Source organism: Cajanus cajan, chromosome 7 (assembly GCF_000230855.2).
Source record: "Cajanus cajan strain Asha chromosome 7, NIPB_CcT2T_4, whole genome shotgun sequence".
Classification (NCBI taxonomy): domain Eukaryota; kingdom Viridiplantae; phylum Streptophyta; class Magnoliopsida; order Fabales; family Fabaceae; genus Cajanus; species Cajanus cajan.
Genome location: NC_138523.1, coordinates 42,882,378 through 42,998,280, shown reverse-complemented (window position 1 = coordinate 42,998,280; position 115,903 = coordinate 42,882,378). Strand labels below are relative to the sequence as shown.

The 115,903-nt window shown below is 29.5% G+C and overlaps 6 protein-coding genes and 1 long non-coding RNA gene across 7 annotated transcripts; 3 read left to right on the top strand and 4 right to left on the bottom strand.

Annotated features, from left to right (window-relative positions):
• Positions 1 to 16,883: 16,883 nt before the first annotated feature.
• On the top strand, positions 16,884 to 20,179 carry LOC114915038 (uncharacterized). The gene is made up of 5 exons (XM_029269023.2): positions 16,884 to 17,098; positions 17,362 to 17,526; positions 17,962 to 18,135; positions 19,334 to 19,440; positions 19,906 to 20,179. The coding sequence occupies exons 1-5, from the start codon at positions 16,931 to 16,933 to the stop codon at positions 20,105 to 20,107; spliced, it is 816 nt and encodes a 271-aa protein (XP_029124856.1). The 5' UTR covers positions 16,884 to 16,930; the 3' UTR covers positions 20,108 to 20,179.
• A 1,235-nt stretch (positions 20,180 to 21,414) lies between these two features.
• Positions 21,415 to 32,024, bottom strand: LON1 (lon protease 1). Its single transcript, XM_020384856.3, has 20 exons — positions 31,547 to 32,024; positions 31,269 to 31,334; positions 30,897 to 31,088; positions 30,722 to 30,787; positions 30,508 to 30,549; positions 30,289 to 30,411; positions 28,240 to 28,338; positions 27,955 to 28,020; positions 27,787 to 27,873; positions 26,779 to 26,818; positions 26,073 to 26,244; positions 25,653 to 25,777; positions 24,561 to 24,691; positions 24,355 to 24,459; positions 24,029 to 24,142; positions 23,660 to 23,827; positions 23,427 to 23,528; positions 22,986 to 23,216; positions 22,213 to 22,728; positions 21,415 to 21,904 (listed from the first exon to the last, which is right to left on the bottom strand). Exons 1-20 carry the CDS (start codon positions 31,820 to 31,822, stop codon positions 21,716 to 21,718), a joined length of 2,910 nt encoding a protein of 969 aa, XP_020240445.1. The 5' UTR covers positions 31,823 to 32,024; the 3' UTR covers positions 21,415 to 21,715.
• Positions 32,025 to 37,861: 5,837 nt separating this feature from the next.
• On the top strand, positions 37,862 to 44,639 carry LOC109819227 (uncharacterized). The gene is made up of 4 exons (XR_002241506.3): positions 37,862 to 38,020; positions 40,332 to 40,486; positions 41,704 to 41,797; positions 44,248 to 44,639. It is a non-coding gene; the product is annotated as an uncharacterized LOC109819227 (long non-coding RNA).
• A 12,356-nt stretch (positions 44,640 to 56,995) lies between these two features.
• Positions 56,996 to 59,155, top strand: LOC109819212 (uncharacterized). Its single transcript, XM_020384855.3, has 2 exons — positions 56,996 to 57,278; positions 58,005 to 59,155. The coding sequence occupies exons 1-2, from the start codon at positions 57,209 to 57,211 to the stop codon at positions 58,733 to 58,735; spliced, it is 801 nt and encodes a 266-aa protein (XP_020240444.1). The 5' UTR covers positions 56,996 to 57,208; the 3' UTR covers positions 58,736 to 59,155.
• A 5,299-nt stretch (positions 59,156 to 64,454) lies between these two features.
• LOC109819219 (homeobox protein knotted-1-like 10) lies at positions 64,455 to 70,442 on the bottom strand. Its single transcript, XM_020384865.3, has 5 exons — positions 69,820 to 70,442; positions 69,386 to 69,496; positions 69,094 to 69,241; positions 65,823 to 66,073; positions 64,455 to 64,873 (listed from the first exon to the last, which is right to left on the bottom strand). The coding sequence occupies exons 1-5, from the start codon at positions 70,048 to 70,050 to the stop codon at positions 64,709 to 64,711; spliced, it is 906 nt and encodes a 301-aa protein (XP_020240454.1). The 5' UTR covers positions 70,051 to 70,442; the 3' UTR covers positions 64,455 to 64,708.
• A 7,566-nt stretch (positions 70,443 to 78,008) lies between these two features.
• Positions 78,009 to 80,266, bottom strand: LOC109819223 (uncharacterized). The gene is made up of 5 exons (XM_083060951.1): positions 79,811 to 80,266; positions 79,111 to 79,550; positions 78,681 to 79,011; positions 78,315 to 78,348; positions 78,009 to 78,148 (listed from the first exon to the last, which is right to left on the bottom strand). Exons 1-5 carry the CDS (start codon positions 80,264 to 80,266, stop codon positions 78,009 to 78,011), a joined length of 1,401 nt encoding a protein of 466 aa, XP_082917077.1.
• Positions 80,267 to 97,614: 17,348 nt separating this feature from the next.
• On the bottom strand, positions 97,615 to 102,657 carry LOC109819208 (homeobox protein knotted-1-like 1). The gene is made up of 5 exons (XM_020384850.3): positions 102,041 to 102,657; positions 101,666 to 101,776; positions 101,382 to 101,529; positions 98,833 to 99,083; positions 97,615 to 98,006 (listed from the first exon to the last, which is right to left on the bottom strand). Exons 1-5 carry the CDS (start codon positions 102,257 to 102,259, stop codon positions 97,845 to 97,847), a joined length of 891 nt encoding a protein of 296 aa, XP_020240439.1. The 5' UTR covers positions 102,260 to 102,657; the 3' UTR covers positions 97,615 to 97,844.
• Positions 102,658 to 115,903: the final 13,246 nt, after the last annotated feature.

Below are 115,903 nucleotides of genomic sequence, written 5' to 3'. Positions count from 1 at the left end.
ACGTACATCTAATGTTCTTGAAGTTGAAAATGAAGTTGAAAACGAAGAGTGATTTTTATTTTTATCATTTCATAACATTATAGTTTTGTTTATGTTTACTTTAAATTATAGTTGAAAGACAAAATTATTATATGAATCATTTAATTAAATTTGTCTATTATAAAAAAAATTTAAACTTGTCAATTTGAATTTTTTTTTTCATTTTTGGTGAAATAGGATAAGATTTTCCACCCACTTTTAGTAAGTGGATTTATTTTTAATAAACAGGTCAAAATGAGTCATGCTGATTGGTTTTGCCCCTCCTAAATATGAGGATAAGCATCTGTTTTGTCACTTCTAAATATGAGACCATTTATCTTGTGCATTTGTGAATGTATCACAACTAAGATATGCTTTGATACTGATTAACACTTGCATTAATCATTTTAATTTGATTTTTAAAATTTTATTTTGGACATTTTTGTTCATTTAGTACAAGAAAACCAAATACAAAGTCTTATCGAAGTTTTGTATTCGTCGCGCAAACTCATATCTTTATTTTAAATATATAGTCTTAAAAATTAATAATTAAGATAAGATTTATAAAGATAAAACAATTATTAATTTATAATCTAAATAAAAAAATTATTTCAATGCACTTTAAATTTGGGAAGGAAGAAAATTAAAGTTAAATGTTGGAGATTCTACATCAATAAGTGAGATGCTCATGATAAACTATGTAAATAGAGAACAACATTCACCTTATAAGTTAATTTTATAAGATTGAGTTAAGTCCAAATTCATTTTCTTAAAATGATATCAAAGTATATGCTAATGAGTATTGATTATTGTTGGACTTATATAAGAAAAAAGATAAATGAAATAATTTTTATCAAAAACTTGAAAAATCATGTAAATAGAAAAAAATATATAATAGAGTATAATGTTTCTGTATAATTTCAAATTAGTGGTTTTCAAGTCTAGATCAAATTTACTAATTTAGATAAAATCTATTTAACTTGTTAGATTGATTTATGTCATTTAAAGTACATTGATCTCCAATGATTCACCAGGTTATCAGATAGTTATTGAGTCATTAATGAATGTTTAATCCTTGATGTGAGAAGGTGTATTGGATTATTTCACACTAACTAATGAGAAGATCATAATAAGAGTTGTTAAAATGAATTTTAGTCCATGGGCCAACCCGACCCAACTTGAAAATAGGTCAGATCAAGATAGAAAAATAAAAAAGAAAAAACTCCTAATTGATCCAAAAATTCAACTCGACCTACTTTTGACCTGATCCACCCGTGGTAGGTCAAGTTGTCCACTTAACCCTCTTACATCTCTCATCAACCAAACTCACTAATGGCTTAGTTAATCATTTTGTTATATATGTATTATTTTAATAAGGTGTCAATTTTTTTTTTGTAAAAAAAGATAAAGTTGATGGTAAATAACATGAAATTGTTATAAATTTATCTATTTGAACCTCCAATGAAATTTGATACTAATGGATAACTATTATGATGATAATATTTTTTTTTGTCTTTATTATTTAAAGGTGTATAATTTCTTAATGAAGTTTAATATTATATGCATGATACTTAATTTGACAATTTTTATTTTAAATTAGATGTTATGTTATATTATATTTTTTAAAAAAAATTAGGTTGATTAGTAGGCCAGCCCATTTAGTCCACTAACCTATAATAGGTTAGATCAAGTTAAAAAAATTAAAACATTAAAATTGATAGATTAGGTTGAGTCAACTCATTTAAAAAATAGATTGCTATGAGTTAGGTCCAACTAATTGAGTCAGTTCATTTTAACAATTTTAATAATAATATATATAAACAAAAAACAATTATCACTTTATAATTTATATTAATAAATGAAATGATGATAATAATATATAAAAATAAGAAATAATCTTACCTAATAAATTAAATTTACGAAATTAAATTAGGCCTAAATACACTTTTTTTAATATTAAACAATGAAATCAAATAGAATACATCATTCTTACTTTTACATAATGTTGCATTTATTTTTACAACAAAACAATGAACCCTATCCATACGAAGAAGCCAAGCTTTGTCTTCTCCCGCTCACTGTCTCTCCTTACTCTAATATTAGTTCATCCTACAAAAGTGAGGATCATCATCATCATCAATTGTCCAAGTCCTAAACATAACAAATACAAATGTTAGTTTATACTAAATGAAACACATTATCTATTATTATTAAAATGATAAATGTGTGTGATTAATAACTCAATTAATGCTTACACTCGCCTAAAATAAGTGAATGACTCATTAATATACTTCACAATAAATTAGGAATATGGAAGAAAATTAATAATTAATACATCTAAATAGGTCTATATTTGTAATTAGCATAAAAATGTTCGTATTTACTTAGTATATAAAGGACAATGAAATGAAAAAACTATTAGGTAATTATATATAAATGAAGAAAGACTAAATTGAAAATATATAGACTTTTGGTATCATGAAAATGTGACTTTTAACACCATAGTTAATGAAAACTTTAGATTGTTCATAAATTAATTATCCCAAAACTTGAAGGAAAAAAAAACTAGAAATATATATAACAATCATATTTATTAGAAGTTGGCAATAGATCAAAACTAAACTTAAAAAAGCATCAATGTCTTATTGTGAGTGGTGGAAATTCCTTTTATTTGGCTATCTTATTAAAAACCGAGAACTACATCTTTATGTAAAGGGGTAGGGGTATACGCATTGTTCTCCCATCACATAATAAATTTTGCTCTATCTAAAAATAAAATTATCCCAAAAGTTTAAATCAGTGAACATATCCGAATACACCTTTACTTATTTAAGGATTATTGGATCATTGGTGGTCCTCTATTGATAGTTGTCAAATGTAATGATATAATATTTTTAAAATATATATTTAATTACTATTATTAATGAAAGATCATATCAAATACAGGATCACCTTATACAAACATTTATTCTCTAATGAATTCATTTTTTTTTAATCTTTATTAATTTTAGTGGCCACTTAAGTTAGAGTCGGGCAGACTTTCGATGTTATGTTTGGCCAAACTCTGTTCCGTGAAAAGTAGTGACGATGATAATTACGAATAGGTTCCTTACACTTTTTCTTCATAAAAATAGTTAAGAACCAAGAGATCAATGTGTTTTAATTCATTCATATCTATGCTTTCTTCCTCTGTCATAGACAGGGAAATTATTAAATCTTAAATAAACTTGAGAATATATATCACATGCCCAAAATATTCTTCTTTTCTAGAAGAGTAATCACAAACTTTTGTGCTAATTATTTTATAATCTATGTGATGGAGGAGTTGAAATAAATTAGAAAATATGACAACGAACTTGCAACCTTTTCTTTGTTATCTCTATCTACTCCCACGGTAGCATGAGATCGCAATATGTGAAGGCTTCCAGATAGGACAATGACAATTTGAGAAGGTGACATTAGATTTTCTAGCTACATGAAAAAAGTCACATGCGTTTTTCTTCAAAATATAAAGAAACGTATGAAAGGTGGGATCCACGTATGAAAATGTCTTATTAATGAACCATAGCTAGATCAAGGTTTCCTAAATTACTATTGCTTCTCAACCAGATCATATGTAGAATAGAATCTCACACCTAACACGTGGATGGCTTTTTCTGGTTTTGTGAGCAGAAATTCACCAACACAATCTCACACGTAGATTCTTACTAATATTATAATGCGTGCGTGCCCTTAACTGTGCATACATTACATATGATTGTCCTTTTATTGCTTTGCACTAATAATTCAGGTTCATGCATTGAAACCCTATGACCTCTCAATAATCTTATGGTGGGTCTCCACTCCCCACTAGTCCACTATTCAATGAGGGTAGTTTCATTTCGTCCTCAACATTAGTCACTTTTCCTAGTTTCAAATGTAATTCAAACATTACAACAAAGCCGTCATAGTCCCCAATCATTACTTGCAAGTGAAAATCATTTCAGCTCTGCTACATCACTATAATCCAAAACCGCAATTTATTGACATATCGACTGCAGACACATGTGGCTTGAAAACGTTAGGGTTAGTCATCAAAGTTTTATTCTAGCTAGAGTAAGAAACAAAATGCATGTCTTATGTCTATATATTACTTCTGGTTAAAACTATTGGGCATGTTCTTAGCTTAATTATAAATATCAACTCAGTAAATTCAAATAACTATAGTTTAATATTTATATTTTCCAACCATAATGGATCATGTGATGAAGTATAGTGTCACTTTCAGGTTCAAATGACGGCTTTAATAACTGTCAATTAAGAAAATGGAATGAGTACGTCACGTCTTTGTTTTGGGATATTATTCTTATCCAGTTGAATTGCCTATGTAACACAAGAATAAATTAAAGAAAGTATATAATAGGAAAATATAGATACGCGTGAGCATGGACAAAGATTTCCTACCTCTTGTTACGTCACAAAATCTCGAAGCATCATTCAATAGCCGTCGTCAAACTGGGAGTCATGTGCAGCAATAGTAGCAGTGTAGCATGTGCTTTTTCTGAATCAAGTCGGAAAGTTATATATGTAGGGCATTTTTTAATGAAGTCATGTAATCATTAACCAGTTCTATATGATTTGATAAGACTAAACTCTTGTTATTTACCACTTTAAGTCTTCATTTAATAATACTTTATATGTTGAATTCGTTTGACTTTTCTAGAATTATCTTGCCTCAATGGGGTATTAACATGTTGGCTTGTAAGAACAAGTAATGGATCGATTACATTGGATAACTCACTGGCCTTTTACCTATTCCTATTACTTATCTTCCTCCTTATATAAAAAAAATCGTAGAAAAAAATTAAACAAGCTTTGATATAATTAGTAAATATTTCCTACGATATAAAATATTTTTCAATTTAAGTAATTGAATTTAGAAAATAAAATATTTAAAATTACAATATAAATATGTATAATTAATTTAAATTAAAAAAACAAGTAACTTAAATTTAAGAAGTAAAAAAAGAAAAAAAGTTATTTTCAAATTTGAAAAAAAAAATGATTTAAGAGTATTAGTAGCTAAGATTTGAGATGAAAAAGAAAATATAAGCATAAATGTTAAATAATGATAAGATTAGACATTCAAAAAGAAAATATAATAAAAGGTGTTTTATGTTCAAGAACAATCATTCAAATTTGATATAAATAGTAGGTGTATAAAAAAAAAAAACTAAAAGCAAAAGTTATTTTTAAAATATAAAAACTAAGATTGAAGTAAATTATAGAATAAAATGCATTTAAATCCGAAATACTTAATATAAATACATACGGTGAGAAGTTTTTACTTAAAAATTATCTTAAATTAATCTAATCTTAAAAAAAATTCTATCAAAATTTAAAGGTATAGTTTAACACTTCAATATGCTTATTGGATTTTTAAGCATTTATGTAATTATTATATAAATTTTAATCCTAATCATGGTTATATAATTTAAATTTATCAATTTCACCCTCTCGTTAAAGTACTCATCTTATTTGATATGTTGTGTATATGTGTATGACATATATCTAATTTAAAAATTATTTTTTATTAAGAAGTAAGAAAAATAAATGTTGATCAGTGTGTCTTATTATGAATTATTGATTAAATCTCTAAGTTGTGTGACTTTTTAGAAAATTGTTTAACTTAAAAAAAATATATTATTGATCATTAATTTTATGTGTAACTATATTTTTTTATAGATAAATAGAATATATTAAATTTTGGATTACGAGCTACCTTCCATTATATCATCCTTGTGTGTTCAAGAAATACTACAAGATGGAATTATAGCTAGAAATGAATTAGAACACCACTCATACTATGGAAGTATTTTTTGCCCTAGCTCTGATTCATAACTTGCTTCTCACCTTTATCATTTTCACAACCATATGTGTTCAGTTGTAAAGATTAAAGCACACTTCGTTTTTGTGCATTTGTTTTGACTATATTACACGCATCCATACAAATTTCAAATCTCAAACTGGTTTGTCTTATTGGTCATATCCCTAAATGTGACCAGAAAATATCTTTACTCGCATGGTATGCATTATGCACCTAACCACGCCTTTGCCAAATACCGTATATATGAAAACTTACGCCGGGAAAATAAATGATTTGTTGATTTTTTTTTTTTTTGTGACATTTGCAAGATGATCCTTTGGGACTATGGAGATTGGTTCAGATGGAATTCTATCGATCATTACCTTCCAAGTAATTAAGTAAAGAGTAAATTATACTCCCATCGAATAGATATAAATATTGCATTTTTTTATGTTAAAAATTATAATTCTCTTTTCACAAATTATAATATATGACACTTTATCTATTTCTTAAATTTTCTATTAAAATTTCATTAACTTTTGTTATATAAAAAAAGTTATGATTAAAACACTCTTTACACTAATATTCTTTTTTAAAAAAAGTAAAATTATACCACTCTTTTTTAACAAATTTAAATATATTACATTTTAATTATTTATCTCTTGATTTATATATTTAGTTATTATTATAAAATTATAATATTTTTTTTCTAAAATTAACTATATATCTTAAAAATTATTTTTCATTATTATCTTTACAAAATATTTTTAAAGTTGTCTGTCAAAATAAGAACAATATATTTATATAATTAAAATTAAATCAAATAAAAGTTTTAAGATATTAAATCGATGTAGTTAATGAAATATTTTTATAAATATTTAAATAAAATAATATTTTTATTATATAGTATTAATTATATACATTAAAGGTGATATATAAATATTAAGGTATTATTTAATTAATGTTACTTATACAACAGTTTAATAATATCTAAATAAACCAATGTTTTGTGATAAAATTTTGTTTATTATATTTAATTAATATAATGCAAAAATATGTATATTAAACATATAATTTTTTAAAATTAATATATTTATATTAAAAATTTATTAAATAAAATATAATTATTACAAAAATTTAATACTTATATATATAAATTAATTTATATTATATATGTAACGCCTAATCATATTAATATTAATCTCAGTAATATCCATATATATATAATATTTGTAGCCAGAAAACACATATATAATAATAATATTATACATCATACCATACTATAAATATTTTTCACTACACGCGTAGTTGCTTTTCTTACATACAGATTATTTCGTGCCTATCTACATATCATATTTTTCTTTTTCTACTTCTATAATAATTACATGGGTGGTTGGAACAAATTTACGATGGGGTTCACATGGTTAGCGGGCGGTAAAAAGAAAGTGACTATTATGGGGCCGTCGATCACGGTAGAGACTTCTTGGTTTGGAGAGAAAGTAAATATCGACACTGCTACTCCATTAAATGTGACTGCGTTTGCTACCGCATCAACACTCCACGTAGTCCCAGAAAATACTGCAGAAATGACCGAAGGAAAAGGAGCGGGGATCGCTGGAACATCCATCTCTATTTATTTAATTATTATGTTACATAAGAAACATAAGGAATGAGAACATTTTTCAAAGAAATATTTATAATCATAAAGCATGCGTAACAATAGTTAATATTAAACAATATATATATAAAATTTGAATTACACTTGCAGTGACTAGTCAGGATAAATGAGCATTATAATATCAACCAGTGCAAGAATTTTTAATCATAACTTCTTACTCATTTAAATCCCCAAGGTCAAACCTCCAACTACAAATAATTCAAATTTTATCTTCTATGACCATAGAATAATTTTTATCTTTAAAACAAGTCAAAGACATTTTAACAAAATTATATTATAATCAATCATAACAACAATCACGCTAAATAAATTTGAGAATTTATCATTATTTAGGCTTTAATTAAATAACATATACTTAAATAAAATATATTAAGAGCACCAATTAATTAAATGACAATGATAATTATTATAAAATAATTAAACAATATAAAATATGAACATATTAATAATTATTATAGATAAAACAATTATAGATTAAGCAAATAAATGAGGTTAGGGGCACCTCACTAGATAAAAATAAATAAACATAGGAGTATATAAAATTAAAGAGATAATGTAGTCCTTAAGCTCAACTAGTTAAACCATTGAACCATTTTATTTTATATGTCTATAACATCATGCAAATTTATAATAAGTTATTTTTCGTAGATAATATTTATAATATAATTAGATAGTACACATACACACACACACACACACACACACACACACACACACACACACATATATATATATATATATATATATATATATATATATATATATATGTATACATAAGATTTTATAAAATAAAACACTATTATTTTAATTATACTAACTAAAATTTAAGAATTTGATTTAAAATAATAAAATTATAAATATTAAGTGATTCTATTTTATTAATTAAATTGTAATAATTATATAATTAGGAATAAATATTTTAAAATTTTGTTTCACTAAAAATGTTATAATAAAATTTGTATATATATATATAGTGAAAATATTATACTTATTCTCTTTTATATATATATATCTATATATATATATATATATATATATATATATATATATAGAGCATATCAAGTGAGAGGAATTTATTATGAGAGGGTGAGAGGGTTAAAATATAGCCCTTAGATTAATTTTCTCTTACTTGATTAAATCCCAAATTTTCTCTCACTTGATTAATCTAAGGGTTATATTTTAAGTCTCTCACCCTCTCATAATAAATTCCTCTCACTTGATATGCTCCCTATATATATATATATATATATTATCATAACTAAAATTTCAATACACTTGAGAATATTGTTATCTAAAAACGTTAGGATATTACAATTCTCCCCTACTTACAGAAATTTCGTCCTCGAAATTTTTATTGCTTAAAAATAAATAAGGATAGTTTTCCCTGATTTTTTCTTCCAATTCCCACGTAGCATCTCCAGTAACATCATTCTAGATGACCTTTACCAGTGAAATCTGTTTGCCTCTCAATTGCTTGATCCTCCTGTCTATGATCTGTACAGACATTGTTTCAAATGTAAGGTTATCCTTTAACTGTACTGTATCAGGCATTATTACATGAGATAGATCAGAAATATATTTTCTTAATTGAGACACATGAAAAACATTGTGAAGATTAGAAAGAAAAGGAGGTAGAGAAATTTGGTAAGCAACAGAACCTATTTTTCTGAGGATTTGATAAGGACCAATAAATCGAGGTGTGAGTTTCTTTGATTTCATTACCCTACCAATTCCAGTTGTTGGTGTAACTTTCAAAAATACATGATCACCTTCCTGAAATTCAAGAGGTCGTCTTCTTTTATCAGCATAACTTTTCTGTCTATTTTGAGTCGTTCTCAATTTTTCTTGAATCATTTTGATCTTTTCCGTGGTTTGTTGCACCAATTCAGGACCCAAGATTAAATTTTCTCCGGTCTCAAACCAACACAAAGGAGTTCTACACTTTCTCCCATATAGAGCTTCATAGGGTGCCATACATATGCTAGAATGGAAACTGTTGTTATAAGTGAATTTAATCAGAGGCAGATATTGATCCCAACTACCAGAATCCTTTAGCACACAAGCTCTCAATAAATCTTCTAAGGATTGAATGGTCCTTTCTGATTGTCCGTCTGTTTGAGGATGATATGCAGAGCTAAGGCGAAGCTTAGATCCTAATGCTTGATGTAAACTTCCCCAAAATTTAGAAGTAAACTTAGGATCTCTGTCAGATATTTTGCTAGATGGTACACCATGCAGCCGTACGATCTCTCTTATATATAGTTCAGTCAATTTTTCTAGAGAATACCTAATGTTGATGGGTAAGAAATGAGCATATTTTGTTAGTCTATCCACAATAACCCATATGGAATCAAATTTTTGTGTTGTTCGTGGTAAACCAACTACAAAATCCATTGCTATACTGTCCCATTTCCATTCAGGTATATCTAAGGTTGCAACATCCCTGCTGGCTTTTGGTGTTCTATCTTGGCCTTCTGACAAATCAAACATGTAGCCACATATTGTGATATTTCCTTTTTCATTTTGGGCCACCAAAACATTCTTTTGAGATCTTGATACATCTTTGTTGCTCCAGGGTGTATGCTCAACTTGCTCTTATGTGCCTCCCCTAAAATTATTTTCTTAATTTCAGAATCATTAGGCACACATATTCTATCACTAAATCTCAAAACTCCCTTTTGATCTATATTAAACTTTTCACCACCCTTTTGTCCCAACAATCTCTTTTTCTTTTGAATGAACTTATCAACTACCTGAGCCTCACCAATTTGTCCATGTAAGTCACTAGTAATTCGAACCGCATGTAATTGTAGCCTATCCTGACTTACTGTAGTTGATAAATTCATATCTCTAAATTTTTCTATCAAATTCATCTCATGAATCATTAATGAAGAGATATGTAAAGATTTTCTACTCAGTGCATCAGCCACTACATTGGCTTTCCCTGGATGGTAGTGTAATTCAAAATCATAATCTTTTAAAAATTCCATCCACCTTCTTTGTCTCATATTCAGTTCCTTTTGATCAAACTAATATTTTAAACTCTTATGATCACTAAAAACATCAAACTTACCACCATACACGTAATGTCTCTATATCTTTAGTGCAAAAACAATGGCAGCTAGTTCTAGATCATGGGTTGGGTAATTCTTTTCATGAGCTCTCAATTGTCTAGAAGCATATGCTACTACTCTTCTATCTTGCATAAGAACACACCCTAATCCCATTTTTGAGGCATCACAAAATATGACAAATTGTCCATTAGGATTGGGTAAGGCTAAGACTGGTGTAGTGGTTAATCTTTTCCAAAGCTCTTGAAAACTATTCTCACATTTTTCTGTCCACTCAAAGGGTTGTCCTTTCTTAGTTAGTTGAGTTAAAGACATAGCTATTTTAGAAAATCCCTCAATGAATCTCCTCTAATATCCTGCCAAACCCAAAAAACTACGGATTTCTGTTACTGTCTTTGGAGGTTCCCATAGTAGAATTGCTTCTACTTTAGATGGATCCACAGACACACCATCTTTAGAAATTACATGTCCTAAAAACTTAACCTCCTCTAACCAAAATTCACACTTAGAAAGTTTGGCATACAATTGTTTATCTTTTAGGATTTGAAGAACAGTTTGAAGGTGTTCTTCATGCTCTTCATGCGTTCGAGAATATATGAGGATATCATCTGTAAAGACCACCACAAAATGGTCTAAATACGGACGAAAAATCCTATTCATATAATCCATGAACACTGCAGGAGCATTAGTTACTCCAAAAGGCATCACTTGATATTCATAATGACCATACCTTGTTCTAAATGCAGTTTTCTATATGTCTTCTGCTTTCACTTTGATTTGATGGTATCCTGATCTTAAATCTATCTTAGAAAACACAGTGGCTCCTCTCAATTGATCCATCAAATCATCTATCCTAGGAAGAGGGTATTTATTCTTTATGGTAAACTTATTTAATTGCCGATAGTCTACACACAGCCTAAAGCTTCCATCTTTCTTTTTAACTAACAAAACAGGAGCCCCCCAAGGCGATACACTAGGGCGTATAAATTGTTTTTCAAGCAACTCTTCTAATTGTTTCTTCAACTCTGCTAATTCAGAAGGTGACATCCTATAAGGTGCCATTGAAATTGGTCCAGTTCCAGGTATTAAATCAATCGAAAATTCAATCTCTCTGTCAGGTGGCAAACCAGGAATATCATTAGGAAAAACTTCAGGAAAATTTTGAACAACAGCTATGTTTTTCAAGTTGACTTCCTCTTTAGCTTCCATAGAGGATAAGATTAAATATCCTTGAACTTTACCCCAAGAAAACTTGCTTATTGGTTTGGATAATGAAATCAATAGATCCTTAGAATCAGAAAACATTACAGACCTTTCTGCACAATTGAGAAGGACATGATTGGAAGATAATCAGTCCATACCTAAAATCACATCTAATTGTGATAAAGGTAAACATATTAAATTTACAAGAAATTTTCTATTACTAATAAAAATAGGACAGTCTGAACAAACTTTATTGACAATTACATATTTGTTTGTAGGGGTTGAAACAATTAGATTATTCTCTAAAGAAGAAATTGGTAATTGGAGGTTTTGAACACAATCATTGGAGATAAAAGAATGAGTTGCACCTGAATCATACAGTACATTTAAAGTTTTGCCTTTAATGAAACATTTACCTTGTATTAGTTCGTTGTTTTGAGCAGCTTCAGTTCCAATCATGGTATAAACTCTCCCAGTTGTAGGAAGTCTCGGTTTGGTTCCGGAGGTATTCGCGTGCGCCTTTGGTTGTCCACACTCCGAAAATACATGACCCGGCTTTCCACACTTGAAACAAACAGGTCCTTTGAGATGACAGTCTTTCGTATAATGACCCTGTCCACACTTAAGACACCTAGCTTGATTATTCATGGGTCTACTGGAATTTCCTGAAAATTGAGAAGATTGGGGTTTCCATTGAGGTAGATCATAAGGTTTTCCTTCATTATTCCTTTTCTTATTAAACTGAGGGCCAAAGGATTTTGGTATATTGTCCTTATTATGATCAAAACCTTTCAGGAATCGACACTTATGTATTAATGTAGGAAAATCAGAGATTTCTAATATTCCTACTGCCTTTCTTAATTCTGATCTAAGTCCATCTTCAAATTTAATACACTTCATTCTCTCATCAGGGTGATAAAAGAAAATAGAGTATTTTTCCAATTCCTCAAACTTAGAAGCATATTCTCCCACTGTCATGTTCCCTTGTTTTAACTGCATAAATTCTATTTCTTTAGCCCTCCTAACATCATTAGGAAAATATTTTTCAAAAAATTTGGTTCTAAATACTTCCCATGTAATGATTATTCCTCCTCCTTCTAATAGTCTCCTAGTACTATCCCACCAATATTCTGCTTCTCTTACTAACATAAATACTGCATAGTTCACTTTTTGGTTATCAGGACAGTTCATGGCTCGAAATATTTTTTCTATTTCTTTAATCCATAATTCAGCCTTTTCAGGATTATATCCTCCGTCAAATTGGGAAGGTTTATTTCTTCTAAATTCTACTAGTCCTTGTGACTCCCCCATTCCTTCCGGTCGTTGATTTCTTAATAAGGCTGCGACCATTTCCTTAATAGCTTGCACAGCCTCAGTCAGTTCTGTATTTCTTCTTCCTGCCATCTGAAATTTTATAGATTAGTTTATTATACTAGAAACATGGTTAGCACATTTCCCCCAAGTTACACATGGAACGTTGCTCTGATACCATTAAAATGTAACGCCTAATCGTATTAATATTAATCTCAGTAATATCCACATATATATAATATTTGTAGCCAGAAAACACATATATAATAATAATATTGTACATCATACCATACTATAAATATTTTTCACTACGCGCGTAGTTGTTTTTCTTACATACAGATTATTTCGTGCCTATCTACATATCATATTTTTCTTTTTCTACTTCTATAATAATTACATGGGTGGTTGGAACAAATTTACGATGGGGTTCACATGGTTAGCGGGCGGTAAAAAGAAAGTGACTATTATGGGGCCGTCGATCACGGTAGGGACTTCTTGGTTTGGAGAGAAAGTAAAACTCGACACTGCTACTCTATTAAATGTGACTGCGTTTGCTACCGCATCAACACTCCACGTAGTCCCAGAAAATACTGCAGAAATGACTGAAGGAAAAGGAGCGGGGATCGCTGGAACATCCATCTCTATTTATTTAATTATTATGTTACATAAGAAACATAAGGAGTGAGAACACTTTTCAAAGAAATATTTATAATCATAAAGCATGCGTAACAATAGTTAATATTAAACAATATATATAAAATTTGAATTACACTTGCAGTGACTAGTCAGGATAAATGAGCATTATAATATCAACCAGTGCAAGAATTTTTAATCATAACTTCTTACTCATTTAAATCCCAAGGTCAAACCTCCAGCTACAAATAATTCAAATTTTATCTTCTATGGCCATAGAATAATTTTTATCTTTAAAACAAGTCAAAGACATTTTAACAAAATTATATTATAATCAATCATAACAACAATCACGCTAAATAAATTTGAGAATTTATCATTATTTAGGCTTTAATTAAATAACATATACTTAAATAAAATATATTAAGAGCACCAATTAATTAAATGACAATGATAATTATTATAAAATAATTAAATAATATAAAATATGAACATATTAATAATTATTATAGATAAAACAATTATAGATTAAGCAAATAAATGAGGTTAGAGGCACCTCACTAGATAAAAATAAATAAACATAGAAGTATATAAAATTAAAGAGATAAAGTTCTCCTCCCCCTTACCTTGAAATGCACACTTGTCAGGATTTTATTCTCTCTCGTTCTCTCTTCTTTTTTTCACGTACTATTTCTTTCTCTTTTTCGTTCTCTTCCGTTGCTGCTTCGAACTACTATTTATAGGGGTACTATTTCTTTCTCTTCTTCGTTCTCTTCCGTTGCTGCTATAGGGGTACTATTTCTTGCTCTTCTTCGTTCTCTTCCGTTGCTGCGAACTACTATTTATAGGGTTTTTTTTACCTTGATTACGTAAGGAAGTGCTTAACTCTATTCTGATAGGATTTGAACCCAGGACACAGTACATGTAATCCTTAAGCTTAAGGAGTTAAACCATTGAACCATTTTATTTTATATGTCTATAATATCATGTAAATTTATAATAAGTTATTTTTCGTAGATAATATTTATAATATAATTAGATAGTACACATATATATATATATATATATGTATACATAAGATTTTATAAAATAAAACACTATTATTTTAATTATACTAACTAAAATTTAAGAATTTGATTTAAAATAATAAAATTATAAATATTAAGTGATTTTATTTTATTAATTAAATCGTAATAATTATATAATTAGAAATAAATATTTTAAAATTTTGTTTCACTAAAAATGTTATAATAAAATTTGTATATATATAGTGAAAATATTATACTTATTCTCTTTTATATATATATATATATATATATATATATATATATATATTATCATAACTAAAATTTCAATACACTTGAAAATATTATTATCTAAAAGCGTTAGGATATTACAATATATATTGACATATATATAAAAATATACATATATAATTTATTTTATAGTTTTTATTATATTTATTATTTTAATAATTAATTTAAATTTAGTTATATATTTTACAATCTTCTTAATCAATTGAATGAATAATGATAAAATAAAAATATTTTAAAGTATATTTTATTAATGAATAATTAAATTAAAAATATCTTTTAAAATCTTATAATGATTATTCTCTAGTGATGTTAATTTAATATAATAATATAATAGAATAATAATAATATGGTACTTGTATTTCTAAGAAATAAAAGTATAATTTATTTAATATTTTAATATATAAATGATAGATAATATAATATTTATTTTTTAGATGAAGAAAATATAATTTATATTAATAATATTAAATTAAATGATCTATATTATATATTTTAATATAATGAAGAAAGATAGAGTAATACTCTTATATTAGTATAGAGTAATCTTAAGTAAATGGTTTCACTTTTTTGAGGGGGCATACACCTACACACCAAAGGTTATTGTATAGTTTCCAATGTGGATGACATAAGTGACTTTGAATTAGCTTATAGGTTCATTTCACTATATACTTGCTCGTGGATTTTGCCTTCCACATCCATAGATCTTTGTAGTATTGATAAGGCTGAACAAGTTTTGAAAGTGAATGGTTTTTCAAATTCATATATCCTTTCATTTCTTACCTTTTTAAAAATAGAATTTCCTAACACGCTAGCACATCGATCCCCATAGAATGATGGAACCCTTATTTCTATTTTTCTATCGATATATCTACACTAATAATAGTATTAATATATGCTTACAAATAATGAAAGGGAAGTTACGTTATTAATGTTATTAATCGCTATTGAAATTAAATGAATTTTAGTATGACGTGACTAATTTAAATTAACTCATGACAATACATCAATTTAAATCTATATAATAAAACACTATATAGTTTTTAATTTTTAAAAATTTGTAAATTTATCTATTTAATAAAAAATTTAATTTAATAATTAGATTGTTAAAATTTAATATAAACTATAAGTTATTGGGTAAAATAATTCTATCATAACTTTTTCTCTCATAGTGTTCTTCTCCTTTTAGTTGGTTTTTGTCCATTATTTTAATCCTATTTATATAGGTAATTAAAAATGCATTATTATCAAAGTTATATTTATTTTTATAAATAAAATCATTTGTATTTAAATATTGTTCCATATTCATTAAATACATTTCTTACATATATTAAAAAAAATCATCATTCAAATTTTTTTCTCTCGATATTAGTTCTATATGATATAGAAATGAAGTAAACTTGTTGTATGTTTTTTAATTTTTGTTTAAGAAATAAGGGATAAATTTATAACAGGAAAAAACAGCATAAAATGGATTTTTTTTATTCATATGAAATGCGTAAACTTAAATAACTTTGATTTAAAAAAACTTAAATATAGATAAAATTTGAATAAAAGATTTAAAAAAAAAAATATATGTAATATAAATAAAGGAATCAATTAGAGTACAAATTTAGGCTATAACTAGTGAAGTCGGGGGCAAACTTGAATATATCTCAAATCAGCCTATTTTAAGAAAACCGAAAGGAAGCTTCAATATAAGTTAAATTAATAAGTCCACTTTCTTCAGACTTTAACAACGATAAACACTAATTAAAATATATGAACAGAACGCACACGATAAAACAATATATATAGCCATCACCATATCACAAATCCTCAAACAACCACAAAACTCAGACTCTTCTGCAGCATCTATATGGCGCATAGTTCCGGATCTAATGACAACTTTTGTCATGGATTCTCTCAGACTTACGAAGAGACTTCTATGGCTTCATATAATTTTAATTCTTCAGAGAATCAGTTTTTGTATTTTTCGTACCTTCATGATGAAGATAATGATGATGCACAAACTTCACATAAAAGGGTATTTATTATTTTTGTTATATATGCGACCTATATGCTAACGCCTAACGGGATATATATTTTCTTTTCTATATCCTAGCTAGTTCATACTATGCATAGCTATACAATCACTTATATTCTTTTTCTGAACACATTCAATTCCTCCAAATATATAGACCATATTGCAGTATATACTGTGTGAATCTATTTTCCTATTTCTTTTTAATTGTAAAGAGAGTCATATTTGCGATGCATTAAATTGTACGTGTTTTTGTTGTTTTACAGGCTCTGAAAGAGGTTTTCCAGCTTCCACCACCCCTGGGCTTAAAATTCACTGTGCCACCAGAAATGCTGCAACAAACAAGTTCATCTCAACTTGCAGCTAACAAGGTTGAGAAATTGAAGGCTGTGCAATTTCCAATGAGTATGCTCAAGATCGGGTACTTTAAGGTACAAAAATATAATTAATATATACTACTAGTAGGTCAAATATTGAATGTTGAATGCAGATACGAAATCGTTTCTATGAACACTCTTGACTTTCTTTTTAAAACAAGAAATGTTATTCCACCGAGTTTAGCACTTATTATTTCCTCCAATCTAAGTTAGACCTGGCTTCAAAAGTCACTTGGGATATATAATTGGACGGCACTCACAAACTAATTTTTGAAATACAGTTTACAAGTTTCATGGTGAATCCTAAACTGTATTATAAATAAAGAAAATTACAATTTGTTATGGGGTTTTCCTAACTTACATATATAATCTTGAAGACTAAATAGAATTCTCTAATTGGTAGGAGAAAAATAATGCTCATATAAAGGTCAGTATTAGTCTAGACTAGATTAAATTATTAACTACACAATTTTAATATCATATGCGCAGATTGAGGCTAAATATCCATATGAGTTGGTAGCTAAGTGTTATTATGCAAGACAAAAGTTAATGTGGGAGATATTACATGATGGCTTGAAGTACAAAATTGAAATACAATGCCAGAATATATCTGCCATTCGAGCTGTTATCGACGAAAACTCACCGGGAATTCTTGAAATTGAGGTACTTTGCTCTCTCTATGTATGTTACTATTTTAGGTAGAAGAAAAGCTGTGCCAAGTATAAGATTATTCTTTAGAAAAAATAATATGGATCCGCGTTTTATTAAGAAATTCATTTATGAATTTTTTTACTTCAATTTTGAGGAAAAACAAAGTAATTTTCTAGAAGTAAATGCATAAAGATTATTTTCTGAACATAGGTCATTTATTTAAATATATATTAATATAATAATCATTCGTTGATAATAAGTTGATTTTTATTTATTATTTGTGACAAAGTAAGTAGTAAATGAAGGTGGAAACTGGAAAGTGGGGCAAGATAACCGAGGAATGCAATGCCACTTGAGCTCTTTGTTTTTTTTATTATAAAAAAAGTAAATAATAAGTAGATAATATTAATATGCATCAGAAAAAGGTAGAGAGGTTAAAATAATCAGAAAGCAAGCTCAGTGGATAATGAATCCAACGATCATATGATTCATGCGCAAGTCACCGGAGAAGCTCTTTGGTTTATTATTAAAAACAGTCAACAATCTCGTTTGTTCTATGATTATTTTAATTGAATTAATGTAAAATCTAGAAGACTAAAATATTTAAAATTATAAGAAATATAATATACACCTATATATATATATATAATTAACTATTAAGATGAAATGTCAAAATTATAAATTAAAAATAAATTTTAAAATGTGTATAATTAATTTTAAATTAAAATAATTTGTTTCATTTAAAAATAAAATAAATGCGTTTAATATTTTAGTTTTTGATATTTTTTAAGAGAACTTAAAAGATTTTCTAAAAAAGTGTTTTGAATCCTCACTAAAAGAATATTAAGTTACTTTAATATAATATATTGTAATTTAATAAACAGGGAGGAACTGTTTCAAATTATAAGCAAAAGGTCATTAATTATTAGGCTCCTTATCTGCTAAGAGATGATTTATATACATTATCCAACCTTGTTCACCAAGAGCCATCCTTACTACTCTTTATTATGTAAATAAATCTGAAACTTAGTACATATAAAAATGAACTAATCTTCAGGGAAAGGGAGCATATTCAGATAATAAAATGATACATATTTCTTCACCTAACAGTTTTAAGTGTTTGAAAATAGTTTATTTAGAACGATGATGAACTCCTTATAATTAGTGCATCTTTTATGTTGAGAAACTAATAAAATCATCTCACCTGCAGCTAGACAAAGTACCATCGTTCTTTCGCGAGATTGAGCCAAAGCCTAAAAAACACACTATGTGGACTATATCTCATGACTTCACCGATGGTCAAGCTTCACAATACCGGTGCATATTTTTCTTCTTTTTTACTTTGATGTCGAATAAAGTTTTTTATCATTTGCTCACAAATTTGGTCCAGTTGTTCAAAGTTGAAAAAATGATTTTAAGAACATGTTTAGAGATTTTATGTAAAACAGGAGTTACTTTTTTTTTCTACTACTATAATAGAATACTTTTTGTTTCAACATTAGTTATAATTCCAATTTGTTTTAGAAAGCTATCAGAAACATCTCAAAATAATTAATTTGTTTAGATTCTATATTTTTTTTTAAAAGTTTAAATATACACAATAAACATTTTTTAAGGTAATTTTCTCATAAAACAAAAGTTGAAACTTAATTTAACATGAATTGATTTTAACAAATTAGACTTTCATTCAACTTAATTGTGTCTACATAATATCATTTTCCATCTCTCTTATTTTTTTCCTTTTTATCCTAATCTCTGTTGCTGACGAACTTTCTTATTCAGGAGGCATTATCTTCAATTTCCTCCCGGAGTTCTTGACGAACACTATATGAAGCTATTGCAAAGCGATAATCGATTGTTAGAATTGAGCCAAAGAACTTTTCCTAGTTCACACTCTGCTTATTTTAATTCGTATTTAGATCAAGGAACGACACAATTTTCTATCGGTCATGATCTACATACCATAGTTTACCCCTACTTTTAGACTCTGAACATGTCAGCAAATTTCTCCATGCTTCTTATTTCTCAAAGAAAAAATATGTTTTAATCTTTATAATTTTTCTCACCCTTTACACGATTTATGCATTAAAATGGATAGGGAAATGAAATAACAAAGCAATTAACTTAATATATAACCACATTCAAAAGAAGAGTAACAAGGCTGATAAAACTATTATTAGATGACATGCACGTCTCATAGAAGGGAGCGGGTTGATAAAGCCACTACGGTCAAACCGTCAAAGTTTATAGACTTTTCCATAAATAAATAAGTCTACAAAGGTCTCTTAAATGGTGATAATCATTAAAATAAGTTGAAGTCAAGTAACAACCAATATATGTATTATATGAACGAATTAGCTCAAGGATTAACAAAATAATAATAACTAAAGATAATGGGAGATGAAATAAAATTAAATTCTAAGATATGTTGTTACTTTCTATTCTATTATAACGGGTATATTGTAGTTTAAATAAGACCTCAATTTTTTGCATTAGCACGTTGATAACGTACGACATTCATAATTGTATTCGAGTACGAAGTTGTCGTCAAAAAAATTTCAAAACGTCCTCACTATAAATAAAGTAACTATCAAAAGAAACGGTAACTCAGTCTTGACAGTGTGCTATTCTTGATTCTTCAAATTCCTTACGATAAGGCCTTAAACTCTGGTATTGACTATGCGATTGATTTGAGTTTTATTTTATTTTATTATTATTAATAACAATGGGATAATAAAATGACAAACATGAAGTAGGCGAACCAGAACTCAATGGTATATTATCTTGTTTTATAAGAACAAGGAATGTATTAATTGGGCTCAGACATTGACACCCCTTTCTCTATCCCTAATTCCTAACTCCATGCCCCTAACCATAACCAGTTAAAAAAAAACGAGAAAACTTACAAATAAAAAAAAAGTTAATAACTTATACACTGCCAGTATAAATTTTTTTTACATTAACAATTAATCATAACTTTTAATAATATCATATCATTTACTTATTTAATTAAATAAAATAATTTAAAAGATATGATTAATTACGAATAACAGTGTATAGATGATTATCTCATAAAAAAAACTTGTAACAATTGGTATTTTATGCATCAAAGGAGTATTAAAAATAGATACCTCAGAGGATAAAAACAAAACTAGATTTTAAGATACGGCACGTGAAGACACATATAGAGAGATATATGAATCCAATTAAAAAAAAAATATTAAATGGAATAATCCTATTGAGGATTATTCTTCATTCCCACCGTGTTTGTGTAACTATCAAAAACAAAAATTTGAAAGTTGTCTTGTATTATTGTATATATTATAGAATATCCTCCCTCGAGTATGAACACTCCCTGGCCCTGCCTCAGCAAAAAATATAAAACTAAAAAGAAAATGCATCCCGTCAAATATAAATATACATGTTATTACAATTGTGACATCTGAAGAAAGACAATGATACTCAGCCTTGAGCCCAAGAGATGAATAAAAACTCCGAAAACCATCGGTACTAATACAGTACAAAATTCAGCTGGTTCCCAGCTCAACAAAGAATCAATTTTCATCTCAAGATCCTACAGGGCATTAGTGACTTACTTTGTATTCTGAGACTGCTCATCAACAAAAGCCAAATTAAAGATCTGCATGTAGTCATCAACAAAATGAACATCAAGACCTTCTTTCACATTAGGTGCTAGCTCGTCAAAATCTCTCCTGTTAGCTGAAGGGAATATAATAGTCTTAACTTCGCTCCTCCTTGCAGCTATGGTTTTCTCTTTAACCTGCAATTTTCACAGCATTGCATGACCAACAGTTTCGGACAAAAGAATATACAGCACAAAATTTTGAGGTAGCTTTTGATGAATAAATTTGTTGACCAGGCAACCCTTACTAGGGAATTTTGTTTCTTTATTCTTAATGTAATTTGTTGGTGCATACTGAAAGCAGGGGACCAACTCATCAAGGAAATCCCCTTTTAAAACAAAAAATTTTGTAACTTGAAAGCCAATAACATCTAAAGATGATCAGAAGTTTCTGCATCACAAATTACGAACAATAATATTGCAATAGAAGGTATTTCTCAACATACCCCGCCAATGGGAAGAATCTTCCCCGTAAGTGTTACTTCCCCAGTCATTGCTAGATCCTTCTTCACAGGCTTCTTCATGGCAAGGGACAATAGTGAAGTGGTCATAGTGCAACCAGCACTTGGTCCGTCCTTTGGTGTAGCCCCTGCTGGGACATGGAGGTGTAGCTTTGAATTTGCAAAGAATGGATTTTCTGGTTCTCTTTCCATTAGTATTGCTCTGGAAACTGTGTGAGCTATCTGAGCACTTTCTTTCATCACGTCTCCTAATTGACCAGTGAGATTCAGTGTTCCTTTTCCCTCCCCTTCTTCAATAAGTGTGGTCTCTATATACAGCGTGGAACCACCCATTGCAGTCCAGGCAAGACCCATAACAACACCGACAGGTGTCTGATCATAGATGCGCTCAGCATGGAAGACAGGCTTGCCAACAAAGTCAGCTAGATTAGATTTATCAACCAATACTTTTTCGATAGTCTTGGTTTCAATTTCCTTATCATCCTCACTTTCTTTTGCAACCTGACAAAATTAAGATCCATATATAATATTATATCAAATAAATGAACCAGTGGTTATTGGACCCCAAAAAATAGTTATTAGGTTTCACAGGAAAAAATATCAAACTATTGAAGTTTGCGCACATACTTTATGATCAGTTGAAAACTTTTGTACAAAACAAGGTTCTACGGCGGTCAAAGAAGAGCAGGTACAACACAAAATGCACATGTATCAAAGATCAATTTTTTTTATGAGAACTTGAATGTACGCTAAACTACCTCGAGAGACTGAGATTGATCAGATGATAGATTTGATTCCTCCTTGTCAACTTCATCAGAAGTTTCACCCACTTCTTCAGGATTACTACCCTCCACCACTTCGGAGTTCTCTTTTTGAACTGTATTTTGACCCAATTCATCAGAGTCTACTTTGTCTTTTATTGGTTCCATATTCTGAGCACTAACGGTCGCATCAATCATTTCCCCTTGCCTCACAAGTTGTAGCGCTATCTGCCATGAAACAACCACAACTTTTTTACTCAAAGGTAACTGAAGTATTTACTATATTCAAATTCTGATGCAGTAATAAACTAATGCAGCCAAACAAATGGAAAACAACAAATCATGAATGGTTGTCTTTTAAACAATACACACCGAATAGTCTTTTTCACTGTCAGTAACAAAAAGTTGACTGTATTGGGGGAAAAAACCTTAACAGACCTTTCGGTAAATTTTCTCTATGTGCTTTTGAAGGTTTCTGACCCCTGCTTCTCGGCAGTAATTTTCTATTAGGGCAAGAAGAGCAGCATCAGTCACTTCCACCTGAAGCAAGGTAAAGTCAATATTTTCAGCAAGGCAATAAAATCTGGCATCATTATGCTTGCAATAACACTTTCGAATATCCCATTCTCTCCTGGAGAAGGGACCACAAAAAAGGTAGCAAAGATAAGTACTTGTTCAGGCTTTATTCCACAAGTTTCACGAGTAGTCTTCTCCAGATAATCTCTAGCAATATGCATTTTCTCATCAGTAATATACCCAGCAATCGCAACAACCTCCATCCGATCCAACAGGGGATTAGGTATCATTTCCACTACATTAGCAGTGCAAACAAAAAGAACCTGCAGTGAGATTTCCAATGCATAAGTAATTATGGTAAAAACAAACCAACTTTGCCTCCAGGGAACTGAATGAAAACTATACATTCAATAATTGTTTGACCATTCTAAGAACTAGCCATTAACACAATGAATAAACCATGCACAAATGCTGACTATACCACAAACTCACTATCAAGGCTCCAGATTATAAAAAATAAATACCTTTGATAGATCAATGGGAACATCAAGATAGTGGTCCAGAAAATTAGCATTCTGCTCTGGATCCAGAAGCTCTAACAAAGCACTTGCTGGATCACCAGCATGTCCTCTGCCCAACTACCAATTTAATAAAACAAACATTAATACTAAAATCAGCATTTTTATGGAAGATTTACAAGATTTAAAACCACAGTAAAATTTAATGAAACTGAAATGCAAGCATTATATTTATTAAGGCCAGGACAACCTGTACCAACATAGAATAGAACAGGAAATCAGAAAAAAAAATTACTTGGCCAAAAAAATTGAACCGTTTAGTGATGTATTACTTTGTCAATCTCATCAATCAAAACAAGGGGGTTGGCCGTGCCCACATTCTTAAGGCATTGTACCATCTTCCCAGGCATAGCACCGATATAGGTTCGACGATGACCCTGTAAAATAAAATATTGATGACTCAAAAGCTTACCACTTATGTTGCATTAGACTGGTTTATATAATTCAACTGTGGCAAAGAAACAGAGACTTTAGCTACCTTGATTTCAGCCACATCAGCTAATCCTCCTACAGAGAATCGGAAGAACTTACGGTTCAAGGCACGTGCAATTGAACGGCCAATACTTGTTTTTCCCACTCCAGGTGGACCAGAAAGACAGATAATTTTCCCTGATTATACGAGAAAATTCAGGAATCATCTCACTTTTTTAAACATGCCAAGGTTTATGCACCAACGGCTTAAACATCAAACAAATGGACTAGCATACTATAGTCAACATCTTAAAACCATTTTAACAAGAGTCAATACCAAATACATAAAACAGGGCAACTAGATTAAATTTCAAAAATGGGCAATCCTATTATAAAGCCACAACCAGTCAACGAGGTCAAATTTTTTTTTAATTATTACTCAAATTTCATAGAAAATCCATATTAGTTAAAATAACTAATACCATAACAACATGGCAAGGTTGCCCTGCCGTAAAATATTTTATATGTAGAATTATAATCAAGCATCAAGATATATCATATATGGTGATTTAAGACTACTTAATTAAAGCATCTTACCTATCTGAAGAAATGATAGAAATACATTATTCAGGTTAAATTATTAATTTTGTCACTAAACTTGACATCCTTTTTCATCTTGGTGCCCACAAGAAAAAGAAACTACATTTTGGTCCATAGATGAAAAAGAGTTTACGGAATGTTGCTTGTTGTTTGAGGTTATAACAGGTGTTAGATTTAATCTACATACTTGATTTTTTTTTCCCCTGTGAAAAAATTTACACTTCATTTTAGTCCCAACGTTAAAATAAAATAAAACTCAACACTTTGGTCTTTACAACTGAACACGCTTTTTTTCCATCACCACGTGAAAAAAACACCAACACACCATTATAATTTCAGCAAACAGTGGAGACCAATTCATAAAGATTTTTTCATAAGGAGCAAAATTTAGAGTATTTTTAAAACAAAAAGGTGTAAGAACCAAGTTTTCAACTTAACCTAGTATTTGTAGACAGTGAATAGCCAGATCAATAGAGCAATATAGTATTTTTTAGACAGTGAATACATTAAAACCCAGATAGATCTTCAGATACATTACACAGATATGGACCATGATTACCTTGTGAAGTCCCTCTCAATTTTCCAACAGCTATAAATTCCAGTATCCTTTCCTTCACATCAGTTAATCCATAATGGTCTTCATCAAGAATATTTTGTGCCCGAGTAACATCAAAGTTCTCATCACTGGATTGGAAATCTAACTGATTAAATTCATGAGATTTGAAATAGTTTGTAGTTAACGTAAAAAGGGCAGTAATTCAGAAAATAAAAACCCTTAGTTCATCTAAAAGCCTCTTAAAACTATGCTTATGCATTTAGTTGACACCTAAGGGCCTTTCCAGAAACACTGGTTAAACTGTCCTAAATTACTCTAGCGATAATAATGGTAATGGGAGGTGTACATGAGGTATGCATTGAAATCTTAAACATAAATTACTCTAGCAAAAATAGTAAGAATGCAATTCCATGTATGCAAAACCTGTATTCACCAAACGGAAGTGCAGTCAACCAGTCCAAATAGTTCCGGGTAACACTGAATTCACTAGAACTAGCCTCCAGCAGCTGTAGCTTTGCAAGTTCTTCATCTATAACTTGTAAAATATGAGGTGGGCATTTTTCTCTCTTTGGCTCAATTCTTTCTCTGAATTTACCTGAAATAAAGAACAAAATAAATGTTATGATAATGGTATACAAAAATAATTGAATGATATTGCACAAAAACATAAAGAGGTGCACAAGATTTATAAATAAATAAAAATAAATAAATAAAAAAGTTAGGTGAAACTTCTTTAGTAATTTAGGGCCTGTTTAGTGTTTATTTGTGTTCTTATTTCCTGTTTTCATTTTATAAATACAGAACAGTCATTTTGTTTTCAAAGTGTTTCCTGTTATAAAAATTTGTACAGGAAACACTGAAAACTTTTTTTTTTCTGTTTCCCATAAAAATCTTCGAAAATAGGAAACAGGATGAAAATTTTGAAATTAGAAAGTATAAACAACAAATGAAAACACAAGTAAATGGGGCCTTAGTAATCGGAAAGACTTCCATCAATTAGTTGCGGGTTCTAGAGGCTAATGAACTTGTCTACATGTATGCACACAACAGCAATCCTTTGGTCATGACATGGATTATAAAAGAAATCTACTGTATTGTACAAAAGCAGATATTATAGATTAGAACCAACCAGTAAGGGCTGTTTTGTCATCAGTCTCCAGTCCCAACTCCTGCAAAAAGGAAAATTCAAAGAAGAAAATAAATTTAAGACCAATTTGAATACTATTTGGAAAAAAACTTAATTAAGCACTTCAAAAACCTCTTATTTTGATAAGTTTCTCCATGAAGTTTATTGAAATAAGCTAAAAAGAACTTATAGGAAGGTCATGAACCTAAATACGCACTGCCAAACACCCCCCATTCATAAACTGTACTCGTGATAGGATGAAGGAAAATGCCACCAGCAAGATCAAATACTTAGGTCGACACCTACACTTCCAAGACTACAGGATACACAATAAATCCTAATGAAAAGGCATAGCCATAAGAAATGTGTTCTCTGATGGGACACCATACAAGACTTCCAAAGAATGAAGTCAATGATATATAAATAAGCTCAACCAGCTTTTTTATCAGCATATAGTTACATCCTTGCTTTGCTTGCTACCAGAAAATAGCAATAAATTGGCCACAAGACAGACTGCAAAATTCAGAGATTAGTGGCAGCAGTCAATCATCAAGTGCTTGGTTGTTGTGAATAAATTCATGAGGTCTGGTGATGTGCTACCCAAGGAATTAGGAGTAATAGTGATAGTTTGTTGAGGCCTTAGTTAATTGTTAAGATTCAGTTAGTTTGTTGCAAGTAAGGAGGGGTGGATAATGAGAAATAAGGCACATTGCCTATAAATAGGAGGAAGGGAGGCTGAGATGGGGGTATCATGTTGATTGAGAAGAGTTAAAGTCCTTGAGCATTGGAAGGTGCAGACCCTCAAAATTCAGCAATCAAACTGTCTGTAATCAGGGGAATTTCCCCATTTTCTATATAAAATCTGATCCGGTTTCTATCAAATTGACAGCAGAAAGAAATCATGCAAAACAAACCAACTTTCTGATGAGTAATTTTTGTTGATATGAGACAAAACAAACTTGTCTAGGATTTGACGCACACGGCTGTAAAAAAATTACATGGGCTTTGTACCTTCTTTATGGCCTTAAGCTGCTCGTTTAACAAGTAACGGCGCTGCTCACCACTTATCTTTTCTTCAATTGCTTTTGCAATTGATTCCTGGAAAGAAATAAATACAAACCTTAATAAACTATGAGAAGTTGAATGCAACACATACAAGAAAGCTAAAGACATTATTACCTGAATCTTGCTGATTTCCATCTCTTTCTTTACCAACTCCAGTGTAAGTTTTAATCGTTTATACACCTGTTCAGCAACACAGAAAATTCACCTTCAAATGTGAAATTTTCAGTCTTTCATGTGTTTCCCTCTTTATATATTAAATTGATAGCAATAGAGAACCATTGAACTTCTGATAAGGTTTGACCCAAGAAATTACAGCACAAAAATGGAAAATATATTCTCACTACATCATGTCAGAGTTTCTCAGTATCATTGTCAATTGTCAAAGGTAAGGGTGCTCACATCTAGCTCTTCAAGAACTTGTTGACATTGCAATTTGTTTGCCCCAGATATTGCAGCACCAAAATCTGCAAGCCTTGGATAAGTAAAATCACCTATATGCTGCATAATTTAAGAAAAAGGAAGTCAATATAATATAATAAATATTATAGAAGTAAAGTATTGAACTGTATTCTAATATTACATGTAACAACCATCATATAAGTACTTCAGTACTTCCAACTGCATCATCCCTTGTACTATGTTTTGAATCAATGAAAAAAATACAGTGTTCTTATTAGCAATTGTTTTGATAAACCCATTTTTGTGTGTCTGGGAAGAATCATGATACACAATTTGTGTTATGACTTAAGCACAAGAGAAAAGCCAAACTCAAAAAACTAGTCCATTGGGTGGGAAAATTTCATGGCTTAAGTATCACATTAAACATCTATTTCTACTCGGTAAGAGACTCATAACATTGTCGCCTCCTTTAAAAGTCATCGTCTACAGCAGCTTCACACTATCGACATTCAACACTAACTCGATAGTAGCCTTTCTCTCTGACAGTTGCACTCATCTATCAGAATTCAATACATTGTACCTTAATCTAGCATATAAGTAGCCCTTGCCATAGCCCAACTCTTAACAAGAGTTTCAATTGTTATAACTTTAGCACAAAAGCCCAATTCATAAAACTAGTCCATTAGTTAAGAGAGTCTCATTGCTTAAGTACAACATTAAGCTTCTCATTCTACTCAATGTGGGACTGAGGACTCATAACAATCTGTTAGTTTATGTGAAAAATTAACAATATAATTAATAGCTTGTAAGTCTTCAAATAGAATAATAGTTTAACTATGCTCCTAATTTATAACACAAAAAACTGTTTCAGAAACATAAGTAAAATCAAATTTATTATCTGGAACAAGCTGGTTGACCCAAATAGTTATATTGTAATGAAAAGACAGACTTGGGGAATCTTCTTAATGAGCAAGTAACAGAAAATACAAAAATATGAGAAAAAAACTACTACTAAAATAAATAATTGAATGTTTTAGTCCAACCAACCAACGCAAGGATGATTAACATGTCCATATCACCAATGTGATGTATATATGAATGACCCATGTTCAAATCATGATTTTTCTTTTTTAAATACCGCACCTTAGAGTTCACAATACCACATGATACTTAGAGAAGGCTGAGAAGCACCACTGCATTAATGCATGCATGCAAAATGATTGAATTTGGAGTATAAAGTAAAATGTCTTCTTGCATTAACATAAATAATATTCAATAGTACCTTTATTATATCTTAGAAAGTAGAATAATTTAGAATGTCTTAGTGATTACCTCTTAGGATTAGAGTTCCTGGTTCCTTGGTTTCCATATTTCCTTACAATTACATTCATGATTTGTTTCCTTATTTAGCTAGGATTATGATTCAGTATTAGTATAAGTATAGGTTAGTGATTTATGTATTGTATCACATTGTAATATATCACATCATATGAAAATAATATTAATTTCTGGGATGATATGCTGAGAGTTGAGTAAAAGTATGAAGAAATGCCATGCCAAGGAGCCATAGATTCCTCTAGGAATCATTCTATAAGACAATTGCAAGAAACTTGTTTAAAGTAAAGCCAAAAAACTTCATCAAAATTAGATTTATTGTTGTCAAGATGTCTAAGGGTTCATTGTCAAGATATCTAAAACATGGTTCTTAGAAATAAAAATAATGATGACTTAACACTTTTTGCCTAATATTTTCTGTTCTTGACTAATCATTTTATATTTCTTCTTTCTCCCTCTACCATTCAAGTGGTGGAAAATTATCACAAAGATTGGCATTAAGTATTTTCCATATTTGATATGGCTGTTGGACAACAATATGAAGCAATATAGAGCCAATTCATTGGAGAGTTTACACACAAACACTGTGTGTGTGTGTCTCAACTTCCAAAATTTCTAGCAAACTAATGCAAACAAACCTAGGAATGTAAACAAAGAAAAACTCTAATCCCCTCCTCCAATTCCATGTTCAAATAAACAGAGAAGGCTCCAAACCTTAGTGTACGTCTGAACATGATCTCTCCAAAGGGAACTTGTTTTAAGAACATCTCTTAGGGTTGATATAACCTCGAAAGATGTGGCCTTTATAATATCATCATCTTTGTTATAAGCTTTATCCTGCATCACCAAGTATGTTATTAGAGAATAGATGATCCAATAAAAATCTCAGTTTAATGAAAATATAAAATGAGGAAACAGTAGATAAAGACATACCTTGAGATGATCAACTTTTACAGTAAGTGGATCCTCACTAACCTGAAGAAAAGACAAGTTTTCAGTGTTAAACAAACATCGAAATACTTTAGCCCCATATACACAAAGAAATGTGAATCACTGTTAAGAATAAAACTCAAGCACAAATATGGAGATAATGACACAATAATAAAATTAACCACCAATTTTTTTAATTTTCACATGTTCAACTAACCATCTCTGTTATGCGTAGGCGCCGATGACCAATCAGGATAACCTGATCCCCATGAATACTTGAAATCTGGTATTGAAAGGGGAATAGTTATAAAACGTTAGGTACTTATCAAAGTTATACAAGCAATCCATTTAAGGCATAAAGCAACTACTAAATTAAGTACTAGATCACATACCTGAGCAAGAGTCCCAACTTCGTGAAGACGATTAAATAACTCTTTTCCTTTTAAATCATATACACTTTTATCTGTGTCTGAGCTAGATACCACACTAGGATCAGCCTCTGGTTCGTCCTTAAGGAGAAAAGCACCAGCATAAGGGGCTTGTCTTTCTCGACTTTCCTGTAAAGCTGCCAACAATTTGGGATCCTAGACACAATGTTAAATACTCATTAGAATATAGGTAACAGTACTTTTAAGTTTCAAATTACATTAAGCCAAGTCCTAGTCACATACATGCACTGATCACAGATTATGGTTCAGCCAGAAACATGTAATGAGCAAAGAAAGAAAGGTATTTAACTCATCATTCCTGACAACTCACCATACCTTAACAAAGACTGGCATGTAAAATCCTGGGAAAAGTGGTCTATGTATCAATGGTAATGCCAAAACCTGTTCCAAAGATAATGAGGAAAATTAAGCATCCAGAATATTGCATATGAGTTATCAACATAACTGAAAACAAAGCAATATAGAAAGGGAAAAAAAAAAAAAAAAACTTCATCCACTAACTCCAACTCTTTTGTTTTATAAGATTGAGCTTAAAATGAAAGAATTGAACAACTAAAAAAGTAACGGAAACACAAGCACAATCGGAAACTAACGGTGAGATAATCTTCGGGCCTGGGATATGTGGGAACGATAGCGGAGGCCTTTGACTGGGAGTCCTCGGGCGCTTTGACTCCGGCGTCAACCACTTGATCGGAGGCGTCACCGGAATCGGAGCAGAAAAAATACCTGCCTCCGACATTAGTGTTTCTCCAGCTTAACCCGCCGAGAGAAGTGAGCAGACGGAGCAGCGGCGAGGCGGAATCGTGCGCGGGACGGAGCACCGTGGGGTGTGCGCGGTGGATGCGTGAGGATGAAATGAGCTTCAACATTGGCTTGGACAATGGGATGGGATTTTGGAAATTGGAGGTTGGTTCATGCCCTAGCTAGGCGTATAAATTATTAGATGAGATTTGGATGGCAAAATGGGGCTTTAAAGTGGTGAGGTGAGGACTGCCATTGTTAGTGGTGAAAGCGAAGAGGGCTGGGTTGTGTTGTGTTGTGTCGTGTGTTCTTTTCTTGCATTGCTTCCAGACTTGTTAAAGCCCCTCATAAACCCTCGTCTACCGTATTTACCAAAATGGCCTTTTCTTGCAGCGGAAGTTCGCTTTCGTCCTCTCTGTTGGTGAAACTTTACATTGGGTTAAGAAGTGTGTTAATTAAATTATATGTATTTAAATTATAAAAATATACAAGCTATTGCTCCAATTAAAATTTAGTTGAGATTCTTTAAGTAAAATTTTAAGTTTATGTTTTGTAGATAGAAAAACAATAAAAATAAAAATAGTTAGAAGAAGAATTCTACCAAAAATAATCTATTAGATCTCTGGTAAGACATTAATAATTGATTATCTAATAATATAATTACAATAATATATATTTAACGTCTTAAATAATAAATTGTAAAATTATTTTAATATACAAATATTATAAACTTAATTTCAAACGTATATATCTATTATAAACTTAAGTTTTTTTTTTGTCATGTTGTTATATTAAAAAGTAGTATGTATAATCTTCATTGATAACTTTTTTTTTTATGAAATCTTAAGTTTTTCAAATTAGTGGCTTCAATTATTAATTTTTTAAGTCATGTTATTGGTGTAAACCAATTTTATTGACTATTCTCTATCGAAAAATAATTTAATTAATTATTTTTAGTAAGATTTTTTTCCCAATTTTGTTTTGTTTCTTCTACAATATTTAAATTTAATACTTTATTATCTTCCTTAAGGGATCAAGATTTGTTGGTTAATTCACTCATATAAATATTTGAAAGAACAACATTTATAGGTATTTTAAATTAAATTATCATCAATTTATTAAATTTTAAAATTTAGTTAGTATTTATATCATGTTTACAAATGTATGACTTTGGGAAGTTACGTAGGTTTTGCTTGTTACAATGAAAATAGAAAGAAAACAAATGCAACCAGCAAAAAAAAAAGAAGGGAAATGTCGTGTTTTCTCTTGTACGGTTAGTAAATAAACAAGAAAGGAATTTTTTTTTATGGATTTCACGTAGGAATGACAATGGTACAGAGCAGGTACAAATTTCATTAAGGTCATTTTTATATTCTATATTCATCTTCATATGGACAAATATGAGATTTGGGTCATTATTCTTATTTTTATCAAGTATTAGATATATTTATATCTGTCTAAAAGTTTAATTAAATTTTTTAAATAAAATATTTAAAAACCAAAAATTTCAATATAGAATATCAATTATAAAATTACATCAATTAAATAATATTTGACAAAAAATTTTAATAGAGTAAAAATTATATAAATGTTAAGTAATTTTAAAAAAAATAAATAATTCAAGTTTGAAGAAATTTAAAGTAGATACAAAAACAAGGAGAGTATTTGTATATTCATACCTATCCCAAAATCCAATTTAATAAATGGAGCATTACTTGTATCCCGGTAAAAATGTGTCCTGTAGGGGTTAGCTTATTAAAAGTAGCGTTTATTTGACATGGTATTTTCATATCTGAATTTCGAGAGCAAATACTTGTATTGCATGTTGTCTTCACGCTTGCCTGGTTAATAAAAATTTATGACGGGAGTAAATGTTAAGAGAATATAAGTGAAGTAAAACATTGAAAATGTGATTGATCTTGTGGTGTAGTAAATTTTACTAGGTTTCTTTCTGCTTGATGTGTTGGACTATTAATTGTAATTGTCCTTATCCTTAGTTTAATTCCTAGTGAAGTGATAAGAAGTTTCTGCTTAAAATTTTTTTTGTAGTTTTGTCTTCAAACTCCTCATTTTCCTCTTCTTTGTATTCTGTAGTGATTGTTTCATGGTCTTCTGTATGGGCTACTTTTGATTCTTTTCTTCTTCTTTTTTTTTTTTTTTTACCAAAAAGGCATTAGCATTTTATTGTGTGAATTGGAAAGCAAGGAAGGAGCAGCAGCCTAGGGATGATGTTGTTGTTGAAGATGAAACTAATGGTGGGTTTGTATTGTATCTTAATATTTGGATATGTTTTATGATCCTGATTCAGGTTCTGACTTTGAAGGTAAATTATTTGACTCTGATTTTAAACTCTGAATATCTTAATGTCATTGGACGTTTAGTAGTTTGAGTTTTTCTTGTTACGAGATTTTTTGGTCACATTCCTCTCTCAAGTTTTCCTTTATTTTTTTTTCCACATAATTCTTGATATATAGATTGATAGGGTTTGATTCTTTTATTAGATACTAGGTAAAATGAACATTGCTGCATGGGCTAGCAAAGAAGAGGAGGATAAGGACGCATCCACTTCCTTGAAAGCAAAAGCAGAACCACCTAAGAGTGTCATTGAAGCACGTGCAGTATCATGGGAGGAAGCTGAGAAGGCCAAGTATATGGCCAGGTCAGTTCATACTGATTATTGATGTTAACATTATCTGTAATTTCTGTTGCTTTAGAGATGTAAATCCATTAACATGCCCAATTATTCATAATTAAATTAAATTTCATCAAGTAAAGGATGCTGCCCAAATAAAGCTTGCATTGTGACATTTCGTCTCAAAGATATAAATAAAACTATTACAGTGTATTCACTTAATAGCTGAAGCTTTCAAGAGCACTGAACTTTATCAATTGGCTATTTATTTTTGCTACAAATAGACCCATGAATATTTGTCAAAAGAATTTGGACCTGCCATTTTCTGTAGGTATTTAATCCTGTAAAAAGTAATATTTCTATTACATTTCTTCTGTAAGTAGCATTTTTAAAGCTTTTTCGTGTTTGCGGATTCCCCTGGTTTCTTGATAATAAGCTACCTAGATTTTTATGTTTTGTTCGATTCTTTTATTACATTACTTTTGAATTTTGATTAATATTTTTTTTCTTTTAGGTTTTTTCTACAGAACAAATAGATAATGGTTGCAATTATTTTTCTCTTAAATGCCAAATGATTTTTCAGTTTCATCTTTTTTTTCATTTAGGGTTTAGATGGATATTAATTTTTTAAATAACTCCTAGAATTCCAGTCAAAGACAAAAAATTTGGTTGAGTGTCTGTTAATCAACTCAATCTAATAGTCCTTAGTAAAGATTAAAACACACTTTGTAATCTTATACTTTCTTGGAAAACTTAAGCTCAACAATTTGTCCTAGGCTTGCCAATTGCATGCTATTCTTATAGTTTGCCTTTTAGAAAATAGCTTATAGCAGCAAGCATGAGGAATACTTTCCAATCTTTAACAGAAAACATTATGCATGATTATCTATTCCACTGATTGCTCCAAAGCCAAAGCTAAAGAGTAGAGGGCTATGTAGGGTTAGCTTGTTATCTTCATGAGATGTTGCACACATGATAATTATAAACTAGCAAAAATGTCCTCTTCTTTAAAGACAATCTTTGTTAATAGTTATGTTTAGTTGTTTATAAGTAGGTTCACTTTCGCTAAATAATGTTTCAGTTTACTATTGTACTATAAATAATTGTTAATTATTTTTGACAATGTTCTTACTTTTTTTGTTCGTTTCACAAATGCATATTTTTCTATTGGTTGTGGCAGCTGTTGGCTTGAAGTAAAAAAGGCTTCAGATCCCACATGATATCTCACAAGATTACACTATTTTAGTTGTCCTAAGTACGTGCCAAATTCCATAATGATTTTCTTGCCATTTATAAATTTAACTTGAACGTAGTATCATTAAGGGGAATGGAGCATACATAATTTTTTGTTAAAATTATTTATAAATCATACTCAATTGCAGTACCCATCTGATTTGTTTTAATTTTCTTAGTTTCTTTTTTTTTTCTTCTGCTTTTTAGAATGCTGAAGATGTATTACCTCATCTTGTAATGTTTCTACTATGCTAATCTTGGGCATTTCTTATGCTTAAAACCTAGCAGTTCTATCAATAAATTCATTTTATTAATAGTTTTTATTTATTTATTTATTTTTATCAATTTAGAGTTTAATTATTTATTTTAAATGTCAATAGTTTATTAATATTTTTATTTTTTATTACAAATATTTTATATATCTTAAAAATATGAATTAAAACTGATATAATAAAAATTTAATGAAATTAGCAGATAAAATGTTATCCATTACTTAACATCCCTAAATTATTTGAAGATATAGAAAAAAGTATATTATCCACAAAAAACAACAAAAGAAAGAAAATAATTAAAAAAAATTAACAAATACTATCCACTTAAAATATAAAAAATATTATTAAAACTAATAAATTTAAGATGAAATTGATAATTAATTTTCCTTAATAATTATTAAAATATTTTAATCTAATTATTTTCATTATTTTATATATATATTGATTTTTTGCTTTTATTTTAATATTTTTTATACATTTGTTTTTAATTTATAGTTAGTAACAATTTATTTTATACTATTGTAAAACTATAATAATTATTACTAATTATTATAATATTTTAATCCAATTTTTTCCTTTATCCACCAAAATGAATTAAAAAAATAATAAACAAATAATAAATGTGAAAACCTAATTTACACTATTGAAATTAAAAAAGTTTAAGGGAAAAAAGACAAAAATAGTATTATCAAATTGATTTCTCTACTATTTAATTGCCACATTTTAGTTAGTATTAATCTGTTGTAATTTTTTTTAGTAAGTTTCTTATTTTTTTGGATGTAGCAGAAAATTGTCTCCCACTAAATAATGTATTTTTTTGTGTGTTAATTGTCAAGTTTATTTGTGTCACTTACAATAATTACTAAGTAAATTTGGATTCAAATAGAGAATAATATAACTTTTCCAACAAATGAATGAATAAGTTAAACAATTATGGTGAATGAATTATATTCAAAGGTTTAACTAATTAATAACAAATTAGATTTATGAAAAAATTTAAAGGAATTAAATTACTAAAATATTTGTATTAAAAAATTTATAAAGATATAGAATATGTTTATTTTTTATATATTAATATCTTTATCTTTATATTTTAAAAAAGAGTGAAAATTAAAAGTGCATGAAAATCACTGAACATATATTAATTAGAAAGTTGTTATTTCAAAGATGGAAGAGTTTTGATACAGTCTCTTGTGTAAACTAATAATAAAAATAAAGAAAAATTAATCAGAAACCTAAAGTACAGGTAAAAAAAATATACTAATGGCATTTACGGAAAAAATAAAAAATATGAATGAAAGACTTGATCTAACTATGAAAAAATTGATAAAAAAAATATAACAATACTATAAATTATAAATAAAATTGCATATTTTACCTATAATAAAATAGAAAGAATTGGATAAAATCAATAATATAAAGCAAATATTAAAAAAATTTAGCCAAGAAAAATTACAACTAAAAATAATAAAATTAGGGAAAAAGTATTCATTTATCCTAAATGTTATTTTATTTATTTTATTTTATTTATAAATAGGCACCTAAACGTTAATTTTATCCTAATAAATCTTAAAAATTTATCTTGTTTTAAAATTAATATGATAAAATTTAATTTCGTCTCAATTAATCCTTAAATTTTTTTTAAAAAAATAATAAACACTTTCATTTTAATTTCATTATAATTATATTTATCATTTATCATTTTACAAATATTTTTATAATTAATTTAGAGTTTAAGTAATTATCTTAAATGTCAATAATTTATTAATATTTTTATTTTTAATTACAACTATTTTATATATAATAAAATATGAATTAAACTTACTAATTAAAATCTAATGAAATCAGGAGATAAAATATTATACATTACATAACATCCCTAAATTATTTGAAGATATAGAAAATATATATTATCCACAAAAACAATTAAAGGAGAAAAGAATTAACAGATAATTAAAATATTATCCATTTAAAATATAAAAAATATTAATAAGAAATATTGCACATTTACTCTTCATTAAAAAGGTAGCGTAGGTTAGATTTTTCCTAATCTGCTACAGCCAAATTGTGAGACACTGCACACTTTTTCTCCTTAAAAATTTTCATTTCCTTGGCATTACTGGGTCATGTCTGATTTTAGGGTTTCTCGGCCATGGGTTATGCTTCGCATGAACGGGTTCCCTGCTGAGGTCTTTGCTTTTTCTTTCTTCTAACATTATTTTCTTGCATGTTTATCTTTCACCCTGTTTCACATTTTTATTTCTTTGATTAATTTCGTCAAATCCGTGTTCTCGTTTCATGATCTTTTTAAATTTTTCGGTTCTTTGACTCTCTTTTTGATTGTTTCTTTTGGCTTTGAAATGATTGCATGTTTATCTCTCACTTGTTCTTTATTTTAACTCTGATTCATGAATTTGATTCTCTGCTTAATTTTATCAATTCCATGTTTTCATATCATCTTTGTTAATTTTTGGTTCTTTGGCTTTCTTTCTTATTGTCTTTTTTAGCTTTGATATAATTTATTAATAATTTCTCGGGTTATGAAATGTTTCTTTTATAGTACATATATGTATTTTACCTTTCTTTTGTATGTATAAACACTTTTTTTCCAAGATGTGTTTAGAGTTGTATATGTGTCTGTATGTTTGTTTGTTGAAGGATTTGTGATTTTCTGAATTCTGGTGCATATTACCAAATTATTGGCTGATTTTGCTACCTACAGCTCAACCATCAGTATTTCTATTCATTGCTCTGTGAATTTTTTTCTGCCCTCTGTATTATTGAGAACTAACAAAGATTTTAATTTAGTTTTTATAATTCAAAATTCTAATTTCATTTTTAAAACCGGTATATTGAGAAAGTTTAAGTAAATCAAAATGAATATAGGAAGATGTCTATGTGGAGGAAATTGGAAGTGAATGTTGTTCCTTTTTTGGATAATTTCCACATTTAATGTTTTGGCTGATTCCATGTTCTTGTTTCAAGATATACATATATTTTTTTATTTCTTTTTTTTTCGGTTCTTTACCGTTCTTTTTGATTGTCTATAGGTGTGACATTATTTTCCAATAGTATAAATAAATTGTTACTAAATTGGACGAGGAGTGAGCTTACTAGGCTGCAAGTGTATGAAAGCCAAAGGAGGAATAAGGGGTAGAATATGTTGAGAGAAATTTGTGAATAAATTACTCCACAACTTCCCCCAACCATTTACCAAACTCCACTACACACATGATACAATGTGGTTTTTCACCTTAATGGAACTACTAGCGCAAAAAAATAACATTTTTTTATGCATAAAATTATAACTGTCTGACAATCTAACTTAAATAAATTGTTACTTATAGTTTATAAACAAGTATGTTTATGTCATATATATAGAGACACTTTTGTGTCTCGATCCTGTTAGTTTGCATATAATACATATAATATTAATTAAAGAAATTTAAATATTGTTTACAAATGATAAAATGTTTAAGGAATGTGAACATATGGGCTTTTATTTAGGGTGATTGTTACCCTATGGATGTTATTTTCGTACATTTATTTTACTGTTATAATGGATAGAGTTATGCCTACCTTATGTAATCTGTTATAATGGGATAGAGTAGAGACCAAGATATAAGGAAAGAGCAAAGACTAGGATAAAAAACCTTACCTGACTCATGGTGATGGAGAGCAGGATGTGAGTGACCATTTTCAAATTCTCCCAGTGAATTCAACTAAGCACCTGCAGTATAAAGTGAAAAATAAAATCAAAGGGAAAAAATATAGCAAGGAGCAACACCCTAAAAAGTACTATGTGAGGATTCCAAAAGTGGATATTTTAAACAAAGCTCCATGAAAGCTCCATATAAGCTACATGTACTAGCTTTTCTATAAGCTACTTTTTATTTGTTCATAAAAGTTATGCTACTTTTTTTAAGGGCATTTATTAATAAGTTTTTGGTCCAACTTTTACTTATAAGTAGAAGTTAAGTTAAATTTAAAGCTGGCCCAAACATACTCATGGACTAATATCAGTGTGTTTTAGATGTTTTACATATTTACCAGTCTTTATTTGTAGTGGTTACAATTTCTTGGTGGTGTGTTCTTCTGTCATGAATAATATGTTGTGCTGAAAAGATTGGTTTCTAATATGTTTGTAAAGTATCATTTTTTGTGAAGTGGTATCGTTTTGTTTGTAATGCCTAATAGTGTTTATCTATAGGGAAAAATTGATGCTTGGATTGGAATTTTGTTTACCTTCTTCAGTGACCTATTAATCCTATTTAATTTCTAACTAATGGCACCATAAATATGGACATGTTGTTTGTCAAGGACATTTCTTGGCCAGTCATGAGATTGTGGTATTTGGTTTTTTATTCTTGAACCTAAAGTCTACACTTTTATGTTTCTCTGTGCATCTACATATTTCTTCATATGAAAATTTTTGTAGAAACTATGTCGTATATGCTGAACCAATAATAACTGATATGGTAGTAAATTCTGATTTGCCAGCTCATGATCTGGGCCCGAGCAATATATATGGAATTTGGAGGATTGATAGCACAGACAACAGTTTCTCAACACAGCCCTTTCAGATAAAATATGCTAGGCAGGACATTCATTTATGTATGATGATCTCATTAAACTTATCCCTTAGTAGATTTGAGGTAATGATTTTTCTCTCATTTCTTCTCTTTCTAGAGGGTATCGTCATATCGAGGGGAAAGGAAATGTTATGGTATGCCAATATTGATATTGGGTGCCAAGTTATCTATTGGAAACATTTCCTAGGTCATACCACACTGTTAACAAGGTTGAAATATAATTTCCCATAAATTGTTTATACAGTCCATCACATGTGCACATGCAGAGACACAAGCATGTAGTGATCTTGACAACATAAGACCCTTAATAAACCATTCAGTTACAAATTAATTGATGTGTGGACATGTAGTGTTTTAACAGGTTTAATCTGGCCATAGTGATTTACGTTTGAGGTTTAATAGCTGTGGCTACTATATTTCTCTTTTCTTTGCTACAACCATTATACTTGCTAACCAGGGTTGATTGAGTTCCTATTCACAATGACAGATGATTGAGTAGCATGATTCAAATTGATTAACTAAGTAATGGTGACATTTTTGAACCAAAATTTTCCCTAAACTACTATGATGAGCACACGAGTTGAATCCAGACATAACCAAAGCAATAGCAGAATTGGACATAAAGGAAGGGTCATGTGTCTATCCTTTTGAATTTGGCAAGGAACAACTCCCCCAAAAGCTTAATTTATTAGGTGAAGGCTCATGGTTTGTTTTATATGTCTAGCATATCCTCCTTAAGCATAATATAAAGTAACTTTAAACTAAAATCCATAATAGCTTGGAATTGTTATTTAAGGAAGTTTTAAAACACTAAAATAAATTGACAAGTTTTTCTTTCTTTTTCTCTATCTTTGTTTTTCAAGAGAAAAAAAATGAAAAGAAATTTTCGAAGGTTGATTTGATGAGGATAATTTCAATTTGATTTATGTAATTTAAGAATAATATAAGCTTCTTAGGTTTGTAAATAAGCATTTTTTATGCATATTTTAAAGATGTATGTATTTTGTTATGATTTGTATTACTATAATAAACTGTTTTTTTGTTGTTAGCGAATAAATAATAGGCTGTGTAGAGCAAACATTATTGCATCTTTTATTTCAATCTAAAACTTGGAAGACATAGCTATTCACTTATATTTTATTGAATGTGTCTTGTTGGAATTCAGGAACAACCTATATGGGATTTGGAATATTATATGGTAGTGATACATTAGAGTTTAGTTATATTTATTGATTGTTTTTTTAAACTTTTCTAATTTGGTGATGAATTTTCAACTGAAGGTAACATTTTGGAATTATGATAAAAGCCTAGGAGGACTTGCCACTTGGGTGAGATTATCTTATGGAGATCTTGAAAAGATCAAACACTAAAGAGGTGAGTGAAACATTAGAAACCACTTTTACATTTATGAGTTTGTTCATTATATTTTTTGTATTATATTTTTATTTTAATTTCTTCTTGTAAAGGCCTTTCTCTTGGTAATGATTTTGAGAGGTTCGAAGTGCCTACTCAAACTTATACTTTTTTGGTAATTTTATTTATTAATTTTTGTTAGAACCTATAAAAGTGTGATGGGAGACTATTGATTATCCAACAAAACTATCATGTAGGGACCCTCAACTCGGTATCAATTTGTTATATTTATAATGATTATTTTAGTCGATAAATGATGAAGAGGTATATATGATCTTTTATGTCTCACCCTGATGTCGAAAAATTGAGATGGTTATTAGATGCATTTTATATTCATCATGAGAAAATATAAGGCATGAAGGCCTTATATATTTAATTTTGTCTCTCATCTCAGTAAAAATTGGTTGTGTTAAATGTTGATTATTTTTGTTGACAAATGATTAAAAAGGTATACTATCTTCTTATGTCTGATTCTGATGTAGAAAAATTGAGATGGTTGTTAGATGCATTTTTTATTGATCGTAAGAAAATATAGGGCATGAATGCCTTATATATTTTTCGCTGTCCCTCATCTCGGTATAAATTGGTTGTATTTATATGATAATTATTTTAGTCGACAAATGATGAAGAAGTATATGATCTTTTTATGCTTGACCCTAATGTCAAAAATCTTAGATGGTTGTTAGATGCATTTTGTATTGATCATAAGAAAATCTAGGGCATGAATGCCTTATATATTTTTCATTGTCCCTCATTTCGGTATAAATTGGCTATATTTATATGATGATTATTTTAGTCGACATATGATGAAGAGGTATACGATTTTTTGATGCCTCACCCTGATGTCGATAAATTGAAACGGTTGTTTTTAGATACATTTTGTATTCATCGTGAGAAAATATACAGCATGAAAGCCTTATATGTTTGTCTTTGTCCCTCATCTCGGTAAAACTTGGCTGTATTTACAGAACGATTATTTCAGTTGACAAATGATGAAGAGGTATAGGATCTTTTATGCCTGACTCTGATGTCAAAAAATTGAGACGGTTGTTGTTAGATACATTTTGTATAGATCTTGAGAAAATATAGGGCATGAAAGCTGTATATATTTGCCTTAGTCCCTCATCTCGGTATAAATTGGTTGTATTTATATGATGACTATTTTAGTCGACATATAATGAAGAGGTATACGATTTTTTGATGCCTCATCCTGATGTCGAGGAATTGAGACGATTGTTTTTAGATACATTTTATATTCATCGTGAGAAAATATACAGCATGAAAGCCCTATATGTTTGCCTATGTCCCTCCTCCCGGTAAAAATTGGCTATATTTACGGAATGATTATTTGAGTCGACAAATGATGAAGAGGTATATGATCTTTTATGCCTGAACCTGATGTCAAAAAATTGAGACGGTTGTTGTTAGATACATTTTGTATTAATCTTGAGAAAAAATAGGGCTTGAAATCCTTATATATTTGCCTCTGTCCCTCATCTCGGTATAAATTTGTTGTATTTATATGATGGTTATTTTAGTTGACATATGATGAAGAGGTATATGATTTTTTGATGCCTCACCCTGATGTCGATAAATTGAGACGATTATTTTTAGATACATTTTTCTATTCATCGTGAGAAAATATACAACATGAAAGCCATATATGTTTGTCTTTGTCCCTCATCCCGGTAAAACATGGCTGTATTTACAGAATGATTATTTAAGTTGACAAATGATGAAGAGGTATATGATCTTTTATGCCTGACCCTGATGTCAAAAAATTGAGACGATTGTTGTTAGATGCATTTTGTATTGATCTTGAGAAAATATAGGGCATGAAAGCCGTAAATATTTGTCTTTGTCCCTCATCTCGGTATAAATTGGTTGTATTTATATGATGATTATTTTAGTCTACATATGATGAAGAGGTATACGGTTTTTAGATGCCTCACCCTGATATCGAGAAATTGAGATGATTATTTTTAGATACATTTTGTATTTATCGTGAGAAAATATAGAGCATGAAAACCTTATATGTTTGCCTATGTCCTTATCCCGGTAAAAATTAGCTATATTACAAATGATGAAAAGGCAAATGATCTTTTATGCCTGACCCTGATGTTGTTGTTAGATGCATTTTGTATTGATCTTGAGAAAATATAGGGTTGGAAAGACCTATATATTTGTCTGTCCCTCATCTCGGTATAAATTGGTTGTATTTATATGATAGTTATTTTAGTCGACATATGATCAAGAAGTATACAATTTTTTGATGCCTACCTGATGTCGAGAAATTAAGTCGATTGTTTTTAGATACATTTTTGTATCGATCGTGAGAAAATATACGACATGAAAGCCCTGTATGTTTGCTTCTGCCTCTCATCCCGGTAAAAAAATCGTTGTTTTTGCAGAACAATTATTTGAGTTGACAGATGATGAAGAAGTATACGATCTTTTATGCGTGACCCTGATGTCAAAAATTTGAGACAATTGTTATTAGATGCATTTTGTATTTATCTTGAGAAAATATAGGGCATGAAAGTTGTATATATTTGCCTTTGTCCCTCATCTAATATAAATTGGTTGTATTTATATGATGGCTATTTTAGTCGACATATGATGAAGAGGTATACAATTTTTTGATGCCTCACCTTGATATCGAGAAATTGAGACAATTGTTTTTAGATACAATTTGTAATCATCGTGAGAAAATACACAACATGAAAGCCATATATGTTTGCTTATGTCCTTCATCCCGGTAAAAATTGGCTGTATTTACAGAATGATTATTTGAGTTGACAAATGATGAAGAGGTATATGATCTTTTATGCCTGACCCTGATGTCAAAAAATTCAGACGTTTGTTACATGCATTTTGTATTGATTATGAGAAAATATAGGGCTCGAAAGCCCTATATATTCGCCGATGTCTCTCATCTCGGTAAAAATTGATTTTATTTATATGATGGTTATTTTAGTCGATATATGATGAAGAGGTATACAATTTTTTCATGCCTGACTCTGATATCGAGAAATTGAGTCGATTGTTTTTAGATAACATTTTTGTATTGATCGTGAGAAAATATATGGCATGAAAGCCCTATATGTTTGCCTCTGTCTCTCATCCCGGTAAAAAATTATTTTTGCAGAATGATTATTTGAGTTGACAAATGATGAAGAGGTATAAGATCTTGTATGCCTGATCCTGATGTCAAAATTGAGACGGTTGTTGTTAGATGCATTTTGAATTGATCTTGAGAAAACATAGGGCATAAAAGCCGTATATATTTACCTTTGTCTCTCATCTCGGTATAAATTAGTTGTATTTATATGATGATTATTTTAGTCGACATATGATGAAGAGGTATACAATTTTTTGATGCCTCACCCTGATGTCGATAAATTGAGACGGTTGTTTTTAGATACATTTTGTATTCATCGTGAGAAAATATAGAGCATGAAAGCCCTATATGTTTGCCTATGTCCCTCATCACGGTAAAAATTGGCTGTATTTATAGAATGATTATTTGAGTCGACAAATGATGAAGAGGTATATGATCTTTTATGCCTAACCCTAATGTCAAAAAATTGAGACGGTTGTTGTTAGATGCATTTAGTATTGATCTTGAGAAAAAATAGGGCTTGAAAGCGCTATATATTTGCCTCTGTCCTTCATCTCGGTATAAATTGGTCGTATTTATAGCATGGTTATTTAGTCGACATATGATGAAGAGGTATACAATTTTTTGAATCTTGACCCTGATTTCGAGAAATTGAGTCGATTGTTTTTAGATAACTTTTTGTATTCATCGTAAGAAAATATATGACATGTAAGCCCTATATGTTTGCCCCTGTCCCTTATCTTGGTAAAAAATCGTTGTTTTTGCAGAATGATTATTTGAGTTGACAAATGATGAAGAGGTACATGATCTTTTATGCGTGACCCTGATGTAAAAAAATTGAGACGGTTGTTGTTATATGCATTTTGTATTGATCTTGAGAAAATATAGGACATGAAAGTCGTATATATTTGCCTTTGTCCCTCATCTCGGTATAAATTAGTTGTATTTATATGATGACTATTTTAGTCGACATATGATGAAGAGGTATACGGTTTTTTGATGCCTCACCCTGATGTCGAGAAATTGATACTGTTGTTTTTAGATACATTTTGTATTCATCGTGGGAAAATATAGAGCATGGAAGCCCTATATGTTTGCCTATGTCCCTCATACCGATAAAAATTTACTGTATTTACAGAACGATTATTTGAGTCGACAAATGATGAAGAGGTATATGATCTTTTATGCCTGACCCTGATGTCAAAAAATTGAGATGGTTGTTGTTAGATGCATTTAGTATTGATCTTGAGAAAAAATAGGGCTTGAAAGAGCTATATATTTGCCTCTGTCTTTCATCTCGGTATAAATTGGTCGTATTTATAGCATGGTTATTTAGTTGACATATGATGAAGAGGTATACAATTTTTTGAATCCTGACCCTGATTTCGAGAAATTGAGTCGATTGTTTTTAGATAAATTTTTGTATTCATCGTGAGAAAATATATGGCATGTAAGCCCTATATGTTTGCTCCTGTCCCTTATCTTGGTAAAAAAATCGGTTGTTTTTGCAAAACGATTATTTGAGTTGACAAATGATGAAGAGGTACATGATCTTTTATGTGTGACCCTGATGTCAAAAAATTGAGACGGTTGTTGTTATATGCATTTTGTATTGATCTTGAGAAAGTATAGGGCATGAAAGTCGTATATATTTGCCTTTGTCTCTCATCTCGGTATAAATTGGTTGTATTTATATGATGACTATTTTAGTCGACATATCATGAAGAGGTATACGGTTTTTTGATGCCTCACCCTGATGTCAAGAAATTGATACTGTTGTTTTTAGATACATTTTGTATTCATCTTGGGAAAATATAGAGCATGAAAGCCCTATATGTTTGCCTATGTCCCTCATCCCGGTAAAAATTTGCTGTATTTACGGAACGATTATTTGAGTCGACAAATGATAAAGAGGTATATGATCTTTTATGCCTAACCTTGATGTCAAAAAATTGAGACGGTTATTGTTAGATGCATTTTGTATTGATCTTGAGAAAATATAGGGCATGAAAGCCGTATATATTTGTCTTTGTCCCTCATCTCGATATAAATTGGTTGTATTTATATGATGACTATTTTAGTCGACATATGATGAAGAGGTATACAATTTTTTGATGCCTCACCCTGATGTCGAGAAATTGAGACGGTTGTTTTTAGATACATTTTGTATTCATCGTGAGAAAATATAGAGCATGAAAACCCTATATGTTTGCCTATGTCCCTCATCCCTGTAAAAATTTGTTGTATTTACAGAACAATTATTTGAGTCGATAAATGATGAAGAGGTATATGATCTTTTATGCCTGACCCTAATGTCAAAAAATTGGTATGGTTGGTGTTAGATGCATTTTGTATTGATCTTGAGAAAATATAGGGTATGAAAGCCGTATATATTTTTCTTTGTCTCTCATCTCGGTATAAATTGGTGGTATTTATATGATGACTATTTTAGTCGGCATATGATGAAGAGGTATACGATTTTTTGATGTCTCACCCTGATGTCGAGAAATTGAGACGGTTGTTTTTAGATACATTTTGTATTCACCGTGAGAAAATATACAGGATGAAAGCCCTATATGTTTGCCTATGTCCCTGATCCCCGTAAAAATTGGTTGTATTTACAGAAGGATTATTTGAGTTGACAAATGATGAAGATGTATATGATCTTTTATGCCTGACCTTGACGTCAAAAAATGGAGACAATTGTTGTTAGATGCATTTTGTATTGATCTTGAGAAAATATAGGGATTGAAAGCCTTATATATTTGCCTATGTCCCTTATCTCGGTATAAATTGGTTGTGTTTATATGATGAATATTTTAGTTGACATATGATGAAGAGGTATATGATTTTTTGATGCCTCCTCCTGATGTCGAGAAATTGAGACGGTTATTTTTAGATACATTTTGTATTCATCTGAGAAAATATACAACATAAATGCCCTATATGTTTGCCTATGTCCCTCATCCGGTAAAAATTGGTTGTATTTACAGAATGATTATTTGAGTCGACAAATGATGAAGAGGTATATGATCTTTTATCCTGACCTTAATGTCAAAAAATTAAGACGGATGTTGTTAGATGCATTTTGGATTGATCATGAGAAAATATAGGGCTTGAAAGCCCTATATATTTGCCTCTGTCCTTCATCTCGGTATAATTTGATTGTATTTATATGATGGTTATTTTAGTCGACATATTATGAAGAGGTATATGATCTTTTATGTCTGACCCTGATGTCAAAAAATTGAGACGGTTGTTGTTAGATGCATTTTGTATTGATCTTGAGAAAATATAGGGCTTGAAAGTCCTATATATTTGCTTCTGTCCCTCATCTCGGTATAAATTGGTTGTATTTATATGATGGTTATTTTGGTCAACATATGATGAAGAGGTATACAATTTTTTGATGCCTCGCCCTGATGTCGAGAAATTGAGACGGTTATTTTTAGATACATTTTGTATTCATCGTGAGAAAATATACGGCATGAAAGCCATATATGTTTGCCTTTGTCCCTCATCCCGGTAAAAATTGGTATACTATCTTCTTATACCTGACTTTGATGTCGAAAAATTGAAACGGTTGTTGTTAGATGCATTTTGTATTGATCGTGAGAAAATATAGGACATGAATGACCTATATATTTGTGGTTGTCCCTCATCTTGATATAAATTGGTTGTATTTATTTGATGATTATTTTAGTCGACAAATTATGAAAAGGTATACGATCTTTTTATGTCTGATCCTAATGTCGAAAAATTGAGACGTCAAAAAATTGAGACGGTTGTTATTAGAGTATTTTATATTCATCATGATAAAATATAGGGCATGAAGGCCTTATATATTTGTTTTGGTCCCTCTTCTCGATAAAATATGCTTGTGTTTAAATGCTGAATATTTATGTGGACAAATGATGAAAAAGGTATGTTATCTTATAACTGACCCTGATGTCGAAAAATTGAGATGGTTGTTGTTACATACATTTTGTATTGATCTTGAGAAAATATAGTGCATGAAAGCCCTATATATTTGCCTTTGTCCTTCATCTCGATATGAATTGATTGTATTTATATGATAATTATTTTAGTCTACAAATGATGATGAGGTATACGATTTTTATATGCTTGACCCTGATGTTGAGAAATTGAGATGGTTGTTTCTAGATACATTTTGTGTCAATCGTGAGAAAATATAGGGCATGAAAGTCGTATATGTCTGCATGATGATTATTTGGGTCGACAAATGTTGAAAAATATCTACATGATTGCTCTAAAATATCTACATGATTGCTTTTATTATAACAATACTAATCAAAAATAAGAAATAAAAGAGAGAGAAGAAGATTGATTGAAATACCTCGTAACAAGCTTTGTTAAATCTTCCGATATGAAAATTCTAGGTGCTTTGTGGTGTCGCAACCCGAAAATTTCCGATCTTGCGACTTATGGTCTAGACATCCTTTTGAAAATCTCATCAATTAAGGAATGCCCGGACACCAGACTAATCCTTAATTAATGGTTTTAAAAAAAAATAGGTTCATGAAGTCGCCACCAATGTTTTACTCAAAACATTGGAAAAAGAAAAGATTTATAAAAAAAACATCCAATAATGGCCTTTATAACCAGAATTGGGTTCGGGGGTCGGTTACGTGTAGGGAAGGTATTAAGCACTCCTACAACACCCTCAATCGGTACCCTATGATGAAGTTAACGTGATAAAAATTAATAAATTAAATATTAGATCCTCTTTATTAATAACTATTTACATGCTTAAAATACAAATTAAGCGATTAACCCTAAAATATTTACATTATGATGTTTATTATAACAAAGAAAAAAGTGATAAAGATGAGGAATAAAAGGAAGAGAAGAAGATTGACTGAAATACCTCTTGAACGAGCTTTATTGAATCTTCAAATATGGAGAAGGTGCTTTGTGGCGACCTTTCACACTACAGTATGTCTCACAGATCTCAAGAAATACAATAGAAGGGAGAAAGAAGATAGAGATGCGACACAAATCTCAGGAAATATAATAGAAGGAAGAGAGATAGAGAATTTTCGTGCTCAAAGGAGTCTTATTCGAAATTTCTTTGGCCGCCCTGAGAACTGTGCTCGTGGCTTCAATTTATAGGAATCAGAAGTGGGCCAGAATGGCCTGTTCCAAATTCGGAACGGCCCGTTCAGAAAATGGAACGACCCGTTCCAGAGTGGGAATTAACACAAGGTTCCCCTTTCCAGAACGGCCCGTTCCAAATTTGACTTGCTTGGAACGGTCCGTTCTAGAATTGGAACGACCCGTTCTCGTATTGGAACGGCCCGTTCCGGAAGAGGAATCTTTAGGTGTTTTAGACAAATTGGAACGGCCCGTTCTGATATTGAAATGGCCCGTTCTGATATTGGAACGTTCTGATATTGGAACGGCTCGTTCCGGGGTTCGGAACGGGCCGTTCCGATTTTGGAACAGCTCATTCTGGGCTACTGAAACTACCTTATTTGGCCTTTAGGACTTATGATATCCTGTCTTGTTGCTTGCCTGCTTCGGGAGCTCTTTCCCTTCATAACGGGGGTTCATTTCCTTGTTTGTGTGCCCTCGGACGAAATTGGGTGTCTACATGTGGCAACCTTTCACACTACACAATTGCCTCACAAATCTCAAGAAATACAATAGGAGGGAGATAAAGAGGAATTTTGAGCTCTAAGGAGTCTTGGACGAAATTTTGAGCCCTGATAACTGTGCCCGAGCTGTCTATTTATAGACGTCAAAAAGTTGCCAGAATAGCCCGTTCCAGATTTAGAACGACCCGTTCTGGATCTGTACGTTATGTGTTAATTTCGTATCTTGGAACGACCCGTTCTGAAACTAGAACGGCCCGTTCTAGAGGTGAGTTTAACACATAACTGACTATGCTGGAATGACCCGTTCCAAACTAAGGTTTTAGGCCTTTTTGTAACTTGGAACAGCCCGTTCCAATTTAGGAACAGCCCGTTCCAGACTTAGGTTTTAGCCTTTTGTAGGAGCTTGGAACGGCCCGTTCCAATTTAGGAACGACCCGTTCCAAACTAGGGTTTTAGGCCCTTTTTGTAAATTGGAATGGCCCGTTCTGGTTTTGGAACAGCCCATTCCAGGTTACTAAAACCAGCTTATTTGGGCTTTAGACTTTCTGATGTCATATCATGTTGTTTCCATGCTTCGGGAGCTTCTTTCCTTTGATAATGGAAGTCCATTTCCTTGACCAAGCTACATCTGAGATGTGGGCAAATTCCCAAATGATGGAGGACCATCCATGGAGCTTCATGTGATACCCATCACTAAGCCAATGGCTAAGAGAGTGGAAGAGGATAGGGAAGGAGGGACTCCATCACCAAATATGGCTACATCATAAAAGGCTTGGGCATCCTTCATTCAACCTTCTCAAGTCCTTATTTCCTCATTTGTTTACTAAGGAGTTTGTTGATTCTTTTAATTATGATATTTGTCAATTGTCAAAACACCATCGTGCATCCTATCCTATTAGTAATAAAAAGAGTACTTCTCCATTTGATTTAATTCACTCTGATGTTTGGGGACCTGTCGTAGAATCTATTTCTGGAGCCAAATGGTTTGTTACTTTGATTGACGATTGTACTCGTGTCACATGGACATACCTTATGAAAAATAAATTAGAAGTTTTCCAAATCTTTGTTAATTTTTTCCGTCTGGTCCAAAATCAATTTGGAAAAAATATCAAAAGAATCAGGTCTGATGATGGTACTGAATATGTGAATCATGAATTTCTCAATTTTTTGTCTCACAATGGTATTGTTCATGAACTAACATGTGTAAACACCCCTCAACAAAACAGGGTTGCAGAAAGAAAGAATTGCGATCTTCTAGAAGTAACTAGAGTTCTTCTTTTTCAAATGTCTGTTCCAAAAAATTACTGGGGAGAAGCTGTGTTAACTACCACATATCTCATCAACAGGTTACCCACCCGTATATTAAATGGTATTAGTCCTATAGAATCTCTATTGTCTTTTGTTCCCTTTTGCCCCCTAATATCGAGTCTACCTAGCTTATTGATTATTAAAAGATTTCCTTATCTATATCCCCATTATCCCTAATGACTATTTTAGTCGACATATGATGAAGAGGTATACGATTTTTTGATGCCTCATCCTGATGTCGAGAAATTGAGACGGTTGTTTTTAGATACATTTTGTATTCATCGTGGGAAAATATACAACATGAAAGCCCTATATCTTTGCCTATGTCCCTCATCCCGGTAAAAATTGGCTGTATTTATAGAACGATTATTTGAGTTGACAAATGATGAAGATGTATATGATCATTTATGCCTGACCCTAATGTCAAAAAATTGAGACGGTTGTTGTTAGATGTATTTTGTATTGATCTTGAGAAAATATAGGGCTTGAAAGCCCTATATATTTGCCTCTGTCCCTCATCTCGGTATAAATTGGTTGTATTTATATGATGGTTAACAAACACTCAACCAAAATTTTTATTAATCTTTTACAGAGCCCTATATGGGATAAAGGGGATATGTAATCATGAGGAATTTTTTTTTTTATGAATTTCATGTAGGAATGACAATGGTACAGAGCAGGTACAAATTTCATTAGGGTCATTTTTCTACTCTATACTCATCTCCATCTCCATATCGACAGATATGAGATTTGTATCATCATTCTTATTTTTATTGGGTATTAGGTATATTTATATTTGTCTAAAAGTTAATTAAATTTTTTAAATAAAATATTTAAAAACCAAGAATTTCAATATAGAATATCAATTATAAAATTACATCAACTAAATAATATTTGACAAAAAATTTTAATAAAGTAAAAATTACATAAATGTTAAGTAATTTTTTTAAAAAAATAAATCAAGTTTAAAGAAATTTAAAGTAGATACAAAAACAAGGAGAGTATGTGTATATTTATACCTATCCCAAAACCCAATTTAATGAATCGAGCATTACTTGTATCTATATCCGATTAAATTGCATATTCTCTGTCAAAGTCGGGATAAGTTTGAGTATTATTCATGGATATGAATTTACTCATCATTCTTAATCTCACACCAAAACTTGTTTCTTTTCAATTTAAAAAGAGAAAAGAGAAAAAAGTGTGAAATCGAATGAAAAAAATAAAGATATCTTTGAATTAATTTTTATTAGTATTTTTTATTTTATTTTAGGTTTAAATATGTTTTTAGTCCCTCAAATTTAGGATAAATTTATTTTTGATCCCTCAAATTAAAAATTTTTATTTTTAATCCCTATAATTTTGAAAAATCTTATTTTAGTCCTTATATTCAAATTTTGTTAAGAAATTTATCAAACATTATTACATAAAATTAACCTATTGGTGTCTTTGTTAGTAAAAATATTACATTAAATCTAGTTAATATTGTGTAACCGTCTTAATTTATCACTTTCAGACATGTTATTGGTGACTTTAGAGACTAAAACAAGATTTTTAAAAATTACAGGGACTAAAACACAATAATTTTAAATCTGAGAGACTAAAAACATATTTAAACCTTTATTTTAAGTGCCCAAATACATTTTTGAATTTATCTTATTTCTTGACTAATATTATTTTTATTAATGAGAGCTTGTTTTGTATTTTTTATTATATTTTACATTTTTTAAAAGAGATTTATGTATTTAATAGTTATATATTTTTTTCTTCTCAAATTTTACTCCATCAAACAAGTAAAAATATATACTTTTCTTTACACTTTTTTTCTATTTCCTTCCTCCCACCTTCCTTTAACTTTTTTTTATTTTTATTTTCATTCCTTAATCGAACAAAGCGTTAATTACAATGATTCCTTCAACTTTCTTTATTTTTATTTTCGTTCTTCAATCAAACAAAACATTAATTACAGTGATGTATGAATTTTATTCAATATATAAAATAACAATAAATGGTATAAAAATGAGCATTCTTTCCATGAATGATATAGTTTATGAGTTTATAAATTAAATTGATATTTAAGTAGTTAAATGATAAATAAATAATATAAAAAATGAGTATCATATATTTTATGAGGTAATGATTTTTATAAAAAAAATCAAAATTATAGTGTAACCATTTAATGATTTAGTTACATGGCATTTCTTCCCTTGGCCATTTGCAATGTGGGGATGGACATTCTCAATCTATTTCCAATGATCAATGGACAAGTAAAATTTCTCTTGGTAGTTATAAACTTTTTTTCGCATAATGAATAAAAATAGAGCCCTTAAATACAATCTCGACATCAAATGTATAAAAATTAATTTTAAAAAATATTCACTCATAAAAGGATTTTTGCTAAAAGGATTTTTAATGAGACGCCTGTAATGAATCAATAATATGATAAATTTTCCAATGTTATGTTCATAAGTACTATACAAGGCTTTCCTCTCGAGAACCCCCTCAACTAAAAATGTGCCTATAAAAACAACTAAAACATCCCTTTTAAGGATCTTTTCGGCTAAAGACGTGCCTATGAAAACAAACAAGGCTTTCTTGTTAAGGACTCCCTTGACTAAGAATGTTCCCATTAAAGCAAACAAGGCTTCCCTATGAAAACCCCTCGATTAAGGATGTGCCCATAAAAATAACTAAGGCCTTTTTGTCGAGGACCCCTTCAACTAAGAACGTGCCTATAAAAACAATTAAGGTTTCCCTGCTAAAAACCCCATCGGCTAAAAACATGTATATAAAAACAGTTAAGGCTTTCCTATTGAGGACCCCTTCGACTAAAGATGTGCTTATAAAAACAACCAAGACTTCCCTCTTGAGGACTTCCTCGATTAAGGATGTGGCTATAAAAATAACTAAGGTTTCACCATCGAGAATCCTCTTAACTAAAGATGTGTCTATAAAAATAACTAAGACTTCCTTGTCGAGAACTCCTTTGACCAAGGATATTCTTATAAAAACAACTAAGATTTCCTTGTCGATAACCCTCTTAACTGAGAATGTGCCCATAAAAACAATCAAAGTTTCTCTATTAAGGACCCCTTCAACTAAAGACATGCATATAAAAACAACTAAGGCTTTCTTGCTAAGGAATCCCTCGATTAAGGATGTATTTATAAAAACAACCAAGGTTTTCATATCGAGGACTTCTTCAATTAAGGATGTGCCTATAAAGATAATTAGGATTTTCCCTATAGAAAACTCTCTTGACCAAGGATATGCCCATAAAAATAAATAAGTCTTCCCTCTTCGTAGCCCTTCGACTAAGGATGTGTCTATCAAAGCAACTAAGGCTTCTTGGTCAATAATCTCTTCAACTAAGGATGTGCCTATAAAAGTTTTCCAGTCGATAACCTTTTCGATTAAGGATGAGCCGGACAAAATAACTAACATTTTCCTGTCGATGACCCATTTGGCCAAGAATAAGCCTATCAAATTAACTAAGGTTTCTTTGTTGAGTGCTCCCTAGGTTAAGGATGTACTTATGATGATAGAACAATTAAGGTTTCACGGTTGAAGACCTTTTCGAATGAGGACATATTTATGAAATCACAAGTTTCTATTCTATATACTTTTTAACTTAAGAAGTTCTTCAGCTAAAAGTTCCCCATCGAGGATTTCATCATTCAATATTTAAAACTAAGTGTCTGTTCCAAAGATAACTAATAAAGAATGAGAATTATTTACAACTTGGCCAATGATGTCCTTGATTAATAATTGTTTCATTTTTTTTAAATTTTATTTTCATGACAACCATTAAAGACTAAGAAATCAAAAGTACAATTTCATCAATGACAAGAGAAGTTCAAAAAGGTAAAAGATATTGCTTAAAGAGAAATACAAAGAAATCTAGTGTTTATGGGTTCTTGTTGTCATTAACTACTTCCTCCTTGGTAGCTTGGGGAGAAGGAGGACAAGGAAAAAAAGGAGTAACAACGTCCTCAATGGTGGCCTCATTAGGGATGTCATCAAGATTCATGAAGTTCTCCTATAAAAATCTTTGTCAAAATCAAATTTAAAATCAGAGGGAATTTAAAGGAAATGCAAGGTTTGTTGAACAACATGATTAAAACCCTCCTCATACTCATTATACGTTATGTTCTCAGTATCAACCTTGTAGGCTTCATAATCATAGATAACCTCATTTCTTTGAATGATCAACTCGTCAATTTGCTTCTTAAGGTCCTCGACCAACTTAGCTTTAGAGTCTTCGCACTCCCTTAGTTTATCTCTTATATCATTCTCATTTTTTTTGTTGTCAGCAACAATTTATTGATTAGTGTCGAGAGTTGAGCTAAGGATAGTTTCATACTCCTTCAATTTGTTTTGCAGCTTGTCAATCTTAATTATGGGTCCATGAAGAGGATTTGAGCGATCCTCATGGAACGACCCATCAATTCACACAAGAGAAACCACATGAGGAGTAAGTTATCTTGAGATAGAAATTTGTGACCCTTGAGGAAAAGGAAACCTTGACCAAATGTTGATGTTGAGGGGTAAGAAGTTGCTCGAGGTTAAAACAAAAGGAAGAGTGCAAGATCCTATTAAAAAAGCAATAGTATATATAATGACGTGTGAAAAAAGAAAAATATACTTTTGCATTTATTATAAGATTAATTATATTAATTTGTCTGAATTCGAAGACTAACTTAAACATTAGAGTGCCTTATACACATACTTTCTTTTTCTCTTCTTTGAACAAATATAACCGAAGACTCTTTTGTTTATTATAAAAAAAATGAGTAATATATTTTGAACTTTTCAAATAAGATCAATCGAAGGTAAAAAAATGATTAGAACGAATATTATCATGATGAAAAATGAAAGTGACAAAATATTAAGTTTTCTCAAGTAGGTATATATTTCATTTTAAAAAGCAGTTTCTTTAATATATAAAATCATAACTGTATTACAAAAATGAGCCTGTATAATAAAAATAAAAAATGCAGGCGGTGTGAAAAGGAAACAAATTAGGTGTAAATAGCACTAGGCTGACACATTGTGTTTAAAGCCTTTTGGGTCTAAAAGGTTTGGCCCACTGGTTGTCGATTGCTTTGGTTGGTTGGTTCCTGCAACTGCTACACGATTAGTTTTCTTTTATTCTCAGTATTCTGGTCAACGGTCAATGCCATCACCGTGAGGAGGCCGCGGAGAAGGCACGATTGTGTAAGACTGTAAGCATTAAGACTCTTCCCTCTCTTTGAACCATTCAAACTGGCTGCTATAGAGGGATAATTAGGGTTAGGGTTAGGGTTAGGGTTTTGTGTCACTGCCATGGATTTCGAGAGTAGAAGGGTTCATTTGCTCCTCTCCGTGGCTGCCATCGTTGCTCTTAGCTTCACAGGTACTTTACTTTACTCATCTCCCTCTATTCTGCAAATTCAGATCCGGGACCCCACAGATCGCAATTCTTCGCATAAATCATTTAGCATGGGAAAATTTTAGTTCACGCTAATTAGTCTATCTTTTTTTAACTTTCTTATGCGTTGATTTTTTAACCCAATAGGAAGTATCATTGATTCATCGAGGGGAATTTCTCTCTTTCTATCCGTAGTAGGAATTCTGAAGATTGGCTTGGACCTGTTGTGTTTGTATACTTTTCTTCTTGTGTGGTTAATACTCATTAGCAAATCAAAACAAATAATTTATGGTTTTTCCAAAAAAAAGAAATCACTTCTTATTTTAATAAACATTTAATTTCTTCCTTAAAATGTTACCCTCTCTCCTTAATGGTATTAGAGTAATCCGCTGAGCATTAGAAATCGTGCTAATTGCTGAGTAGTTCCTCAAAAATTGAAAACTCTTCAAATTGGTCCATGAATATTAGTTAAGATATCAGTTGAAGGACTAAATTGATGGATACTCAATACTTAAAGGATTACTTATATAGGTTATTTACTCTAGGATTATTTGAGAGAGAGAGAGAGAGTAACACTTAGGGACGAAATTAATGGATTATTCCTTTTTATTTCTTACTTTACATTGTCTTATTTGATTGTTGAAAACCTCAAAATAACCCGCTCTGGTAATTCAAGTGTTTGCTTGTGCTCACGTAAGTTGTTCCTTTCAGCTGAAAAATGCAGGCAGCTTGTTGGGGAGGAGGGATCATCCCAGAGTGGGAAGTTTACGATCTTAAATTGCTTTGATATGGGTTCTGGAACTGTAGCATGTGCTGTGAAGGAAGGTGTGAAGCTCTATGTTTACAATATTAGATCTTCTCACGCTGAAAGAGCGAGGAGTCATGCAATCGAGTCTGCCCTTGTTGATGCTGTTGCTCAGGGGATGTCCCCAACAGATTCAGCAAAACATGCACAGAAAGAAGGGAAAAAGGCAGCGAAGTTAGCTTCCCGTCAAGCCAAGCGGATTATAGGCCCCATCATCTCTTCTGGATGGGACTTTTTTGAAGCTATTTACTATGGTGGTACTCTCACAGAAGGGTTCCTTAGGGGCACTGGTACTTTGTTTGGTACTTATGCTGGAGGGTTCTTCGGGGAACAAAGGCTTGGTAGACTTGGCTATCTTGTTGGAAGTCACATGGGCAGTTGGGTTGGTGGTAGAATAGGATTGATGATTTATGATGTGGTTAGTGGAGTGCATTTGTTGTTGCAATTTGTTCAGACTGGAGAAATTGAAGTTCATGAAAAATCTGGACCACCTGAAAGTTCCTTTTTTGGTGAAACTCCTGTTTATGACAGCTCTGAAGGCTCCAGTGTTTATGAATCACCTCCCAGTGAAGAATCCTATGCCTATGAATCTACTGAACGTCAGAGCTATGAAACTTATGAAGATTCTGAGCTGTGATGAAATGAAAATTTGATGTTCATATTGATATTTGCACAAATTTTAGGTCAGCTATGAAGGTTCCATCGTTGGCAAAATCATCTCCCGCAAAGAATCCAATGCCAGCGAATCTACTGAACCTCAGAGCCATGAAATATATGAAAATTCTGAATTGAGATTAATTTTTGAAGTTCATATAGTGGTACTTGTTCGAATTTTAGATCGATGATATAGTGCTTTTCTTCAATGTCTTTGCTTCAATATAGTGGGAATTGCTAGCTCGTGGAGACTTTATAAATGTTCCACCTCATGTAATTCAGTATTTGGCGAATGTTGAAGGTCCAAAATTATCATGCTGCATGTATCTGTCTATTCCAACTATGCTTTTATTTATATTTTCCCCAATTATTTATTATTGTAATTACATTATTATTATTTTCACTCTCTCTCTCTCACACACATTTTTAAATACGAGAACTTGAGAAGATAAATAAAATAAAATAAGAAGGAACTGAATAAGAATAATTCAGTTGAAATATAACAATATTTTATATTAATTATAAATTTTAATTTATTTATATTAATCTTAAAAGTAAATAATGTAGAGGAAATATTTTCATTCACCATAAGAAATATCCAACAAAGGTCATCTGGTTAATTGTTTTCAAAGCAATTTTATTTATATAAAACATAGATTTATATACAAATAGATATAATTTAAATAAAAAAAATCAGTGATCTAAATGTTATGGATCACTGCCATATAGAAGAACCTGCAACTGCATCTGTTCATAACTGGTAAACAGTTGTTGACAAAGTGCAGAGGTTTAATACATCAGTAAACTATTATTTGAGAGTTTTTAATTAGATTAGTGAATTCCAAAAATTTGTAATTGGGCGTTTAATTTTATTTTGTTTTGTTATTTTTGTAATTTAGGTCTCTAAAGTTGATAAAAATAGTTGGTAAATTGTTTTTTTATTGGTTTCTAGTTATCATAAATTAATTTCAGAGATCTAATTACAAAAATTGAAGAAAAAAAAAAGTAATGACTCAATCATAAGTTTTAATTTAAAAATATAATTAAAAATTCTCATAAAATTAATGCATCTGAAAAAATATATTAAAGCAGGTATAATACTGAGAATTTTGTTTTGGTAAAACAATTATAGCTGAAAATCCTAATGGTCCACAACTGTACGCCTCACTACATCTTACCGCTACATATTGGCCGCCCAACTGCCATCTGAAGCAACTCCATTTTATAATAGTTGATGTTTAAGTTTTTTTTTTTTTTCTAATAAGAATTAAGAGAAGTAATAAATAACTTAAATATTGAAAATGATTTTTTTCCCCTTAATTTCAATAATTAAAAAGTAAGTACTCCAGTGCAATATTTTTACATGCAACAATCAGGTATCACTAATAATTTGACAAGTACAAACCGTCCGAAGCAAATTACACTACAAACGTAAAATGAAGAAACTATGGGTCCTTTTGTTTAAACATTTTTTTTTCTCTCTAAAAGCATTTTTTTTAATAAAATAAGCTCTTTTCATTTTTTAATGTGTTTATCTAAATTTCTTTTTAAAATAAGTAATTTTCTGTTTTTTTTAAGAAATAACTTCTGTCTATTTTTTAAAGAATACTTATTTTTAAGTTTAAAAAACCGTACGTTGAATAACTTTTTTCATATCTATACTAATATATAAAATTAGTATAAAAGAGATACTCCTTTTAGTAATCACTTTGGTCTTTATATTTTATTAATCATTATATCCTTTCATTTAAAAAAATTAGAAAAAAATAATATTTTTATCAAAATTAATATCATAAAATTAATTAACTAATTATAACATTAGATCAACATATATTTATTATTATTTTTTATTTTTTTATTTTTAATAGAAGCACATAGTGCCTCACCTTACTAGTCCAAATAAAGGGATCCATGATCCTTTAATTACAAAATACCATAAGGCTTTAATTCGCATGGGCCTAGTGTTGATATTTTGGGCCATATCATAATTGTAACTAGGGCGATAAACACACCTCCACTCTCGTATAAACACACCTTTTTTTTTAAAAAAAAATATATAAAATGTTTAAATTACTCTTTTAAAAAAAATGAAAATCCTAAATTTACACCTCCCTTCCCCGCACCCCCCTTCCCCGAACCCCACACTCCACACCCCTCTTTTTCCCAAAGCCTTTTTCCGCTCAATGTCATTAAGTAATATACTTTTACAGTAATTCTGAATAGAAAAAAAGGACTAGCCCCACCATAACCAGCATAAGAAAGGCTCTTTTACAATCATTAGCATTCCGGAAAGTACTTTTACAGTCATTAGTATTCCGAAAAGTACTTTCCGGAATAGTAAAATTATTGTTCATATAATTCCGGAAAGAACTTTTCGTAATAGTAACTTTAATATTATGGAAATTACTTTCCAGAATTATGTAACAAAACATTTTCGGAAAATACTTTCCAGAATAAGAATTTAATATTATGGAAAGTATTTTTCGGAACATTTTTATATAATTCCGGAAAGAACTTTCCGTAACAGTAAGAAGAAGAAGAGGAGTGCCAGAAAGAGAAAGAAGAGGGGTGTGCGAGGTGCGGGAAAAAAAAAAGAAGAAGAGGAGTGCCACAAAGAGAAAGAAGAGGGGTGCGCAATGTCAGCATGTGGTCTTGTAAGAGAAAGACTCTTACTTGTTCTATGGAAAGAAACACTAGTAAAAAAATGACTTTTAAAATCGGGATTTTAAAATCAGTCATAAAGTAGCCATTTTAAAAGTGACACGGTGGCCTGTACTGCAACAGAACGGCCCGTTCTGCAAGCAGAACGGCCTGTACTGCTTGCAGAACGGGCCGTACTGCTTTCAGAACTGGTCGTTCTGCAAGCAGAACGGGCCGTTCTTCTTGCAGAACGGGCCGTTCTGGTGCCATTCCAGACTAAAGTTTACATGCAGATAAAGGATAAGGGAGGTGCGGGGAAGAGAGGTGTAAATTTAAGAATTTCAATTTTTTTAAGGGTAATTTAGACATTTTATATATTTTTTAAAAAAAGAGGGTGTGTTTATACGAGAGTGGAGGTGTGTTTATCATCTGCCTTGTAACTAACTTCCGTCAATATAAAGTGGCCACTAACGTAATGTTTCATTTTAAAATTATTAATTTTATTTGTTTTGCGCCAACGTTATAAATTGGGGATTAATGTTTGTTGCTGAAAAATTGATAAACATGATATTAAACATTATTATATACAAAATTGAAATAAAAATATTTAATATTTCATTCAAATTAAAATCATCAGTTAATAGGAAATTTAATTCTAATGTTAAAACATCGATCATTTTAAAATAGAGGGATTATGTTACTGAAATTGGAAGGTCTTTCATTCAAAATACAAAAATTAAGAGAAAGTGTTCAATTACAATTAGTTGATCATCGTCTGAATCACTGTATGTAATCGATCTAGTGGTTGTGATAAACATACATGAAGATTGAATTGTGATAAATATATGAAGATTTATGTTTAATTCGCATTCGTCCTAATATTTTCATCGAATAAAAAAATTAATTATTATTTTAATCAACTCTTATATATTAAATATTAAATATGAATATGTATCTTATGTTAAGTGATTTTAAAAAATGTCTTCAATGAGAAGATTTTTAAAAATATTTTTAAGTATTTAATTTGATTTTTATTATCAGAATTATCTATGAAATAAATTTTAATATTTTTAAGTTATTAATAAATAAAAATAATATTATACTATAATATAAATTATTTATTATAAATTTAAAATATAATTTATGTTATTGATAAAAATATAATTTATATATTTAAAACTATCTATTAATATAAATTTTAAATATAATTTATATATTTAAATATAGTATTTTTTTATATAATTTATTATAAATTTTGGTTATATTTAATATATATATATATATATATATATATATATATAACATTTTCACATGCTAAAATACTAGTTGTTAAATAAATACGATGTGTTAATTTAATGCGCATTAATTTGCGTGGGAGGATTTGATTCTTTGCTTATGTGACTTTTAATCTCTTATTTATTTTTATTTAAAATTAATGAGTACTATTTAATTATATAATTAGGGATTTCTGTCTTTGATGTCAATCTTATCTTGAAAAATTATAGTCTTATATGAAAATTATTATTAATACACAACTGTACAGTTATAGAAACCAACAAAACAGCACTTACAAAATTTTCCAAATATTAATGATTGTTATTTGATTTTCTCTCACTAATATGAACTTTATTTCCTAAAAAAATTTCCAAGTATATATAAAAACCAATGATATAAAGAGACAATATAAACATCTTGTAATCAGTATGATGGTTCATGAATGATATATCACTACAACAAAAATTATTTTTAGCGACAATTGTTTAATGACAATAATTTAATTATCACTATTTAATTATATAATAAAAATATTAATGGCTAATATATAGTAGTCATTAAAAATATATTTATATTACACTAAAGTTTATTATTAGCGACAATTATTTATTGGAAAAAACTAGTCTCACATCGATTAGAGATAAAATAATTAAATAGTATATAAGTGAGTAATAACTATCACCTTATAAGTTAATTTATAGGGTTGAGTTAGACTCTTAATTCACTATAATAAATTACCTTATAAATCTCACATCTCTTAAGAGATAAGACAATTAAAAAAATAAATTAAAAAATATATAAATAGAAGACAACCCTCATCTTACAAATCTCACATCGACTAGAGATAAAAAAAGAGAGTATATAAGTTATGAATTTAGAAAAGAAAATTATAGGAATAAAAGTCACTAAATGGATGAAAATGAGACAATTGAAAAAATAACTTTTAATAGCTTTTAAAATGGCTACTAAAATTGCCACTAAAAAAAATAAGTTTTCCCGACAATTTAGTAGGTCTTTACCAGCATTTTATATAAATGTCGGTAATAGTATTAGTGACATTGGATACACCAGCCATTATTTAAATGCTGGTAAAAAAAATAATGACCATTTATATGGTCGCTAAAAAATAAATTAATTGTCACAAAAACCTAATTTTGGTGTAGTGTATACAACATTTTTATAGCAATGAAACTATATATTTATTTAGTATGATACTGATAATACATGCCTATAGTATTTATATTTCTCCTACACATTGTTTTAATCATTGCAGTCCATATTGATATCTAGTTTTCAAGTTCACTTGTAGCATACTTGGGTCTGTTTTGATAAATGTTTCTAAAAGTACTTATAGAAATAAATAATAAAAAGAAAAATAAAATAATTTTTTGCATAAATTAAAGTTATTTTTTTTTGCATAAATTACAAATAAGATTTTTGTAAAGGCGCTTTTAAAAAAAAATATTCATACATACACTTGTAAAATACTGTCATTAGACTAAGAGAAGACAAATGACAAGTTGCTAATATCATCAATGGTTATTTTCACTTCATTGCATTTGCAAGTACATCCACAACATCAATAACAAATAGCTACACAAAATTAACAAAATGCAAGGTACAAAATATATATTGTACAAACTTTCATGCAGCATAATCGTATCAACAATAAAATAACGGTATTGTTAAGGGCAAAACTTAAATAGAATTGAATAATTAAGTAACACTTAAATCCTATAATTATCTGTGGCATGTCTTAATATTGATTATCGAAGTTAATTTGTAAGTAAGCAATTAATAGTACAATTTATTGTCATAAAATAATGATTCAGGAACATTGATCGATTATGACTGTCATATATAGCTACAAGTTTTACACTCTTGCATAGGAAGGGACCTAGCTACTTAGCTTACAAGTGCAGGTTCCAAGAAATAATATCTCACTCGTGGAATAGAACGTATACACACTCACATCAGTCCAAAAGAAGTTACAAGTAGCTAGCAACTAGCAATGCAAGAATCATGCATGTTCAGAAATAAATTACATAGTCTCTCCTATAATATTGCTGCCACTTACACCATCCATGATGGCAAATCGCATGTCTTCAGATGGTTTCCAATGTCGTTTCCTCTGATTGATGAACCAATTGTTGATCTGCTTTTGATCAAGTCCAGTCATTTCTGATAGCTGCACTTTCTCCTCCTCCTTACAAAATATTAGTTTCAAGGCATTTATATCAAATTTTACAATAACCATGCTTGATTAATTCATTGACCACAAGTGCTTACGGTAAGTTGCATGTGCATCTTGAAGTTAGTATATATACATGCTCCTATAACATCTACCCAAAACTCACCAATTTATCCTCATTTTTCAACTAACAAATGAAATTACCTATATATACAAAACTTGGTAGAGTTCATTTTTTTAACTAGAAATATAAAGGACATTAGCAATTCTCTAATGTGAACACATTACAAATATCTCGTATGAATCCACAAGTCATAGACTATCTTAAGAAGAAAATTACAATAACTAAAATAGATTAATTGGCAACAAAGTTAATTAAATTATAATTTGTCAGGATTTTGGATGTATTTGGAAACTTGTTTCCACTAATGCAAATGGAAGTTCACATTTTTCAAAGCATATAAAAAGTGAAAGCAACAGTCAAGTCAACCCAACAATAAATAAGTGAGGAGAAAATTTTACTTTAAATGAAAAAAGTTTATTTTGTCAACATATGTGATCTTTTTATTTCATAAAAACTAAAGCAAACAATTTTATGTTAGTAGAATTATAGTTTAAGCTTCAGTAGCTATATCCTTGAGTCAGCTGTGACAACAATTTATATCTTTTCCGTTCAATGCCAATTTGCAAGTTTGTAACCACATCCAAACACACACAACATGAAGTTTTAGTGCATGGTGCATTGTTTACATAACACACACTTAACCATATAACAAGGGAGTTACTATATGGTACTCAGAAATATCTTTCAAATCATTGCTAATTGCTCAAGGGGCACACACCAGATACACATTCAAGGCCACAACTTGATTTTGGCATATTTTAAGTAATGACAGATATAGTGTTAATGAACAAGACACAATATATATTGATATGTGTACTTCTTGGCATTAAATTCAATTACCGTAGGATAAGGCCACCTATAGTGTGTGTTCCACCAGTCCATCAGTATCATCCTTGCATCCTTTGGTAGCTTACTCTTTTTCCTTTTCTTTAGAAATTCCTTTCTCAAGCTACAAAGATAACCACCATACTTACGAAGGAGCATTTCTTTGAGCTCTTGATCACCTAGACGTGAAGTAGAAGATTCGTAACCTTCAACTATTTCCACCTTCTCCCGACTTAATTCATCCTCTGATGTCCCAGTTGCTTCGTCTGACAACAATAGCTCAAAGACAATCAAAATTCTTACCATAAATAAATATTACCAGGGCTCTTATTAGCATTCCAGGATAAATTTGTGCAAAAAAGAGAGAATAATTTGTGTACAAAATTACTTTAACAGACTAACGTATTGTGGACAATTTATTTAATGAGAAATCTTGTATTTAATTTTTGTTATATACAAAAACTCTTCAACTTAGTGACAATCACAATATTGCAAGTATGATTGGTCTTTCACCAATGAGCTAAGAAATATATACAACAAAGGTTAATAAAACGAAAAATCAAGGGACTAAAGCACAGAAAACATGTATACTTATAGAAAACGTTAATAATTTCAGTTTTGCCAATAAGCTATATATGCTTAGGTTATTTAAGAGGTTGGCTTAATTGGATGGAGAGTTGATAGTATGTTCATGATGGTCAACTTGGTGTAGTGCGCAGAGGAAGAACATTGTTGGTGAAAAGCCAAGCTTGCACTAAAAACTTGAAGATGATATGAAATTTTGGTAATCATTGAATGGTAGTATAGAAAATTATACACCAATTATTACGAACCAAAGAGGTCTTTCTAAACTTTCTTTTCTGCCTTTCACTGTAATTATTGATTTTTTTTTTCTGGTGATCTCCATAAACCACTAAAAAAATGTTACAATGTGACAAAAATGTTAACTACCACAATTGATGACATTTTCTGACTATTTCAAACCATTAGAATCTTCAATAACTTTTATTATTAATTACTTTCCTTTTGTTGATCACCATTTATTTCAAACCATTAGAATGTTCGATAACTTTTATTATTAATTATTTTCCTTTTGTTGACCATCTGTATAATAATAAAAACGAGATGGCTTCCACATGACCAATGCATTTCTTTTATTAAATTAAAGAAATAAAATAAAATTAATAAAATCAATTTAAAAGAAAATTAATAGAAATTTGTTAAAAAATTATGAACTGATCTAAGTATCAAATTGAAACTTAGGCCATGATTTGAACTACTCACAAAAACCCAAACCCGAGTTAAAAGGAAAATCCATTTAAAATTTAGTCTTGAAATTCACTAGTGAGACACAATGAAAATAATTTGTTTCGGTCATGAAATCTGTTAGCGAGACACAATGTAAAATGATTTGAAGCCCATTCGTGAAATTCACACGCATAGCTGCTGCTCATTCCATTCTCAATATTCACTGATGCATTTGTTCATAAATCCATTTAAGGTAAGTTTTCAAATATCCAATTGGATCGCAAGTTTTCTCTATTTTCATTGATTCCATTTTGTGTATGTTCTAAATATTTTTCAGTGTTCATTTTGTGTAGCTTTCAGATTATGTGTAAGCATGAAAATGTTACATACATATGGATATGTGTCTAGCAGAACCCATGCACTGAATCATTGGGTTTATATTTTTGTGTGTTAAGTTCTCCTTATATCTTCTGTTCTAACTAGTGTGAATGCTGTGAGAGTTTATATTTCATATTTTTGTGCTAGACCTGTTGCATGGCTGAAAATGCATAACATTTGTCATTTGTTAGAAAATCGTTGCAGATTTTGGATTGTGTAGAAAAACTCTCTCACTTTACCACTCGCATATGTTAGCATTGAAGTTAAAGGTACTTTTGGGTATTTAGATCCTGAGTGCTATAAGCGATGAAAACTGACTGGAAAATCTGATGTGTATTCATTTAGAGTGGTTTTGTTTGGAGTATTGTGTGGAGGACCAATGTGAATCCTATGGCAGTAGAAAATGAAAGTGTGAAAGTGCTATAGAAAGCTTTTAGTTTGCATTCTTGAGTATAATAAGATCAAGAGTGTTATGTGTGTAATTTTCTAACTTATGTTTTGACTAATTTGTAAATATGTCATGTCACTGACTTAAATTTTAGTTTAAGTGTCATCATTTGTGAATTTTATTTTTAGGTTGTGAGTGGTCTTTTATTCTAGAGCTATTAGAATTTAAAAGGTTCATGTATGATGAATAGAGTAATGAAGACATGATGTGATGTGGGTTGCATCCCTCAAACAAAAGATAAACCAGATGTACAATGGGGAACATGTAAGTGCTTGTTAACTTATCCAACAACTTGTACATATATATGTTCATGTCATACTCACATGCAACAAGTTATACTCATCTATTTCATTTTAACAAAACTGATCTTCCCTATCTAATGTTGAAATACACAAACACAGTCAAATATCAGGGCCACTGCCATGAATTTTACATCAAGGTGGTAGTACATTGAAACTATAAGTGGTAAAATATATATACTAGAGAGACGTTAATTATCACAATTCACAAGGATTTACTGAATCCATCCCATTAATAAAAGCTACTGAGAGACTGACTCTCTAACAATAGACTATTGTTTAAAATTATAAAGACAACAATGTACCACATTATCTTATTTTTGTTATATACTCATTCACCCACTTTTTTCTTCCGCATCATTTTTACCACATGTTCCTAGGTCTCTTCTTTTTGCATCACACACTTTTTCTCTATCTTTTCTCAATTGTTTCCCTCCATTTCCTCCTTCCACACCAAATTGGGGTTATGGATCATGTATGTACAAATCCAGTTATTGGTTACTCGCGCGCACGCAGTCCGCACATGACCAATCACAAGGCTAAGAAAAAAGCTACATTGTCGTGAATTAACTATTATTTATTTTTGGTATTTAAAAAATTATTATTTATTATTTTTGAACGTCTAGGAGGATCCAATTTAACAGAAGTCAGATGGTCGTAATCGTGACGTGGACACACTATAAATATTTAATTAAATGATTAAATAAGACAAAATGATTTCCATCTTCAACGTACACAAGAGGGCAATTCTTCTTCCCTAAAAACAAAACAAGAATGCAATAATAAAAAAAAAAAGAAAGAGAGCGCATATTAATATATCCAGAATATTTTAACACAACATTGTTACACGATGAGTCGAGCTTCACAGTTTCCATTAGTCGAGCATAGGAATAAACATGAATCCTGGATTTACCTGAGCGGTTGTTATCCAATGGTGTTGTTAGCGTTCCATTACAAAGATTGCTGAGTTGTGATTCGATATTACACAAAAATAAGGTCGCTTCGTTGAATGGCTTGGACAACTCCTGCTTGTATCTATGAAGAACTTCGCAGTATGACTCCTAACATGCGTTACAACAACAACAAAAATTAAAATCTTCGTTCCAAAACTAAACGTACAAGTCTACCGATCTCATTTAATAATTTTTTTTTTGTCAACATAGCAACTCAAAAAGAAAAATGAGTTGTTAAGACGAAGAAAATACCATGAACTCGTCAAGCTCAGGATCATCACCAATCTCACGAAGAGAATCCGTTGAATGGCTTTCACAAGATATTTCTTCAAGAATTGAAACCAGTTCTGGCGGTGCTCCAACCTCCATTAATTAAAAAACAAAAACACAACTACCATTTAGTATTAATATTAGTATGTTATATTTACATGAATAAAAAAACTTAGATAAGAAATTAGAAGGATTTTTGAGAACTTTTTATTGAAAATAAATCAGTAGAAAAGCTTTTAAAAGTAATTTTAAACTTGTATATAATAAGACTCTTGTTACGTGTTAGTTTCCTTGTTAATTTTCCTCCAACTTCAAATATGTTAGACATAGAGATGGAGCTATGATGTGAAGAAGAGAAGAAGGCGAATTAAGTACAAAAATAAATAAATAATTGATGGGAGTGGGATTGTCATAACCTTTCGACATTCTATGTAAGCAAATACTAGATTTGGATAGAGAGGGTGAGTGGCGATCTGGTTCTTGATGAAGCGATCCGATGTTTGGGGTTCTTGGAGGTGAAGGAAGTTATTGGCCACAAGTCCTATATTTAATTCAGAAGCATCAGTAGCAGAAGCGTTGACGTTAACTTCTCTAACAACATCCTCAGGACAAGACAGAAGAGGGTTCAACTTGTAAAAATCTTCCATGATATATCTCTAGCAAGGGCAATCAACTATATGCAGTGAAGGAAGTAGGGCTAAAGTTGAGTCTCTCATAAATAGCCAATTTGCAGAAAACAAACAGGTTGTGGAAAAGCAAGAAAAAGATCTAGCACTAGCATAGAGTGGAAAACATGCAGGTTTGTTATATGTTTGAAGAATAGAAGAAGTGAAGAAAATGGTGTGTTGTTGATGAAGTGATGAAAATGAGGGATGAGGAGAGAAAGTTGGGTTACTACGCCACCTGGAAAGGGACATTTGTTTTTCTTTTCCAATAAAACCTGGGGAAAAGAAAGTGAGGAAAGGGGAGAGTGTGTTTGTGGGGTGTGATTTACTAAGCAGGTGCAAAGAAAAAAGAGCGTAACAGTGAAAAGGATTTGACATGGTTAAGGTTCATATGCATAACCATGTATAGACCCTATTTGTATACGTTAGTCACTCACTGATTTTCACCTCGACGTGCCACACTCTTTGTAATTTTTTGAATGATAAAAAAAAGAAACTAGAATCACTTTCTTTTAGAAAATTCTTTTCTCTTTTTCGCCTCCTTAAGAAAACACAGTTCAATTACATCATTACACTACACTAAAATTATTTTTTTTGGCAATTAATTTATTATTTAATGACCATATAAATAATCATTATTTTTTTACCAGCATTTAAATAAAGGTTGATGTATCCAGTGTCGCTAATATTATTATTGACATTTATATAAAAACTGGTAAAAATCTACTAAATTGTCGGAAAAACTTATTTTTTTAATGACAATTCTAGTAGTCATTTTAAAGGCTATTAAAAGTTTTTTTTTCTTTTCAATTGTCTCCTTTATTTTAAATAATTTATTCCTATAATTTCCTTTTCTAAATTCATAACTTATATATTTTTTTTTATCTCTACTTGATGTGAGATTTGTAAGATGAGGGTTGTTTTTCATTTATATATTTTTTGTTTTATACTATTGAATTTGGTAATAATAAGTGATTTGATACTAATTTAGAATAATGAATTAAGAATCAACCTTATAGGAATGAACCTGTAAGGTGATAGTTATTACTCACTTATATACTATTTAATTATCTTATCTCTAATCGACGTGGAACTTAAGTTTTTTCTAATAAATAATTGTCGCTAATAATAAACTTTAGTGTGATATAAATATAATTTTAGTAGCTATTATATATTAGTCATTAATATTTTTATATATAACAGCAATTAAATTATTGTTATTAAATAATTATCGTTAATAATAAATTTTGTTTTAGTGGTACGAGTGTTCAAAATCATTTCAAAAGAAAATGATATCTTTTCCTTCTAAGAGACCGCACGAATCTTTCCCTCCACCTTTGCTCAACACATAAAAGGTAAAAAGGCTGAGGGTAAAAGAATATATGTATTTTTTCATCAGGTAGCACAATTTGCTTATAATTAGTGAGATCTTGAAAAGGGCTAAAAGCTAATCAGGCCAAATCTTTGACTGAAAAGGATACTCGTCCTTTTACATGGTGCATTGCTGACCCAGAAAAAAAAAATAAATAAATAAACACAGTGCATTTGATTTTACCATTATTAGGCATTTTGAATTAAAAAAAATGTAATGTCTTTGAAGTTGAGAACCGAATGAAAAGATTCCATATATAGTTAATTAAAGATAGATGTATGCAGAAGAAGACTCATTATGATTTCTGAGAATATGTGGTACAAAGATTCTGAAGAAGTGCTCAATAAAATTAAAGGTGTGAACAAGGGAATCGACAAAGAGATCCCCACTTTTGGGGATGCAGACCATACAGTCATGCAAGTCTTAATAGTTGTGTCCATTTTCCACCGCAACCTCTCTTTTCTGGAGGCACGTCGTACTGGACTGGGCCTATTGAGTTGAGAGAAAACAATTTTATTTTGAACCCAACTTAAAGGTTTAATTGCGACAATTTTATTTTTGAAAAATTAGAATCACCTCAAGATCCAAAGAAACAAAGTATAATCATTATGTTTTGAATTAGATTTAAGTCGTAACTGGGGTTGGTTGGCCTTTGTCTTTTTTCATTTATTTTTTTTATTTTTATTTTTTATTTTTTTATAAACTACGATATCTTAGTCAGAAATTAAATATTAATCCTATAAATTACTAAGATCTATTTAAAAGATTAAGAAATTAATATTTTTAATAAATATTTTTCATGCACACATATAAAGAATAGAATATCTAATTCCATTAAATTATCTACCAACCACTACTTTGTTGGTTGGACAATGTGTACGTGATGTATTATTCTTTGTTTTATTATTTTTCAATTTAAAGTTTTATATCTATAACGTATAATAATACTTTTATATTAATATGGTCGTTTGGAAATATTTGTTGTACGGCTTTCTTTTTGTTTTGTTTTCTACTCATGCACAATTTCTGCGATTTATAGAAGAAATTATCCATGAAATTAATTTCACCTAAAAATAATCATTACGGGTCGATTTAGTGTTGTAAAATTAGAATATAATACATTTAAATTCAAATTTTAATATTGTCATGGTAATTATGATAGGTAAAAAAAAATTATCTAAAATAATTATTATTGTTGTACTCATAGACAACCTCTAAATTTATATGTTCATTTAATATTAAGTAAGGACCACAAAATTTAATGACTCAGGATAAATTATTATCAATGATAAAAGTAATTTTTAAAAAGTATGTTAAATTTTACAATCGTATCTATCACTATATTTTTTTTGCCAAATTGCATTTTTATTTTTTTATAATATTAAATTTATAATTTTGATCTTTATTATTAAATTTATGATTATATTTTTTAATTTTATAAAATTTGTAATTTTGTAACGATTATGACTTGACATTAAATAAATGACATAATAATTATTCCATATATTCTCTATTATAAACTAAAAACACTTGATTTTATGTATATTAAGGAATAATTATCTGTTAAATTTTATTAATGTCGTAATATTATGCATAAATTGTTCTTATTATATATATAAAAAGAAATAGTACAATTGAAAGATTATGCTTCTGAGAAAAGATATTTTGGGGAGATTATCATTAAATGAAACAAAAGTAGTTAAAATTTACTTGTACTTAAGAATAAAGGTTGTGTGTGTTTTTGCTTAGAATAGAAAATAAAGAGAGTAATATTTAATAATTTTGAGTTAAATTTCACTTTTAATTTTTTTTATTTCATAAAAATGATAAAATGATATAAAATTAATAGGATGAAAATGAGAACTAAAAGAATAATTTAGCTTAAATATTATCTATATAATGATAGGTACAACAAACATTACAATTTTAGCATCAACAAATGAACTTTCAATAAGGAGATCAAAATTACGAATTTAATAAAATTGAAGGATTAAAATTATGATTTAAAAATAGAAGACTAAAATTGTGAATTTAATATTATAGAGGGATCAAAAGCACAATTTAACCCATATTTTTAACACATTTATTTTAATATCATCTATTTTTATTAATTCTTTTGGCAGAAATTTTTTATTAATTATTTTGAAAGAAATTTTTTATATTTTTTTATTAATATTTATTAGAAACTATAAAATTATAAATAAAACTTATTAAATACTAAGACTCAAAATTTCATAATTTTTAATGAATTTTAATTAGAAATAGAGAAATTAGAGTGCATTATTAAGATTTTGTCCTATATCTGAATTTGTGGTCCTTCCAGTCCTAACTTTATTATCAGTAGAGTCACGACCAAGTGCAAAAGGTTACGTGGATCAAAATATCAGGATTTGATATTTGGCTATATTAAAATTGTTCTTTAGAAAGATATCGGTTCAAAATTCGGGAAGGCCTACTTATATCATTTTATGCCAAAAAAGAGTGTGAAGATACTATGTGCTTTATGATACTAAAAGGAAGAGAAAGGGGGCAAAAAAAAGCGCACTATAAACCTAAGTTTAACCAAAACTAAATGGATTGAAAATTCAGATTTTTTTTTTAAGTTGTTTCACTTCTATTTAAAGTTTTGCGGTTAGGAATCATATAATATCACTACAACAAAATTTGTTATTAATGACAATTATTTAATGGTAATAATTTAATTACCGCCATATGTAAAAATATTAATGACTAATATATAATAGCTACTAAAAATGTATTTATATTATATTAAAGTTTACTATTAGCGACAATTATTTATTAGAAAAAACTTAAGTCTCACATCGATAAGAGATAAGATAATTAAATAGTATATAAGTGAGTAATAACTATCACCTTATAAGTTCATTTTATAGGATTGACTCCTAATTCACTATTCTAAATTGGTATAAATCACTCATTGTTACCAAGTTCAATAATGCTATAAAATAATTAGAGAGCAACTTTCACCTTATAAATCTCACATCTCTTAAAAGACAAGACAATTAAAAAAATAAATTAAAAAATATATAAATAAAAGATAACTCTCATCTTACAAATTTCACATCGAGTAGAGATAAAAAAGTATATATGTTATGAATTTAGAAATTGAAATTATAGGAATAAATTATTTAAAGTAAAGGAGATAATTGAAAAAAAAACAACTTCTAATAGCCTTTAAAATGGCTAGTAGAATTGCCACTAAAAAAATAAGTTTTTCCAACAATTTAGTAAATCTTTACCTGCATTTTATATAAATGTCGATAATAGTATTAGTGACACTGAATACACCAGTCATTAGTTAAATGCTGGTAAAAAAAAATAATGATCATTTATATAGCTGCTAAATAATAAATTAATTACCATAAAAAACTAATTTTGATGTAGTGTATGAATCACTTTTATCCTTAACTTTTTTTTTTTAAAATTATGATTAAAAAATTGTTATAATTACAACACACATTTTGTGAAGTTAATTCATATAAATTCGTAAAATATGTGATCAATCATGATGTGTTTTTTTTTTTAGTATTGAACCCATTTTCCACCTCAATTAACTTTTTTATTGTTATTATCTAATGTTATAGAGATATTACATTTGGGGATGTAATTTTTAAAAAAAATTCTTACTCATAAAAAAAAACTTCAGGACACCTCTTCTTACGCCATTGGTAACACTTCGCCAATGATTACTGTTTCGTTGCCCATTATATTCTTACAAAAAGAGTTCATAATAAAAGTATCAAACCTTTAAAAGCAAAGACAATCATGCACCTAACATTAAACAACCTTTGAATTCCAAGCAAAACTAGTTGGTTTTGTAACGACCCGTCATGGTCTCTACACTTAATAGAATCGCACTAAAATTTTGTAAGTTAAGATAAATAATAAAATTGGATAACTCATAAATACAAAACATGAACAAATATATATATATATATATAGGGAGCATATCAAGTGAGAAGAATTTATTATGAGAAGGTGAGAAGGTTAAAATATAACCCTTAGATTAATCAAGTGAGAGAAAATTTGGGATTTAATCAAGTGAGAGAAAATTAATCTAAGGGTTATATTTTAACCTTCTCATCTTCTCATAATAAATTCTTCTTACTTGATATGCTCCCTATATATATATATATATATATAGGCTAAAACCCTATTTTAGTCCCTTATAATTTTTTTTTGTTTCAATTTAGTCCCTCATTAATTTTTTGTCTCAATTTGGTCCCAAACTAATTAATTGGTTTCAATTTAGTCCTAAATTAATTAATTGGTTTCAATGTGGGACTTTTCGTCCAAATTGTTTTAACGGTGTTAACTTTTGGCCACGTGGACGCCACGTAGATGCATACGTGGCATCCACGTGGATGAGAATTTTTTTGAAAACACCTGGACCCAGAACGGCCCGTTCTGAAACTGGAACAGGCAGTTCTGGGTGCACTTTTGGTGTGTTAATTTTGCATCCGGAACGGCCCGTTCCAAGTGCAAAATTAACACACCCAAAATGCACCAGAACGGCCCGTTCCAGTTTTATTTTATTTTTTTATATATAAAATATTAATAATTTTATATAATATATATTATTAATTATATTTTAATTATGTTATTATATCCAATAAAATAAATATATTAATATTTTTTATATATTTTATTTTATTATGTTTATCTTATTAATTTTTATCATTTTATTCCTTTAATCTTAAATAAGTTGCAAAAAATTATAAAGTGATATTCCTTTTATCTTATTAATTATTATATTTTTAATAAAATTAATTAAGAATATTGGTTTAATTGCATTTTTTATCCCTCAAGTATTACAATTGTGCAGTTTTGTGATCTCCAAGATTTTAATTGCATAATTTTAGTCCTTAAAGAATTGCAATTGCGCGATTTTGGTCCTTCAATTTTTAATTGAACAATTTTAGTCCTTCAAATATCATAATAGTATGATTTTTGTTTCTCCCATTAAAAATTAATAATTTTAATATATATATATATATATATATATATATAATGTTTTAAAATTAAATAATTATTTATCTATTCAAATTAATGTATATTATAATTTTTGATATTATATCAATAATATTATTAATATATTTATAGATAAACTAATAATTTGATAAATATAACTTGTTATATATTAATATACTTTTACAAAAATATAAGTATATTAATTAGAAATATATATCTGATCTTATATATTTATATTTTTGTAAAAGTATATTAATATATATTAAGTTATATTTATCAAATTATTAGTTTATTTATAAAAAGGGTAAAAATATTATTGATATTAATTTATCAGTAATATTAAAATACTAATAATATATAAATTTTATTTATTTAGTAATAGTAAATATATATCATTTGATACATTAAAAAAAATATATATACGTTAATTTAAATAAACAAACAATTATATAGTTTTAAAACATTATATATATATATATATATATTAAAATTATTAAATTATTAAATTTTTAATGAGAAAGACTAAAATTCCACAATTATGATATTTGAGAGATTAAAATTGTTCAATTAAAAATTGTGAGACTAAAATTACACAATTATAATCTTTTAAGGATTGAAATTACCCAATTAAAACCTTAGAGATCAAAATTGCATTATTATAATATCAAAAACACAATTAAGTAAAGAATATTTTATTCACAGTTCTGGAACGGGCCATTTTGAAAGCAGAACGGCGCGTTCTGATTTCAGAACGGCCCGTTCTGCTTCACTGGTGGTGTTTTAATTTTGCAACCAGAACGGCCCGTTCCGGTTTCAGAACGGACCGTTCCGGGACCAAGTGTATTAAAAAGAATTTTCTCATCCACGTGGATGCCATGTATGTATCTACGTGGCATCCACGTGGCCAAAAGTTAACTCCGTTTAAATAATTTGGACGGAAGTCCCACATTGAAACTAATTAATTAATTTGGGACTAAATTGAAACCAATTAATTAATTTGGGACCAATTTGAGACCAAAAATTAATGAAGGACTAAATTGAAACAAAAAAAGATTATAAGGGACCAAAATAAGGTTTTAGCATATATATATATATATATATATATATATATATATATATATATATATATATATATATATATATATATATATATATATATATATATATATATATATATATATAGACAATAAAGTTTTTAAGTATTAGTATTTATACAGTTATCCAAAACTACTATCTCCTAGTGCCGGTCAAGCACAAAATTGTTACCCAAGGTGGTAACTCTGACACTAGGTACAAAAAAAAGACCACTCCTAGCAGCAAACTCAGGGAACAACTCCAACCTAATCCTGATCTGCTCCCATACACCGTATGATCATAGCAGTCCATCCACATGGAAACAAAAGGGTAAGCTAGAATTTCGATAAACAACCATACAAGTATAGGAAACACTATACTAATCATTCATCCAATCATCATCACAAATGACCATACTATTCAACATAAAAACACAACTCATTCATACAACTTAGAAGCAGCTTTAAAACAACAACAATATACAACCTAATATTTAAACACATTATCTCCAAATCTCTGAACCCTCAATGAATCTCCGATAGTAACCCGCCAACCCAACAAAACTCCTAATCTCTGTAGCAGTCTTCGGACGTTCCCACTGAATCACAGCCTCCACCTTGGCTGGGTCCACTGCAATTCCCTCTGCCGATATCACATGCCCCAAAAATTTTACCTCAGACAACCAAAACTCACACTTGGATAGTTTGGCATACAATTATTTCTCCTTCAACTCCTCCCAAACTGACTTCAAATGCTCACGATGATCCTCCAATAATTTAGAATACACCAAAATATCATTAATGAAGACCACCACAAATCTGTCTAAGAACGGTCTGAAAATCCTGTTCATGTAATCCATGAACACTGCTGGAGCATTAGTGACACCAAAAGGCATCACCACATACTCATAGTGACCATACCTAGTCCTGAAAGCAGTCTTTGGTATGTCACTCTCCTTCACCCTGATCTGGTGGTATCCGGATCTCAAATCAATCTTTGAAAATACTGAAGCTCCTTTTAGCTGATCCATTAAATCATCAATCCTCGGAAGTGGATATTTATTCTTTATCGTTAATTTATTCAACTGCCGATAATCAACGCACAAACGAGCCCCACCATCCTTCTTCTTTACTAATAATACTGGGGCACCCCAAGGAGAAACACTAGGCCTCACCATCTGTTTCTCCAACAAATACTCAATCTGTTTCTTCAGCTCTACCAACTTTGCTGGAGTCATCCTATAAGGAGCCACTGATACCGGTCCTGCACCAGGTACTAGATCAATGCTAAACTCAACATCACGCATAGGTGGCAATCCCGACACATCATCTGGAAACACCTCAGGAAATTCACTGACAATCTCAATCCCAGTGATAGCTCTCTCTGTCTCAATACTCAAAGCTGCAAACAACATAAAGCACTCAGCTCCATCTCTCATCAACTGCTCAGCCTGTACCGCTGATACTAACACCTCATCCTCTAACTGAGGAAATACCAACTCTCTCCTAGCACAATCTATAAGGATGTGATGGGCAGATAACCAATCCATCCCTAAGATTATATCAATATCCACCATAGGCAATACAATCAGGTTCACTCGGAACCTTCTACCAAACACCTCTATCGGGCAACCCACACACACCTCCGACGTAACTACAGAAACTGAAGCCGGAGTAGACACAGACAAATCAACATGCAATGCAGACACTGATAAACCCAATCTCCCCACACAATCAACAGATATAAATGAATGTGTAGCACCAGAATCAAACAAGATAGAAACCTCTGTACCTGCAGCTCTACCCTTCCCCTTTACCAAGGCTGGTGAGGTGGAAGCCTCTGCTCCTGTCAAAGCAAAAACTCGCCTTGCTGCTCTAGGTCGCTCCACCCTCTGAGAATCTACAGACTGACTTGCCCCAACTGGGCAATCCTTGGCCAGATGGCCAAATTTACTGCATCTAAAACACTTGGGCTGTGTAGAAGGGCAGTCTCTGACAATATGTGGTCCACCACACCGATAACATCGAATAGCCTGAACTCCACCCTGAGGAGTAGTAGAACGAGGTCCCCTACTAACAGTTCCTCTCTGAGACTGTACGGGTCTGTCATAGGGTCCCCTCTGCTGGCCTCCCCTCCTCGACCCAGATGATCCCTCCTGAACTCTAGCAGCCTTACCACTGCTACCACCACCCTCCAAACTCTCAACAGTCTTTGCCTTCTCAACCAAGGCAGGAAACTCCACTATAGACATAGGGACTATGACCCTCTTCAGCTCATGCCTCAATCCATCTGCAAACTTTCTACATCTCCAAGCCTCAGATATGGCCTGAGATAGAAACGAGCTAGATACTCAAACCTCATAGCATACTCAGAAACAGACAAGCTCCCCTGATGTAGTCTCATGAACTCTGCCTCCTTAGCGTATCTAACGCTGTCTGAAAAATATTTCTCCAAAAAGACCCTCCTAAAACAATCCCAATCAATAAGTACACCCTTGCTCTCTAACATCTGCCTGGTGCCTCTCCACCAGTACTCAACCTCGCCCCCCAGCATGTAAACTGCATAAGCTAACTTTCTCTCATCAGAAGATCCCAAAACACTGAAGATCTTCTCCATCTCCCTCAACCACTGATCTGCCACATCAGGATCTGAATCCCCTCTGAACTGAGGAGGCTGACATCCCCTAAACTTTGCTAAATCTCTCCCCTCCTGAGAGACTACCGGTCTAGCTGCCTCAGCCGCAGCTCTACTTGTCTCCATCTGAGCAAAGTGAGCACTCTGCTGCTGCATCGCCATGGCTATCATCTCCATGGCCCTAGCAATCTGGTCATACTGGGGTCTTGCCATACTACAAGAATTCAAACATCCTATTAGTAACATAATACCCCCACAATTCACCAAAGGCTAGCACATATCAGAGATATGACACAACAGAAACCTATAAGAATCACTCCCCATAGAGTATCCCAAAAAAACTCGACCGGCTCTGATACCATAAAAGTGTAACGACCCGCCATGGTCTCTACACTTAATGGAATCGCACTAAAATTTTGTAAGTTAAGATAAATAATAAAATTGGATAACTCATAAATACAAAACATGAACAAATATATATATATATATATAGACAATAAAGTTTTTAAGTATTAGTATTTATACAATTATCCAAAACTACTATCTCCTAGTGCCGGTCAAGCACAAAATTGTTACCCAAGGTGGTAACTCTGACACTAGGTACCAAAAAAAACCACTCCTAGCAGCAAACTCAGGGAACAACTCCAACCTAATTCTGATCTGCTCCCATACACCGTATGATCATAGCAGTCCATCCACATGGAAACAAAAGGGTAAGCTAGAATTTCGATAAACAACCATACAAGTATATGAAACACTATACTAATCATTCATCCAATCATCATCACAAATGACCATACTATTCAACATAAAAACACAACTCATTCATACAACTTAGAAGCAGCTTTAAAACAACAACAATATACAACCTAATATTTAAACACATTGTCACGCATATACAATGAGGAGATCTCCAACAACTAAAGTTGAGCAGTCTAGGTGGCATAAACCCTACCGAATCCAGCGTTTGACCTATCTCAACCAGGTCAGGTATAGAACAGCTTTAGGAACTTCGAAGAGAACCAGGTATAGAAAACAATAGTTGATTTCTTAGGTGTGCCACTTAGACTCGGAGGTCCAGTACTACTGTCAGGATAGAAGGGTTTGGGTATGAGCCTATCACGGCCTTGGCTAGCTTCACCAATCCTCATGTGGAGTTAGCCCACCCACTATCCTCCAAGTACCACGCACCCTCCAGTATCTAGTCAAAAAACTACATCTCTAACTAAATACCTTACTCAAATAGGTCATTCAACCATGACATGGATCGACTATTTTCATGTCGCCACACAGTACTAAGGGATTCAACTTTAAAACAACTTTCAACTTTAAAATAACTTTTCACTTACCACCTTAGTACTATGTATCTCAACATAGGACATATATCTTCACCATATGTCCCCAACTTTCAACTTTACAACAATAGGCATAATAACAACTTCACAGCAATAGACAACTTACAACTTTAAGCAACTTACACCAATAGGCAACTCATACAATTTTAAACAACTTTTTACAACAATACACTACTTCAACTTATGCATATCAACCCATTAACAATTCAACAATAAACAACATAAAACAACTTAGTTTCACAACATATAACAACTTTAACAACATCATATATTATAACCACTCAACATATGAACAACTTAAGCTAACAGCTACTCAATCCACAAATAACATCTTAACCATTTTCAAATAAAACAATGCATGAAGCTTCCCTAACTCTCCTAAAATTAAATAATCTACATTCTAGCTTCCCTCACCTGAAGATTGGCTCATAAAGCCAAAAACTGAACAAAAGTAGAATTTCCCTTCGAGGCTCAACTCGGAACTTCAATTCACCCAAATCAAGCTTTCTAATCTGAATTTCAAGAAATGACAAAAGGCATTAGTGGTCTAGAGGAGAAAAGGATTCATACAGAGAAATTTGAGAGAGAAAGGAGCTCACTGACCCAGAAACCTTCTCTCTAAAACTTCTCTTTAAAAACTCACGTTCTCTTGAACGCCCCTAACCCCTATTTATAGATTTTCCGGACTGCCCAGAACGGCCCGTACCGAATCGAAACGGCCCGTTCCAAACTCCCAATTCACGCACAAAACCCACACCCAGAACGGCCCGTTCCGGGACTCATCCGAAACGGCCCGTTCTCCCTCCGGAACGGCCCGTTCTAGAACCGTTCCCAACCTAAAAATTTAGGCTAATTTAATAGCTTGAAACGGTCCGTTCCAGACTGGGAACGGCCCGTTCTGGGCTACTAAATCAGCTAAAAATATTTTTTTTTTCTATGTTACAGGTTCACTTCGGAAAAGGATATGTTATGTTTGATATTTATCATGTCAAGATATGTACGTGACTCCTTAGAAAAATAAATTCAAGAGTGGAGTTAGATAATAAAAATGCTTATATATCATATTATAAAAATACTTTTAACTATTTTTTTTCCAGCCTAAAGGTATATACCAATAGAAACAATTATCTTCTGTCAAATAAGATTATAAGTGACAAATTATTTCTCAGACTATTAAGGACTCAAACTTATATCATTAGTTGAGTTAGAACAACTTGTACACATGTTCACAAGTAGATTCGATTACAATTTACACATTGAAACAAAGTTTTGAAAAATTATAAATGAAAATATAGAGATATCAAGGTAGGCCAACCCGATTCATATGAGTTAAATCACTATGAGTTGATGTTTTAATTAGATCAACTCAATTTGACTCACTTTTTCATGAATAATTTTTTTTTTTAATTTAGTTCAATTTACCACAAGTTGGTGGATTGATTCACTAGATTTTTTGAGCATAAATAAATTTAAAATAAAAAAAAATTACATATTCTTATTTTTAATAAATAAACTAAAAAGTTATAATTTTTTTTATCAAAAAATCAAATTTATCATTGGTCTAAATATAAATACATAAAAAAAATATTAATCACAATTTCAAATGATAACTACATAAATATAAATATATATATTTTTTTATTTTTTAATTGTACTTGATTAAATAAACTAGACTAATTCATTTAGATTTAAATTCGTTTATTTCACGAGTTAAATAAGTCATATTAAAATTTAACTAAAAAAAATCCTAACTTGACTTGATCCATACACATAATAAACTTAGTTGACTAATTAAATTTAACTCACTTTAACACTTACAAAAAAAAAAAAAAAATCTGATGAGAAACTAGGGTTTAAAGTGAGACAAGTGTTAGAGAAGGAACAGTTTATATAAAAGCCATTCATGGAGATGGACCTGACAACTTTTCAATCATTTGTGTTTGGGTTGGCATCTCTCGTTAATGATATCTACTGGGTAGGTCCCTTCCAGCACAAACTTGTTCCTTTTAAATTTTTGTGTTCTTGCTTTACCCTTCATCAATATATTCTCCCTTTTTTCTTTGTTGGTATGCATTCTCATTATTTAGTTTTTTATTACTTAGATCCTTATCCGAGATCTCATCTTGGAATCACAACTTTCTCATCCTTTGTTTTTTTTGGCATTTATCCCATATCGGATATGGAATCAATAATTCCATGAACGGAATGGTATAATGTGACAAATTATCAAAATAATTTAATTTAAATATAGAATCATTAATTTTAATGTATATGTATTTTTATTCAGTAAATCGTTGATACACCATTCAATATGTTTATTAATTCTCCTGGACCTCAACCAAGAGAATAATTATTGTTTCTAATATAAATGTTTTATACTCATATCATAATTATTAAAAAAACATTTATTAATAAATAAAAAATATTTTTAAAAATAAAATTTTATAATTTAAGATTTAAAATTTAGGATTTTCCTACGAGGATGGATTCATTACGATGATTTTACCGTGAGAACTTAACCATTTTTGATTTGGGGTTCTCCGCAAATAAGTGAATAACTACCCGAAATTACATAGAAAACTTAAATATTTCACAATATTTAAGGTAGAGACTGAGGAGGAAAAAAAAACAGATGATTTGAAATTTGTAGAAATAAAAAATATAAATATTTTTAATACAGGTTGAAAAGGAAAAGGCGTGCATTTATGAGGACCAAGAAGATAGTTGAATCTTTACAAATATCAAGAATAACGTAATTCTTTATGTAAGACAAAAACAAAATTCCTGAGAAATTAATTTAGTTTGAAAAACTAATTCAAGATCTGATTTAATGACACATTTCAAATGAATAATAGGCCAATAATACATGTAACTTCAACAAAACAAATTGAAAGTAGTTTAAAAGTAATTTTTATGGTAAAATATGATTATAAAAGTTGAAAAATAAAATCAAAATTTAGATTTCTAAACTGCATTTGAACCAATTAAGTTTTTGATTGGGTAGTTATAAAATTTATTATGGAATACAAAGAGTTTATTTATAATATTGATTTTTTAATGTTAAAATAATCTTAAACCAACAAAAATCATATTTTATAAATATAATTTAATTTTTAAATATTATCTGAATCATTTTATAAATAAAAAAACTGCATGTGATCCTAATATCTTTTGTGCATTAACTGCATGGTGGCAGGGCAACACGAGCAACCAAAAACAGTGGACGTACAATTAGTGCACACTAGAATGTATGATTGCCATTATACAGAAACTAGTAAACTGGCAGTCCAATTGACTCCAAAACAGTGAGTAGGGTAACCATGGTAGCACTGCCCAGTGGCCCCCACCTTCACAGTTCTGGCCTCTGTATAATGTATATCATAAAGTCTTGAACAGTTAAGTAGAGAAATTGTATTTATATTTATCACTCAAGCCAAAGAACTGGGATTTACATTTATCTACTACTTCTTACGAGGACTACTTATTACAGACACTAGAAACTCGTGTCTGGAGGAAGAAAACTTAACATTAGAACGCTTTCTTTGTTACAATAAAGATAAAAAGGAAATAACGAGAAGAGCCAAGGAAACAATTCTGTTAGCAAGAGATGATCCTCGTCTATCAAAATGAGTGAAAAATAGGAAGAGACTGAAATTATTTTATTTTAAACACTATTATCCTTCTAAATTTACTCATTTATTTTGAATGAAAAACATTTCACTGTCATATTTTTTATTTGAATACATACACTTTGATATTATTTAATTGATAATATCAAATATTTTTTTATAAAAAAAAAAATTGTGATACATAATAGAAAGATAATATTATAATTTTTTATTAATTATAATTTCTTTTCTTTCTTTCAAATTAAATAATTTTATTTTTACTCTATTTCTTACTTATTTCTACTCGTTTATTTATTTATCTTCTATTTCATCTCAACTTATTTCTTACATATTTTTTGCTTTACGAAGACAGTATAAATCTAACACCCAAAAGGCACGAAGAGATAGTCAAATAAGGTAGCTGCTAGCAGGAGGCAGTCTCACCACCCTTTCCTACCTACAAAATATAAATATTTTAATGTCAGCAGTGCATTTAAGGAGTTGGATTTATTTAGAAGACCTTAGTAATTTCTATGATAATTGAATCATGACATGATAAGTAAGGAGTCACGTCCTGTCTAATAAATTTTAGGTATACGACAATTATTTTATTTAAATTTTATTTTTAAATAATTAATAAATATTTTATTTTATTTAAAATTGTTAATTAAATTTAGTAGTTAAAAATTTTCAACATCATCATCCAACAACTATTTGACAGCATAGTCTTAAATTAATCTAAAAAAGTAATTTTAAAAAATATAATGACAATAATTATAACTACTAATTATATATAATATTCTATAAATTAACATATATTTCATGAATTTAAAAAATATAATTTAATATTTCTAATGAAACACTAATTTTGTTTGTTAATATTTTTTTAGTAATTTTAATTTAGAGAAAAAAGGCATAATCTCTAATTAAAATTAATACAATGTTTTTCAAAATCTTATTTATTGAAATTCAAATAAAAATTTCAAAGTGATTTCATATTTCAAAATATTTCAAATAAATTGTGAATAAAATAAAATAAAATAATTTGAAATTTATACAAAATAACCAAAACTAGAAAAATATTTTGTTAACTAAAATTTAAAGAATTAATCTTTTAACTAGATGTTCTTATCAGCGTCATTTTTGTTATTTTTTTATATATAGATCATAATATTTTTATGAAATTTAATTTTTATATTCATTTCAATACTATTTTTTTATTGAATTCAAATTAAATATAATTTAAAATTTTAAATATAATAAAATTTCTGAAACTAATAATTCTACAATAATATCTATGTATAGACATGTTTTTTTTTAAATAATTATATAATTCTATGTATTAATAAATTAATTATAAATAATATAATAAAATATATTATTTAATTATTTAAATTGTATATAAAAAAGAAAGAAGAGAAAAAGAGTTTAGAGCCTAAGTCAATGGTCTTATTATCTGATGCTAATTGAATTTCTATCACATTTTTTTTAAATTTTATCAATTTTTACTTTTAGCCTATGAAGATTTGTCAATTTCTACATTTGTATAGTCTTTGAATTTTTCCTCTCGTTAACAATTCTGATTTTTGAAGTTAATAATTTTTTTAATAGTGGAAAATTTTTAATAACTAAAATTTAATAAAATTGATTAAAAAATTAATACAAATTTATAAACTAAAAATATATCTAAATCATTTTACTATGTGAATAAACCTTTTCAAGGGTTGAGTAGTCCCAAGTGATTCACACTGGCTATGGAAGGGCCGAAGTGGAGCTGGTTGTTCCTGCCACTTGACGACCGGGTATCTCTAAAAATTTGTTTGAATATAAATTGAAAATATTAGTTTTTTTATTAAAAAAAATTAAAAACAAAAATTCTCAAAAACGTTTTTAAATTTTTATTCAAATAAACCCTGATATTCGCAAACAGTGGATAATGTTGTTGATGTCGTCGTGTTGAGCTAATAGGAACAGTAATCATTCGTGACTAACAACACAATCAGTGGTTTGGAGGTGCCAAATTATTATTTTTATATATAAAATTATAAATTAATTTTTTATTAAATAAAAATAATAGAATTTTTCTTTTTTTTACCCAATTTTTTAATTTTATTATAATTAATAATATATAAATATAATATTAATATATATATATATATATATATATATATATATATATATATATGAGGAATGCTAATATACTCTTACTTATTTTTTAGTTGGAATATGTTAGCAACCTACACCAAAATTTTAGGACAAAAAATCACTCATTTATTTTGATTTGGTTAATTTATATAAACGATATTATAGTAATTTAATTTAATTTTAAATAAAAATAAAATATTTTTTCTTTCTTATTAACTTCATTCTCTAAGTTGTTTCTATTTTTTTATTAAATTCCTTCTCCAACCCACTTCTCTTTCTTATTAAATTTTTTCTCTAACTTATTTATCTCTCTCCTATTAAATTCTTTCGTTCTTTCTTATTATATTTTTTCTCTTATTTAAATTTCTCCTATTAAATTCTTTCTTTAACTCATTTCTCTCGCATCTCTCATGATGTCTCCCCTCTATGAACAAATAAAAAAATATAAACGACTTAGAGAATAAAGTTAATAAGAGAGAGAAAATATTTTATTTTCATTTCATTAAATTAAATTACTATAATATATCCTTTGTACAAATTAACCAAATCAAAATAAATGAGTAATTTTTTTCCCCTAAAAATTTAGTGTAGATTACTAACATACTTCAACTAAAAAATAGGTAGGAGTATATATAGAGGAAATTTATTATGAGTGATGAGAGGGTTAAAATATAACCTTTAGATTAATTTCCTCTCACTTGATTAAACCCTAAATTATATATATATATATATATATATATATATATATATATATATATATATATGAAAATTTGGAAAAGTTTGGGGGAGCCGTGGCTCCCCCCTGTCATAGAGAAGGTCCGCCACTGGCAGTGGAGGAACTTGGATTAAAAGTTTGGAGGTGCCAAATTATTATTTTTATATATAAAATTATAAATTAATTTTTTATTAAATAAAAAAATAGAATTTTATTTTTTTACTCAATTTTTTAATTTTATTATAATTAATAATATATAAATATAATATTAATATATATATATATATATATATATATATATGAGGAATGCTAATATACTCTTACTTATTTTTTAGTTGGAGTATGTTAGCAACCTACACCAAAATTTTAGGACAAAAAATCACTCATTTATTTTGATTTGGTTAATTTATATAAAGGATATTATAGTAATTTAATTTAATTTTAAATAAAAATAAAATATTTTTTCTTTCTTATTAACTTCATTCTCTAAGTTGTTTCTATTTTTTATTAAATTCCTTCTCCAACCCACTTCTCTTTCTTATTAAATTTTTTCTCTAACTTATTTATCTCTCTCTTATTAAATTCTTTCGTTCTTTCTTATTATATTTTTTCTCTAACTTATTTATATTTCTCCTATTAAATTCCTTCTTTAACTCATTTCTCTCGCATCTCTCATGATGTCTCTCCTCTCTGAACAAATAAAAAAATATAAACGACTTAGAGAATAAAGTTAATAAGAGAGAGAAAATATTTTATTTTCATTTCATTAAATTAAATTACTATAATATCCTTTGTACAAATTAACCAAATCAAAATAAATGAGTAATTTTTTTTTTCTAAAATTTTAGTGTAGAACTAACATATTTCAACTAAAAAATAGGTAGAAATATATATAGAGAAAATTTATTATGAGTGATGAAAGAGTTAAAATATAACCCTTAGATTAATTTTCTCTCACTTGATTAAACCCTAAATTATATATATATATATATATATATATATATATGAAAATTTGGAAAAATTTGAAGATGCTGTGGCTCCCGTATCATAGAGAAGGTCCGCCACTGAACACAATGATATGCATGCATTCTGCATTCCAACTCTATTAACATTGCTCGAATAAATAGGCATAAATTAATGAAATGGGAATTTGACTAAAGTGTTTCACTTAAACTCACCCCATGCCAAACCTAAAGTTGCCTGCAATAAATGCCATATTAATTTTCATAGGATTTCAATTTTTTCACACCAGCCCAATCATTACATTGACATTTTCACTGAATATATTGTCATTATGACACAAGCATATAATGGATAACACTGTTTCAGCTTTTTAACCATTATTGAACAGTGTACAAAATTATTTATGTAAATGATGTTTGTTTTTTTTAATTATTTATGTTTTTTTTTTACTATTTTTATATATTACTATGATTTATAGCGATACATTTGTTACAATTTTTTTAGTCATAACTCATAAGAGTCATGCAGTTGAAATCCCTATAGTTGATAGTGACAATATTTTGTTTCAACTATAATGATTTAAGAATGACTATTTTTTTTTGTTATTATGACTTATAACATCATCAATTTTTTTTTTTAAAATTACTACAAAACATGATCTATGATAAGAAACATTTAAAATATAAAAAAAGTTCATTATCTCCATTCTATATATGGTAAAAAAGATTGTAACGACCCGTCATGGTCGTCACACTATGAACAACTTTACACACTACTGAAATATATATTAAAAGAGTATAATAAAATGTTTACAACAGAAGTTGCTAATCAAGCAACCAACGACAACCAATTATATACAACAAAATGTGCTACTATAAGGTAGCCTATAAAAAAAATCTCCATCTCCAGGCATCTCCCGTAGCCTTTAACAGCTATCTCCAGTCTATCCCTGCCCTGCTCCCATACAAAGTATGATCATCGCAGTCCAAACCACATGGAAACATGCAAGGGTAAGCCAGAGACAATAAACAACTCATATTAATTTAATATGCAACATAACAACTATATAATCATCTTATCATTCGACACACTAGACAAACAACATATACATTATACTTCTCAACATCATTTCAACTTACATCATAACAATACTATCATCATCCTCAACAAAGTCAACATACAAACACAATCTCAGCTTAACAACACAACAACAAATATACAACTCATAACAACAACAAATCAACTCATCAACAACTTATGCGTCGTCACGCATTTCGACTCGGAGATCTCCTACAACATGGTAAGTAGTCTAAGTGGCTAGGTCCTACCAAACCAACAACACAACACATTTGGATATCAATTCACAACACGATAATGGTTTCTCAAACTTTGCCACTTAAACCAGGAAGTATAGTACTCGGTTAGGAACTAAGTTCCCGACTTCGTACTTTACTCAAATTGACCACTTGTAATTGATATAGGTCGACCTGACCCCTATACTGTGGTCGCTTTGTAATCGGTATAGCTCGACCTTACCCCTATACCGTGGTCGCTTTGTAATCAGTATAGCTCGACCTTGCCCCTATACCGTGTCGCTTTGTAATCGGTATAGCTCGACCTTGCCCCTATACCGTCGCTTTGTAATCGGTATAGCTCGACCTTGCCCCTATACCGTGGTCGCTTTGTAATTGGTATAGCTCGACCTTGCCCCTATACTGTGGTCGCTTTGTAATCGGTATAGCTCGACCTTGCCCCTATACCGTGGTCGCTTTATACACGTGGATCAACTAAGTCTTAGAGGAGAATAACACAATGTCCACTCCAAGGGACAACTTCCCAAGGAGGGTTTTCAACAAATTGGGCTCTCAGAGCACCACAACTATCTCAATCCGCACAATGGGATGAGCAACTTCGAAAACATCTCCTCTAGTCCTAGTGATCAACAACTTATCATCACAGCTTAATCAGCTTACAACTCAACAACACAGCTTTATAGCAATATGCATCTTAACAACTTTACAACAATAAGCAACTTAACAACTTTACAGCAATAAGCAACTTAACAACTTTACAACAATAAACAACTTAACAACTTTACAGCAATAAACAACTATAGTCATCAATCTCAACTTTAAACAACCTAGCAACTTTTCAACTCATCATCTTAATCAACTTTCAACTTAAAAAATATGATATATCAGCACAACAATTCATCAACGTTATTTAACAACACATTTTAATAACACAACATCTCATTTCAACATTAAACAGCACAATCAACTCAATCATCATAAAATAATATCTTTGTAACGCATGGCACAACATACAACTTTATAACAACATACAACTCTTTTCTAACAAGATTAACAATATTATCATCATGCACTTCACAACACATACATGTCCACACATAATATATAGCAACTTTATCAACTTAATTTCAACTAACTTTAACAATATCATATATCAGCAACACACAATATTTTCATCACATAACACAACTTATACCAATCAACCTAAGTTCCCAAAGGAGTTCCCAACTCACATACAACCAACAACTTTACAATCTAGCTTCCCTTACCTGAAGATTGGCTCAGAATAGCCAATAAGCGGAATTCCCTTTTCGAAGCTCAACCCGAAACTTCAATCCACCCAAGGCAAGCTTCTTAATCCAGAGTTCCTCTCTCTAAAACTTCTTTCTAAAAACCTCCATTTCTCTTCAACCACCCAACTCTATTTATAGACATTCAAGAGTGGCCAGAACGGCCTGTTCCGAATCCGGAACGGCCCGTTCTGCACCCTTTCACCAAGTACAAAATTTATATGCAAAACGGCCCGTTCTGAAATCAGAACGGCCCGTTCTAGGACTCATCCAGAATGACCCGTTCTCCATCTAGAACAGCCCGTACTCCCTCCGGAACAGCCCGTTCTCCCTCCAGAACGACCCGTTCTCAACTATGTTTTATAGGTCAATTCAATAGTTTGGAACGACCCGTTCCAGTTTGGGAATGACCCGTTCTAGACTACTGAATCACCCATATTGAGCCTTCTAAAAAATTTACTACGTTACAAAGATAATACTATTGATTATGTTTTCTTTCAACATATGAACAATGAGAACATAAATTATATATTTTGTGTATATAAATAAATTTCTAAAGGTGAATTGATTGAATTATACGCCAAAATTAAGACAATTAGAGAAAAAAATATAGATTGAAAATGTGGTTAGTATACTTTCCTCCAATCGGATGTTTGCCATGTGACTATATGTAATTTTAATTGTTTTTACTTTGATATTAATTATTAAATTTTTAATGTATAAATATTTTTTTTTAAAAATGTAAATCTTAAGTAAAATAAAAAATTATGGTCGTCATGACCTATAACAACCAAAATGAAAAACAAATGATGATACTATAAGTTGTTGAGACTTATACGAAAACAAAATTGATGGTGTTATGAGTCATAATGACTGAAACGAGGAAAAAAATGATTGTTACACGTGTTTTCGTTCAAAATTTCAAATAGTCATTATAATTAATAATAATTTTGTTATTAATTATAACAACTATCACATAACTCATACAATTCATTCATAATTAAAAAAAAATTATGAGGTACATGTGTCACTATGACTCATAATGCTACTTTTGAAAACAACTTTAGAAGCATAAATAATTAAAAAATATATATATCGTTTACATAAAAGGCTATTAAAACTACCCTACAATAAGTAAAAAGCCGTGGTTATGCACAAGAGGAATGTTAACGACAATCTACTTTATTTCGAATATCCTCTTTTACTATTAAATAAGATTTATGTGAAAATCTACTTAAATAAATAGGTTATACACTTTACTCACCTCAATATTATAAGATTTTAAAATAGTATATATATATATATATATATATATATATATATATATATATATATATATATATATATATATATATAAAAGATCCAACTACTTCAATATTAATTTCTTTTTTTACAAAATTATCCGTATTAAATGTATAAATTAAATTCAATAAATAAATTTATTTAATTTATGTCTTTTAAAATACATGTTTTTTAGAATGTAAAATCTTTGAAAATATACATCAAGTATTTCATTAATTTAAGGGTAATTTTGAAAAAATAAAATTTTAAGGCATATTTATTAGTTTAAATTAAAAAAGTATAAGGATTCATAATTTTAAGAAATTAGTTATTTCAGAAAAGGTACTCCTAATTATTATGTCTTATTACCATCTATTAGTGGAAAATTTTAATAATAATAATTAATTTAAAAGAGTGTTACTAGCATTTTTTTTTCCTACTGTATGGGCTTGGAAGTTGGAATACACATGCAAGACAGAGAATGTAGCGATTCCATAAGCTGCCCATGCTGATAATACCTCCACTTGCAAGTATTTACGGGTAAAATTTGTTACGGATAATAAATGGATAGGTTAATTGAGTACCCATAGATAATGGGGAGGAATAATTTTTTACACGTTTATAAATGGGGCGGGGGTGGGTATGATGATATCCATACCCGCGGGTACCCGTTTAATAATATTTCTTAAATATCCTAATTATCCTTGTACCACATAACCTAAAACTATACTCTCTCATCTAATTTTCTTACAAAGTGAGGTTGATGAAGTTACCAACATGTGTTAAGCATGTTATAGAATTATGTTGGATGTAATTGGATTTATTTTCTAGCTTTCATTGGACCAATAAAATTTATATATTATAAGTTATTTACTTTCATTTGAAATTATGAGATTGAATTATTGTAATTTTATGATGAGACTTTAACTTACTTGTGAGATTGATGTATATTAAGTTATTAATTATCTTGCTTTTTTATTATTATTTCAACATAATTAATATTAAATACAAGTTCAAAATTAATAATAAATTTTTATTTTTAATATTTTAATGACATTAAATATAAATTTAAAATTATTTATAATATAATTTTTTTAATTTATTAAAATATTTATAAATATCCATGAATATTCATGGATATCCGTGAGTATTTAAGAAATTTATAGATACCCACTTAATGGATATCCACGTGGATATAGAATGGGTATAGGACCAATTTTCATCTAACGAAGCGAGACGAGTTTACTATTACCTACACCACGGGACCCATTGCCATCCCTACTGATAACACGAGGTGAGAAGGGGATACCGACATCTTTGGCATAAGAAAGGTCAGAGACTTGCTTCACTAATTCTGTCTTCATAATTTATTTATGACTTAATTCCAATTCTATAGAAATCTTTTTATAATTCGAATTTATTTTAAGAAGATATATTTTATAATTGAAAAATAGAAATGACGTGATTAGAATAATATGAATAAAATTTTAAATTTAAATCTTAATATTATTATTGAAATTTTTATGATAAAAACAATAACTTATATGTTAAAATGTTAATTATTGTGAAATATATTAAAATTAATATTGATTGATTATATCGTAATATAATTTATATGATGTTTATTTTATTTGTATCATTAATGATAAATTTAGTTCAAAAATAGTTATGGTTTCTAATTAAATCTAATATATATATATATATATATATATATAAAATCATACATTGACACGTCATATCTGATCCTTTGTAGATTTGACACATGTCATATGAACTTCTATAAATTTAGCATGTGTCATACAAACTTATAATAGTACTGGTATATTTTAGTCTATATTTTACAGGCTAAATGTATTATATGTTTATAAATTTTATAATAAATATATAAAAATAAAATTATATTTAAATATATAATTTATATTTAAAATTTGTATAAATGAATTTTTTTAAATAAATTATATTTTAGATTCAAGATAAATAAATTATATGATGACATAATAATATTATTTTTTTATTATTATTAATTTATTTTAATTAAATCTTAATTCATATATATATATGTAATAAATAAAAAAATTAAATTAGATTAGAAGTTAAAAAATTTTAAAAATATTTTAATAATTTCTAAAAATGCTCGAGCCTCAAACAACACAACTGTTCACGTTTAATATATAAAAATTAATTAAATTTTAATTCATAAATAATTATTATAAATAAAAATTAAATTAAATATAAAGTTAAAGAATTTCTAACTTATTAAATAAAATTTCTTAAAAATGCTTTTACACAAAATAACAGTTTGTGTTTTATATAAGAATTGATGATATAATTTAATTAATTGATTTGATAAGAATATAAATTTATTTTAACTATATAATTTTATATTTCAAGTTTTAGATATATTAATATATAATAATCATATACTTGTTATATTAATTTTATAACCAGTAAACAGAAATGACAATGGTTTGTATAAAATAAATATTAACTATAAAAAAATATTATGTTTAAAGTTAATTGATTATTTATAATTTTGATTTATATAATTATTTATTTTATTTATTGTATAATAAAAATTATTATGATTTATAAGTAAACTCAGTATTATGAAATATCATATATTGAGAATTCATATGTGAATTTATGTGAAATTGACACGTATATATAATTGACATGTGACATCTAATCTTGATCTATAAATTTGTAAATGTATGTATATAAGATATAATATGAATTTTATAACAATAAAATTATTTATTTAGGTGAGAGATCTGGTTTTTATATGATAAAGTTTACTTAAATTTATTATATTTATTAATTTATATTTACATTAAATTTCAACGGATTAACCATATATAGAATAAGTTTATTTTTTTAAAAAAACTTTGAAATCTATATTGTACATTAATTTGAATTAATGAAATAAAATATTAATTAATTTTTGAAATTTCGTTAATAGTTGTTTTAAAAAAATCTAAACAAGTGTTTTTTTTTTTAAAAAAATTTATTTAAGAAGCAGACATGAGTTATTTCTTAAAAAAATAGAAAATTACTTATTTAAAAAAAATAAGTTTAAACAAATGCATAAAAAAAGTGTTTATTTTTATTTTAAAAAAGAAGTGCTTTTATTGGAAAAAAAAAGTTTAAATAAATAGACCGATAATCTATTAAAAATAAATATCCAAATAATAAGAAATTATTTTTAAAATTTTTATAAAAAAATTCTTAAAATAATTCAAAAATAATCTTTTAAAATGAAGGTTATTTTTCATTTAAAAAATGAAACAAAGTTGCCCTGAATACTGTGTACCTAAAGGTGTACAGTAAAATTGAAGTCTTTTTAGACACAGTTTAAAAAGATTTTGCTACTAAAAATAAAAAAATAAATAAAAATTCTTAAAAATCTTTCTAAGCTAATTAATCCATTTTTAATTTGAGGTGATTGAAGTGATGCAAGATGCAGTAAATTAGAAAATCCGCCAATAAGTTTCTCCCTACATAAGCTCCTAATTTTCTTACTAAATTACTATATATGTGGACCTTTGTCTCGAGACAAATACAAGTTAGTTTTATTTCTGCAAGTAATATATCTGGTATTGTAGGAAGAGATTATTACAATATTAACGAGATTTTAAGTTTAAATTTCATTTGAAAGAAATGAATTAGTTTTGTTCCCTTCCAAAAAAAAAAAAAAGTTTAAATTTCATTACGATTATTATTTAAAAGGAAATCATTTAATTAATATTTTATTATGTACATTGCACCAACTAAATATGTATAATATATAACTAATATTGATAATAAATTATATACTTAAAAATATATAAATTATATTTATTAAAAATTATATACATAAATATATTTTAATATATAAAATTATATTTTAAATTTATGATAAATAATTTATATTATAATATATATATATATATATATATATTTAATTATTAATAATTTATTCTAAAATGTTAAAATTTAATTTGAAAAAATATGATAAATATAAATTAAAATAAACAAGTTAAAAAGACTTCTAAAAAATCCCATTCAAGAAAAACATTTAAAATTGAACTTGTCTTAGAAAATTTCTTAAAAATACTATTATGTAAAACAACTATTTATATATATATATATATATATATATATATATATATATACGAAAAGAATCTAAACGACGTCAGTATAACTTTTAAATTGTAACATGTATAAATTATTTATTTACAAATATTTATTCCCTATAAAAGATTTACCAATAGTATAAATTATCTTTGATGTGACTCATTTAGTAATTTTATACAAAGTGAATAAATTTATCATTTATGATTTATAATTAAATGATAATAATTAACAAAATACTTATATTATTATAACAAATGGCTTTAATTTTTATGTGGATATTTAGATAAGTGTTTTTTTAACTAAAATATTTATCCAGTGATTGTAAAGTTTTCTTAAGTCATGTTAGATTTAATTTTTGTTAATGTTAAAATAATATTTAATAAACACAAATCATATTTTATTAACATAAATTAATATTTAATTATCACCTTTGGAACACCGTATAATTCATATTTATGAACTAAACAAAAATATAAGTACTTTTTGGGCACCGTTTCTAATTAGAATTAAAATTATACTTTATAACTAGTTCCCAAGTTTTTTATTTTTATTTTTTTTATTTTATAAAGGTCAATATAAATTATCAGATTGAAACATCGATTCTGATAAATAAAAAATTATGAAACTATAATTATTCGTGGCTTGTATTATTATTTATTTTCAAGTTCATAAGTATGCGACAGTATAACGTATTGTCATAAAATAACAAATTCAGGAACATTGATAGATTATGATTGTCATATATATATATAGCTACAATTTTTACACTCTTGCATAAGAAGGGACCTAGCTACTTAGCTTACAAGTGCAGGTTCCAAAAAATAATATCTTGCTTGCGGAATAGTATACACACTCATATCACTCCAAAAAAAGTTACAAGTAGCAACTAGCAATGCAAGAATCATGCATGTGCAGAAATAAATTACATAGTTTGTCCTATGTTGCTGCCACTTACACCATCCATAATGGCAAATCGCATGTCCTCAGATGGTTTCCAATGCCGTTTCCTCTGATTGATGAACCAATTGTTGATCTGCTTTTGATCAAGTCCAGTCATTTCTGATAGTTGCACTTTCTCCTCCTCCTGATAAAATATTAGTTTCAAGGCATTTATATCAAATTTTGCAATAACCACGCTTGATTAATTCATTGACCACAAGTGCTCACATGCATTAAGTTGCATGTGCATATTGAAGTTAGTTAAGTGTGCATGCTCCTACACCATCTCCCCAAACCTCACCATTTCATCCTTGTTTTATGCCACTAACAAATGAAATTATCCATACAAAACTTGCTACACTCATCTTTCACTAGAAAAATAGAAGACATTAGCAGTTCTCTAGGCATCCCAACACATTACAAATATCCCCCAGTCATGGACTATCTTAAGAAGAAAATCATTAGGGTCAACCTATAATAAATAAGGGAGGTCTAAAACATATTTTGATGGAGAAATTTTTTCTTTAGAAAAGTATATATTTGATATTTTTATCAATATATGTGCCTTTTTACTTTATAAAAACTAAAAACATACAAATTCTTGTTGATAGACCTAGAGCTTGAATTTCAGTATTCTTACCTTTAGATGGACCCTGAAAACAATTGATATATTTTCTGTTCAATGTTAGTTTGCAAGCTTGTAACCACAAACCAAACACAAAACATGAATGTATAGTGCATAGTGTAGTGTTAACATAACATACACTTAACCATAATAACAAGAGAGTTACTGTGCACTCAGAAATCTTTCAAATCATTGTTAATTGCTTAAGAGGCATACATCAGATACACATTCAAGGCCACAGATTGATTTTGACATTTAAATAAGACCACATACAATGTAACTGATCAAGGCACAATATACGTATTCTATATTGACATGTATACTCAATGATATTAAATTCAATTACCGTAGGATAAGGCCATCTATAATGGGCGTTCCACCAGTCCATGAGTATCATCCTTGCATCCTTTGGTAGCTTACCCTTTTTCCTTTTTTTTAGAAATTCCTTTCTCAAGCTGCTAAGATAGCCACCGTATTTACGAAGGAGCATTTCTTTAAGCTCTTGATCACCTGGACGTGGGGCAGAAGATTCGTAACCTTCAACTGCTTCCACTTTCTCCCAATTTAATTCATCCTCTGATGTCCCAGCTGCTTCATCTAACAACAAATATTGCAAGATTGTTCAAAGAGAATCAATTATGCTTCCCATAAATAAGTACTACCAAGGCTCTTAACATTCCATGATAAATTTGTGCACAGAATTAGTTTATCATGCTAACCTTGTAGGGACAATCTATTTAACAACAAATTCTGTATTTAATTTCTACCGTATATAAAAACTCTTCGCGGCAATTACATTATTACAATCAAGATTAGTTGTGAGCTATGAAATACAACAAAATGACAATAAAACGGAATACCAAGGGACTAAATCACAAGAATCATACTTAGAAAACGTTAATAATTCCAGTTTTAGCCAAGAAGCAATATATGCTTAGGTTATTTAGTTTTTTTTAGGAGGCTGGGCTTAATTGGATGGAAAGTTGATAATATGTTCATAATGGTCAACTAGGCATTGACCCAAGGTGTAGTGCAAAGGAAGAACATTGTTGGTGAAAAGCCAAAGCTTGCACTAAAAACTTGAAGATGATATGAAAATTTGGCAATAATCATTGAGGGAAAGTACGTGAAATTATACACCAATTATTACAAGCCAAAGAGAGGACTTTCTAATTTCTTTTTGTTTATTTTTTTTCAACCGTTCATGGAATTTATTTATAATATAAAACAAATCTCAAATCTTCATATCAACGTATTTGTTTATGTGTAAATTGTGTCTCATCCCTTTACATTTTCTCATGTACCTTTTAGTTGTTATAACCATTTAATTAACAGTATTATATGTAATTTCTTCTAAAAGTTCTAAACAATTCATCTTTAGGCTTTATCAATGTGTATAAAAAATTCTACATTTTATTATATCTCTCCCCTCTACACATTTCATCCAATCTCATTGTTAATTTAAACATAAATTTCTCCTTTTCCTAACTAATCAAAATCTTAATCTCCATTTGACATTGCAATGTAATTTGTGGTATTTTAATCTCCTTTTCCTAACTACGTATTTGTGGTATTTTATATTCTTCAGAGACTATTGAAGAATGGTGACAAACTGACAATGTAATTTTTATCAGAAATAAAAGATCATGCATATTCATAATTCTTTATATTATTTTGTTTGTAAATTTATTTTCATTTGATTCATAATCTAAAAACTTTTTTGTTGTTCTCCCTCATCACAAATATTCTAAATTTTAACTCTCTTCTTATGTTGTAATTCTCACCAGAAATTAAAGGTAATATTCAAAATTCAATCTTTTTTTATTCTATAGAAGCTTTTTTAGATCCATGATTTGGAGACATTTTTTTGTCAAAAAACAAATATACTTCTATGTTACATTTTTTTTTATCTCCATATTTTTTTCCTTAAGTTTTGTGAAGTTATATTCCTAAATTTGGACTTTGTAGGATTATAGATGGTTCAAGGACAGAAGGACTATTGTAGAGTGGTGTTCAATAAGGAAAATTAGTTTTGCATGTGAAGAAGAATGGAAAACCAGAACAAAATATATAAAATATATATAGAAGTCATCAAATTTGGAGTACACTTAAACAAGATATTCATTTTTATTCTTCTATGGTAATTTGTATGAGAGTGAGATCATGCATCTTTTTTATAAAATATTCTTTAAAATCATATAATTGTATCAAAAACAAAACAACTCATAATATTGTTACCTTAAAAAAAGGTTAGATATATGAATAGCTTCCAAAACTCTCTGAAAACTTGTTTTTTATTAATTTTTGTTGATTCAATTGTAATTCATTTACTTAGAAAAGTTCATCCTTCTCTATCCTACATTTGGCGTTGGGATTGTAGTTCTCCGTAAATAAGTTTTATTCACCCGAAATTGCAGACAAAACTTGATTATTTCCCTATAATAATATTTCATAAATTTTATTCACCTCTAAAATAGGTTTACAAAGTTTTGCTGTTGTTTATTTTTTTTAACAGGCTCTTTCTTTATAGTTCCTAAAAACATCATTTATACAAACTCTAATTTATCTATTTTTTCCTCCATTCTTCAGTTTCCATTACAAAATTCAAATTTATCTAAAAAAAATGTTAAATAAATTTTTATTTAATTTGATACTATTATTTTTAAAATATTTAATTTAATTAAGATCGATGTCAATTTAAACAAAAAAATAATATTAAAAATAATGAAACTAAATTAAATCTTAAAAATAACCAGACAAAAATAATATATATATATATATATATATATATATATATATATATATATATATAACATGATTTTTTCCTGATGAGTCGAGTTTCACATGACAGTTTACATTAGTCGAGCATAGAAAAAAAATCAATGATGGATTTACCTGAGCGATTGTTCTCCAGTGGCATTGTTAGTGTTCCCTTGCAGAGATTGCTGAGTTGTGATTCGATATTACATAAAAACAAGGTGGCTTCATTGAATGGCTTGGACAACTCCTGCTTGTATCTATGAAGAACTTCGCAGTATGACTCCTAACATGCGTCACAGTTACAATCAAAATCTTCATTCCAAAACTCAACGTACAAGTCTAACAATCTTATATAATTCGAGCAACATATGTGAACATAGCAACCCCTGAAAAAATTGTTTTTAAGATGAAGAAAATACCATAAACTCGTCAAGCTCAGGATCATCACCTATCTCACGAACAGAATCCGTAGAATGTCTTTCACAGGATATTTCTTCAAGAATTGAAGCTAGTTCTGGTGGTGCTCCAACCTTCCAATAATTAAAAACACAGCTACCATATTTAGTATTCATATTAGTATGCGAGTTGGTAAATATTTAATTTTGGTATTAAATTCGATTTTCATTTATAAAATATTGAATGAATATAAATTCTTGTTACTTTGCTTGTTAATTTTCCTACTAATTAAAATATGCTAGACATAAAGATGGAGCCATGCTATGAAGAAGAGAAGAAGGCCAATTAAATAGAAACTTGAAAAAAAATAAAATTAATGGGAGTGGGATTGACATAACCTTCCGACAGTCTATGTAAGCAGATACTAGATTTGGAAAGAGAGGGTGAGTAGAGATCTGAGTCTTGATGAAGCGATCCGAAGTTTGGGGGTGTTGGAGGTGAAGGAAGTTATTAGCCACAAGTCCTAGATTTAATTCAGATGCAGCAGTAACGTTGACTTCTCTAACAACATCCTCAGGGCAAGACAGAAGAGGGTTCAACTTGTAAAAATCTTCCATGATATATATCTCTATCTAGCAAGGGCAATCAACTATATGCAGTGAAGGAAGTAGGTCTAAAGTTGAGTCCAGCTCTCATGAATAGTCAAATTGTAGAAAACGAAACACGTTGTGGAAAAGCAAGAAAAAGATCTAGCTTAGTGTGGAAAGTGGAAAGCATGCAGGTTTGTTGTAGGTTTGAAAAATAGAATGAGTGAAGAAAATGGTGTGTTGTTGATGGATTGATGAAAAGGAAGGGTGAGAGGAGAAAGTTGGGTTATTACTCACGGCACTTGGAAAGGGACAAGACGTTGGTTTTTCTTTTCCAATAAAACCTGAGGAAAAGGAGAGAGAGAGTGTGTGTGTGTGTTTATGGTGTGATGTATCTGGCAACACTACACTACACTACACAAGTGCAAAGGCAGAAGACAGAAGAGTGTAACAGTGGAAAGGATTTGACAAGGTTAAGGTACTTATGCACAGTCGGTTTATGTAGATGTCAGTCACTAATTTTCACCTCGATGTGGGACCAATTACCTCGTGCATCGCCAGTTACCAAGTTATCATCTTTGCTTTCTTCTGCTAACTCCAACTTCACATGCTTGCCTTCTCTCTTCCACTTCTAATATTTATTTTGTGTATATTAAAAAAAGTTATATTTATAATTTTTTATTATTAAAATATGTTTTTTCTGTTAAATGCAATTTTGAACTAAGTAACCAAAGATACAATTAATACATCTACATATTCAGAATTTGAATCCATGACCACCGGTTAAGTTCATCAATTTCTTACATGTTCATCTACGTACTCGTCGTTAGTAGAATTGATTCTATTTTACATATTGAATTGAAACAAAATTATTGAGGATGGTAATGTTAATTTCTTGAGAACATAAAAGACATGGAGAGAAGCTAGGGTTTGAAAGTGAGACAAAGGGTGGAGGAGGAACAGTTTATAGAGAGCCATTCATGGAGATGGACCTGACAGCTTTTCAATCATTTGTGTTTTGGGTTGGCATCCCTCGTTAATGATGTCTACTGGGTAGGTCCCTTCCAGCATAAACTTGTTCCTTTTAAATTTGTGTTCTTGCTTTACCCTTCATCAATATATTCTCCCTTTCTTCTTTGTTGGTATGCATTTTCATTATTTAGTTTTTTTATTACTTAGCTCCTTATCACAGATCTCCCTCTTGGAATCACAACTTTCTCATCCATTGTTCTTATGGCTTTTTCCCATATTGGATATGGAATCAATAATTCCGTGAACGGAATGATACAAGTATAACTTGACAAATTCTCATAATAATTTAATGTAGGGTCATATATATATACATGCATTTTCATTAAATAAAACGTTGATATTATATTACCATTCAATATGTTTATTAACAAAAGGATATTGTTGAATATACAAGTTATTACCACCATTCGATATTCAATGTCGTAAATAAAGGAATATCGGATCCTTTGCAGTAATTTTACAATGACAATATTCGAAAAAAGAAAATCAACTCTCGCACTAAAGATGAGATATAAAAAAAACAAAATATATAAGTAGAAGTAATTTTTAATATATAAATTAATTTTATAAATTTGAATTAAACTTATAATTTGTATTATAAGGTGATATTAGAATTGCATGTAGTCCATTAAAAAGACTACATATCATTTATTTATGCATTATTTATTCACCATATATTTTACAAGGTGAAAAACAAAATATATAAATAAATCACTTTATAAAGTTAAATTAGACCCACATTCTATTTTTTTTTTTAAGAAAGAACATAATCATTTTGTGAAAAATATGTAATATATTTAATTAATGTAGAATATTTTATTTTATAATTGAGGTAAAGATTAATCGGTAAAGTCATGTCAATTGACTTTATTTTATTTTTTTGAACTGAGGATTTATTTATTTTTTTGTTATTGTGCTCCAAAAGACTTTAACTAGTTTTCTATTAATCCACTATTTAGGTCATCATTAATGTATTATATAATTTTTAATTTGATATATTTGACTTTAATAAAATAGAATTTCAAAATTGAGTGTAATTAATTAAAATGTGCACTCAAATTAATTTCAATTACAAAGTTTAGATTAAAAGCTATTCACAATATAAGAAATTTATTCTTGATGGACAATATATAAGCTATTCACTGCAAGCCATACACCCCAACCATAGGATTTTATAGCATCAATAAAGATGCAGCTACATTCAATCTTCATCCAATTTATCCGCAAGTAATCCTTCACTAAATGATGGAAAAGTTTGTGCCTTTGCACTTGGAGAGCATAACCATTTTTTTTCTTCAAAAATTGTTCAGATTGAAATAAATTGAATTCAGATGAACGCTACATTTTTGGTGACGGCAAAGATTATTTCCTACAATAGAACTAGATATGTGAATATTCTCCAAAACTCTGAAAACTTGTTTTTATTAACTTTTGTTGATTCAATTGAAATTCTCATTTACTTGGCAAAGGTCGTCCTTCTTTATCCTATATTTGGGGTTGGGATTGATTGTAGTTCTCCGCAATAAGTTTTATTCACCCGAAATTGCAGAGAAAACTTAAATATTTCTCTATAATATTTCATAAATTTTATTCACCTCTAAAATAGTTTTACAAACCTTTACTGTTGTTTTTTTTTTTAACAGGCTCTTTCGTTTTTAGTTCCTAAAAAAATCATTTATACAAACTCTAATTTATCTTCTTTCTTTTTCTCCATTTTTCAGTTTCCCATTACAAAATCAGTGCCGTCGCTAACGACGTTCCACCTTGTTACTAAGCTTGCTTCTTGTTACAACGAAACATCATCTGGATTGTTACACGTCACAATACTACAAAATACAAAATGTCCTACCAAAATTATTGAGTGAAAGAGCGTAACTCAAGTTTTATGCCGAAAATTTGCAAAAACTTTGATTATTGAGTGTGTCAAAGTATCAAGTTTGCTAAATAAGAAACCATTTTAATTTTTAATACTTTATTTTAAGTCTTAAATACTACTTCCTCTATACCTACATATAAGCAACAAAAAAAAAAAGAAGCTTAAAACTTTTATAATCAAATATAAATAAATTTTAATCAAGTCAACTATATTTAATATTTTTAATCTAAAAATACTTATAAAATAATAAATAAAAATACTATCTATACTAAATACAATTAAGAATATTTAAATGAATATAATATATATTTTATATAAAATTATGAAAATTAAATATATTTAATTATCTTTTTTAATCTGTGTAATTCTTTTACGTATATATAGATATAGAGAAAGTATTAATTTTATAAATACAACGCTTGTTATTTTCTTTTTTACCTTTACTCTCCACATATTGTTTTTATTTCATCCATAAATTATTAAAAGCTTATCATTATACATGTTACAACTTGCGGCTATCTTAATAATTTTTTCCTATCTTTATAATATATATATATATATATATATATATATATATATATATATATATATATAATAACTTTAACAATGACATTATCATACACTAAGGAGGTGTTTGTTATAAGGATTTTTTTTTTTACTTTTCCAAGAATTTGATGTTGAAAAAGTTGATTTCTTCCATTTGATTTACTAATTAAAGTTAACATTGTCAAAAAAAATTGTTTCACGAAAATAATTTTACTTATATTCCTCACAAAATTATTTGCTAAGAAAAAGTGAGAATCTAACATTCACAAGTCAAATGAAACACCAATAAATTTTTGTTTCCTTTGCATTATGTTTCCATGAATCATAATTTCGAGACAAAAAAAAATTTATATGTCACACATTTCCAAAGAAAAGGAAATACTCTATATCTTTATATATTTAAAAAAAAAGGAAAATATTAAAGACTGAGCAATTATGTAAAATAGACAAAGTTATTCAAAGAGTTGGTTAATAATAATTACAAGAAATAATATTTTTTTAATATTTAAGAGTGCAATAATAAAAAATAATTGTGAATATGAAAAACAGAAGAAAAAAAGAACTCCTGTATAAATTAATATAGATAGATAACAACTTAAAGTTTCGTGACAACCAAAATAAATGTCATCAGCCACATCATTGCTTTTGTAACAGAGACCGCCGATAAGGACAAAAAAAAATAATAATACATGATTTGAAATTTGTAAGAATAAAAGACAAGTTTTTCATAAAGGTTGTAAGCAAAAAGATTACAACACACAAGGGCTAACAAGGTAGTTGAGCCCTTACAAATATCTACAATAACCTAGTCTTTATGTAAGGCTAGAATAGTAAAAAGAAAAAAAAATACTTGAAGAATTAATTTAATTTGAAAAACTAATTCAAGATCTAATTTAATAACACATTTCAAACGATTAATGTGATAATAATTGTAACTTCTTATATGAATAATAATTGATGATTTGATTAGTAAATATTTATATTTAATATATTATTATTATTATTATTATTATTGTTATTATGTATTATTCTTTATAATTATTTTTTATAATTGTTCAAACTATCATATGTATTTATAAATAATTAATTATTTTTTATAAATAATACAGTAGTTAATTTTTTTTCCCTCTTGTATTTTCTTATTTATCCTTTTTATTATTATCTTTTTTTTCATAATATGATAGTTGTTCCTTCGTTGATATTAACACAATAGTCTCTTTTTTTTAAAATTAGTGTTACAATATACAAAATAAAGTTGCGAAGAAATTTATTAAAGAAAGTCATATTTTTCAAATTTATATTAAGGTTATACACTTTATTTATAATCATATTCTTCACATTATTTCCTTTATTGATATTAATACAATTGGATTTTTTGTTTATTAGTGTTACAATATACAAAATAAAGTTGCGAAGAAATTTATTAAAGAAAGTCATATTTTTCAATTTATATTAAGGTTATACACTTTATTTATAATCATATTCTTCACATTATTTAGTTCATAAAATATTTGTATTGTTCATATGATTGTGAAATTTATTTGAATACAATTGATCTTAAAGATAAAATCATGAAAATAAATTATAAGAATATTTTTGCAATGGTCTAGAAAACATTGTCAAATAAATAAATTTTAAATTATATCTTCCTCACCAAAAGGGGGGAAATAGTGCAACAATGAAAATGATTTTTTTCTCACTATAAGTGGGAAAATAATGCGAAAAGTGAAAAAAAAAAATTTCATTGAAAGTAGAATATTTTTTGTGAAAAAGAAAAGGATAGATAAAGTAATAAATATGATATAAATATTATGTTTGATCCTTTAATATAATAAGAGTACCACCAAAAATGAAATAGTTTTGTCAAAGTCACAATTGTAATATTAAATGATATTTGTGACAATTATAAGAATTGTAAATAGTGAAATGATTCATAAGTCTTTTTAGGTTTTTGTGTGATTTCTTAAAGGGTTATGAGTCCCCTTCGTTTGTAATTTGATATTTCATTGGTTGAAATAATTGACATATTTTGTTATTGGATCTTTATGTTGTGCTATAAACCTTAAAGGATTTAGTTTCAAATCCTATTAATAAAATTGGTGGTATGAGTTTTCTTATATGTTTATTATTATATTACTAAATTGGTGGATAGATTAACCCATATCACTTATAATCATCTAATTATGATTTGTGCATGAATAAAAAAATTTAATGAAAATATGATAAGCTTTTTATTTTCTTTTTTATTTCCTTAATTTTAATTTTTTGGTACAACATTTATAGGGAGAACAATTCTCTTAATTTTTAGCATTATTTATTTTTTTCCTTAAAGTCAGCCTAGCAATGACATAAATATGTTTTTTATTAAATGAACTTTCAAATTATTTTATCATAATCATTATAGTGAGAAAGATTCACTTGTTTTTTTATGTTTATTTTGTTTATTATAAATTTATACCAAATCATTCATTTCCCAAAATTATGAAGTAAAATATTATCAAAATATGTCTTCTAAATATATTTTTTTCATAAAACATTTATTTTTAGATTATACACATCGTTATAGTATAAAAATCAATGTAGATTTTGAGATTAAATTGCTTTTAAAGATACATCAAGAGAAATGTCACTTTTATGATAATTTCTCAATTTGAAAAATATGTTAGGAAAATATACTATATTTTTCATACATCTATTTTGCTCCTAAAACAACAATATTAAAAAAGGATTAAGAAATATTATAAGTTGATCTATTGTTTATTGATGACTAAAAAAAATATTGAAAATTTTCTATACATGAGATCATTTCAATCAGTACTATTTCATTCCTCAAAGTGAATGTAATAATTCATTGATTTTAATCTTCTCATATTCAATAATATGGAAAGTTAATATTATATAGTACTATAAAAAATGATTGAAAGCTCTTGAAGATTTAATATATTGTTACTTAGTGGAACAAAGTTACATAAATATACTATATTATTCCGAGTCTTGTAGAAACTGATCAAGTTCAACAAAATGTAAAATATCTTGATATCATGAGATTTTACTTGAATAAGAAATATATATTTGTTAAGTCTCAATTTTACCTCTTTTTGGATGAGACTTATTGAACAAATTCCACTCATCCTTTGAACCATTGCAATATAATTGTTCTCTTTTTGGTTCATTTTGTGTGCAGATATAACTAACCCAAATTCAGCTAACAATACCTTAATACTCCTCATTTTTTGTGCAGGTATTGAGCTAGTGACTTGAGGATTGAAGACTCTTAGGATTGGAAACCTAAGAAGCTAAGGAGCAGAGAAGAGGTTCTGCGCCGGGCTCAATATAACCTGCGCTGGGCGTGACAAAAACAGAGTATTTCATCTCTGCCAGTTATATTGCGCCGGGCGCAAAAGGAATTAAGCCGGGCGCAAAAGGAATTAAGCCGGGCGCAAAAGGAATTGCGCCGGGCTTGTGTTGAGACAGAGAGTGCTTGACTTCTCTGGAAGAACTTGCGCCGGGCGCGAAGAATTGTGCGCCGGGCGCGGAACCCTAATCTGATCTCCCAGGCTCGTATTTGAAGCCATTTTCGGGGTTCTTTCCCCCCATTCACACATTGGGCGCGTTTTGGGAGCTGTGGAAGGGATTCTCGGAGCTTGAAGCCGTTCGTGTGTGGGTCTTTCCTTCGGTTCTTCATTTCTCCCTTCATCTCTATTTTGTATTTACCCTCTTTGTTGAGTGGTTTCACCCATTTTGTGGGGTTAGATGTAACCAACGTACTCTATTGTAATCTTTACGGTTTTAATGATATATATACATGTTGTTTTATTCTTTGTTGTGTTTGTTTCTATTCTTAATGCTTGCTTTGGATTGATCACCCTTTGCATGATTTAAGGTTCCATGGGTATTGGAAAATAACCTTTGAAACTAGTTCTGAAACATATGCCTAGTGGTGATTGTATCTAGGGATAGAGCTTGACCCATTAGTAGTCTTAAACCCTAGCCCGTAATGCAGGTGTAGATATTGGGTACTCAAGGGATTGATATTCAATATCCGCACCTAGGCTCTTTCTCTAAGGGATTAGGTTTGAGTAAACTTATGGGTTGACTAAGCAATGAATTCAACAAGAGATTAATGACTCATTAGTGTAACGTTTGGTGAAATCTGACCCCACAGCCTCACAATACCATTATCCCATTTCTACTCTTTCCCATTCTAAAACTAATCTTTTTATAGTTTTAACATTCCAATAGTCATGCTCTTCATCTCACATTTACATGACAAACTATAAATTGGAATTATTCTTTAGTCACGAATAGTCAATAAATGCTTATTTTACCTTCTAATCCCTGTGGATACGATATTTTTACTACTTGAACGGCCGGTATACTTGCCGTGTTTGAGACCGTTGATAGAATTAAACGAATTTACAAATATTAACAAAAGTGTTTCAACGGAAATCTCAACAAGTTTTTGGCGCCGTTGCCGGGGATTAGAATGGCGATTTAGTATTTATAGCTATTTGTGACTTATTCTTTAACTTTTATTTTCATTTTATGGTAGCAATGAATTGTTGAAGCTGACCTGGGCGCTCTAGTCCTCTACTTTCTCTTGTATGCTAGGTACTATGAATAAGATTGACCAATCCCTCTGAGCAATTGTTGAGCAATCATGAGATTGAGCACAAAGCAAGGAGGAACAAGAGCAACAGGAGGAGAAGGAGAGTAGAGCACTTCAAGTTGGTCACCGTCAGGCTCGGGACAGTAAACAAGCGCTTCCTGGGAGGCAACCCAGAGATCTGAACTGTGTTTTAGATTTTTGTTGCATGTTGTTCTGTGTTATAAGTGTTGTTTTGTATTATGTGTTGTGTTTTGTGTTATATGTTTTGTGGTATATGTTGTTTGTGTTATGTGTTAGTTGTTAGAATCATGTTTGAATGGGTAAATATAGGGTACCTTTTGTTTGGAATGTGAGGAATGAGGCAATTCTGTGTCTAGGTGGAAATAAGGCCTGATCCTAATTTAAAACCTGGGCAAATTGACCTTTTAAAGTGACTACGCGCCGGGCGTGACTCTTTTGCGCCCGACCTAATACTCAATTTTTGGTCTCTGGAACCCACCACGCCGGGCGCGTTTAACGCACGCCCGGCGCGATATCAGATTTTGAAACCTCGTTGATTTTTACTGATATTAAGCCCGGCGCATCTGTGTTAAGCCCGGCGCACCACATTCCTGACAGCCCATATTTATCTGTTTTCAATCATGTTTCGTTATGTTCTGTTGTATGTTGTATGTTTGTGTGCTTTATGTTGCATTGTTGTAGTTCATTTCCGTGTGCATGCATGTTGTGCTTAATTTTGGTCTAAGGATATTCTCCATTTTTGCTATATTTGCTTGGTCATCACTGTGTATAATTTTTGTGCTCACCATGTTCTTTCATGAGTACACTCTGCAATCACTTCTGGTTACCAGGACTTTCAGGCGTATACTGGTTGGCCTGGGGACCAGGCTCCTAAGTTTGGGGGAGTGGAGCTGCTGAGGTTGATGGAGTTGATGATGGTGGAGCAGCTCTTGGAGATGATGATGACCAGACCCCATAGATGGAAGCAGACGGAGCCTACCTTAGTTTACCTTTGTTATTGCAATTTACTTTTCTGTCTTTTATTTTCAGTATTTAACTATTTTTATATATAGTCTTTTTGATGATTACTTTGTTGGTTCTTTTTGTGAATAGTCTGCCTTAGCATGGTTTTTAATCTTGTTGATACTTGTTTTGCTTGTGGTCGATTCTGGATTATAGTTTGCTTGATGTTTATGGTGTGTGTACCTTAAACATTTTCAAGTCACATTAGATCTTTAGTTCATGACTAGTTGCATACGGGTTTCAATGTTGATCATAGAACTGAGCTGAGTTTGATAGTTTGTGGATGCATAGCCGGGTGAGGTTTGAGCCTAAATACCTATGAGTGAACTACGCTTAGGTTGCATGATAGACTTTGCTTGAGTTTCCCTGGTGGTTTGCTTATGTTGTGCACTTATATGATCAAGGCATTTACATTTCCATATTTTGTTAATCATCTAAGTCAAAAAGCCATATCCACTTTCCACTTGACCCATACCTTCCTAAGCCTAAACACCACACCTTCCACTTGTCCCAAACCATGGAAAATTAACCATAACCTTTGCCTTGGTTAAGAGAGCAAAATGATGACATCAAATAAGTTTGGGAGAGTTGAAGAATGAGGAAATTTGGGAAGAAGAAAGTATGTGGTCAGCCATTACAAAAAAACAAAAAAAAACAAAAAAAACAAAAAAAACAAAAAAAAACAAAAAAAACAAAAAACAAAAAACAAAAAAACAAAAAGCAAAACAAAAACAATAAGGCTAATGGCTTGGATCCGGTTAGGGGCATGTGCTTAATTGTTGTAATGGGGTATGGAGAGGGACATCATTGTAAAATCTTATTTGCTCTCTTAAGCTATAGCACCTTCAATCCTTGAAAAACCATAAAACTGCTACCGCTTGACCCTGCTTGACCCAGATTGCCCTAATAAAGACCTTGTGATAAGTGTCTGCATTTGTTTTACCACTGGTTTCATTTGGAAACGAAGAGCAAAGTTGAATTATGTGGCGTGAGTAGTAGACTGGAGAGAAACACTCACCCTGATACACTAGTGTGCATAGAGAGAAACATTTTCCTAGTGAGGATGCATACACAGATAGTCATTACTCTTCTCAGCTCTTTGATCTCTTTTGAAACCTTTGTTTGCACCTTGTCATGTTCTATTGCAATAATTGTGATTGGAAATTCATCTGAGGTTCATGCTTGCGAAAAGAAGATACAAGTAAACTAGGATGTAGAAATTGACTCACTTGCATTGCTTGTTATCTGCTAGATTAATTACCTTTTGCTTGAGGACAAGCAAGGTTCTAAGTTTGGGGGAGTTGTTAAGTCTCAATTTTACCTCTTTTTGGATGAGACTTATTGAACAAATTCCACTCATCCTTTGAACCATTGCAATATAATTGTTCTCTTTTTGGTTCATTTTGTGTGCAGATATAACTAACCCAAATTCAGCTAACAATACCTTAATACTCCTCATTTTTTGTGCAGGTATTGAGCTAGTGACTTGAGGATTGAAGACTCTTAGGATTGGAAACCTAAGAAGCTAAGGAGCAGAGAAGAGGTTCTGCGCCGGGCTCAATATAACCTGCGCTGGGCGTGACAAAAACAGAGTATTTCATCTCTGCCAGTTATATTGCGCCGGGCGCAAAAGGAATTAAGCCGGGCGCAAAAGGAATTAAGCCGGGCGCAAAAGGAATTGCGCCGGGCTTGTGTTGAGACAGAGAGTGCTTGACTTCTCTGGAAGAACTTGCGCCGGGCGCGAAGAATTGTGCGCCGGGCGCGGAACCCTAATCTGATCTCCCAGGCTCGTATTTGAAGCCATTTTCGGGGTTCTTTCCCCCCATTCACACATTGGGCGCGTTTTGGGAGCTGTGGAAGGGATTCTCGGAGCTTGAAGCCGTTCGTGTGTGGGTCTTTCCTTCGGTTCTTCATTTCTCCCTTCATCTCTATTTTGTATTTACCCTCTTTGTTGAGTGGTTTCACCCATTTTGTGGGGTTAGATGTAACCAACGTACTCTATTGTAATCTTTACGGTTTTAATGATATATATACATGTTGTTTTATTCTTTGTTGTGTTTGTTTCTATTCTTAATGCTTGCTTTGGATTGATCACCCTTTGCATGATTTAAGGTTCCATGGGTATTGGAAAATAACCTTTGAAACTAGTTCTGAAACATATGCCTAGTGGTGATTGTATCTAGGGATAGAGCTTGACCCATTAGTAGTCTTAAACCCTAGCCCGTAATGCAGGTGTAGATATTGGGTACTCAAGGGATTGATATTCAATATCCGCACCTAGGCTCTTTCTCTAAGGGATTAGGTTTGAGTAAACTTATGGGTTGACTAAGCAATGAATTCAACAAGAGATTAAGGACTCATTAGTGTAACGTTTGGTGAAATCTGACCCCACAACCTCACAAAACCATTTCCATTTCTACCCTTTTCCACTCACAAACCATTATTTATTTATAGCTTTCATTCCAGTAGTCATGCTCTTCGATTCATATACATGACGAACTACAATTTGGAATCATTCTTTAGTCACGAATAGTCATTAAATGCTTATTTTACCTTTTAATCCCTGTGGATACGATATTTTTACTACTTGAACGGCCGGTATACTTGCCGTGTTTGAGACCGTTGATGAAATTAAACTAAATTTCAATTATAACAAAAGTACTTCAACGGAAATCTCAACAAGTTTTGAAAAATAATTATGTTTCCAATGGTTTTGTACTATACATATATTAGTATAGTTAAAACACATATTCTCATAAACCAAAACTTTACAAATCAAAATAAATATGTTATTTGTAATGATTGATAAGGTCATCCTGAGTCTATTATAATGTAAAGAATCTTTTGTTATTGATTTTTCTATTATTTAATATATTGAATAGCCGAAAGATTCTTTAAATTAATAATTTAATATGTCCTAATTGTTTCCAATGAAAGTTAATATTATTGGGATAATTAAGAAGGAAACTTTTATATTTATAAAACAGATTCAAGATAATATTTGTAAACTAATACACCCACCATATAGATTATTAAGATATTTTATTATTTTAATTGATGCATTAACTAGATGGTAACATATTTGTTTGTTTTCAATTTTCATCTTGATGTTTGTGAAATTGTTATCTTAATTAATCCGACCAAGAGTTTATTTTCTTAATTATCCAATTAAGAAAATTTATCTTGATAATGTTGGTGAATTTATATCTCTTATTTTTAATGAGTGTTGTATGTCTATTGAAAGTTATATTAACATCCTATAACACATGTTCATATATAAAATATACTTATATTATAAGTTCTCCCCTTAGTAATTGATTTTTGGTAACTAACCTTATATTTCTTATTTAAGAACTTTTGAATGTGTTGAATTATTATCTTATAACATGCCAAGATGAATCATCAAATAAGGTTGAAAATATAAGTTGAGTATGAATCCGCATCTATATTAAAATATGTTGAATTATCAATATGAGTCTTATTTATAACTCGATTTGTCAATTTTAATTTTAAATAAGTTTTCCCAATATTAAGGTCAGATAAGAAGTTGGAAAAAGGATATTAGTTAGAATAAATTGTAATATTGATCCTCAAACTAAACATTATGAATCAGAAATTCAAAAGATAATTTATTTACAAAAGTTTAACCAAAAAAATGGTTAAATCATATAAATCAAAATATTTTTCTATATAAATAATAAGTTATAGAAGAATTCAAGTACCTAACTTTTGGAAAAATAAAAAGATCTCAAATTATGTCATGAATGAAAATACAATAAAAACAAAATAAAGTCAACATTGACAATATATTTGCACATACATTGTGTGATAAATAGTAACAAGGATCAAGAAACAAAGCCTATCAAAGATTTAAAAATAAATAAATGATTGGCCAAAAAATATAGAAAAACTTAATTGAGACAAAATTAAACTCATTTGTCAAATCAAAAAGTTTTTGGACATGTAGTTCATACACCTAAAGATGAAAAGCCAGTTAGAATTTGAATTTGTAATCTATACACTTAAAGATGTAAAATTAGTTGGATATATAATGAGAATGGTGAAATTGTGAGAAATAAAACGTGTCTTGAAAATTAATAATTTTCACAAAGATCTAACATTGACTTTAAAAGCGGATGTAAGTATTTTTCCAATACACCTGAAGATGTAAAATCAGTTAGATATACAATGTTTTTATGTACAAATGAAATGAGAATGATAAAATTGTGAGATACAAAATGCATCTTGAAAATTAATGATTTTCACAAAGATTTAACATTGATTTTTAAATGACATTTATCTGTAGTGGATGTATGTATTTTTCGATACTTGATCAATCAAGTTATAGATGAAAGACTCAATTAATGAATGATACAACCCAGTTTTATGGCTCACTTGATAGTGAGATTTATGTAATATTCTCCGAAGGACTTTAATATGTCCAAAACATTGGTACAAGTTCTTGAGAAAATTACTCAGTCAGATTAAATAAGTCGCATTATGGATTAGAAAAATCTAATTGATGCGGATATGTTCAAAGAATGATATAAACATGATATGATCATTTTTTCATGTATTTTTTTAATGA

Coding starts and splice junctions, on each gene's coding strand:
- LOC114915038 (XM_029269023.2), top strand. CDS start 16,931: ATGGCGCATAGTTCCGGATCTAATGACAACTTTTGTCATGGATTCTCT. Junction 17,527..17,961: donor TCAAGATCGGGTACTTTAAG/GTACAAAAATAT, acceptor TCATATGCGCAG/ATTGAGGCTAAATATCCATA. Junction 19,441..19,905: donor GGTCAAGCTTCACAATACCG/GTGCATATTTTT, acceptor TTTCTTATTCAG/GAGGCATTATCTTCAATTTC.
- LON1 (XM_020384856.3), bottom strand. CDS start 31,822: ATGTTGAAGCTCATTTCATCCTCACGCATCCACCGCGCACACCCCACG. Junction 28,021..28,239: donor AAGTTCTTGAAGAGCTAGAT/GTGAGCACCCTT, acceptor GTTGCTGAACAG/GTGTATAAACGATTAAAACT. Junction 24,692..25,652: donor ATTGAGAGGGACTTCACAAG/GTAATCATGGTC, acceptor TCGTATAATCAG/GGAAAATTATCTGTCTTTCT.
- LOC109819212 (XM_020384855.3), top strand. CDS start 57,209: ATGGATTTCGAGAGTAGAAGGGTTCATTTGCTCCTCTCCGTGGCTGCC. Junction 57,279..58,004: donor CGTTGCTCTTAGCTTCACAG/GTACTTTACTTT, acceptor TGTTCCTTTCAG/CTGAAAAATGCAGGCAGCTT.
- LOC109819219 (XM_020384865.3), bottom strand. CDS start 70,050: ATGGAAGATTTTTACAAGTTGAACCCTCTTCTGTCTTGTCCTGAGGAT. Junction 69,497..69,819: donor CTTACATAGAATGTCGAAAG/GTTATGACAATC, acceptor TAATTAATGGAG/GTTGGAGCACCGCCAGAACT. Junction 66,074..69,093: donor ATTGGATAACAACCGCTCAG/GTAAATCCAGGA, acceptor TATTGTTGTCAG/ACGAAGCAACTGGGACATCA.
- LOC109819223 (XM_083060951.1), bottom strand. CDS start 80,266: ATGGAGACAAGTAGAGCTGCGGCTGAGGCAGCTAGACCGGTAGTCTCT. Junction 79,012..79,110: donor ATAGAGGTGTTTGGTAGAAG/GTTCCGAGTGAA, acceptor AGATTGTGCTAG/GAGAGAGTTGGTATTTCCTC. Junction 78,149..78,314: donor TCTTAGACAGATTTGTGGTG/GTCTTCATTAAT, acceptor TGATATCGGCAG/AGGGAATTGCAGTGGACCCA.
- LOC109819208 (XM_020384850.3), bottom strand. CDS start 102,259: ATGGAAGATTTTTACAAGTTGAACCCTCTTCTGTCTTGCCCTGAGGAT. Junction 101,777..102,040: donor CTTACATAGACTGTCGGAAG/GTTATGTCAATC, acceptor AATTATTGGAAG/GTTGGAGCACCACCAGAACT. Junction 101,530..101,665: donor CTGAGCTTGACGAGTTTATG/GTATTTTCTTCA, acceptor GACGCATGTTAG/GAGTCATACTGCGAAGTTCT.